This window comes from Odocoileus virginianus, chromosome 24 (genome assembly GCF_023699985.2).
Source record: "Odocoileus virginianus isolate 20LAN1187 ecotype Illinois chromosome 24, Ovbor_1.2, whole genome shotgun sequence".
Classification (NCBI taxonomy): Eukaryota; Metazoa; Chordata; class Mammalia; order Artiodactyla; family Cervidae; genus Odocoileus; species Odocoileus virginianus.
This window is the reverse complement of record NC_069697.1, coordinates 25,269,505-25,407,225: the sequence shown is the minus strand read 5'-3', so window position 1 is coordinate 25,407,225 and position 137,721 is coordinate 25,269,505. Positions and strand designations below refer to the sequence as shown.

At 49.5% G+C, this 137,721-nt stretch overlaps 8 protein-coding genes and 2 long non-coding RNA genes across 13 annotated transcripts in view; 3 read left to right on the top strand and 7 right to left on the bottom strand.

Moving 5' to 3' along the window:
* LOC139030825 (uncharacterized) overlaps positions 1-2,611 on the bottom strand; it is a 4,971-nt gene extending 2,360 nt beyond the window's left edge. Inside the window, exon 1 of the long non-coding RNA XR_011483233.1 lies at positions 2,304-2,611. This is a non-coding gene — a long non-coding RNA (uncharacterized lncRNA). The remainder of the gene's footprint in view (positions 1-2,303) is intronic.
* LOC110147083 (keratin, type II cuticular Hb1-like) overlaps positions 1-3,278 on the top strand; it is a 6,937-nt gene extending 3,659 nt beyond the window's left edge. Inside the window, exons 6-9 of the mRNA XM_070454381.1 lie at positions 51-176; positions 375-595; positions 2,373-2,404; positions 2,540-3,278. Of these exons, the coding sequence (XP_070310482.1) occupies positions 51-176; positions 375-595; positions 2,373-2,404; positions 2,540-2,721 (561 nt within the window). The 3' untranslated portion in view covers positions 2,722-3,278. The remainder of the gene's footprint in view (positions 1-50; positions 177-374; positions 596-2,372; positions 2,405-2,539) is intronic.
* An 8,536-nt stretch (positions 3,279-11,814) lies between these two features.
* LOC110147079 (keratin, type II microfibrillar, component 7C) lies at positions 11,815-18,816 on the bottom strand. The gene is made up of 9 exons (XM_070454379.1): positions 18,354-18,816; positions 16,559-16,767; positions 15,341-15,401; positions 15,124-15,219; positions 14,377-14,541; positions 13,984-14,109; positions 13,511-13,731; positions 12,781-12,812; positions 11,815-12,296 (listed from the first exon to the last, which is right to left on the bottom strand). Exons 1-9 carry the CDS (start codon positions 18,735-18,737, stop codon positions 12,109-12,111), a joined length of 1,482 nt encoding a protein of 493 aa, XP_070310480.1. The 5' UTR covers positions 18,738-18,816; the 3' UTR covers positions 11,815-12,108.
* On the top strand, positions 12,206-14,320 carry LOC110147080 (uncharacterized). Its single transcript, XR_002316739.2, has 3 exons — positions 12,206-12,542; positions 13,531-13,754; positions 13,860-14,320. It is a non-coding gene; the product is annotated as an uncharacterized lncRNA (long non-coding RNA).
* Positions 18,817-33,908: 15,092 nt separating the features above from the next.
* LOC110147077 (keratin, type II cuticular Hb5-like) lies at positions 33,909-51,012 on the top strand. The gene is made up of 9 exons (XM_070454378.1): positions 33,909-34,418; positions 36,866-37,074; positions 38,751-38,811; positions 39,735-39,830; positions 40,700-40,864; positions 41,098-41,223; positions 46,326-46,546; positions 49,458-49,489; positions 50,191-51,012. The coding sequence occupies exons 1-9, from the start codon at positions 33,996-33,998 to the stop codon at positions 50,340-50,342; spliced, it is 1,485 nt and encodes a 494-aa protein (XP_070310479.1). The 5' UTR covers positions 33,909-33,995; the 3' UTR covers positions 50,343-51,012.
* Positions 51,013-55,923: 4,911 nt separating this feature from the next.
* On the bottom strand, positions 55,924-63,477 carry LOC110147078 (keratin, type II microfibrillar, component 5). The gene is made up of 9 exons (XM_020908339.2): positions 62,949-63,477; positions 61,025-61,233; positions 60,393-60,453; positions 60,154-60,249; positions 59,331-59,495; positions 58,945-59,070; positions 58,334-58,554; positions 57,564-57,595; positions 55,924-56,916 (listed from the first exon to the last, which is right to left on the bottom strand). Exons 1-9 carry the CDS (start codon positions 63,366-63,368, stop codon positions 56,723-56,725), a joined length of 1,524 nt encoding a protein of 507 aa, XP_020763998.2. The 5' UTR covers positions 63,369-63,477; the 3' UTR covers positions 55,924-56,722.
* A 10,612-nt stretch (positions 63,478-74,089) lies between these two features.
* Positions 74,090-84,029, bottom strand: KRT84 (keratin 84). 4 transcript variants are annotated; one of them, XM_020914874.2, is made up of 10 exons: positions 83,238-84,029; positions 81,741-82,526; positions 80,325-80,533; positions 79,659-79,719; positions 79,094-79,189; positions 78,008-78,172; positions 77,774-77,899; positions 77,052-77,272; positions 76,571-76,602; positions 74,090-75,238 (listed from the first exon to the last, which is right to left on the bottom strand). In XM_020914874.2, exons 2-10 carry the CDS (start codon positions 82,260-82,262, stop codon positions 74,889-74,891), a joined length of 1,782 nt encoding a protein of 593 aa, XP_020770533.2. In that variant the 5' UTR covers positions 82,263-82,526; positions 83,238-84,029; the 3' UTR covers positions 74,090-74,888. The 4 variants fall into 4 exon arrangements, with proteins under 4 accessions (XP_020770533.2, XP_020770534.2, XP_070310477.1 ...); XM_020914875.2 differs by having other exon boundaries at positions 81,741-82,271; XM_070454376.1 differs by having other exon boundaries at positions 81,741-82,242.
* Positions 84,030-89,752: 5,723 nt separating this feature from the next.
* Positions 89,753-103,277, bottom strand: KRT82 (keratin 82). Its single transcript, XM_020914873.2, has 9 exons — positions 102,873-103,277; positions 101,049-101,257; positions 98,391-98,451; positions 97,709-97,804; positions 97,177-97,341; positions 94,250-94,375; positions 92,244-92,464; positions 92,002-92,033; positions 89,753-91,037 (listed from the first exon to the last, which is right to left on the bottom strand). The coding sequence occupies exons 1-9, from the start codon at positions 103,275-103,277 to the stop codon at positions 90,823-90,825; spliced, it is 1,530 nt and encodes a 509-aa protein (XP_020770532.2). The 3' UTR covers positions 89,753-90,822.
* A 4,311-nt stretch (positions 103,278-107,588) lies between these two features.
* Positions 107,589-119,415, bottom strand: LOC110151487 (keratin, type II cytoskeletal 5-like). Its single transcript, XM_020914870.2, has 9 exons — positions 118,936-119,415; positions 116,968-117,176; positions 114,679-114,739; positions 113,758-113,853; positions 111,363-111,527; positions 110,287-110,412; positions 109,615-109,835; positions 108,977-109,011; positions 107,589-107,791 (listed from the first exon to the last, which is right to left on the bottom strand). Exons 1-9 carry the CDS (start codon positions 119,413-119,415, stop codon positions 107,589-107,591), a joined length of 1,596 nt encoding a protein of 531 aa, XP_020770529.2.
* A 1,691-nt stretch (positions 119,416-121,106) lies between these two features.
* On the bottom strand, positions 121,107-131,343 carry LOC110151486 (keratin, type II cytoskeletal 75). Its single transcript, XM_020914869.2, has 9 exons — positions 130,795-131,343; positions 130,046-130,260; positions 129,070-129,130; positions 128,622-128,717; positions 127,664-127,828; positions 125,586-125,711; positions 125,223-125,443; positions 123,651-123,685; positions 121,107-121,782 (listed from the first exon to the last, which is right to left on the bottom strand). The coding sequence occupies exons 1-9, from the start codon at positions 131,278-131,280 to the stop codon at positions 121,556-121,558; spliced, it is 1,632 nt and encodes a 543-aa protein (XP_020770528.2). The 5' UTR covers positions 131,281-131,343; the 3' UTR covers positions 121,107-121,555.
* Between the last annotated feature and the right edge of the window lie 6,378 nt (positions 131,344-137,721).

Genomic DNA, 137,721 nt, shown 5'->3' with positions numbered 1-137,721 from the left:
GGGTGGAATGTCCTGTCCTGAGCTTTACAAGCCTCTCTGCTTCCCACCAGTGTGAGGAGATCAAGGCTACGGTGATCCGACATGGGGAGACCCTGCGCCGCACCAAGGAGGAGATCAATGAGCTGAACCGTGTGATCCAGAGGCTGACGGCTGAGGTCGAGAATGCCAAGTGCCAGGTAGGAGCTGTTTGAGGCCCACCCAGGGTCCCACAGGCAGTGTGTGTGCCCAACTGGATCTCACCATTCACTCTCCAGTCCATTTGCATGACTTGAGACCAAGGCTGTGGTCACTCTGGGTGATCTAGGTGATGAAGGGGAGAGATTCCTGCTGTGTGGAGAGACCATAACCCACCTTGTTCTCTCCTGGGCCCTTAGAACTCCAAGCTGGAGGCTGCAGTGACCCAGGCAGAGCAGCAGGGCGAGGCAGCCCTCACTGATGCCAAGTGCAAGCTGGCCGGGCTGGAGGAGGCCCTGCAGAAGGCCAAGCAGGACATGGCCTGCCTGCTCAAGGAGTACCAGGAGGTGATGAACTCCAAGCTGGGCCTGGACATTGAGATCGCCACCTACAGGCGCCTGCTGGAGGGCGAGGAGCAGAGGTGGGTACTGTAGCCAAATTTCTCTCCCAGCCCTGCCTGGGTTCTCATCATGCAGTGTCCCTGACTTTCCTACTTGACAAAGCTCCCCATCCTGCAACTGGACAGGTAATTTGAGTAATTTCTTTAGGTATGTTTCTAGCCCCATTTCAGTTTCTCATGCCTACTTAGGTGCTGATCTGGGATTGACGCCTTTGCAAATCTGTTTCTCAGAGCCCAGAGTCAAGGTCAATTGCTGTTCCTGAGTAGCCCTGTTTGGGCTGGGTCGCCTTCCCTCAGTAGTGCTTCTTCTCTCCTGGCCCTCACTGCATGTGCCCCTCAGGGTTCCAACTCTCTTCTCAAGCTTGGCCTTGGCTCCAGCCCTGGGAGTTCAGATTTCCTCCCAAATGACAGCTTCAATAGAGGATTTTATCAACACACACTTATATATTCTAACTACATAGTGCCTTTGCCTAAGTGTTTGTTCATTGCAGCAAGTGAAATTAAGGGTAGACAGATAACAGGGGCTGGTCCGTTGAAGCAGCTGTAGCCTGCTCTGGGCATTTTTACTTGTCGCTTCTTTTGAGGGCAAAGGGAGACCCACTGGTCACCAGCCATCTATGTTCAGGTGGAAGGCAGCTGAACTGCTTCTGTGAGGACAACAGTCACAGGCTGTGCCCTTTGGTTCTTTCCCCTGGAAACAGAAAGACCCATCCCTCTGTCCCAAAACACTCTCGGAATGAACTCAGAAGCTTTGCTGTGGATTCCCTAGGAAACCTGGGCCTGGGAAGGTAGATTGTGAGCTGCAGACTCTCCTCGTTTCTGAAGCTGATTAAGACAACCCTTTGCTTTGGTCTCTCAGAGGGACTCTGTTTTCCTTAAGGAGACAGCATCGCGTGGGAAGGAAACCCAGGCTGGATGGAGTTAGGTGGCCGGAGTGGCACTGGTTATTTCCTCTTTCTGGGCCTCAGTTTATCCATTTGTTAAGTGAGGGACTAGATGTAGCTAATCTCTGAGTCTGCTCTCAATGTGTTCTAACATCCCATTCATTCATGCAAGTTATTTATTGAGCCAAGCATCATCTGGGGGCACTGTCGATTCTGCAGCGGGAAAAAGGATACACAAAAAAATTCTGTCCTCCTGAAGCCCATGTTTTAGTGATACCAGTCAGACCAGATTCAGGAATTTAAATCTGCTGCTGCTCAGATACATTTACAAGTCAATCAGAACGGAAAGAAATAGTAGGAGCTACCATTCCCTAAGCACTACCATTCCTGATGGCAGAAATCAGGCACTTACAGGCTTAGTTTGAGTTCATCCTCACAAAGTTCAGGGAGTAGATTTTCCCCAGGAGGCTGGCTGTGTGTGTGCTAAGTTGCTTCAGTCGTGTCCAACTCTTTGCGACCCAATGGACTGTGGCCTGCCAATGGACGGTAGCCTGCCAGGTTTCTCTGCCCATGGGATTCTCCAGGCAAGAATACTGGAGTAGGTGGCCATGCCCTCCTCCAGGGCATCCTCCTGACTTAGGGATGGAACCCGCATCTCTTTTGTCTCTTGCATTGGCAGGCGGGTACTTTACTACTAGCGCCACCTGGGAAGCCCCCAAATCCGAGGTTGCTCAGCTAATAAGGGCTAGAGAGCCAGGCGATCTGTCTCCAGAAACTATACACTGACCCGGGGCTACCGCTTAATGGCGCCTTTCCCGGGCCAGTGCTCAGAATGAGGGCCTCACCTTTCACCTTGGCTGTGTGGACCAGCGGCTTTTCAGGGCACTGACCTTTCTCTTTTCCTTTCCCCGCAGGCTGTGCGAGGGCGTCGGGGCTGTGAATGTCTGTAAGTAGCCCGCCCCTCCCCATTCTCCAGCCGGGTGGTCACAATGCCTTTAGGGAGGGGGCATTTTCGCCGCCCCACGCCGCCTGGCTGGGGCAGTGTCTGACCAGCGTCTCTGCCTGTTCTTCCCCCATTCAGGCGTCAGCAGCTCCCGCGGTGGCGTCGTCTGTGGCGATCTCTGCGCCTCCGGTGCTGCCCCTGCTGTCAACACCAGCGTCTGCAGCGCCCCCTGCAGCGGCAACGTGGTGGTGGGCACCTCCGACGCCTGCGGCCCCTGCTCTAGGGTGGGCGGCAGCATCCTGGGCTGTAAGAAGTGCTAAGGTCGCCTTCGGGCCCAGCCAGGACCTCGTGCCACCGAAACGCCCCTTCCGTTGCATCCCCCGCCCCCGGGCCGCTCGCTGGCCAGAACCATCTGCCCTCCCCACTCCTTCTCTGCTCCCTCTGCGTGCCATCCGCCAGGCACCTGAGCCCCGGGGAGGCTGGGGCACACCCTGACCTCTTTCTGTAGCATTTCCTAGTAGTCGTTTTGCTGTCTTGAGGATTCATGCCCTCTTCTGCCTTCTGTGTTTTGCTGGATTCATTGGTCCTGCCTGATCCCCTTCACCGAATCTTGGAGGAAAGCGGGACAGGCCCTGGAATCTCCCGATCTGCACATCCTGGGGAATCTGCGAGTGTGCTGGTACCTGTAGCATGGACATGGGGAACGCTGATGGTGGTTTTCCTGTAACTCTTTGAGGGCCGTGCCCTGTGGGAGGGGAGGCCATCACCTTTCAAGGATGCCCGCAGAGGCTTCTACAAAGCCAATGAGTCAACTGCCTGCAAGCTCTTGTCTTTGTTTCACTCTTTGTTTCCAATAAACTAATTGTGGCTAATCAGACCTGGGTGCCTCAGAGTCTCATAAATGCCAGGGCCTTCCTGAGATAGGTGCTCCCTGCCAGAGATGTCCTCAGGACCTCTCATGTACTCAGTAATTTTTTGTTAGGTGAAAATGACGTAGTAGAAGCTGCCTGTCTGGGCTTAAGCAACTGGAGCCTTGAGAAAACAAGAGAAGACCCATGGAGATGGGGAATCCCTCCTTGCCTTGTGTGGTCATGGGTTTCTCTAGACCAAGGATTCTCGACTTCAGTGCTACTGACATTCTGGGCTGGTGACTTCCTTATTGGGGGACAAGTATCCTGTGCATTGTAGGATCAGTGATTTGCTCACAGTCACTCAACTAGTAAATGACTGAATCAACAGGTTTAACCAACTCTTTAGTACATGATTTTACTTAGGGAGCCAGAAGGGCAATAGTCAGCTGAAACCACCCTATCATCCGATAGGTATCATTATTCCACTTTACAGGTGAAGAAGCTAAAATGTAGTGAGGATCAGTGACTTGCCCACCGGCCTCTACCCATTGCATGGCAGTAGTAATCACCCTCCCCCATTTGTGGCAAACAAAGATGTCCCTACACATGGCCAGATGTGCCCTGTGGCTTCTCAACCAGCGTGATCCTCCTGTCTACCCTGCCAAGGACATTCCTGGGGGGAAAAGTACATGGGTGAGGGTAAGAATGAAAGGAAGGCATGAGGGACAACAGTGTGAGGGAGAGGAAGAGCTTCAGGTTGAGGGTCAGGAGAACCAGGCTTCTAATTCAGAGTTCTGACTCTGCCATTTCCTAACTGGGTGACTTTGGGCAAGTCGCTTCTGCCCTCTGAGCTTCAACTTCTTTGGCTGTAGAATGAGGGATGGTGGACACTATTCCTAAGGCTCCTTTTGGCTCCCTAAGTGAGACTGTGTATTTAAAAGAGTTTGGTTAATACAAGCCTATGTTTGAATATTGGTTCAGCCATTTTCTAGTTCTGTAATTGTGGGCAGGACACTGATTGTCACTGAGCTTTATAGTTTATTCATCTGTGAAATGGAATAATGACACCTACTGGGTTGTAGGGAGGTTTCAGGTATCTATTGCACATAACATACCAGTCCAAAATTTAGAGGCTTCAACCATAATGCTTTATTTTTTCTCATGATTCAATAGGCTTACTGGGCAGTTCTACTTTATGTTTCTTGGGATGCTAGGATGTCTGGAAGGTCCAAAATGGCCTCATTTCACATAACTGAATTTGGTGCTGGATACCATGGACAGAGGAGTTTGGCAGGCTACAGTCCATGGGGTCACAAAGAGTCAGACATGACTGAGTGACTAAGAACACACACTAGCTAGGAGTTGAGCTGGAGCTATTGGCCAGGACATGTCAGTCAGGAGACAATCATTTGAAGAGATGAAGTTTAACATAAAGAATTATTAACTGTAATAGGTGATTGAGTCATGAGAGTTTGGCTAGTAAGAAGCAAGAAATCTAAAGCATACAGGGGCTGCAGTTTAGGAGCAGCCCCTACCTCTAGACCTAAGGGAGCACACCCAAGGAAGTGGACTCTGTTGCCAAGATCTGGACCTCAGAGCCAGGGAAAACTAGGGAGACCTGTTCATGAAGACATGTCTCCACCTCAAAACCACCCGAGAGGGATACTGGAAACTGCCGGCCACAGTATACTGCTGACCACTGTGTGCTGCAGCAGTAAAGATATGGCAACACAGGGGAAGTTCCGGAGAAACTGCGGGTGCTGCAGGAATCTGCCAGGAGGAACCTGGAGCCAGGAAGGAAAGCCCCTTCCTCTTGCGCTCTCTCTCCATCACCCCCTACTGACAAAGCTCAATCTTGTTCCAGTAAACAAAGGAAAGTACTTAAAGGGCCCCTCTAAATTTTCACAGAGCAGGCCATGACAGGTGAATCTGGAGCTGAGAGACAGTGCATTGATAACTGGAGCCCAGGGACTTGGTTCTTCTCCCTAGGAGCCTTTCTCATATAGCTGCTTGGTGGCTGGTTTCCAAGAAGGAAGGTAGGGAGCAGAAGCAGACAGGCCTCTTTAGGCTTGAGCTCACTTCCACCATTTTCTACTGGCCAGAGCCGTCACAGGGCCAGCTTAGATTCAAGGGGAGGAGAAACAGGCTCCACCTTGTGTTGGCTTATATGTGAAGAGAAGAACAGAATGATCAAGTCTTCTTGTGGAGACTAGATCCCACAGTGTGCCCTCTGGTCACAACAATTCATGTCCCTTCCACAAACGTGCTAACTCCTCCAAAGATCCCCCCGAAATTTCATCAGCTGGAAATTTAGGATCTCACTGGTTGGATTAGACCCATTAACACATGAGACTCTTGGTATATAGTTCTTTTGTTGTAGCTCCTCCATTATTATCTACCTCAGGCTGAAGTCTTGTGAATTAAATGGCAATTATTTATGTCCACCACACCTATCATGCAATCACCATTGCATTCAGTTATTACAGAATCCTCCCTAAGTCCCTGGGAAGGAGGTGTTACAATCCCAGAGCAGAGTCCAGAGTTACTTCTCCAAAAGGTCAGAACTTATAGCCTCTGGGGGAGGATAACCACAGGATTCTGCACTTCTGTTTAGAAAGAGGAAAAATTTAACACACTGAGAAGTCCCTGATTCATAACAGTTCTAAGTACAGTCAGGCGCCCACTGCTAATTCCTCCTGTTGCAGAGACTGGGAGTGTATCTGATTAGTGCCTGGTTTTGCTCCCTGGAATTGGTTCTCCTCTGCCCTTGTCTCTATCCTTTGGAATCTTGGCTTTACCTTCTGTATCATCCTTTCTTTTCCATGATAAACAGCCCATGTGTTCTTAGCCTGCTTCTTGTCTGTAGGAGGTTAGGAGCCCAGAGGCCTCTTCACTTTGAATGGTTTCTCTTCCTTGTAGTTAGATCTGCTATAATTCTTTTAAAAATTTTGTAAGGTGTGAGGTGGGGCTCAGGGCCTCAGGACATGCAGCTTTTACAGAAGTCGAGTGTACAATGTCAGTCCTGCTTGGTCCCTTAAGCTGGTAGGTGGAAGGCAGGTGCATCACCTCCAGAGGCATGGGGTGTCCCTGGACTCCTCCAGGTGCCACCTGGACAACCTCCCAAGGTTATTACAGAATTCTCCCTAAGTACCTGGGAAGGGGGTGTTACAATCCCAGACCAGAGTCCGGAGTCACTTCCCCAAAAGGTCAGAACTGAAAAGGCCCTTGTAGAGCCTCTGGGCAGGCCTCAATTTTTTAATATTGATTTTTATGGCAGCATAGTTGTTTCACAATGTTGTATTAACTTCCAGTGCAGAGGAAAATGAATCAGCCATACATAATACATACATGTATGTTGTCCCTTTTAGATTTCCCTCCCTTTTAGGACATCATAATGCGAGAAGTGGAGTTCCTTGTGCTGTACAGTATGTTCCCATCTGTTGTCTATTTTATGCATAGTATCAATAGTGTATATGTGTCAATCCAATCTCTCAATTCCTCTCATCCAGCCCCTTTCCCCCTTGGAAGCCATTCAATTATTGTCTACATCTGTGTCTCTATTTCTGCTTTGCAAATAAGATTATCTATACCACTCATCTAGAGTCCAAATGTATGCATTCAGTTTCAGTTCAGTCACGCAGTCATGTCTGACTCTTTATGACCCCATGAACGGCAGCATGCCAGGCCTCCCTGTCCACCACCAACTCCCGGAGTTTACTCAAACTCATGCCCATCTAGTTGGTGATGCCATCCAACCATCTCACCCTCTGTCGTCCCCTTCTCCTCCTACCCTCAATCTTTCCCAGCATCAGGGTCTTTTCAAATGAGTCAACTCTTCACATCAGGTGGCCAAAGTATTGGAGTTTCAGCTTCAACATCAGTCCTTCCAATGAACACCCAGGACTGATCTCCTTTAGACGGACTGGTTGGATCTCCTTGCAGTCCAAGGGACTCTCAAGAGTATTCTCCAACACCACAGTTCAAAAACATCAATTCTTCAGCACTCAACTTTCTTTATAGTCCAACTCTCACATCCATACATGTATGCATTAATATACAATAGTTGCTTTTCTCTTTTTGACTTACTTCACTCTGTATGACAGTCTCTGGGTCCATTCTAAAAGATGATGCTGTTAAAGTTAATATGCCAGCAAATTTGGAAAACTCAGCAGTGGCCACAGGACTGGAAAAGGTCAGTTTTCATGCCAATTCCAAAGAAAGGCAATGCCAAAATATGTTCAAATTACCACACAGTTGCACTGATCTCACACACCAGTGAAGTAATGCTCAAAATTCTCCAAGCTAGGCTTCAACAGTACATGAACTGTGAACTTCCAGATGTTCAAGCTGGATTTAGAAAAGGCAGAGGAACCAGAGATCAAATTGCCAACATCCACTGGATCATAGAAAAAGCAAAAGAATTTCAGAAAAACATCTGCTTCATTGACTATGCCAAAGCCTTTGACTGTGTGGATCACAACAAACTATGGAAAATTCTTAAAGAGATGGGAATACCAGACAACCTTACCTGTCTCCAGAGAAATCTGTATGCAGGTCAATCAGCAAAAGCTAGAAAGGGACATGGAACAATGGACTGGTTCCAAATTGGGAAAGGAGTATGTCAAGGCTGTAAACTGTCACTCTGCTTATTTAACTTCTATGCAGAGTACATCATATGAAATGCTGGGCTGGATGAAGCCCAAGCTGGAATGAAGATTGCTGGGAGAAATATCAATAACCTCAGATACACAGATGACACCACTCTTATGGCAGAAAGTGAAGAGGAACTAAAGAGCCTCTTGATAAAAGTGAAAGAGGAGAGTGAAAAAGTTGGCTTAAAACTCAACATTCAAAAAAGGAAGATCATGGCATCCAGTCCCATCACTTCATGGGAAATAGTGAAACAATGGAAACAGTGGCAGACTTTATTTTTTGGGCTCCAAAATCACTGCAGATGGTGACTGCAGCCATGAAATTAAAAGAGGCTTGCTCCTTGGAAGAAAAACTATGACCAACCTAGACAGCATATTAAAAAGCAGAGACATTACTTTGCCAACAAAGGTCCATCTAGTCAAAGCTGTGGTTTTTCCAGTAGTCATGTATGGATGTGAGAGTTGGGCCATAAGAAATCTGAGCACTGAAGAATTGATGCTTTTGAACTGTGGTGTTGGAGAAGACTCTTGAGAGCCCCTTGGACTGCAAGGAGATCCAACCAGTCCATCCTGAAGGAGATAAGTCCTGGGTGTTCATTGGAAGGACTGATGCTGAAGCTGAAGCTCTTATACTTTGGCCACCTGATGCAAAGAACCGATTCATTGAAAAGACCCTGATGCTGGGGAAGATTGAAGGCAGGAGTAGAAGGGGAAGACAGAAGATGAGATAGTTGGATGACATTACTGACTCGATAGACATGAGTTTGAACAAGCTCTGGGAGTTGGTGATGGACCGGGAGGCCTGGCATGCTGCAGTCCATGGGGTTGCAAAGAGTCAGATATGACTGAGAGACTGAACTGAAAGCCCCCTCCATGCCTCTAGAAATGACCCAATTTTCTTCTTTTTTATGGCTGAGTAATATTCCATGATGTATTTGTACCGTATCTTCATCCATTTCTCTGTTGGTGGACATTTAGGTCATTTCCACGTTCTGGCTATTATAAATAGTGCTGCTATGAATATTGAGGTGCATGTGTCATTTTGAGTTACTGTTTTCTCTGGGTATGTGCCCAGTAGTGGGATTGCTAGGTCATATGGTAGTTCTATTTTTAATTTTGTTAAGGAGCCTCCATATTGTTTTCTATAGTGTCTGTATCAACTCACATTCAACCAACAGTGTAGGAGGCTTCCCTTTTCTCTACCTCCTGTCCAGCACTTATTGTTTGTAGATTTTTTTTTTTTTTGTAGATTTTTTAATGATGGCCTTTCTGACCCGTTTGAGGTGATACCTCATTGCAGTTTTGATTTGCGTTTCTCTAAGGATTAGTAATGTTGAGCATCTTTCCATGGGTTTTTGTTGGCCATCTGTATGTCTTCTTTGGGGAAATGTCTATATAGTTCTTCCACCCATTTTTTGATTGGGTTGTCTATTTTTTTTTTCTTAAATATTTAACTGCATGGGCTGCTTGTAGGTTTTGGAGATTAATTCTTTGTTAGTACTTCATCTGCAAATATTTTCTCCTATTCTGAGGGTTGGTTTTTCATTTTGCTTATGGTATCCTTTGCTGTGTAAAAGTCAGCTCTCATTTAAAAGGTGTTCAGGGCTCCCAAGTCGGAGTAGGGGAGTGACGAGAGACACTGAGAGATGGGTCACAGCCAGATACACAGGACTGGCACGTCATGGTCAAGAGTCTTGACTTCATCCACTGAAAGGTCAGACTTGTGTTTTGGAAAGCTGTCTCTGGCTGCTGCAGTGTAGATTGGAAGGGGAGGCCAGCAGGTCTCCAATCAAGATGGTGGTGGCCAAAATGTGGATGGTAGCAGTAGCAGAGAGAGGAAAAAGATGGATGAGAGGAATATTTAGGAAGTAGAAAGGGGAGCACTTAGGGGTTATTTGGTTTTGAAGGGGAGAGTTCAGGCCTGGACAGATCATAGAGGCTCAGATTTGGGCAACTGTGATGATGATCTTGACAGGTGAGGCAGGAGGAGACCCTAGTGGAGGGAATGAGGAGTAGTGAGTTCAGCTGGAAGATCTGTTGGGTTGGAAGAGTCTCCAGGACAGCCAAGTGGAGAGGTCTTAGAGGAACTGGGGTGAGTGGTTCTGAAGCCACGGAGTGAGGTCAGGGCAGGGGAGAGCCACAGGGACTCAGGCTGGAGGATTTGAACCAGGGAGGATGTTAACCGTGGTGGGAACGGAAGGCAAGGAGTGGAAGTAACTGTCCAGGGAGGGTGCTCGGAGTGGTGAGGGAAGGGCCCTGAGGCATTTTCACGCTGGAGGGTGAGTTTGTCTTGGTGAGGGAAGTGAGCCAAGGAAGAGCTGAGAGCCTGGCCTGCATAGCAAGGAAGTGAAAGGCCAGAGACTCAGGGTTCAAGAGAGGGGAAGGGGGTGAGGGCGACGGAGAGCAGAAGGACTTGGGTGAGGAGCCAAATGAACCCTAGACTCTAGGAGGGAGTGAAGGAAGGTTCTGGGTCCTCCCGAGACAGTGTGGTGAGCTGGGTAGAAAGGTCAGGGCTACGTCATGGTCAAAGTTTACTCATCCATGAAAGTCAGACTTGTTTTGGAAACTGTCTCTAGGCTGCTGAGTGTAGATGGAAGGGAGGCCACAGTTCAATCAGATGGTGGTGCCAAAGTGATGGAGCACAGAAGAGAAAAAGATGGTACAGGATATTTAGGATAGAAAGGAGCATTAGGGTATATTGGTTTTGAAGGGAGAGTTCAGGCTGACGATAAGAGCTAATTTGCACCTGTATGCAGACTGACAGTAGCAGAGGAGACCTAGTGGAGGGAATGATGAGTAGTGGTTCAGCTGGAAGATCTGTTGGTTGAAGAGCTCGGAGCAGTGGAGAGGTCTTTCAGGAGGAACTGGGTGAGTGGTTGAAGACAGGAGTAGTCAGCAGGGGAGAGCCACAGGATCACAGCTGGGGATTGAACATGGAGTGTTAACCGTGGTGGACGAGCAGGAGTGAAGTACGTCCAGGAGGGTGCGGGTGGTGAGGGAAGGGCTGAGGCATTCGGCCTGAGGATGGACCAGCGCTGGGCTCTGGGATAAGGCAGGGCAAAGACAGACAAGGAGCGGGCCAGTGGGAGGGAAATGGGCAACACGGGAGAGGGGTTACTACAGGTCTGATACTTCCAGAATGGGGCTGGGGCTCCTCAAAGTCTTCCTCCTAAGACCTCCCAGACACTTCCTGAACAGAGGACATGCAAGGTCAGGCCACACAGGGGGCAGGGGAGCCATCTTAGCCTCCGAATTGAAGGTATATGGGGGTGAGGGCAGTGAGTGGGGCGGTTGGGAGAGTCAGCAGACAGAATCCTCTTACCAGCTACAGGGCGTTGCTGGGAGGCTGTTCCAGGTGCTGAGGAGGGGTGTGTATGGGGGAGGGGCCAGTGTCAAGGGTCTCATCTCCCCTTGTTTGATGGACAGCAATGGGGATGAGGCGGAGTGGGGTCTGGGCTGACACAGGGTGGCCCCCTGAGGTGGCTGTTGGCCCTTGTGACAGTTACTGCTGTGGTACATTGTGTGCTGGAGGTGGGAGAGCAGAATGAAGGTGTGCCCAGAAAGCACGGTGGGTGGGAAGGGGGCTAAAATGTGCACGCAAGTGCAGATACACACACGAACACATACATACACAGCCTTCCAGCGGATTCCCGTGCCCTCCCTTGGGTCCCTTCAAAACCAGTCGGAGGAATAAGTCCCCCGCTACCCCAGACCCAGAGGTGAGACTGAGGAGGAAGGTCGGCACTGCCTGGCCAGGGGGAGGCCGGCAGAGTTCGGGGACAAGCCCTGCAGGAGCAGGCTGAGGGCAGGCCAGAAGCACTCCAGTCCTCATCCTTCTCCCAGGGCTGGGGTGCTCACCCGTCGGTGGGTGGGGCTCACTCCCAGAAAGCCAGACATCACAGCACAGAAAGCGGGTCCCTCGGTTTATTGGAGAAAAGGGGGGTGGGGGGGGGAGGGGACAAGAGGCCAGAGAGTCAGGGGACATGGGAAGGAGCGCTCTTCTTCCTGGGCGAGGCCAGAGGCCAAGACAGCGGAAGGGAGGAGTCCCTCCCCAGGCGGCATCCCCTTCCAGTGCGACAAGAGGAGCAGAGCAGAGGCTGATGGGAAGGAGGGCGTGGTGTATTCTCAGAACACGAGGGGGACAGCTACCGAGGCGCTGCTCTTCTCAGCCGAGGGGCCTCTCTGGCTCGCCCTGGGGGGCCGCCTAGCACCTCCCCAGGCTGCAGGAACCCCCTCCGCAGGTGGTGTTGAGCTGGCCGCAGGGCGCGCACAGGCCGGTGCTCACCGCCAGGTTCCCGCTGCAGGGGGCGCTGCAGACGCTGCCCGTCACCGGCCGGGAGCCCGACACGCAGAGGTCCCCGCAGACGACCCCGCCGCGGGAGCTGCTGACACCTGCGGGGACAAGGACGGTGTCAGGAGGCCTGCTAGTGGCCACCGCATCTGGCCACCTTCCTCTGGCCTCTCTTATCTGTTCAACCCTCCCAGGAAGGACACAAAGGGCCTTCAGTTGGTGTTCTGAAGGTGTGGACAGAAACTTGGCCTGCAAGTCAGGAGCCCTGGCTTCTGGCCCTGGATCTCCTTTGTGACCTTGGACAAGTCCCTTCCTTGCTCTGGGCCTTCATGTCCTCACTATACAAGGTGAGGGTTGTACTGTGTGACATCTGAGGTCCCTTCCTGCAGTGATCTTTTTCCAATCTCATTCATGCTGTTAGGTTCTTCCTGTTAGCTAACCTCAGTCTCACCTACTGTATGACCAACCTACTCCCATTTACTGAGGGAATTACTTGAAACACTCCTGGTATCTCTATACACTCATAGCCAGGAAACTCTTGTTGCCCAAGCTAGAATTTTCCTTTTCATGTCTCAGAATACTTACAGACATTCACAGCTCCAACGCCTTCACACAGCCTGAGTAGGGAAAAGGTGAAAAAGGGAAAGAGAAAACAGGTTAGAATAAGATCTCCAAGTTTCCCCTGGGTGCCGTGGGATGGGTCAAATGGGCTATTTCTGGCCTATATTTATGCCCTTGTGTTAACTTTTATAAAGTGATGTTCTGGCAGTTGCAGCAATGCCAGGGCACACTATTTAGCAAACAGAGTATATGTTGAATTTCAGCCTCACTTGCCCCTCAGTTGGCTGCTTTTGTGCAGTGCACAGCCAGAGCAACAATACCTGGTGTACCTGGCTGGGCTCAGCTTTAGGAAGGGGAAGTTTCCTTTGGGGAGTCACATGAGGCCAGGATCAGAGTTTGGTCAGCATCTCCACCCTGGGGCAGGATGACTGCCAAGAAACCTGGCAGGGAGTGGATCTTGCAAGAGCTGAGGATGGAATAATTTGAGGATGTTCTGAACTGGGAGGTAGGGCACCTAGGTTCGAAATCTGGGAAGGCCCTGGGCTCTCTGGGACTCTGAACACTGCAGTGGCACTGGCCTTCATTTCCTCTCTGTATGCTATTGACCATGTTCTAGTCCTTCAAGATATGGGTTTCAAAGACCTCAGAGTCTAGCTTGGGACCAGTTCTTAGGACTGAGACTAGGATGAGGGAAAATCAGAAGTGGGCAGACCTGTGCAAGTGGAATTCATGGGGCAACCGAGATGATCCTCACCTCTGCTCCTCTCCCTCCAGCAGGCGCCTGTAGGTGGCGATCTCAATGTCCAGGCCCAGCTTGGAGTTCATCACCTCCTGGTACTCCTTGAGCAGGCAGGCCATGTCCTGCTTGGCCTTCTGCAGAGCCTCCTCTAGCCCGGCCAGCTTGCAGCGGGCATCATTGAGGGCCACCTCGCCCTGCTGCTCCGCCTGGGTCACTGCAGCCTCCAGCTTGGAGTTCTAAGGGCCCAGGAGAGAACAAGGTGGGTTATGGCCTCTGGGTCTCTGTGTCCATTTCCTGGATGTGTCCAGTCTCTCCACCCAGATGAGATCACCCCAGGAACAGACCTTTCCCTTTTATCACCTAGGGTTCCCTGAGTGGCCATAACCAAGGACTCAAGTCATCCAAATGGGCTGGAGAGTGAATGGTGAGATCCAGTTGGGCACACACACTGCTGGTGGGATCCTGAGTGGGCCTCAAACACTCCCTACCTGGCACTTGGCATTCTCAACCTCAGCCGTCAGCCTCTGGATCACGCGGTTCAGCTCATTGATCTCCTCCTTGGTGCGGCGCAGGGTCTCCCCATGCCGGATCACTGTGGCCTTGATCTCCTCACACTGGAGGGAAGCAGAAAGGCTCATGAAGCTCAGCATGTGACATTCCACCCACTCAGGACAACATTGATGATTTGCAGGTTGTCCAGTGCTCAGCCTGTGTAACCATACATGGTGACTCTGTCCTGCCACTATAACCTGAGAACTGTTTGCCCTTCTGTTATCATCTTTAGGGATCAGAATCCCTGGAAAAAAAAAGGTTTTTCTAATTATATATCTCAAGTCCCTACCACTGCTGTTTCTAGGAGGCAGGTGTCCTGGACCACTCACCTTGCTGCGGTACCAGCTCTCAGCCTCGGCCCGGCTGCGGCTGGCGACATCATCATACTGGGCCTTGATCTCGGCGACAATGCAGTCCATGTTCAGGTCCCGGCTATTGTCCATTTTGACAATGACTGAGGTGTCCGAGATGTTGGCTTGAAGAACACGGATCTCCTGTGGATCGGGAGTCAGGAAAGAGGAAGTATAAGCAAGTTATCTGAGCTTTTCCTCACCAGCCAATGGCTGTAATCTCTTTGGTCCGTCTGGAGCCAGAGTCCCATTTGGAGCAGACAATTCCCTGATGAAATTGCATCGCTTTCCCTACAGATAAGAAATCCCATTTAGAAAAAAGTGCAATTACTTCTCAAATGTTTGCTTTGAGGATTTTTCGGGCCCCTGTAAATCTTGTCCCTGCAGCTAGCATGCTGGGGACACTTCCTTGGGGTCCAGGCCCTTGTGTGGGGACCCATTTCTTGTTCTCATGGACCAGCCACAGGCTCCTGGCTGCCAGAGAAAATCTGAACTAGATAAAATGCGGTGAAGTTTTGTGCCTGGGCTTTGGTTTCCCAAGGCACAGCTGTCCTAGAGGTCATGACCCTTCTGTGCCCCTTACAGGGGCAGAATTACTATCCCGTTTTGCGTCTCCATTCCTCTGCCTAACCCTTCAATCTCAGCCTGTATTCCTGCATCAGCTGGCCAGTGAGGGGGGCTGGACAGGGGCTCAGGAATGCCCACCAGGACCGAGAACCCTCTCACCTCCTCATACAACCGCCGCAAGAAATCGATCTCCTGGATCAGGGCCTCCGAGTTGGCCTCCAGGTCCGACTTGCGAACGTAGGCACAGTCCACATCCTGTGTGGGGTTCAAGGGGTCGTGAGATTCAAGGGCGCTCTGCGGGCTTGGCTGCATCGTGGCAGGACAGAGAGGACAGGGTGGCCAGGGGCTGAGGGAGGGGCTTGGCTCAGGCACTTACCTTCTTTAGAGCCACAAACTCGTTCTCTGCTGTGGCCCGAAGAGCAACTTCTTCTTCATACCTGAGGGGTATGGAGAAGACAGGGCCCCTTCTGAGCAACTCTCAACTTGGCCATGAAGCATGCAAGCAAACAAGCCTGTCCTAGTTCCTTCCCCACTCCCAACCCCAGCCCCCTGCCCAGCTCATTTCTCCGTCTCCAAAAGAAATGCAGTGGGACCAGGGAGGAACCAGGTGGTTGGTGCAGGCCTCCTGGGATACACGGGACTATTGAAACACCCACCTTCACATCACCTCTGAGCTCCTCAGTGGGGTGGGGAGGTGGTGGGAGGGGGCGCCGGGGGCAGGATCTAGAAGCTGTGCGTGTGCATGTGTGTGCATGTGCGTGTGTGCGTGTGTGTGTGTTGTGTGTGGCTGGGGCTGGGAGGTGCCTTATTTTCTCACCCAGGTCTGCATTTCCCTTTCCTCTGACTCCTCCCCTTGCCCCTGACTTTGCTACAGGTGGTAGGATCTCCCCTCTGTCATCCCCCTCCTGGCTCAGACAAGAGAAGTGGAGCCTGCTGCTTCCTCCTTCGCTGTGGGCAGCCCTGCTCAGAGCCAGAGGCAGGGAGCACGGTGGCCTGGCAGAGCATGGCTGAGAGTGTAACTGAAGGAAGGTAGCCTGCTCTGGAAACTAGATTCCTTTAGAGAATCCAGTGTGTGCCTTTGTATTCTGTGTCACTCTTTGTCATCGGAGGTCTCTGTCTGTGACTCTGCCATCTCTGCCTACCAGAGGACTGTAAGCCCCACAAAAACATGAGCTGGGTCTAGCATTCGGCCCTGGATTGCTAGCACCCTGTCCAGATCTGCCTGGTGCCTGGTAGGTGCTCAAAAAGTGTTAGCAGAATGAAGGAGTGAACCTTCAGAAGAAGGTCCAGGACTTTGAAAGCTAGACTCAAAGGCATCAGTAATGTTAGTTTGTCTGGGGTCCTAAGAGAAGGATCTATGGGTAGAAGAAAGGGAGAGAACATCATTTCCCTGACCTGCTGGTAGGAAGTCAAGCTGAGCTCCGTCCCCTGGGGGCCAGGACCCACCCACGGAACCCATGTGCCTAGAGGAGGGGCAGAGGGCACAGGGCTCTTCCTGATCCTCAGGCAGAGACCCAGCCGCATGTCTGGACGCTCCCCTGAGCTGGGAGCCACCTTCAAGCCCTTCTCAGAGCTGGCCCCTTCCCACACTCACTTCTTCTTGTAGCCCTCCAGCACCTCCTGCACGTGGTTGAGCTCTGAGGACAGCCTCCCGCTGTCGGCCTCCACGCACTCGGCCTCCCGCCTCAGCGTCTCGATGTAGCCCTCGAACAGGGGCTCGAGGTTGCTCTCGCAGCACTGGCGGTTCTGGAAGAACTGCAGCTTGGTCTCCAGTAGTTTGTTCTGCTGCTCCAGGAAGCGCACCTGCCACACAGAGGCAGAGCCTGAGAACCTCTTCTTGTAGGACCAGAGCGTGAGAGAGGGGAGGGCCCCAGCACCAAGACCCAGGATCCCAAACTCTCTGACCCTCTGAGTCCTCAGAAGCATTATGTCCCCTCTCTTAAAACCATGTTAGGGCTTCAGTGACTCTCCTGGAAGTCCTTCCTTGGAGCTAATGTCAGTCTCTTCTAAGGCAGTGTATCTATTGTCAAGGAAAGCACTAAGCCATGCAGAGTCCAGACCCTGGTGCTCTTGTTCATGTGTCCTTGGGCCCAGCACTTAACCCTTGTCCTGAGTGCCTGCTTTGCTGACTTTAATGCCCTGGGGCAGAAATCACCCAAATGCAGAATGTCTACTGTTCCAAGACAGTTGTGACTGTCAGCGTGCAAATGAACAGGTCAACCTTTTTAGAAAGACCAACTGTAAAAGCTAACAAATAAAGTATGTGCCGATAATCAAAATCCTATGACAACAATGCAATTAGAATAATAGTCACCTGGACTATTAGTGCAGGGATGTGGTGTGTGCCAACCCCCTTGTTTTACAGATGAGGAAGGTTTGTAGAATTGAGAGGTTCCCTAACTGCCTGAGATCTCATAGTGGTAGAAGAATTCAAACTTTGATCTTCTGCCCTGGGAGGTCGGGGGAACGGGCTTCTCTTACTACAATATTGCTGACAATTGTGCCCAAGAAAAATTTCATATCCATTCTTCTTCCATGAGTTTGGCCCACCACCCCATTCAGATCCTTTTGTGTAATAACTTTGCCACATCCCTGGTAAGTCCTTTCTTGTGCTACTCTTGGTCTCTCATGCTGTTAAGAGCTGCAGATCCTTTTGGCCCTTCCTGATGGGTATCTCTGTAGCATGAATTCTTGCAAGTTTGGCTCTGGATAACCTTCCCTGGCCCCAGAACTTTTTCCTCAATGAAGCCTTCTCCGATGGCTCCTCGAACCACTGCCTCATGGCAGGTTGCCTGGATTCAGTGGTAAAGACTTGAGCTGGACACTAACATCTGCAGATGGTTTCAACCAGACCACATACTACCTTCCTCTCCACAAGGGCCAGGAGAGTGGGGACCATGTCTGTTGCTCACCCCTGGATCCCAGGCACAGAGGCATGGACAAACCACTCGGCCCCTGCTCAATGGCCAAGTAACCACTGTCATATAAAGGGCTCTGTGTGAACCAGGAGATTCCCTCTGGGCAGTCTTCCAGGATCGCACTTACCAGCCCTGCTTGGACATGGGGAGTACCTCCTTGCCAAATAAGCAGCTGCTGGTCCTCGAATGCATCGAACACCCACACAGGAGCCCTTTGCTCACAAGATGTTGTCTCTCAGCACTAGAGTTTCTGCCCTTAGTTCTGTTCCTGTGTTTTCAGCTTGTCTCCCCCAGTAGACTAGGCAGCTTCTGAGCCTATTCTTGTCTTTCTGTCTGTGTTCAAGAGGTATGACTTCCTCTCCTTTTGGGCTGAGGGCTTCTGTGGGCTTGTCTCTGACTCCTTTCCTTAGTGCCCAGCTGGGGTCCTGAGCATGGGTGGGATTCAGGAAAGGCATGATCAAGGAGACTCACCTTGTCAATGAAGGCAGCAAACCTGTTGTTGAGACACTTGATCTGCTCCTTCTCCTCCTGCTTCACACACTGTGCATTGGGGTCAATCTCCAGGTTGAGGGGTGTAAGGAGGCTCTCGTTCACTGACACGGTGGTGATGCAGGGAGGGCTGGGTCCGCACACGCCACCAGAGCGGTACCCGAAGCTGCGGCCGAAGGAGCCAGTACGGAAGCCCCCGCAGACACTGCGGCTGCCAAAGCCCCCAGTGAGGCCACGGTAGCAGGAGATGCCGCGGTAGGGGGCGGCCGTGATGCAGCAGCGGCCAGGCCGAGGTCCACAGGCGGAGACGCAGCTGAAGGCGCGACCGCCGAATCCAGAGCCCACAGTGCTGAAGCCACAGGTCATGTTGGAGACAGGGAGGTGTCTGAACAGTGGAGAAGCTGGCAGAGGACGGAGCCAAAGGCTTGTGCTCCCTGAGCTGTGGCAGGCCCTTTTATGCACCAGGGCAGCTGGCAGTAAAAGGGGCAGCAAAGAGAAAATAGCTGCATTTTATTAGCTTGGCATCACCCCGGCCTCTTAAGAGCCAACTGTTTGCCTATTCAGTACAGCTGTGTCAACAATCTCGGCCTCAGGCCTGTTTCATCTTCAAAGCCATTTACGAGCTTCTTCATGGCCTCTCCCCCTCCCATTGCTACTGGAAGTGGAGACCTCCTAGAAGTATCTAGTTGGACTCCATGCTCCGAGTGCAGGCAATGGTTGCAGTGACCTGGGGTAGAGCCTGCTCCCCAAATCTTTTTCTGGAAGGCACAGAGCTGGACTATGGGCCCTGAATCTGTGACCTGGCCTCAGGATAGAGTGGTTGGCCTGTCCCATAGAGGGGGCCGTGTATCAAACAACCTCTTGTTCTGGGCTTCTTTGCTTTTATCTTTTAAAGTATGTCCCATTCTTCACCATCAGTATGAGCTTCTCTTAAGCTATTCCTACCCAGAGCCTATTCAGTGATGGGGGTTGGGGGAGAGATTTGGGAGAATGCATGGCCCCTGCACTTTGGATATTCCTAGAAAGGCAGGAGCCATGGGGCATCCACTGGGACATAGGAGAACCTGAGTCAGAGAGTTCAGGAGAGAGCCAGAGTTCTAGGCTTCACTACTGGTGGGCTTCCCAGGTAGTGCTAGTGGTAAAGAACCTACCTGCCAATGCAGGAGACTTAAGAGATGCAGGTTTGATTCCTGGGTCAGAAAGATCCCCTGGAGAAGGGAATGGCAACCCACTCCAGTATTCTTGCCTGGGGAATCCCCATGGACAGAGGAAATTGGCGGGTCCATAGGGTCACGAAGAGTTGGACATGACTGAAGCGACTGAGCGCGCACTGGTGGGCCAGGCGGCAGGATTAGAGTAGAACACCCCAGAGCTGCAGGGTCAATCCAGGGAGGGTTCTTGGAGGTGTGTTTAAGGTGGACCAGGGTAGGGAAGGCGATGGTTGGTGGGAGACAAGGAAGGAATTCAGTTCTGATTTGGAAACTGTGCTGTCACTAATTCTTTCATTCATTCGGTACATTCTTATGTAGTGCCAACCATGCACCTTGCTAGGTCCTGGGAATCCAGTGGAAACTGGAGGTGTTTGGAGGTGGGAGAGGGTTGGCGTGGATACAGGGGTGCCAAGGTTTGTCCAGTGTGGAAGGAGAGAGGTCACAGGTAGGAAGAAACCCCTGTTGCCCAGGTTGAATTGGGGTCAGATGTTGGCGGGGTGGAAGTCCTTCGGTTTCCTAGCAGGGAAGCTGAGTGGTGACTGTTGGTGTGTATATGCCTACTTGGAAGAATGAAAGGTGTTGGAGGTAGGGGAGGTCACCAGAGTCCTGAAATGGTGTCACTTCCTCCCTCAGAGGATCCTTGGGTGAGCAGAGGTGGGGGTTCATGTGGCTGTCCTGAAAGCCAAGTTCCCTTATTTTGCCCTCCTCCTTTTGAGCCTGGACCACTGATGACTTTGATGGGTGGACTATGGGACTGAGCCAGGAGGTTTCCCTAATCCGAGGATTTGAGCCTATAAACCCTTCCAAGCGTATGTCTCTTGACCACCTTTGTACTTGAGGATGACTCCTCTGATGAACCTGTTTCCTGACCCACTGCCACCAAATGCTGATCCAGTCTGGGCTAAAAATAGCCTTCCAAGCATCCTCCCAGAGCCTCACCTTTTGCCCTCCCTACCACCTCTCAGGTGAGTGGTCAGTTATGTCTCAGGGTGAGGGAGGGGCCATCTTTTCTGGGAGGGCAGGGTGGGTGGACTGTGGAGATCTGGCAGGGAGCTGGGCGACACACACATGGAGCTGAAAACAGACCTTCCCAGCCCTTCCTCTTGAGCCCGAGGCAGAGATTTCCACAGGACTCCTGTGTCTGGACTCCTGGGCTCTGTGGGATAGGGGCGTCAGCTGTGAGAGACACATAGGAGGCAGCCTGGGAGTTTTGGGGTGACTGAGTCCAGCTGAATGACCAGTGGGACTTTGGGGGCGCTTCTGTGGAAAGCGTGCTGGTTGGTACTTTCTTGCTCAGCCCTTGCTGGCTCAAACATCTGCCAAGAGAGAACCAGATATTTCTCTCCTCTTGTCTCAGCTGGAACTAGTGAGCATCTGGAAGGTTCTCACTGCATGTCCAATGGTTATGTGAGATTAATTCTTGGTCAAATGTTGAGGGATGCAAGACGGTGGATCCTCCATCTGTCGCCACACTCCTAATTGCCTCTGTCTTCTGATCCTGCTCATCTACCTGTATCCAGTGGGCTTGGTATCCATATTGGACTCTTCATTGAGGGTCTTTGTGTAGGCACACCCATCTTCTTGGGTTGGGGGAGCCATGAGTGTACCCAGGCCCTGGTCTTGATGGGAATGTAGACTCTGGAGATGAAAAGCACGGTTGGAAGCTTGGCTCTGCCACTTACTAGCTTTGTGACCTGTGATAAGTTATGCTTCCCCAGGTTCCTTATCTGTAAAATATGAATGCAATCCAGACCTTGCTGGGATGTTGGGAGGATGAGGAGCGTGCCTGGAGGCAGGAGGTGCTTCCCCCTACACTGTATACTAACAGGGGCCAGCAGGACCTTACAAAGGATCAGTGAGCATTGTCTGTGAAGTGTCATCCTTGTGTGAGCAGAAAATAGCCTGGCGGCTTTATGAGGCAATCAAGGCCACCTCAGCAGGCTTTAATTAAAGCACTTCTGTGTAAGTGGTCCAGAACAAAGAGAACTGCGGCCTGGTGATCCCCCTAGAGAGGAAGCTGACACAAGGACAGCAGCATCCTGCCAGGCTGCTTCCACCTGGGCTCCAGGCTGGATTGGGCTCCGCCCTCACCCTGGGCTATAAAGGTTCTGGCCTAGCCCCAGGCTGGTTCGGTCGCCAAGCCCTGTGCCCTGTGTCTCCCCTTCACACAGCTGGCCTAGGTCCACCTGGGGCCTGATCCACCTCTGCTGTCTGGAATTGCAGCTCACCCTGTAGCTCTGATTCCTATCTGCCACCCTGGGATGGCTAGCATCACCCAGCCTTATTCATACCTGTGCAGTTTTCTGGTGGTCACCTGCCTGTCTGCCTGGCATTTGACCCATGGATGCCCTGACTTTGGTCATTTCTTCTTGCGTTTATATCCACAAGGCCTTTAATTCTTTTTACTTTAGGTAAAATCACTTAGGTGCAAGAGGACCATCCTGGCTTGGGCTGTGCCTGTGCGCTGCCTGTCCGGAAGCGACGGGGCTGTTGCGGTGAAGCTGAGGATGTGAGTGTCAGGAGATGTGGATACAAATCCCATTTCTGCCTCTGACTAGCTGTGTGACGAGCAGGTCCATTTCTTTGTGCCTTGTTTGTTCGTCTGTAAAGTGAGGATTGGAACATTGGCCTCCTAGGCCTCCCTGAGGGTGAAACGAGATGGTCTATGTGAAAGCTCCTGAGGCTGAGCCTGCACTGCCCGAGATCCAGGAGGGAACTGACTCCCCTCCTCTCTGCCTGCTTTGTTCTCCAATCTTGCTGCCTCCAGTTTTGCCTTCTGGCCTTGAACTTGCAATACACTGAGGCCTAGCGGCTGGAGCTGATAAATCATGGCATCTTCACATACTCCACAACTGTTTATTCAGCAAGTACCATGTCCTGCAAGGGATGAGAAGACATTTCACACACTTCCCTGACCTCCAAAAGCTGACTGTTTAATCAGGTAGGTTTGGAAATAGGTGCATGTTAAATGGATAGTAGATACAGTTGTTTTTTCAAGGCAGTTTGAGATTGATTATGATTGATTGTCAATTGCCTGATAAAGTGTGTCTTTCAAGGACTGAGCTCACTGTAGGCTGGTGCTATCAGGGAGGCTCTGTGGGAAAGGTCAGATTTGAGCTGGGTTTTGAAGGGTGGGAAGGGCTTGGGGAAGTCAGAACAGAAGAAAAAGGCAGAAAAGCATAGAAATATTCAAAGGGCAGTGAATGAGCACTGGTGGAACTCAAATGATGTCATACCTAAAGGGTGAACTTTGGGCTCATTCCAATGAAGGTTGGGAACAAGGCAAGGACACCGGCTCTCAATGCCATGCTTTCTTGACATACTGGAGTTCCTGGCCAAGAAAATAAACATATGCAATTAATGTAGAAGAGAAAGGACTGAAATTATCTGTAGACAGTGGGATCAGGTGCATAGAAAGCTCAACAAAAATCAACCAAAAAATTCTAGAAATGATAGGATATATTGAGCAGTGCTGCTAGTCACAAGATCAACTTACAAAAATTAAAAGCGTGTTTCTATATCAGTGTCACCAATAAGAAAGTAAATAGAAAAATGAATATACCATTCCTAAGAGTGATAAAAACAGCGCAGTAGTTGCCATGTAACAATAAACAATCATACAATCTTTGCGGAAGAGAAGGTTAGATTCTGTTATAAAAAATACAAGAAGATCTAAGTAGAATTGTATCATATTCAGAAATAATCTGACCTAATATTCTAAAGATATCAATTCCCTCTAAATTAATTTTAAGTATAATGCAATACAATTCCAGCTGAATTTCTTTTGAGGGGCTTGATAAAATCAATCTAATTTTTATGCAAAAAAAATAAAGTCCATTTACAGTAAAGTTGGTTATGAAAAAAGGAAAGCAAAGAGAATATCTGAGGATAGAGAGTCACAGTTATTAAAAAGCCTAGTACCTGTGTAGGAGCAGGTAAATGGACCATTGGAACAGAAGAGAAAGCTCAAAACAGGCCCTTTTATGTAAGATAAACTTGATATTTGATGATGGTGGCATCAAGAGTTATTTACTCAGCTGGTGAGATAAGTAAAAATAGACCCACTATATGGAAAGCATAAAGCTGGTGTCCAGTTTGTAGCATATGCCATGGGAGACCTTGAAGAATGCAAGGTCTGGACATGAAACACGCAAGTATAAAACAAACAGAAGATATAAAAGAAAATCCTTGTAACTTAGGGGTGGGAAAAGACTTCTTAAGCAAACTTTAAAAGTCAAAATCACACACAAAAAAGAAAAAATAAAAACAACAGGAAAAGAATAGATTGACATAATCACATAAAAATTAAGAATTCTACTTCAATGAAAGACTATAGAGAAAAAGTGAAGAGCCTAGGAAAAGCTTAATGTCTGCAATATATAAGGAGCCCTACAAAACAACAAGTGAAGGACAGGAAACCCAGTGGAAAGCTAGCTGGAGTCTGCATAGACAGTCCCTCAAAGGGAAAGACTTTGAGGATGCTCTCTTGTCAGTCCTTAGAGGGTGTAGACCAGAACCATGAGATATCCTTCTACCATCAGAATGGCAAGGGTTAAAAAGCAGGTACTACCAACAATGAGTGGAGAGTTGGGGGTACGGGGACCCTTGGGCACTGGGGGTGGAATAAGAGCTGGTGCAGGCATTCTGGAAAGCAGGGTAGCATTGTGCAGTGTGCACATTTAGGCATGTGTAAACCCAAGGACTCAGCAACCCCGCTTCTGAGGGAAGTCTAACCCCACATCTGAGAGCAGTCCCTCTGCCAGCACCAGACAATTCATGGTGGCATAGTTTGTTTCAGAAGGAAGTGGGAGGCAGCCTAGATGACATAAAAGGTGATAAAAGTGTATTGTGGAAGTTAGAAGCAACAGAACTGATGCACTTACAGACAACACAGTGTTGAGTTAAACAATGTCAAAACCATACCATTTATGTAAATAAAATATGCACTGTCCAAAAGCACTGCTACTTACTTTATACTGTGTGTGTGTATGCTTAGTTGCTTAGTCGTGTCCAACTTTTTGCGACCCCATGGATTGTAGCCCACCAGGCTCCTCTGTCCATGGGATTCTCCAGGCAAGAATACTGGAGAGGGTAGCCATTCCCTTTCTGGGGGATCTTCCCAATTCAGGGAGCAAACCTGAGTCTCCGGCATTGCAGGCAGATTCTTTATCATCTGAGCCACCAGGGAGGCCCTCCTTTACATGAATAAGCCTATAATACTTTATGCTATTTGGAGACATCAGCACATGCATTACAGTGGGTACCTTTGGTGAGGAGAGTGAGAGGAGGGATAAGAAATGAGGGGGAACAGATGAATAAAAGAGGGAAGAGATTTCTATGGGCTGGTGAAGACACTGTGCCAAGAACTGGTAAGTGTGATGGACTCAACTCTGGTCAAGAAGTCTAAAAGAAAAACCAGAAATGAAACAAAGAAAGTGGGAAAGACCTAGGAGATGAGAAAGAGAGCTTCCTTGGGGGCCAACCTGAGCTGGGCTGAGGAGCCTTCAGACATCTTCTGCTGAGCCTTTGGTGCCTGGGTAGATGTGTCTTGGAAGCAGATTTTTAAGGAGCTGAAATTGACAAGGCATAGGAAGCGACTTAGTAGCAGCAGCAGAAAGGACCAGAGGAAGGAGGCCTGGTACACAAAATCTGTTAGAAAGTTAACATGTGGGGGTGATGACTGTGGGCTGTCCAAGGAGGTTCCCCATGAGGTACTGAGAACTCAGAGGGAAGCTTCTGGGAGAGTGAAAAAGTCCAGGCTGGGAAGAGTCAGGGAAGTTGCACTTTGTGTCCATCAACCTTTGAAGGCTTCATGGAGGAAAATGGCTTTTCCCCAATCATGGCATTGGGTGCCTTTGGTAGCCAGACTAGGATGCCCTCTAGTGGGGAAGCATGGCAATGCTGGCAGTCCAGGAGCATCTTCTCTAAGGCACCTCTGGTCCCAGAGTGGGACTCGTGAATCTTTGTTGGCTGGTCTGAACCCCAGAACTCAGAGCTTTTATCTATGAAATGGATTGCACATCAGGCTAGTATGATGCAGCTGGATGAGAGCCTGGAACTATATAGGAAAGGGCTAGTTTTAAGTGCTTCTGGGCCAATTTTTTTTTTTTTTTTTTCCTGTTTGGCTCCTGAAATTTCTCCTCTGGCAAGCCTCCTGAGCTGTTGGAGTTGGGGAACTCCAGAGGACACTGAGACCCACCACATCCTCCTGGCATCTAGCTGTCTCCCTGTCTCATGACCAGCTTGGGAAGCCCTGGAAGTGACCCCCTAAGTGGAACCTGAAGCTGAAGCTTCCCCCTGGGTGTCCTCACCTCTTTGGGAACCAAAGCATCAGCCCTGTCCCCTAGCAGCCTGACAGCATCTGTGGGTACAGCTGCCTCTCACGTCCCCATCAACTTTCCCTCACCCCAACACAGACACCAAACCTCTTCTTCTTCAGGACTCCTCAGTTGCCCTGACCCCATGGGCGGCTGTCTTGGCCACCACTATCCTCCAGAAGCAATGAGGGGGCTGAGACTGGGCACTCTTCCTCCTGTGTGATCTGAGCAGCAGAGGGCAAGGGTATCCAGCTGCCACTTTGGGCACAGAGCATCCGTGGGTGCCGCCTGAGAATTCGGGAGCTCCTTAAGACAGAACGTGAGTGGACCCTGCTGATTACTGCCCAGACCACAGATTCATAAGCAAAACAAATGTTGGCTTTAAAAACTGCTATGTGTTAGACCCACAGACTTTGTGAAGAAGTTAATGGTTGCTGGGGGTGGGAAGGATGGAGGAAGGGATAGGTAGGGAGTTTGGGATGGACATGTACACACTGCTATATTTAAAATGGATAACCAACATGGACCTACTGTATAGCACGTGAACTTTGCTCAGCGTTAAGTGGCAGCCTAGATGGGAGGGGGGTTTTGGGGAGAATGGATATAGGTATTAATATAAGTATGGCTGAATCCCTTTGCTGTTCAACTGAAGCTATCACAACATTGCTTTGTTAACTGGCTATACCTCAATACAAAATAAAAAATTTTTTAAAAAGCTATGTTTTGGGGTGATTTACTACACTGGCTGGGTTCCGTAGCTTGCAACCACTCTTCATGATTAGACTCATCTCATTTCAGAATTTAAGACATTTTAAATTCATTTTAAGATTTCAGTTTTAAGCTCTGCTCTAATCTATTCTCTCACCTCACTTTTAACCACCTCCCCAGGGCCCGGCCAGTCTGCTTACAGCTATAAAGGCTTGGCTGGGTGGGGCAGGTCTCTCATAACACACCTCCACCTCCTTCTTTGAGGAGATTTTCAATGTGTGTTGCATCAAGGGGAGGCATTGTTGAGCAGACCTCTGCCTAGGTGACAGCTGGTAGGAATGCAGGCTCCATGGTTGCCTACAGTTGAGTAGTAGTCCCACAAGCTCGTTTGAAGGTTGATTCCTGTGAGGTCCCCCAATACTGATGCTGCCTGAAAACACTTGGCCACACTTTGCCTTCCATGCTGCTGGGCACTGGCAAGACTGTGGCCCTTCCACTTAGCTTCCTCCCAGAACATCTCTGGGGCCTGTGACCATGAGGAGTAATGGCCAGGTCCAATATGTAGCTCTCTTAGACCTTGGGGACTAACATCCTTTTGAGCTTTGGGACTTGGCTGCCATTCTGGGGTCTCAGGAAAAATCCCCTGGATCTCCATTCCTCATGCAAAACCATAATGGATAACATAGTTTTTTGTACATCTGAATCATAGCTTTTTAGCAGCTATTTCACCTCAGAAATCAGAACAGCCTGTTTCTCCCTCTGGCATCAGATACAGGAGACTCAAAGCTGTTCCCCCAGGTCCCCTTCTGTTTTCCCCAGTGATATGATGTTCTTCTGACAACCCCACACCTCAGAAACACTGCTCCTGCCTTCCATCTGCCTAGGACATGAGCAGGCCCCTGCCCTTCTTGTCCTGGTTCCAGCCTCTTATTCTGTGCCCGTCTGCCTGTCCTCTCCCCATCTCAGCACATCTCACTTAGCTTGAGAGCCTCTTAGAAACAGGGATCTAATCCATAGGCAGGAACCTTCTGCTGGTCTGGAATTGTGAGGGAAACTTAGTAAAACTCTAAATACTTGAGGGTTGACCCAAAGCTTCTGCATGTATGGAAGGATTTCTAAGTCTGTTACATTAAAGTCTATCTAAGGTGATGTGAGGTTGACCCAGCCCAAGGCCAAGATGAAATCGAAAATGCCAGCCCCCTCCAGGCTGTGAGGTCAGGCCACCTCATTTCACTTTGGGCAGCAGGAGTGACTAGTGACTGTATTCCTTGGAGATTAATCCAGCATCCAACACCCACATGTCTCAGCCAGGTGAGAACTACAACACTGATCAGAGCCTGGGTCTCTGAACTCCTGTGTGGATGGCTATCCTACTGACTGGTTTACACCCTCAATGGTGTTAAGTGATCAAGGAATCAACTCTTACTGTATTTGAGCCCCTTGGTGATGTACAGGGTGGGGTTGAGGATACAGTGAGACTGATCTCCCCTGGGTGTAGGCCATAGGAGTGTATTTTTTGGTAAGGAATTTAAAAACCAATAGGAAAACTGACAAAAAATCAGTTTGTTCTTATTATCACCAAGCACGAGCAATTCTAAACAATGTCAGTGACAAAATACTCTTCCCCACCAGAGTACACTGCTGCCACTCACCACCGCCCCCAACCCCACCTTGGGGATAGATCACTGATGTGATTATACACATTTCCCTTCAGCCCCAGAAGCTGACCTTCTTTACAATACAGGAATACAGGAATGCACCCAGTAATCCTGGAAGTTCTGCCTTCCCTGCCCTTAGGTCCTTCTGGGGCAAGATGGCTCATCTCTGTGTCCTGTGACTTTGGCTGCAAGATTAATGAGATTAGGTCAGAATTTGTAATTGGGCCAAAGGTATCATATATCAGGGAGCAAGCCAGGCTCCATGAGAATCTCTGCCTAAGTGATGCTCCATGTGAGATGCTGATGAACTAGCCTAATCTTCTCTACCTTTGAGAGTAAACAGGTGAGGCCCCCTGAGAGAAGGCGGGAGGGACCACTTCTGAGATGCCACCATGCCTGGGTCACCACTGGTCCTGAACAGTAAGAAGTCTTCTGCCCCGAGTTCCTGCACACCCCGGAACAACTCTGTGCCACTGCTGAGATGCAGCCTGTCCCCCTCTAACGTCCTCCTAGGAAGTCACCATTGCCCAGACCGCCGGTACACACATCTTCCTTAAATCCTGAACAGGCACAACAGATACAGGGAATTAACCTAGATGGAAAGTTAACAGAAGGAGATAATTGTGAATTCATCAATTGTTGGGATGGAACTCAGGACTTCAAGGGCAGTTGACTTTATATGGAAGAAACAGCTTTAATGTAAAAGGAGGAAGTCACACTGTGCATAAGGCACTAAAAAACTCCTTGGAGTTAAGGAAGGATGTATTTCAGTGAAAAGGAAAGAGGAGAAGAAGCAAAGTTGGATGGAACCAGCTATCTCATCAGATGGTGGAGATGATGCTTTAAAAGCACAGACGGTAAGACTTGAATATTGTTGAGTGAAGAATTTCATGTGTTGGACACCTGCCAGGTGTGTGAACACAGATGCTAAGATCAGAGCGTCTGTGAGTTTTGGGGTCCCTCCTCAACAGTTCTGTCTCCAGAGGGTAGAGGAAACCATAAGGCTTAGTTTTCTTGGTCCAGGAAGCCCTGGTTTGTATGTGAACAAAACTAGCAGGAAGAGATCTTGTCCCTTGCCAGTCCATGATAGCAATGGAAGGACACTCTTTTTTTTTTCTTTAAAACACATTCATCATCTAACAAGGCTCTAGAAAAGTATATTGTAGAATTAAATTTCAATTTAATTATTGGTATGAATACATACTCAGAGCCCTAAGAAGGAATAGAAAATGAAATTCTGACAATGTTGTCACAAATAATTTTAATGAAGAGAGACAGAGCTAGGCATTCAAAGAAATCAGTGTCGCTAAAGAGAGAGGTATTTTAACTCAGATTTTTCCCTTGTTTTTATTTATTTTGTGCATGAGATCAGCTGTTTTTCAAAAAAACACTTTTTATTTTGTATTGGGGTACAGCCAATTAACAAACAATATTGTGATCATTTCAGGTGAAACTCAGATTTTAAAAGATTAGCTTCACAAGGGTTTGAGGGCAGATCACATGATTTCAATTCCAAAGACAACAAAGTTGGTTTGCTCTTGACTCCCGCAAGCAATGCTTGGGACCAGAAGCAGCTCAGGTGCACACAGGCAAGGGATGGGACACAGCGAGAAGTAGGCCTGTTGGCTGGAGAAGAGAGTTCAGTATCTGTCTGTCTATCTATCATCTATCTATCTCTAAGTATTCATTATCTATCTATTTATCTATCATCTATCCAGTGTACTTAGCACGGGCCCTGTGGAATGATGAACTCCAATGGATTCCCAACAAAACAGAGATCCCATGGCTTCCCTAGAAAATGTTGAAGGCCATTCAGTCTGACCCTGGCATGCTCTGTTGGTAACACGGGGGACCAGATAGGGTGGGTGACTTGTGCCAGGCTATAGAGTCAGCAGAGCCCGGATGAGTGTTTGGGGCACTGATCTTGGCATTTTTCTCACTGCTTCACTGCTTCCCTTTGTTGTGGAAACAGGTTTGCATGCACATGAGCTCAGTCACCGCAGTCGTGTCCGACTCTTTGAGAACCTGTAGACTGTATCCCGCCTGGCTCCTCTGTCCTTGGGGTTCTCCAGGCAAGAATATAGGAGTGGGATGCCATACCCTCCTCCAGAGGACCTTCCTGACCGAGGAATAAAGTCCACGTCTCCTGCACGGTAGGCGGATTCTTTACTGCTGAGCCCCTGGGGAAGCCCAGAGACAGGTTCACCCCACCCGAAGACACGGAGACCTCCTGACTCTTCCCTTTCTCTCACATCCTGAATCCAACCTGTCAAGAAATCTGGTTGGCTCTTTCTTCAGATTCCATCCAAAGCTGGCCACTTGCACACCCTCCAGGGCTTCCTCCTTGGCACGAGGCTCTGCTATCTCCCAGGGTTCCCACTGACCCTTCCCCCTCCTTCCTCCGTTGCCTCCCTCTGCAGTCTGTTTTCCAGGCTGCCGTCATGTCATGGAGGTCATCTAACACTTCAGTTCATGTCCATCCTCTGGCCAAAGCCCCCCGGCTCCACAATGCCCTCAATGGGAGCCCACTAGTTCCATGATTGGGGTGGAACCCTCCGCTCCCTGCATCTCCTAGACTTGCCCACACTCAGAACTTGCTCCTGCCATTCAAACCACACTGGCCTCCTTGTCCCTGGAGGGCACCAGCCAGGCCTCTTTGCACCTAGAGTAGCTGCCCTGGCTCCTCCTCTGCCCTCGCGGCCCATCCCCTTACCTCCTCAAAACCTGGGCTCAAAGTCACCTTCACGGTGCAGCCCACTCAGACCACCCTGCTACAAGCGGCCCTGTCTTTCTCCTGATTCCTCTTGTCTTGTACTGTTTACTCTTTCCATAAGACTTATCATCATCAGGGTAATCACTCAGTCGTGTCCGACTCTTTGCTCATGTCCCCGTGAACTCTACCCCACCAGGCTCCTCTGTTCATGGGATTTCCCAGGCAAGAATTCTGGATTGGGTTGCTATTCCCTTCTCCAGGGGATCTTCCCGACCCAGGGATTGAACCCGGGTCCCCCACATTGCAGACAGATTCTTTACCATCTGAGCCACCAAGTTTATTGTCAGTGTCTTTCCAAGGAATGTAAACTTAAAAAAAAATACATGTCATTGTGTGCTTTATTCACGGGTGTGTCCCAAGTTCAAAGAATGGTGACTGGCACTGGTGCCCAATAAATTCTTGTTGAATGTTAAGGAACATACAGAGACCAGCATGAGACCGTTCCAGAGCTTCCGAATTGTATTGCAGTTTCTATTTTGCTTCCCTTAATCAGCGGGTCCACGTGGAAGAGCAGCCTGGCCTTCTGGCCCAGGCAAGTCTCCTCCCACCAGTCAGGGTTGGTGTGGGAGCTGTGCCAGCAAGCGGGGAGGGGAGGCAGTCTTGTGGCCACAAGAGCAAAAGACTGGAGTCAGTTGTTTCCGTAGGAATTCAGTTTGTAGGGCCTTCTTATCCCATCACTGACTGGGTTCACCCTGGGGACTCTGCCCCTTTGCTCCTGGGGTACGAACTGCTCCCTCTGGACAGATCCCTGTGCTCCCCACCTAGAGTAGGACTCTGCTTCCTCCTGTGTGGTGTGTGTGTGTGTGTGTGTGTGTGTGTGTGTGTGTGTGAGGGAGAGAGAGATAGAGAGAACAGAGGACCCCTCCCGCCCAACCTTATTCTCCTTGTCCTGTTTCTCTTATGCCCCTTCCCCAAGCATGCTTCCTGAAGACGGCGTTCTGGAAGGTTAGTCCTTGTTCTTGGCTTTGTACACAGAGATTCTTGTAATGAGTATTTTACTCAAGACACTGGCAAGCTGAGGGCTTTGGCATCACAGCAGTCAGGGCCGCCAACAGGACTGTTTTTTTTTTTTAGGTTTATTTATTTATTTTTTTCCCATTTATTTTTATTAGTTGGAGGCTAATTACTTTACATCATTGCAGTGGTATTTTTCATACATTGAAATGAATTAGCCATGGATTTACATGTATTCCCCATCCCGGTCCCCCCTCCCACCTCCCTCTCCACCCGATCCCTCTGGGTCTTCCCAGTGCACCAGGCCCGAGCACTTGTCTCATGCATCCAACCTGGGCTGGTGATCTGTTTCACCCTAGATAATATACATGTTTCAATGCTGTTCTCTTGAAACATCCCACCCTCGCCTCCTCCCAAAGTCCACAAGTCTGTTCTATACATCTGAGTCTCTTTTTCTGCCGCCAACAGAACTTGATCCAAGAGGCAGGCACTTCCCCACTGAGCCCATTTCCTCCCTGTTCTTCTGGGAGGTAGTATCTTATGAGGCAGGGGTGGGAGGCCAGGGCTGAGGGCCTTGGTTTGTCGAGGGGCCTCAAGTACTGGGCAATTCCTCTGGGTGTCTGGCTTGCCCAGTGCCTCTGCCTGGCACCCCTGCCTCTGTTATCTCTGCCAAATCTTACTGTCTTCCAGGACCTGCCTTGGCTCCCACCTCCTTTGTGATCCCACAACGCCACCCCAGCCTACCATAAATGAATGGCCCTCCTCAGAAGGCCAGGAGCACCCCCTTTGCCTGATTGGTCCTTTTTCCCTCTCTTGCCATCAGTCTTCCCATGAGAACCAGGTTTCTCAAGGCAAACTGTGTCTACAGTCCTTATTTCCCACAGTCCTTATTTCTAGACCAGGGTCTTGCTCTGGAGGGATGTCAGCACTCACCCCCAAGAATGAAGGCACCTCCTCCAGGCTGGCTTCCAGGCTTGGCACACAGTGGAGCATCAATCAGTGTCGGTGGACTAGATGGAGGAGCTCTTCACACATTGGCCCTTCCCTCTTGTGTCTGGGCTGCTCAAGCAATGCTTCCTGAGGAGCTAGTATGTGCTGGTTGCCATGAGGGTTGTAGAAGTGGAGAAGGCATGATTTCTGAGTCGAGAGGCCACTCTTAGCTCCAGTAACTCTACCATAAGACAGGATGTTGTTGTGCACTGGATGACCTGCATGACCCCGCGGTTGTCTTCCTTGTGCCAATGGAAGGGATTCGTGGCTGGCCAGCCTGCAGCACATAAGAAGAGATGCCAGCATCTTCATCCATGCTGCGCTTCCCTGGTGGCTCAGCTGGTAAAGAATCCGCTTGCAATGCAGGTGACCTGGGTTCAATCTCTAGGTTGGGAAGATCTGGAGAAGGGAAAGGCTACCCACTCCAGTATTCTGGCCTGGAGAATTCCATGGGCCATGTAGTCCACGGGGTCACAAAGATTTGGACACGACTGAGAGACTTCCACTTTCATCCATGCCAGGGAAAGGCTCGAAGATGACCCCTCGCCCGTGCTCACCTGGAAGGATGCTCCAGGCATCACATGCTCTGCTGGGAAGGATGGGCCCAGGGACCTTAGTGGGACATGGGACCCTTCAAGTCTCAAGAAGGCACTGGTACAGGCCTCCACTCGCCCGTGTGGGATCATGATGTCAGGTCTGCTCCCAGGGCTGCAGGGGAATTAGGGGCTTCATGGATGTGTCTAGGCCTGTGGGGCTGAAAAGGCAGGGGCAGGTTTACTGTGATACAGGGTCTCCTTGATACATCTATTAAGGGAGGCAAGTTTCAGCTTCCCTCTCAGCCTGCCTAGTGGGAGATTCCCACGCTCATAAATGGTGTTAATAACTTTCTCCTGACTTTTATGTTGTCTGGAGGCCTGCTGTCTGCCTGATAAAAGGCAGGAGGGCTAGCGGGTCCTGGCATCCTTGGATTCTCCCCACCTCCCCGTCCTGTCTCTGGCCTGGCGCGCAGAGGCATGGCGAGCTGTTCCTACCGCAAGAGTTCCAGCTACAGGGTCCGGGACTTCAGCTCCTGCTCAGCCGTTGTGCCCAAGCCTGGGGTGCATGGCTTTGCCAACGGCCTGGCCTTCCACGGGGGCAGCCCCGGGGGCCCCAGCTACCGTCGTCTCGGGGGCTTTGGCAGCCGGAGCCTGTGTGCAGTGGGGTCCCCACGGATCGCAGTGAGTTGTGCGTGGCCCCTCCGAGGAGGGGGAAGCTTTGGCTACAGGGCAGGGGGGCTCTGTGGGCCTACCCCACCCTGTATCACCACTGTGTCGGTCAACGAGAGCCTCCTCACACCCCTCAACCTGGAGATCGACCCCAAGGCGCAGTGCGTGAAGCACGAGGAGAAGGAGCAGATCAAATGTCTCAACAACAAGTTTGCTGCCTTCATCGACAAGGTGGGTGTCTGGGTTGTCCCCTGGGCTGTGGCTTAGGAAGGGAAAGATACTTGGAACCTGGTGACAGACTGGGTTCAAGTACCTGGGGATTGCCCTGTTCCGAATTAGCACATGGCCCTGAGAACATGACCAAATCAGGGTCTCAGTTTTCAAATGTTGCCATGAGATTCCAAAGTAATCATGGATGTGAAACCACCAGACAGAAAAGGAAGGTTTATTGCTACTGCTCACCTTGCCCAGCAGGAGCTGACTGTGTGTCTGGGGCCCCATCTTCTGGATCTCAGCCATCAAGGGGGTTGGGTGGGGTGGGTCTCTCTCCTGAGGCTGGTGTCTCTCCTAGAGGAGACGCTGCCGTCTCCCTTGTGGACAGGGGAGCCAGGACAGAGAGGCCAGAAGCTCCTGTCCTGCTTCTTTCTGGTGGGCACCTTGTGGGAAGCCTGGGAGAATCTAGGACTTCAGGCCCTGATGTACTCCCCTACCCAAAACATATACAGATTAAAGACAGTGAGGTGAGAAACAAGAGATCCTTGGGGGCCGGGTTAGGGGATGTAGCACGGTGCTGTTCTGATGTTGCAGTCTCCAAGCCGGCCTTCTGGTTGGATATATAGCTCTGGTTTCCCTTGTCCCAGTGAAGCTCCCTCTGTGAGTCTGATGGCTCTGGGAAGGACAGCCACCCATGTCCATTGGAGGAAAACCTCCCCTTCCAGTGTGATCCATGCGCACATCTGCACCTTGGACTTTGTAGTAACGTGCATTCCAAGGGGATGGGGGCGGGAGGAGTGGAAACTTTGTTCTTAGACAAACGCCGTCATCAGGAATAGACATGCCTGCAAGCAAAGGTGCTGGACACCCATTCTTAACACGCTGTTGGCTGTCCAAACCATTCTTCCCTCACTTCGGCAAAATGAAGGTGACGTTGGATCATACAGGTTACTCCTTGCCCAAGGCTGCCCACCAGAGGTCAGGCGAGGTTGAAATCCAGCTCATAACCCAGCATCGTCCAAGTTTCAGGCTTGTTGAGGTGAGGGAAAGCCAGATTCTCACCCCAAATCACTCACTTATTAAATGCTGGTGATGAGTCGGACTTCTATAAAACAACGTGCAGGCCAAATAAAACATGCCTCTGGGCCAGATAGCACCGGGGGGCTGCCAGTGTGCTGCTGCTGATGTGTTCTCACTGCCTCAGTTTAAAATGAGGCTCAGAGGACTTCCCTGGTGATCCAGTGGTTAAGAACCCGCCTGCCAATCCTGGGGACACAGGTTCGAGCCCTGGTCCGGGAAGATTTCACACACCTCGGCACAACGAAGCCTGTGTGCCACAACCACTGACCTCAGACTGTGGAGCCCATGCTTTGCAACAAGAGAAGCCACCATAAGGAGAAACCCACACATCACAACTAGAGAATAACCTCTGCTCACCACTAGAGAAAGTCCGCAAGCAGCAGCAAAGACTGAAGGCAGCCATAAACAAATAAATAAAAATAAAAATAATAAATTGAGGCTCAGAAAAAATGAGGCACAATGACATGGTGAATGGCAGAGTTAGGCAATGAGAAATCTTCAGATTTCTGGTCCAGTCCCTCTGGACCCCTTGCCTTGGGGTCAGAGTGAAGGAGAGTCATGGTGGGTGCATTTTTGAATCACTGCCATAAAAATGCCCACAAACTTAGCAGCTTAAAAGAACACAGACCTATTACCTAACGAGGCCAAAATCAAGGTGCCAGCAGGGTTGTACTTCCTCTGGAGGTCCTGGAAAAACTTAAACCTTCAGGGCCATGCAAACGTACAGAATTGAGGTCTGTGACTGGAGGACTGGAGTCCCTGTCCCTTGCTGGCTGACTGCCAGAGGTTGGTCTCAGTGTCTAGGGGCCTCCATATTCCTTGACTCAAGGCCTGATCTCTATCTCCAAAGATGATAGTGGACCAGAGCTTCTCATGGTTCAAATCTCTCCTCTGCTTCCTTCTTTTGAGGATATCTTTTACTTTTCTGCCTTCCCTTTCAGTTTAAAAGGCCGGTGTGACTATCTTGGTGTCACCTGGATAATTCAGGCTAATCCTTTGATCTTTAGTTTCATAACCTTAATTCCACTTGCAAGGTCCTCTTTCATGTAATGCGACCTATTTACAGGTTCTGAGGACTGGGACATAAACATCTTTGAGGGGCCATTTTTGGCTTGCCACACGAGGTCTGGGATATTTTTGCAGGATGAGAAGTTATTTCATTCTGTGCAGAGTAAATAAATGACAAATAAATTGTGTATTCTTTCTTGAAGGAGGGATGGAGCGAGGGGAAGTTTTGGGGGGCAACAATTGTGTCTTGCCTTTTCTGACTTGGCCAGATCATTTGCTGCGGCTCAGGGATCATCCCCAAGGGCAGGGGGAGCTCTGGGGGACCAGTCACCTCCCGGGGCTCCTCCTGAGTCTCTTTCTACCACTCTGGATGGCAGGTGCGCCTCCTGGAGCAGCAGAACAAGCTGCTGGAGACCAAGCTGCAGTTCTACCAGAACCGCCAGTGCTGCGAGAGCAACCTCGAGCCCCTGTTCAATGGCTACATCGAGACGCTGAGGCGGGAGGCCGAGTGCGTGGAGGCTGACAGCGGGAGGCTGGCCTCAGAGCTCAACCACGTGGAGGAAGTTCTGGAGGGCTACAAGAAGAAGTGAGTGTGGCCAGGCTGGGAGTGGTTATAGGTGTGCAGTGGGTCTTGACTGAGTTCATACAACCTTCCCAGAGATGGAGGTGGCTAAAGATTAGGGTCATCCCAGCCTACTTACCAAGATGGTTCTGCTTTATTAGTCTGCTCGGTCTTATCTCGGCTCTCAACACTTGCAGCCCCATTCTGGGAACTGGGGAAAGCTTTGCAGGGAAGAAGAGCTCCCAGCCTGGGAGAGGTGGGCACTCATCCAGAGCACAGACTGACCCAGAGGTGGAGAAAGTGACAGTGAAAGTGTTAGTCACTCAGTCGTGTCCAACTCCGTGTGACCCCTGGGCTGTAGCCCACCAGGATTCTCTGTCCATGGAATTCTTCAAGCAAGATTCCTGGGCTGGGTAGCCATTCCTTTCTCCAGGGGATCTTCCTGACCCAGGGATTGAACCCCGGCCTTCCGCGTTGCAGACAGATTCCTTACCATCTGAGCCACCAGGGAAGCCCAAGAGAGATGGAGAGTGAGGAACAAAGGAAGCAGGAGGATGGAGAACAGACACTTGGGAGCAGTCAGCGCTAGGACGGGAGGAAAGGAGAGGTCTCTGGGGAGTGACCTTGAGGATGATTTGGCAGATACCATCCAAGTGTCTTGGATCATTCTTCTATTTACTCGGCAGATGAGTGATCAGGCTCTTGTTCTGCCAGGCTCCACAATTCAAAGGTCCATGTAAATCTTTTGTTTTAATTCGATCTATTTAGTCTGACCATTACCTTGTTTAAACTTACTGGGTCACTGTCAACTTGCTCTTCTTTACTTGGTAGATATGGACAGAGTGGTGAGTGATTTTGACATAATCGGTGCTGGTAATTTCACTGGGAAGTAATTGAAATTCTGGTCTTGGAAGATCAGGCTCTACCATCCGGATGGATCCAGCAATGGGTTTTTAAACTTTGCCTGGGGGGATGCAAATGCAGACACAATTGTGTTTGCAGGTGTCAGGGTCTGTCTCTCACTCTGGGGGTGTGAGGGCTGGTAATTATAGAGCTCAGAGTTTATAGCAGTCCCAAATACCCTGTCATTAAAAAGTTGTGAAAACCATGTTCTGGGAACTCTGGTACTCCTTGTCAGGTTGGGGCAGGACTGCTCCAGGGATAAAGCCTCACAGGCAAGAAAGAGAGAATGGACCAGGCTGGCAGAGGAGGGCTGTGGAAATGCTCCCAGCAATCTGGGCACCATAAGTGGCTTCTCTGATTTCAAGGTCTTGGATGTTGGCGGAGAGGGAGAGAATGGCCTCCCGGGTCACTACATTTTGTACAGTTTTAGGGTTGAAAGGCCTCCTGGAGCATCTTTCATTCCTTTGAAATGAACAAATAATTACTGAGTACCTGATCACACACTGGGCAATTTAACCCAAGACGCAGAGAGATTCAGTGACTTGCCTGAGGTTTTTGCAGCGACTTCAGCCCAAACTTGGACCAGAAATCAGGTATCAGGACTCCATATCCGGTGTCCTTTGGTGGGTCCTTTGTGACTGAGAAACAGAAGTCTAGAGAGGCCAAGATGCTTCTCCTAAGAGTCACAGAAAGTCCAGGGCAGGACCAGGGAGTTTTGATAACCTAGGACTTGGTTGACTAGCCTGAGGCCCTCACCCCTTGGGTGGGGCCTCGCCAACTGTGCTGTCTGTCCTCAGGTATGAAGAAGAGGTGGCTCTCAAGACTACGGCTGAGAATGAGTTTGTGGTGCTGAAAAAGGTGAGTGACTCGTTGCATATGGAGGGGAATTAAATCTTGGATGCTGCATGCTCGGAAACTGGGCATCTTGCTAATTTCGAGTCAGTCCAGTTGCGGTGGTGATCAGACCAGGTTCCCCAGCAAATGGAGGCTTGTCGGTGGGTCAGGCTGCCAAAGCCATCTTGGCTGCCATGCAGGAACCAACTGTGCTGATGGAAGCTTCTTAAGAAGAGACCTCATCATGCTGCTGATTGGCTTTTTGTAAACTTCCCGAAAGCTGACATGGTCACTTTCAAATCAGTTTCTCTCTCCTATGGCCTTTGCTTCCCAGATCGGGAGGTGTTAGTTCTCAGCTTGCTAGTGACTATGGGAGCTGTGGTCCTTATTCAGTGCAAGTGGAGACGGTGGAAAAACCAGGGGAGAAAACTATTAATGATTTCTCTTTGATTTCAAATTGGTGAGTTGAAGTGTATGCTAATGCTCTTCATAAATACTGTGCTTACCAGACACACCTTGTTTGTTAGTTATCACGGAATGGAGAGAGGGCTGGTAGACAAATCTGCCAGGACAGGTGTGGCCTTGGTTTCAGACGGGAGAGCCAGCTGCTTGGGTGTTGAGGGGTGCCTGACCCTGGGCACCAAGGACCACCCCTGGCTTTGTGCTCACCACACGGCCATGATCTATGGACCAGTTTGACTTGGTGGCTGCAGCCTGACATTTTGGGTTGTCATCTTAGGCTACCTGCTTCTGCGGGATCCCTAGTTCCGGAGGAAGTGGAAAGAAGTCTCTAGGAGTCAGACTCCTTCCCACTTCTACCCCAGGGGTCCCACTGATGTTTATGTGATGGGAAAGGGGTGGGCTGGGAGATGGCCTCAGGGCCTCCACAGAGTGCAGAGGTCCCCTGGACCACTCTCCTATCCCACCCTCCTGTGTGTCTTCACCAGGACATTGACTGTGCCTATCTGCGCAAGGCTGACCTGGAGGCCAACGTGGAGACCCTGAAGGAGGAGATGAGCTTCCTGCAGTGCCTGTACGATGAGGTGAGCCTCCTCCCATCTCCAGAAGGGCAAGTGAAGGAAAACTTTTCTAGGAAAAGTTAAGCATTCCTTATTCTTCTAGGGCCTCAAGATCCTTTCCTTTTGTAACAAGGGATTTTTCTCTTGCTCAGATCTGTCAAAATAGAAATGAGTAATGCCCTTCCTTTTTGGAATTAACAGATATACACTACTATATCTAAAATAGATAACCAAAAAAGACCTACCATATAATGCAGGGAACTAAACTCAACATTTTGTAATAATGTATAAGAAAAAAAAATCTGAAAAAAGATATATATGTATGTATAACTGAATCAGTTTGCTATACATCTGCTATACATCTAAAGTGATCATAACATTGTAGATGAACTATACTGCAATTAATAAAAGACAAAAAACAAAAAAAAATAACTTGAAAGACTGTGATTCATTGCCAATCTACACAGCATAACATGGAGATTTGACACTGTAAGTTTAGGTATGTGAATATAATAATCATATCTTATTAATTCAAATAGTGTGAAAGCCCAGTTAGCAAATTCAGGACTGGTGGATTAGGTTTATACAGACAGTCACAGCTGATCTGGGTAGTTGAGGCCCCAAGTGGAGTGACCCAATTTGACCCTATCCACAGAAATCTACCTCTGTTGATCCAGGCATTAATGAAATTTCACCTTACTGCCTTGATATTATGATCCAAATTCTAGCCTTTTATTCTTAAAGCAGCACTTAAAAAAATTTCCTGACTTGCCAGAAGTTTTCTAATTAATTTTCTCAAATTTCAGAGTTGGGGTTTGTGTTTTGAATTACCTGCAGAGAGGAGAATCGGAGAGGGCTTTGGAGATGAGGGCACTGGTTGTTGTCTCCTACAGGAAATCTGCCTCCTTCAGTCACAAATCTCTGATACCTCGGTAGTGGTCAAGATGGACAACAGCCGGGAGCTCAACATGGATGCGGTTGTGGCTGAGATCAAGGCTCAGTATGATGGCATCGCCAGCCGCAGCCGGGCTGAGGTTGAGTCCTGGTACCAAACCAAGGTGAGCTGGAGGGCAGACTGCCCCACTGGGCAGAGAGGACCTCTGGAGCTGGAGCTTCCCTGGAAAATGCACCCATGCACTCAGAGGGGCTATGGTGGAGGTCCATGCAGAGCAGGGCAGGAGGTGGGACAATCCCGGAAGAATGTGGGTTGACTCTGCGTGACAACATCTCAGTACCTGCAGCCACCTTGCAGTCATTGGTCCTTTCCTCATGTCTGTCTCCCAATCTGCAGTGCGAGGAGATGAAGGTCACAGTAACACGGCAGGGTGAGAACCTCCGCAGAACCAAGGAGGAGATCAATGAGCTGAACCGCATGATCCAGAGGCTGACAGCCGAGGTGGAGAACGTCAAGCAGCAGGTCGGTGGGCTGCTGCTGGGGTCTGCTCTCTGCTTTCCTCCTGCTGCTGCTAACTTTGGAGGGGCATTAAGCTTAAATATAGGCTTTCTAGGTGGCGCTAGTGGCAAAGAACTCACCTGCCAAAGCAGGAGACATAAGAGATATGGGCTCGATCCCTGGGTTGGTAAGATCCCCTGGGGGAGGGCATGGAAACCTACTCCAGTATCCTTGCCTGGAGAATCCCATGGACAGATGAGCCTGGCAGGCTATAGTCCATAGGGTCACAAAAGAGCTGAACACAACTGAAGCAATTTAGCTCACATGCACAAGCATATATATTTCATTTCCACTGTGGTTTATTAAAGGATACTGAGTATAATTTCCTGCACTATACAGTGGACCTTGATGTTTATTTATTTTATATATAGTTGTTTATATCTGCTAATCCCAAACTCCTAATTTATCCCCTTCCCCATCCTCTTCCCTTTTTGGTAACCATAGTTTGTTCTCTATGTCTGTGACTCTTTTGTAGATAAGTTCACCTGTGTCATATCTTTGATTCCACATGTAAGTGATATCATATGGTATTTGTCTTTCTCTTACTGGCTTCACTCAGCACATAGCCTCTAAGTCCATTCATGTTGCTACAGGTATTATTTCACTCTTTTTTATGAGTAACATTCCTCCTGCTCTCTCTCTCTTTCTCTCTCCCTCTGTGTGTGTGTGTGTGTGTGCCACATCTTTATCCACTTATCTGTCGATGGACATTGAGGTTGCTTCCATGTCTTGGCAATTATAAATAGTGCTGCAATGAACATTGGGGTGCATGTATCTTTTCAAATTAGGGTTTTCTCCAGATATGTACCCAGGACTGGGATTGCTGGATCATATGGTAACTCTATGTTTAGTTTTAAAGGAATCTGCATACTATTTTGGGCTTCCGTGATGGCTCAGATGGTAAAGAATCCGCCTGCAATGCAGGAGACCTGGGTTTGATCTCTGGGTTGGGAAGATCCCCTGGAGAAGGGAATGGCTACCCACTCCAGTATTCTGGCCAGGAGAATTCCGTGGACTGTTTAGTCCATGGGTCAAAAAGAGTTGGACACAACTGAGCAACTTTCAGTTTCCATACTGTTTTCCATAATGGTTGCACCAACTTACATTCCCACCAACAGTGTAGGAGTGTTCCCTTTTGAAGAGGCTTGTGTTTTAACAATCTGCATCTGAATGACCAAGAGTGCATAAGACATTCAAAGAGAGGATGTTTGGTCTACCTTCTCTGAATTCTGTTCTCGTTGCCCTCTATATCCCTTCACAGTTTCTCTCCTCTAAACACACCTCAGACAACATAGTCTAGTGCTGTGCTTATCTCCTGCTTTTTCTCTCTCCCCCCACTTCTCTTGTTGGACTTAGGGTGCACAGGCCTGAACTAGTGACACATCACTTTGTTCAAACGGAGCACTACCACCCTCTGTGCATTTCTCTCATTTACAACTGTCCATCCTTCATCTTCAGTTCCATTCTAATTTCATCCCAGCACTCACTCTCAAGCATTTAATATAGGTCTTTATAGTCTCTCTTTCATCTATATATTTCATATGTGTATTAGATTCATTTAAACCTCTTAGTGTTTTAAGTTTACAAAATGATATTATACCATAAATCTCATTCAAATTCTGCCCCTTGCCAGTTGGAAGTCTTTGAAATCCATGCACATCACTATAAATTGTCTGTTTCATTATTTCTGTCCTATTTATAAACCATGGTTTCCTATCCATTTCCTTATTGATGGATGCTTGCTTAGTTTGCCTCCAAGACTTTACTGTTACAATCAGTTGTATCATGAACATTTAATACATATTTCTACAGGTTTCCATGTGTAACCACATGAGGGATGTTTTGAAGGTATAAAGCAAGAAATGGAATTGTTGGGTTGTAATATATTCACTAATTTACTTTCCATAAGTGCCCTTGGAGTTCCGGGTCGGAGTGCTCCCAGTATGGGCAAGCGGGGACTTCTGTTTCAGCATTTGCTGTTACCAGACTTTGGAACTCTTGTGGATCTAATAACATGTAAATGGCACCTAACTGGTACTATAATTTTCATTTCTGTCGTTAACTAGAATGACTGTCTCTTCATTCACTTACTACTCATTTGCATTTTCCTTTCTAAGAGCTGCCTGTTCAGATCATCTGCCCGTTTTTTATTGTGATTCTGTCTTTTTTCTCAGTGATTTCCAGTATTTCCTTGTCCATTCTATGTAGACGTTAACCCTTTATATTTATACATTTTGCAGTTAACCTCTAAGTCTGTCACTTGTCTGTTTTGCTCTGATTTCCTTCACTAAATAGAAATCATTAAACTGGATGTAGCCAAATCCATCACTTTTTGCTTTAACAGTTAATACTTACAAAGGTTTGAGGTCATAGAGATCTCCTGTTACAATTTTGTCTTCTACTGATTTTATACTTTTACCTCTCAGATTTAGGTCTTTAATCCATCTGACCTTTATTTTTGGTGTATACAAGGAGTAGTTTTTTTAATTAAATTTCTCTACATACAGTAAGAAAATGTGTTATGTAATCCATTTCTTTACTCACTGGTTTGTGATACCACCTGTATCATAATGCTGAGTTCCCACATATACCTGGTTTAAATTCTGTCCTCTCCGCTCCGTTTAGCTGTTCTCAGCCACTGTGTAAGATGTATCAGAAGTAATTTGTTACTATTAGTAGCCAAATAATGAAATATGAGAATGATTTACTTTCCAGAAGTGAAGTTAGAGAACGTTAGAAATTTTCCTCACTTGCATTCTGATATGGTTTTTAAAAATATTTATTTTAATGTGGTTAGAATAAAAACTTATAGGTTTCCTGAAGGCTCAGATGGTAAAGAATCTACCTGATATGCAGGAGACCCTATCTTGATTCCTGGGTGGGGAACATCCCCTGGAGAAGGGAATGGCAACCCACTCCAGTATTCCTGCCTGGAGAGTTCCAAGGACAGAGGAGCCTGGTGGGCTAAGTCCATGGGGTCACAAGAATTGGATGCGGCTGAGTGACTAACAACAAGAACACTTAAGATGAGATATACCCTCTTAACGAAATTTTAAAGTGTATAATACATTATTGTTGACTCTAGGTACAATGTTTTATAGTGGATCTCTAGAGCTTGTTTGTCCTGCTTTATGCCCACTGACTTCCGACTCCCTATTTCCTCCTCGTCCCAGACCCTGGCAACCATCACTCCACTCTTTCTTTTTTTTTTTTTAATATGTATTTATTTGGCTGCTTCAGGTCTTAGTTGCCGCACGTAGAATCTTCGTTGCCTCATTCAGAGTCTTTACTTGCGCCACATGGACTCTCTAGTTTTGCAGGCTTAATTGCTTGAGACATATGGGATCTTAGTTCCCCGACCAGGGATTGAACTCGCACCCCTGGCATTGCAAGACAGATTCTTAACCACTAGACCACCAGGGAAATCTCTACTCCACTCTAATTCTATGATTTTGACTATTTCAGATACGTCATATAAGCTGAATTGTGCAGTGTTTGTCTTTCTGTGTCTGGCTTATTCAGTTCAGTTCAGTTGCTCAGTCGTGTCTGACTCTTTGTGACCCCATGAACCGCAGCACGCCAGGCCTCCCTGTCCATCACCAACCCCCAGGGTCCACCTAAATTTATATCCATTGAGTCGGTGATGCCATCCAACCATCTCATCCTCTGTCATCCCCTTCTCCTCCTGTCCTCAATCTTTCCCAGCATCAGGGTCTTTTCAAATGAATCAGCTCTTCGCATCAGGTGGCCAAAGTATTGGAGTTTCAGCTTCAACATCTGTCCTTCCAATGAACACCCAGGACTGATCTCCTTTAGGATGGACTGGTTGGATCTCTTTGCAGTCCAAGCGACTCTCAAGAGACTTCTCCAACACCACAGTTCAAAAGCATCAATTCTTCGGTGCTCATTACACTTAGCATAATGTCCTTAGGGTTCATCCACCTTGTCACACATTGGAGAATTTCCTTCTTTTAAAAGGCTCAATAATATTCCATTGTATGTGTATACCACAATTTCTTTATCCATTCAGCTGTTGATGAACATTACACTGTTTTCATTCTTGGCTATTGTGAATAATAGGAACATGGGAGAGCTAATATCTCTTTGAGATTCTGCTTTAGACTCTTTGGGATAAAATACCCAGAAGTGGAATTGCTGGATCATATGATAATCCTATTTTTAAGTTTTTGAGGAACCTTTAAACTGTTTTCCAGAGCAGCTGCACTATTTTGCATTCCCACCAAAAGTGTACCAGAGGTTCAATTTCTCCACATCCTCATTAATACTTGTCTTGCTTTTCTGATAATAGCCAAACTGACAGGTGTGAGGATTGGTTTGCAGTTCCTTGATGATGGGTGATGTTGAACGTCTTTTTCATATATCTATTCGTCTTTTATTTGTCTTGTCTGAAGAGATGTCTATTTAGGTCCTTAGCCCATTAAAAAAATTAGGTTAATCTTGTTTTCTGCTATTGAGTTGTAGAAGTTCCATATACTTTCTTAAGTGGACAAAAGGAAGGCGCCGGAACAGGGGCTTCTTCCAGCATGCTGATCTTAGGGGACCAAAGAATGAGATTCCCATACAGCAGCCTCTGAAAAACTGGACTTGGCCCTCACTAATCGGGTAGCTTGGAGCAAGTCACAGCCTCTCCGATTGAGGTTCAATGTCTTCATCTGAATAATGGAAATAACCACACCTGTTCTGACAAGCTCAGGAGTAACTTCAAGGTCAAATTAGATACCATCTGTGAAAGTGACTTGTAAACTAACAGTAGTATAAAAATGTGAGATAATTATCTAATATTAGCCTTAGTTTGATTCTAGTGTTAACATTTTCTTCCCCTAACAGCTCACCATGGATTGAGTCTTACAAGATAGTTTTAAAAAATGAAGGGAGAAAGCTCCAAATGGCTGTGATTTCCTTGCCTAGTTAATTTAAAAATTAACCATTTTGAGTTGAGGTAAACTGGGATGACCAAGGCTATGGGAGACCTTAGTCTCCCAGAGACCCAGAGTCCCCACAGACAGCACTCTTCTTAAGCTCCTTTTCTCCTTTCCTCCCCACAGCGCTGCAAGCTGGAGACCGCCCTGGCTGAGGCGGAGCAGCAGGGCGAGGTGGCCCTTAACGATGCCAAGTGCAAGCTGGTGGGGCTGGAGGAGGCCCTGCAGAAGGCCAAGCAGGACATGGCCTGCCTGCTCAAGGAGTACCAGGAGGTGATGAACTCCAAGCTGGGCTTGGATGTGGAGATCGCCACTTATCGCAAACTGCTGGAAGGCGAGGAGAGCCGGTGAGTACGGCCCAGGGCCACTTCATATCCCCACATGGGGCTAGAAGAGTGTCTCACTGACTCACCTCCAGGCAGAGAGCATTCAAACTGGCCAAGTCTCTAGAGACCTAGAGAGGCCAGCCATTGCCCTATTCCCAGATAGGGAAACTGAAGCTCAGACAGGAGAAAGGCTTGTCCAAGACCACAGCTTCTTGTTGTTGAGTCGCTCAGTTGTGTCCAGCTCTTTGCAACCCCATGGACTGCAGTACGCCAGGCTTCCCTGTCCTTTACCATCTCCCGGAGTTTGCTCAAACTCATGTCCATTGAGTCGGTGATGTCATCCAACCATCTCATCCTCTGTCATCCCCTTCTCCTCCTGCCTTCAATCTTTCCCAGCATCAGGGTCTTCTCTAATGAGTCGGCTCTTTGCATCAAGTGGCCAGAGTATTGGAGCTTCAGCTTCAGCATCAGATTGCAGCTAGTTAGTGGCTAAGCTAGAACGATACCAGCCTCCTCGCTAGCACGCCAGCGATCTCTGTCCCCTCCTGTGCTGTCCCTCCAGTGCACCTACAGCTCATTCCGAGGCAACTACTTTACCCTGTTGGCTGAAAGGGTGTTTTCTCAGTCATATCTCAGTGGGCTGTGAAAGCTGGAATCATTCATAAGGTTTGTTAAAGGCCATTCACTTTGGGATGCACAGAATGCAAGGAATTCTCTCAGCCCAGAGAGTTTGGTGTTCAGAAACGGAGAATAGATGGAAGCAGCACTGCGTCCTTGCCCAGCAGAGAAGACAGGGGCAGGCATGGGTCCACCCATCCTCTAGGTGACTGGGCTTAGTGTCCCAGGAAGACTGTCAGAGGCTTCTCAGGGGAGGAGGTAGAGGAGCTGAGGGGGGCGGGAAAGGGATAGGTCACCTCAGGCAGTGCTGACAGTTTGAGCCAAGAATTGGGTCCAGGGGATGTCAGCATGGGAGGGAGCAATGCAGGTTTAATTCTCAGGCGGTACAAGGGTCTCTAGCCTTGAGATGGCCACATCACAATTGCCTCTGAGCTGGGTCCCATCGTGGGGAGCAGGGCAGACTGGGGAATAGAGTGTAGAGGTTATGATCACAGGCTGTGAGCCAGATCACCCAGGTTTGGATCCCAGCACTACACGTACTAGCTTCAAAGTAATGTCTTAACCTGTAAAACAGATAATCATAAAATCCACTGCTTCAGGATATCTCAAAGATTCAACAGGTAATGGAACATAGTAAGTTTGTGCAGGAAGAAGTTACTATCAGAATTAGAATAACTCTATGGTGGGGTGGCCCGACAGGGCTGCACCCACGGAGAGACTCCATATGAACACTGTTAGTGTTAGAAATCTGACAAGAATGGTGCCCAAGGCAGCTGGCCATGCTTGACCAAAGCTGGTAAATTTCCTGTCCATTTCTCAGGCCTTTGGGTGAAGCCAACTGCGCTATCCCCTCTGCGCTGCAAAGCAGCCCCTAACCCACTTGCTAGCACTCAGTGTACAATGTGAAACTTACTTCATTATGGTAATCATCCATCGTCATTAGTGTGTTGGTAACTCAGTCATAATAAATGATGCACTGTTCCCTACACATGAGCTTTTAAATGGTTGTTTAGTGTATTTGCATATGGTGGCCACTGCCCTTTTGATAGACCTTCTTCTCTCACATATGGGACTTCCTTGATAGCTCAGATGGTAAAGAATCTGCCTGCAATGTGAGAGACTGGGGTTCGATCCCTGGGTTGGAAAGATCCTCTGGAGAAGGGAATGGCAACCAATTCCAGTATTCTTGCTTGGAGAATTCCAAGGACAGAGGGGCCTGGCTAGGTACAGTCCATGGGGTTACAAAGAGTCAGACATGACTGAGCGACTAGCACTTTCACTTTCCCCTTACATATAACATATGTAATTAGATTATATGCTCATTCATTGCAGAAAGCACAGAAAATAAAAGCAGGCCTAATCACTCAACGTGGAGATAGCTGCTGATGGGCGTTGGCTAGAATCTTGTGTAAGGGCACGGTTCTGAGACTGTCGCAAAGCCAGGTTCACGTAGCAGGAAGGTGAGCTGGAAGCATACATCCCCTGAGAAGACGAGGAGTGGAGAAGGGTTCTGAGTCGGGCAGAATGAATCAGAGGAGAACACTCCTGGAGAAAAAGTTTTGAAGCTGGGAGTTTAAAAAAAGTGAGGGAGACAGAGCAGAAAGTACAGATGTTTATGAAGCATGCAAGGTCCTGGTATAATGACTCATCATAATGAGTTGTTTATAGTGTTCAGCAAAGGGTACCGAAAACCCTTACATCAGGTTTACTTCGTGTCAGGCTCTGTCTGCAGACACTTTACACACAGAACTTATAACAATCTTGTTAGAGCTGAGAAAACTGAGGCTTGGAAAGGTTAGGTGACCTGCCCAAGGTCATCCAGTTAGTAACTGGTTCAGCCGGCTCTAGGGTCCAGGCTCTTAACTACATACCCTTCAGTCTCCCTCTGAATTGATCAAGTCAGGTGTGTGTCTGGGATAGCATTTAAGAATGTGAGGTAAAAATGGATCCATTTGGATGCTAGGCAAGCTTTTTCCCACCCAGAGGTGTCCAGTTAGGCTGTGGCTGCTCCCATCACCTATTTTTTGGCTTTGCTGGAATTTTAGCAGAGGGACAAGAAGGGTCACCCCACCCCTACTTTCCAGTATCCCAAGTTTCCATAGCCTAGAAGCAAACAGGGAATAAAGTGGCCTTTTGGATCCTGCAAAGTAACCTCCCCCTGTCCTTTAGGGGTCCCAGGGAACAGTGCTAGCAATGATGCTTCTGCAGAAGGCCCCGCCCCTCATCTCCCCTCCCTGCCTTCAGGATGGAGAATAGGCACGCCGCAAAAGCAGAGGAACCAGGTTCTAACTGCCTCCTCTCCTCTCCCCTGCAGGTTGTGTGAAGGTGTGGGCTCCATCAACATCTGTAAGTTTGAGGGTGTGGGTGGGCATGCTTCTTTGGGTATCCATGGTCTTCATAGATTGCTTGTGATAGGGGACTGAACCTCTGTCCATAGATCACTGAGTGAGGGAGATAGGAGCTGAGAGACATGGATAGCCCAAAATATCTGACCACCACCCAAAATATGGACCCATCTGGAGCATCCATGAAGCTTAGGCTTACGCATGTGGCAAATTCAGACCTGTTCATTGGTTCTTTAAAAATCTCCCAAGTCTTTCAGCCAAACAAAATACTCCTCAGGTGGTACAATGTTTTATGAGAAAACCAACCAACCAACCATGAGCTGTATATTCTGATCACTTGGGGCTACCGAAAACATCTCTTAAATCTGTACCTTTAACATTCGATGTGTATGCCACCTCTAGCCTAGATGTCATCTGTTCCCCTCCCCTTTCCAGCAGCGTTATTTCTAGATGATTCTGTCCTCAATCAGTTTTTGCCTAAAGATTTCAACATTGCAATGTAGTTAAGTAGAGTTTGGAGTCCAACTTGCTAACCATACCTCTTCAGGAAGATGGCAATGGGTTTAGATTTTCCTGTAGTTTAAAAGAATTCATGTCACTAGTACCTCAGTGTGTAAAGAGAATTAATCATTGGTTCTAGAAAAACTCTGGGTCATACCATGTCTGAAATGGAGAGAGTTCTGAGTTGGTATCTCCTTACAGGTGTGAGCCGTTCCCAGGGTGGCGTGATCTGCGGGGACCTTGGTTCCACTGTCCCTCGTGGCCTGGGTGGCATGGCCATCAGCAGCAGTGCTCTTTGCTCCCCCTCTGTAGGGGGAGCCTGTTCCAGTGTGAGATCTGTGAGGTTTGCATAGTGGGGGATAGGACTCTGGACAGATGGTGTCTGAGGGGGCCAGGGTGGAAAGTGGGGAACAGGGAAAACTTTGCTCTCTCAAGCCCAAATGTCAGTTTTGTGATTGTCCCCTACTAGGGAGCCAGAACTAACTCTCCAGGTTCCTTCTCACTGGAGTTACGGTTTACTCTTTGAGTGTCAACCCTGGGTTTGGCATTCTTGCCACCTCCATTGATTCTCCCCCTTCCCTGTGGTCCAAGAAAAGATGTAAAGACTTTTTGATATAAACTGCCTAGTCATTTTCTTCCCTAACTTCAGGTTAGTAGACATTTACTATGAACTGACCTTGTGCCAGGCCCTCTGGGCAGGGGCCCAGGTAGCAGGTGGCAGGGCATGGATGCACCCTTGTGCTTTGCCCTTGGACAACGGACTGTTCATGGCCCAGCAGCACCGAGGGGGCAGCAGAGGGAGTGGGGCAGGGTTCTGGGAGTCCCCTCACTTGATCTGAGAGACTGTATGTTCCCAGAGCATCCCTCAACCATGTGGTGGTCAGGATGGAGAGACAGGCTAATCTTCCCGGGTTTTTATTATCGGTGGTTTGTAATTTTATTGTATTGGGGTGATTCCTGTATGGCTTCTTCTTTCTTTTGGTGTGCATGATTAAATGTCATGGTAAACATTTTCTCCTCTAACCAAGTCAATGCCTGTACCCTTCCTTGTTTTCCCCAATTGTTTCAGTGCTTCTCCAAGTGTGGTCCATGGACCACCATCTCCATTAGGATCCCTGAGGAGTGGGGGATGAGGGGATTGTTAAATATGCAGATGTTGGGCTTCATCCAGAACCACTGAAGCAAAAGTTCTGGAGATGAGCCCAGAAATCTGAATTTAAGCTAGTTCCCAGGCGATTCCCATAAAAATTAAAGAGCAAGAGTCACTGATTTGTGTGGGTGGCTCAGATCATTCTGGCTGTGGAGGTGACTTTCCCTCTGGTTTTCACAGGATCAGATTCAACTCTTTGCCTTTGTCCTCTGACTTTGTCAAAAGATCAGAGCCAGTCTGGGCCACCCACGGTGGGTGGGGTGGGGGCAAAGATAGAAAAGAGGAGGAGAGGGGAGCCTGTGTTGACGAGCACTGGTTAGATGTCTGGTACATCATATATGTATTTCATTCATTGCTTACAGCAACAGTATTGTACAGATACGGAAATTAAGGCTGTGAGAAGTTGAGTAACTTCTCATACAGCTGGTCCAGGATCCAAACTGAGGTCTGTGTATGTTAGTCACTCAGTTGTGCCCGACTCTTCGAGACCCCATGGTCTGTCCATGGAATTCTCCAGGCAAGAATACTAGAGTGGGTTGCCATTCCCTTCTCCAGGTGATCTTCCAAACCCAGGGATCCAACTGGGGTCTCTGGCATTAAAGGCAGATTCTTTAGCATCTGAGCCACAAGAGAAGCCCCCAATAGGGAATGTCAATGTTCATACACCTTCTGCTGCCTTGCCTCGGTTTTTCCCGAAGAATAAAATCATGGCCCATGCCGTTCTAACTGATCCTACCTTACTGACACTCCAGAGAAAAGAGAAGAAAGGAGACATAAATGAGTCTCCTGGAAGTGTTTGTAGGAACATCTCCTCACAGGTTCTGTCCTCTAAGAATCTTGGACAGACCTTAGTATGGGGCAGTTAACACAGGCCTCTTACGTGGGGATCCAGAATGAAAACTCAGACCTCTGGTCAGAGGACATTTGCCCCGAGGGCCTGGACAGGGGCAGTGGGCTCTGGGGGGGATCTCTGGTGTTGCTGTTTAGTCACCTAGTCATGTCTGACTTTTGTGACCTCATGGACTGTAGCCCGCCAGGCTCCTCTGTCCAATGGGATTCTCCAGGCAAGAACACTGGAGTAAGTTGCCAGTTCCTTCTCCAGGGGATCTTCCCAACTGGGGATTGAACCCACGTCTCCTGCATTGGCAAAGTGATTCTTTACTGCTGTGCCACCTGGGACTCTCCGCCTGCTATTCCTGCACTGACAATCCCCAAGAAGAGCCCCCAGGAAAGTCGGTTCAGAGTCCTCAGATGCGAGGGTGTCCTCCCTGGATGTGATGAGATGGAGAGAGGGGTTTCAGTGGACGACTTTCTTTCATTTGTTTTACAGGAAAAACGCTTATTTCTCCCACCTTACGTTATTTGGGATTTTTTTTTTAAAAGGATTAAAATAAAAGACCTGATTGGGTGGAAGATATCTTGCCCCAAGAATACATATTTGATGTCAAGACATAGAAAAACCTTTGAGTAGTTCTCCCTGGCAGTGCCCTCCTGATGCCTTTCAGAATGTGTCCCCACGAGACTCATTGGTCCCTGGGAGACCTGGGAGGACCCAGATCTTTTTTAGTGTGGTGGCCCCCTGGTCTCTCCTGGACTTAAAGGGTCTTCCAGGGGCTTCATCCTGGGCACTTCCTTGGTCTAGATTCCACTGAGTCTGAGCAGGGGAGAGAACTGGGCTCAGGGAGCCACTAGATCGCCTCTGTGGAGGGGAAGGAGTTGTACCAGGCCCCTCTGCCCCAGAATGGGGGAGGGGAGGGGGAGGTGGCAGAAATGGGGCAAGGTCTGCCTTTCCTTTCTGATGGTGACGAGGGGAGGGCGTGTACACGCAGATGTGTGCCTCCAGCGTTTCCTTCATTTTCAATGCAACAGCTCATCCTCTGAGTGCTGCCTTGACCTGCTCCCTTCCCTGCCAACTGACCTCTCACCAGTACTGTCCACTGCCCACTAAGGGAATAAGAGTGGGGCATCCAGACACGGGGTGATTCCCAGAAATGGTCATTTCTAATGTCCATGTCCATTCCAAGGAGGGTTATACTTTGTGGTTTCCTTGGTCATGTGGTTGATCTGTTTTTCTCACTATGCTTGGCTCAGGTGAGTAATAGCTTCAGTTTCTGTTTCCCAAGATTCCAAGGACTGAGGCAGAGAGCAGTTGGTGACACAGGTTGGGAGAAGGAGTGGCTCGGGCATGGGTGTTTGTGAGGATGGCCCAAAGCAGAGAGGATTTGCGACTTGGCGAAGGAGTGCTTGTGGCCTCCAGAAGGAACAGAGAAGACCCTGAAGTCTAAGCATACCTGATTTTTTTGAAAGCATTATAACCCATACATCCTCATCCTTTGGAGAGCCTGTGTATTTGAGGGAAGGGTGTTGAATGTTTGAATAAGAGTATAAAATGGACAGAAGGTCTGATTTTCTCTTGATGGAGCTCTTAGCTTTTGTGGAGTTTAAAAAAAAGGAGGGGGGAGTGGCAGATTCCAGGAAAGCCCTGGAACCACCCACGTGGGCCTGCTTTATTGTCTGGAACCCCTGCTCTCCTGGCTTTTTCTTAATCAAGAGATTTAGATCACTTGACTTTTCCTTAAATTTTTTTTTGTAATAAAACTTTAATCCTCAGTTACTCTTGGAGTGTATCCTTGACTTTCTGCAAGGAATAGCTCCTTTCCTTTGAAAAGAGAAGAGATGGTTCTGCATTTTTGCTGTTGAATGCAAGGGTGGGGGAGGAGAAGTTTCATCTCCATAAGCTGATGGCACCTCGGGCTGCTATGCACAGAACATGGAAACTTATTAAATAGCTGCTAACTCCCAGCTTCTGGTTGTTTGACTTTTCAATGCATGGTGTTATATTTTTGTTTATCAGATTTAACTTTTTAGTTACACTTGGCCCAGACCCATGGTAACATCAAGGCCTTTTCCTTAAAGCACAGGCTGCTGCAGAGACCCAGAACCACAGGAAGTGGCAAGGCTGGAAAATGCTTATCTCACTCACCCCCAAGCTGATGCCCAGATCATGGAGGCCACTTCTTGCACAGTGTCTTACTGAGACATGGCAGAGCTGATGCTCAAATTTTGATCTGACGTTTCAGCCCTGGTGACTTACCTTTCTTGTAGATGAATGATGTGCCCTAAACTGAATGTTGGCCTACTCTGACTATATCCATGCCCTTGAGACCCATAGAGGTGGGAGAAAGAAGGGGAGGGGGCCAGAAACTTGGAGGAAGCCTGTTTGGTATCAGCCAGCAAACCGTAAACAGCAGCTGCCTTGGCACTCAGGAAGGGCCAGCAGTCTCCCTGGAGTTGCAGCCCTTTGGGCCTGAAGTGAGGATTCATCAGAAGCCGGGTATCTTAACTTTCCTTCCAGGGACAGGCTAAGGGATGGGGCAACAGAGGGGGCCAGCAGGTAGAATAGTGATGGCTAATCTGTTCTCTAATGGAGAGATGGAGATGAGTCCAAGAGGGCTGATGTCTATACCTCTGCTTGACCAGCCTGAGTTCACCCAACCATCCCAGGCCTGACATGTTCTGGAGTCCCATCTGGAATTTAGTTGGGGGCAAAGCCAGGAAGAGAAATTTCCTGGAAGTCCTTCCAGAAACTTCCAGCTTGATCTAGTGTCCACACACACCCAGTGACATCCGTGGTCTGAGCCACAAAGAAAGAATCAGAAGTCCTCAGGGTCTGAGACACTGTTGGGCAGGAAAGGGAGGTGTGTATGTGTGTGTGTGTGTGTGTGTGTGTGTGTGTACACGAAGCAGGAGGGGAGGTGGGCAGAGGGAGCACTGAGCAAAGGCAAATAGGAAGAAGGGTGTGGAGTATATGTCCACCTACATGTCCAGGTGGGATGGTCCCTGGAGGCCTCAGAGAGCAGACTCTCCATGAAGTAGAGCCTGCATCTGAGAAATTGAGCATCCGGGTGAAGGGGTTGTACAGGACTGAGGAGAAAGTGCGGGAAGATGAGCTGGAGGAGACTGTGTCTGGCATAAGGAGCACATGCATATGCTGGAAAATTATTTGAACCAGGTGGTAGGGGATAAGAGCCATGAGTTTGGGATTCTGGCTGCTGGGGGGATGTGTGTGTGAGGAATGGAGAGAAAGTGGTCATGTGGGAATATGGAGCTGTGGTCAGGACTGAGGGGTCTGAGCTGGAATCAGGCTATGGAAGTGGAGAGGAAGAGGCAGAACCCCTGGGGGGTGGGGGGCTGGAAAGGACTGGTCAGCTAGAGATGGAGCAAGTGGGACCTGAGTGACAGACATGTTGGAGGGTCGGATGTAGTGGGAATTCCTAATAATGTGCTTTCCCAACCTTGAGAAATTTCACAGAAATAGCACTTGGAAAAACAGCATATGTTAAGAAACTGTGTTATGATTATTCTTCATGTTTTTCTTAGAATAATAGCCTTGTTACAAACCCCAAGGCCAGATCCAGAAGGGAGTATGACTGGGATCATGAAAGTATGGACTTTGGAACACCAGGTCAGCGTCAGGTATGAATACTGCCTATGCACTTGCTGATTGTTCCTGAGACTTTCCCAGAAGGGAACAGCCTGGGGTAAAAACAAGGAGATCTGAACTATGTTAGGATAGTGTCTTGGGGAAGAAAGATCAAAGAAAGTTTTGTGGTCTGCCATTAGAAATAAAAGCTGGACTCAGAGTGGACTCTGCATCTCAGGCCAATAGAGGCTGCAGGTGCTCCGACCCATTGCACCAGATTTCGTGTTCTGTCTTCACTCTCGTCGCTCACTCCCAGACCATTAGGGCAACAGTCGGAGACATTGTCGTTCACAAGATCACATGTCTTTGCATCGCAGCAGCATTTATTGAAACACAGATTGAGACAACCCAGAAGGCACGGCACCCACAGACAGTCATAATAAGAGGGAGACCCAGAAAGTGGCCTCCCCTTCTCCATCCCACCTGCTCTGGATTGGACAGATTCCCCCTGCACCGGCAGGGGGCGATCTGGAGCAACCATGGCGTTTTCTTTGAAATCTGTTAAGGTGTATGAATAGCAAGACCTGTCCAAAGTCAAAAGAATTCCCCTTCACAATAGGCCTCTCAACTGGGAGGTCACAGGAGGAGTTTGGCTGGAACAGGTTAACCCAGAAGAAGGCAATCAGTTAGAGAGACAAGCAAAACACAAACCCAGATGACCAAGGGGCAATTCCTTCATGCAGAGAACTTCCCAGCCAGGAGAAGGGGCCTGCTGGAGTCGGGGTGGCTTCCTCTCTGATTCTCAGGCTGAGGGAAACCTGGCTGGATGGTTAGGCTTATTCCTTGTGCCAGAGGAAGGCTGAGTTTTCATGATGCCCGGCTTCCCTGGGTGACTGGTAGGGTCCCAGAGAGCTTGGTGAATAGCACAAATTGGACGCGGGGATTTAGGAGTCAAATCTGAGTTGAATGAAAGGGCTGGGAATGACTCTTTCTAACTGAAGCCTGTTGGAGAACCAGGAAAACAACTCCCTAAAAGGAGAAGGTGGAGCGGAGAGCGGCGGAGGGTCTTTCCCTTGTAGGAACACATGGAAGATTCTGGAAGCAAGCACACATTTTTTTCCATTCACACACCCTTCCGTGCTGGGGGGATGCAGGCGGGGCTACGCAAAACGGACAGATCGGCTGCTCCCACAGCTGAAGCTGGAGGCGCGGGGCTGACAGGGGACGCAGGAGTCGGGCGCCAGCACCGTGATGCTGCCCCCGGTGGCCACGGGGCCCGAGGCGATCTGGCGACCGGCGGTGGTGCTATACGTGAGGCCCCCACAGGTGACTCCACCGCGGGAGCTGCTGACACCTGTGGGAAGAGAGAGGACAGGGGAGCTGAATGGACCACAGTGATGTCGCCAACCCCAGGACAGGCCCAAAGGGGCTTCTGCATGCATGAGCTTCCTCCTCCCAGATGAGTTTAGTGGTTCATAACTCAGACCTTGTTCTCAGCCTTCCTTGGCACCCAGGCGAGAAGCAAGCAAGGACCCCCAGACACAGTGGCAAAGCCGAAGTGAAGTTGTGTCCGATTCTTTGTGACCCCATGGACTGTAGCCTACCAGGCTTCTCTGTCCATGGGATTTTCCAGGCAAGGGTACTGGAGTGGGTTGTCATCTCCTTCTCCAGGGGATCTTCCCAACCCAGAAATCGAACCCGGTTCTCCCGCATTGCGGGTAGACGCTTTACCTACCATCTGAGCCACCAGGACAGCCCAGTGGCAAAGCTGCTGCACCCTTATTTCCCTGGCATGCAGTTCACATATCCACCAGTGGAGGGCGTTCAACGATGCCTTTAATTAGGGCCTCCAGGGAGAAGGGGGCGAGGGAGGGAGCAGGGAACATGAAAGGCCCCCTCCCAGGTCTGGAACTTTCCAGGTCCAGTAGGTTAGGCAGTCCGGCTCAGATCTGCCCATCAATAAAGCTAGTTTTCTAGGGGGGGTTTCAAGCAGGTACTTACAGACATTCACAGAGCCCACTCCTTCGCACAGCCTATGGGAAAGAAAAGTCCATTTAATTCCAAGCATTGAGCCGGATTCCTTGAGGCAGATTCCTGGAAGCTTGGGCACAGAGGGGGTCCTCCTGTGTACAGATCCAGTTCCCCAGAGGCAGGAAGTGCTCCCTCAGAGTTTGCCTTAAATGCTTATGCTCCTTTAACTATTCACTGACCACAGAGACAAGGCCTTCTGCTTTTCAGCAGAGGTGAGCGAGGCTACGAACTCCTTGCACTACTTCCGATCGGAATGACTTGGCCCACCCTGGATAGTGCCGATCAGGCTCACAGAGAGCGTGTGAGAGGTCCTGGTACCAATGAAGAGCTACAGCACAAACTGCATCGACCTTATAATGTACCCTCTTCCAGGGCAGGCCGAGTGGCAACCTCCTACTGGAGGAGAGTGGATTTCAGAGCCACAAGTCTTGAATGAGGGTCCTGGCTCTTCTGCTTATTAACTGTGTGGCCCCGAGACAGTCACTGAACGCTGGGCCTTATTTCCTTATCTTTGGATGGGAAAAATAATACCTGAGTTGTAAAGATTAAAATGAGCACTGAGCACAGGCCTAATAAAGCACTCATAAATTACTATTACTATTGAAGCCTGAGCTGTATTAGCAGGGGCAAAAATGCAGTTCACATGTGGGTTCAGGGAAATTCACCCCCAGAGGACCAGGGCCTCCTCCTTCTAGACCCCCAAGGGCTTCCTCAGCCTCACCTCTGCTTCTCAGCCTCACCTCTGCTCCTCGCCCTCCAGCAGGCGTCTGTAGGTGGCGATCTCAATGTCTAGGCCCAGCTTGGAGTTCATCACCTCCTGGTACTCCTTGAGCAGGCAGGCCATGTCCTGCTTGGCCTTCTGCAGGGCCTCCTCCAACCCGGCCAGCTTGCAGCGGGCATCGTTAAGGGCCGCTTCGCCCTGCTGCTCAGCCTCAGCCACTGCGGCCTCCAGCTTGGTCCGCTGTGGGGAAGGAGATGTGAGGATGGGAAGGTGCAGCCAGGCTCACCTGAGCCGAGGGAGCTGGGGCAAGGATCCCAGAGAAAATTAAGTTAACCTCCTAAGAGCAGGTAGTTAATGGGACTATGAACACAAGGGAGGTGATGGGCACTTTTCATCATTTCCTCTTGATGGTGCTGCAGGGTGGCCAGGAGGGGAACATCAGTGATCTGGCTCATCTCAGCTCCTGTGCTGTGGGAAGTGCCAGGGCTCAGGCACCCTCTCTGGGCCCCTGCTTTCTCATGGGAACACTCTGAGGCCTGATTAGGGCTAGACCTTTGCTCTTCCACAGGCAAAGGGCCTGGTGCTACAGTCTTCCTGTGCTGGGTATTCAAGCCCTCCCAGAACTCATACCTGACACTTGGCATTTTCAATCTCAGCTGTCAGCCTCTGGATCAGGCGGTTCAGCTCGTTGATCTCCTCCTTGGTGCGGCGTAGGGTCTCCCCATGCCGGATCACTGTGGCCTTCATCTCCTCACACTGGGAGGAAGCAGAGAGGCTCCTGAGGCTCAGAATGGGACATCTCATCCATTCAGGACAACTTGGATAATTGTGCAGGTTGTACAATGTTCAGCCTGTGCAACTATGCATGGCTACCTTGCCCTGACACCCATATTGAGCTGTCTCTTTCTCACCAATCCTAAAGATCAAAGTCCCCAGACAGAAGAAGCCTTTTCTAATACACACTTCTTATCCTTTCCAGTGCCATGTCTAGGAGGCAGGTGTTCTGGACCACTCACCTTGTTGCGGTACCAGGACTCAGCCTCAGCCCGGCTGCGACTGGCAATGTCATCATACTGAGCCTTAATCTCAGCGACGACACAGTCCATGTTCAGGTCCCGGCTGTTGTCCATCTTCACGATGACCGAGGTGTCTGAGATGTGGGCATTGAGGATCTGGATCTCCTGGGGGAGCCAAGAGCCAATGCATTTGGTTCTGGTGTCTGGTCTGAGTAACATGCTCTACCTCTGGGGGCTGTCCACTCCCTGGAGGACCCACTGGTCACGCATGATACATGACTCCCACTCGCCTTCATTCACACACAGGTACATCATTAGTGAAGCTGGAAGGGGCTCTAGAGGTCAGCTGGGGACAGCCTGTGACTTAACAAATGGGGAAACTGAATCCCAGTGTGTGAAAAAGGCCTGACTCAAAGTTGTTCAGCAGGGAAGCTTGGGTGTGAATGCCAGGACTAGTGATCTGTCCAGGAATTAAGACCCCTCTCTCACTGGAAACCCACCCTACCCACCCCCTGCACTCCCCTCCCCACATATACACTTTCATATCTGTGTAGAGACCTACACGCACTCAAACCAGCACACAGGCACACACACTGCGACACAGAGAGACCAGAAGGACAGAGACGCCCAAGCACACACGTGCTGCACAATCCTCGGCGCTTATGTGCACATGTCTGACAGTCTCACAATACGCCCACTGACATGTGTGTGCATGTTCTTCACATGCTATCACCCGCAGGGGGTGAATGTGCACACAGTCTCCGCCCTGGGTCCCCACAACTTCCCTCCCCGCTTCCAGGCTGGTTGGCAGGGGCCCCCTCACCTCGTCATAGAGGCGCTTCAGGAAATTAGACTCCTCCACCAGGGCCTCCACGTTGGCCTCCAGGTCTGACTTTCGCAGGTAGGCACAGTCCACATCCTGGTGGTGGGGTGGAGAGGAGTGGGTGAGCGTGTGGGAGGAGGCCCCGGGAAGGTGGTCTGGGAGGGGGTGGCAAGCCATCCCACTGGAGGTGGTGTGCACAGAGGTGCCTCTCCCTCCCTCCCACAGCCCAGCCCCCTTACCTTCTTTAGAACGACGAACTCATTCTCCGCTGTGGCCCTCAAAGCTACCTCCTCTTCATACCTGGGTGTGAGAGAGACATAGGCTGGAACTGAGGAGTCAGGGTTTGGCAGCCATCCAGGACAAGCTCTTCTGGGGGTCAAATGGGGGTGAACTCTGCAAACGTCATCCCGGTCTCTCCCTGCTCTATTTTGTGCGTTGTTTGTGGGCTAGCCCTGTCCCAGCCTGGCTTATTCCACCTGAGTCCTGCTGCCTCTGGGATGAGATCAGAGAATGCACACTCCACACCCAAGTCTACAATCATCTTTCCGTCCTAGATCCAAAGAGGGCTGGTGACATGGGCAGGGAGGATGTGGAGCCCAGGTCAGGAAGGGGAGCAGGAGGAGCAAGAAAGCCGTGGAATCCCACTGGGCTTCCTTACTCCCCTGAAACCAGCTCTAAGACCCATGGGCCACCAAGGAGTTGAGGTGGAGCCAAAGAATCTTTAGAGACCTAGGCCCCTACTGCCCACCCTCTTGGGTAGCAGGCAACTCCTCTTGGCAGACAGGCAGGAATCTTCATGAAGCTGCTTCAAGAGGGTTGTGGGCAGAGCCTTCCCCCTTCACCCTGTTATCCCAGGCGGTGCCACACTCACTTCTTCTTGTAGCCCTCCAGCACCTCCTGCACGTGGTTGAGCTCTGAGGCCAGCCTCCCGCTGTCGGCCTCCACGCGCTCAGCCTCCCGCCTCAGCGTCTCGATGTAGCCGTTGAACAGGGGCTCCAGGTTGCTCTCGCAGCAGCGCTGGTTCTGGTAGAACTGCCACTTGGTCTCCAGCAGCTTGTTCTGCTGCTCCAGGAAGCGCACCTGCCCAGTGGGAGACAGAGACTCAGAAGGAGACCCAGGAGGAGCCCCGGGAGGTGTCTGGCTCCCCAGGGCTCCCTCTGCCCCAGCCCGGTGCCCGCTGAACAGCCAGGCCGGCAGGGGGTTCAGCTGCTGAATCCCTGCGACTCTGGGGACCTTGCTCCCAGCCCCCTAAGGAGGCACTGTGGGAGGGAGTACCCCAGGCTTGAGGCCAAAGGTCAGATTCACATCCCAGGTCTGCCACGGTAACGGCAGCTTGTCTCACCTCTGGGTGCTTGGTTTTCTCATTCCAAAACAGAGATGATAAGAGTACCTTCCTTCAAGCTGTAAAGATTGAGCAAGCTGCTACATGTAAAGTGCTTAGAAGAGTTTCTGACACACAGGAAGTGCTCAACCAAGTTAACTATGACTTTAATTACAAGTTCTTCATTTATGCAGCAAACGTTTACTGGATATTTACTGTGTGGTCCCAGGGCTTGTGCTAAGATACACACACACACACACACATACACACACATCTTTATGACTGTACCTACCAATCAATTTTATTCAATTCTCACAACCCTATGGGGGGAGATCTTGTTTCCCCTATAGTACAGGAAGGGAAAAGGAGATCCCAAGGTATGAAATGACTAACTTATTGTCTCTTAATTAGTCAGGACTCAGGATCCTATGTTCCTTGAGTCTCCTTCACCTGCCTGTGACCACAATCTATCTGGTTCAGTTCAGCCGCTCAGTCATGAGAACCCTATGAACAGTCTGTCTAAGCAGCTCCCTAAGCTCTCAGCTTCAATTTGTTATTAAAAAAACAGAGATGATAATATCTACTCCAGTGAGTCATCTCAAGGATTAACTGAGACCACTAAAGAAAGTGATAATAAGAACATCCCCCCTACTGTCCCGTCACCCCAGATCCCAGACCTGAGTCTGGTCCTATCTCTTCTGCTGCAGTAAGGCCCAGTGGACAGAGGAGCCCACACGAAGGCAGGTGCAGCGGTGACCTTTCTGGGAGGCAGCCAGAGGGCAGCTGGGGATTTCTCACCCTCTGCACCGGTGGGTCTCTTCTCGCCAGTCTAGTGGCCTCCCCTCCTCCATTCCCAGCTCTGCACCCATGAAGCATCCTGGAAAGCCTGGTTGGTTGCCTATAACATCTCCTCGCCCACTACTCTCCTTGGAAGAATGCTAACAGCTAACATTTTCAGCCACTTTCTATGTGCCAGCCCTGATTGCACAGGAGCCCAGCTAATCTTCAAAGCAAACATATGAAGCCGGTTCTGTTAAGGGGACAAGCAACACGCCAGAAGATTCGCACTGCGAGGGAGCAGAGGCGGGGAGGTGGGGAGGCGGCAGGGCTCTGAGCAGAGCCCCAACTACTTCCCAAGCTGCCCCACCACAGGCCTTCTTTTCTCCCCACTGCCCCTCTGCTCTTCCAACACGCAGTGCCCAGTGTTTCAGCGGCAGCTCGGATATTCCTATGTTGTCTTGTCTCCAGAAGCGCAACACTTTACAGCACAGACTCAATTTCTGGACCACGCTGAGCCACAGATATAGATATACTTTGCTGGAATTACACAAGAAAAATAGATCCTTCTGCACAGATTGGCCTGCATTTCTCTCCCATGGCTGGCGGCCATAGGCTGGCTCCCCTACAGACTGGGACCTTCCCAAGGGGAAGGCAGGGCCAGGGCCATCTCTGGACCATCCCAGGCCTCACTGACCTTGTCGATGAAGGCAGCGAACCTGCTGTTGAGGTTCTTGATCTGCTCCTTCTCCTCATGCTTCACGCACTGCGCATTGGGGTCGATCTCCAGGTTGAGGGGCGTGAGGAGGCTCTCATTGACGGACACGGTGGTGATGCAGGGAGGGCTGAGGCCACCCACGCCGCCGGAACGGTACCCGAAGCTGCGGCTGCAGGAACCAGCACGGAAGCCGCCCACCGCTATGCGGGGCCCACAGGAGCCCAGGGCTGAGACGCTACGGCTGCCGAAGCCCGTCAGCCCCCGGTAGCAGGACACCCCTCGGTAAGGGGCGGCAGTGATGCAGCAGCGGCTGCCCGTTTTGGGGGCCACAGCCGAGCAGGAGCTGAAGGTCCTGGTGACGGAATATCCTGGACTGATTCTGTAGGAACGGCACGACATGGTGTGGATCTGTGTGGATGGAGGTTTGAGCAAGGGAGTGTCGAGGGCGGCGGGTGCGCTGGGTAGGATGCTTCTGGACCCTCTGATCTTCCTTGGTCCTTTTATTGGTGGGGAGAGCTGGGGTTGGCTGCATAAAAGAAGTGAAAAGCCATTTTATGTTGTTTATTGGCTTGGGGAGTTTGCCAACAACTCTCCAAGGACTCGTCTTAAAGGTGAGCTCAGCGGTGACTCCCGGCCTCCGTAAAAGTATTGAAGATGTTATTAGGGACACTGAGCGTTTGCACTTTTCATCTTCAAAGCTCGTTTACATACATTAAGGTAATTAATTTTCTTGCAGTCTCCTTGTCAGATGGCCTCAACCCACACCTGGAGACGGGTTTGAACACAACAGTCTGGAGTGGCTGAGTGTGGGGTAGGGACTGGGGCCACCATCTCCAGGGAGAAGTTCTAGGGCCCCAGGTTGGGGGAGACCACCAGAGGTCATCACCTCTGTCCTCCCGGCTCCATACAGGATACATTCTTGGGTATATCGTTGTGTTTCAGGGGCGGATAAAGCAAGAGAGCCCAAACCCACTCAGGCAGCATGGCTTGGCGGTGGTTCAGGTCCAGAGAGGCATTTGATCATGCTCCCTGCAGGGCAGAGGCTTGAGCCCATGGTCTCGTAGAACCTTCTGGATTCCAGCCTGAAAAGTTCTGTTCCAAGGCCTTCATTTCTCACCCACAAAACTGCAAACCACTTAACTCTCAATGGCCACAATAATGGCCTCTTGTGGATAATGGGAGGAGGCCTCCCTTTAGACACTTTCTCCCACTTGACTGAAAGGATGGGAGAACCCAGTTCCGGGAGACCCCTGCTGCTTCGAACTTGCTCTGGACACTATCTCTTGGCTCTTTAAGAAGAAACAGTTCCTGTGAGTCCCAGTTCCTTCCAAGATCACCAGCCAGGAGAGGGGCTCACCCTGTTTGTCAGCCCCGGAATTGTCACTCCTGGAAGAACATTCAGAGACTAATCTGCACAAAGATGGGGGAGGAAGGTGGCTTTTCTTGTCCGAGGACACTGTGATTTCTGGCTCCCATGGGCTCTGAAATCTTGGCTCTTTCTAAAGTCCCCACTTCCCTATGTGTCCTGGGGCCACTTATTAACATAATGATGGCTATTCTTTAATGTTCATTGAGTACAGACCTGGGGATGTCGTCTGTGCCCCAAGGGAGGCCCACCAGATCCCTGAGGGGTTAGGAACTTCAGGAAGAAGGGCGGAGGAACGTCCTCTGAGGGCGACAACTCCTCCGTGGAGCCTGCCAGAACCGAATGCTGTCCCTGTGCCGCTGTTCCTGAATCCTCCCTAGACGCCCCACTTTCTATCCAGGGTCTGCTCTTGTCTTCACAGCCAGACCCACTGCAGGTCTTTGTCCAGCACCAGGCTGGCTGGTCTCTATCTCCACATCCCACACCTGTCCTCCCGAGGAGGGCAGAGGCCCTGGGGAAGCGAGGAGCAGGTGGCCTCAGCTGGCACCAGATATCTTCAGATCGGAGTCACCCATGGTGAAGCAGCGGGCATTTCGCAACCTGGGCAATGGAGTCCAAATCAGAGGACCTGGTTTAAGTGCCAGCCTGGACATTTCCTAGCTGTGTGGCTCTGGGGACATTCTTAACCTCTCTGAGCTTCTGTTTCCTTGGCTGTAATGTGGGATTCATTCTTATCTTCCAGGTTTGTTGAAAGGATTAAATGGATAGTACACAAGAATGTACCTTGGTGACCAAAAGGGTCTGTTTAAGGGAAAGGAACGCTTCCTATCAGAAATATCCCTGCTCCCCCGTCCCTGCACCTTCTCACTCAGCAGAGAGTGGGCCTGCTCCTTGCCCCACTCACCGGCTTCACTTCCTCTGCACATTTATGATTTCATAATCCTTTTAACCCTGCTTTTAATGCTTTCTTTAACCTGATTTCACTAGTGTAAAAAGTTGGGGGTGGAGTCTGGGGTGGGTAGAGGAGGCTATAGTAGGGATGAAGGAAAGGATGGTTTCCCAGCCCCCACCTCTTAAGTGGGGGTCCTGCTGGCCTGGATCCAGGGGTGTATTCTTGTGCCTTGACCAGATGGTGGTGTAGATCTGGAGTGGCGTGGTGGGGCCAAGAGCGTCTTGGTTTCTTTGAAGGGGAGGAGGGTCGGAGCCGAGCATGGGAGATGGGGGATGGGTGGGTTCTCCGCTCTGTCAGCCTGGAAAGCCCATTGGACCTCACCTGCGTCTCAACTCCTGTAAGCTCAGCTCTCCTTCAGCTTACTGAAGGGATGGAAGACCCATTTCTGCCTCTTGGCAGCAGAAAGGAGTGGATGCTTTGGTCCAGAGGGAGATGCCTGTGTCAGCTGTACCCCATGCCCCCAGCGCGCGCGCGCACACACACACACACACACACACACACACGCCTCCACCTCAAACTGGGCCTGGGCACTGAGGATGGGAAAGGGGAACCAGGGCTTCAGGAGACCTGGGAATGACACACTGCCTTCAGAAATAAGAGACCCATCCAGGACTAGCAGGACGACTCAGAACAAGGGTGAGAGCCCCTGGGCGGGTGTGCTGGGAGTGAGGCAGGCCCTGCCAGGTACAAGGATGTGCCTGTGGGTGCTGGGTGAAGTTTGCATTACTGCAGGTGGCAGCAGAGCCCAGGGCTGCTGGGGTCTGCTGAGGAAGACCATCCACAGGGTGCTTTAGATTGAAGGGACTGGGCTGGAGGGCGAGGCTGAGTCCTTACGGGACTGTTTCGGGGTCATCCCAGGCAAGTGAGAAACTCACAGGTCAGGTCAGTACAGCACCCTGGGGAATTTGTTTAGACCTGTGGGGAAACAGTGGAAACAGTGGCAGACTTTATTTTTGGGGGCTCCAAAATCACTGCAGATGGTGACTGCAGCCATGAAATTAAAAGACACTTGCTCCTTGGAAGAAAAGCTATGACCAACCTAGACAGCATATTAAAAAGCAGAGGCATTACTTTGCCAACAAAGGTCCACCTAGTCAAGGCTATGGTTTTTCCAGTGGTCATGTATGGGTGTGAGAGTTGGACTATAAAGAAAGTGGAGCGCCAAAAAATTGATGCTTTTGAACTGTGGTGTTGGAGAAGATTCTTGAGAGTCCCTTGGACTACAAGGAGATCCAACAAATCCATCCTAAAGGAGATCAGTCCTGAGTGTTCATTGGAAGGACTGATGTTGAAGCTGAAACTCCAATACTTTGGCCACCTGATGCGAAGAGCTGACTCACTGGAAAAGACCCTGATGTTGGGAAAGATTGAGGACAGGAGGAGAAGGGGACAACAGAGGACGAGATGGTTGGATGGTGTCACTGACTCAATGGATATGAGTTTGCGTGGAATCTGGAGGTTGGTGATGGACAGGGAGGCCTGGCGTGCTGAAGTCCATGGGGTTGCAAAGAATCGGACATGACTGAGCGACTGAACTAATTGGACCTGGGCCTTTGCCATCTGGTTCTATCCCAGGGAGGGCAGAGAATCCATAGAACCACACCCATCTCTACCCGTCCCTCCAAGCAGTTGGCTTAGTGAGACCAGATCCTTGTCTGGGTGCTGGGGTGGGAGCCAGACCTCTTTTTACTGGCCTTCTCCTGCCTTACTGCCCACATGTGCCCTATAGTTTTCCCACACCCCTTTCCCTATCTCTAAGCCTTCTCCCCTATCACACCTTTGCCTGAAATGTCCCAGAACAGCTGGCCACTTCCTCCAGGAAGCCTTTGGGGACTAGTCAGAGGGAGGCTGTGATTTCTCCTCCTCTATCTCAACAGCAGTACACCAATACCCTTCCTGGGGCTCTCCAGGTAACTCCAATTATTCTCCTTCACATCCTTTTGTCCTGGTTGCTGGCTTTCATCACCCCTTTGGTTCTGTCCCCTCCTGTACTCACACCTTGTGAAGGCCACACCCAATATCAGGAATTTCCACTTGAGAACCCATGGCCCTCCCATAATTTAAAATGCTCCCGAGAGGCCACTTCTTCCAGGAAGTCTTCAAAAGCTAATTGGGTGAGAGGTTTTCTACTCCACCCTGGAGTCCCTGGCAGCTTCCTTGACTCTTGAAGTCCGTCTCCTGGGCTTTCCCCAGAGGCATCACTGCTCAAACTCACACATGCCACAGATGCTTCATCTTCCTCCCACATGTTACCTAAGCTGGGATGCTTGCCGGGGCCACATGTGCTCTTCTCCACACCAGGGGTCACGATCTAACTTCCCTTCTGCTCTCTTTCCTGTGCTTACAATTTCCTTGCTGCTAGGAGAGCTTCCTGGACTTATCCAAAGATAGGGGAGTGCTGATACCTTCTCATCTTATCCTGTTTGTCCTAGAGCTGCCTGTTGACCCTTATAGTTTCATATATGTATCTGCCAGGGTTCTCAGAGACTGTTTCACTGTCCTTCTTGGATAGTGGGATTCTCTGGAATTGATCCTGATGGCTCCTGGGCCTGAGATGAGCAGGGCATTGGTAGTTTCCCACTCAGATCATCTACCTTGGGCATTGCCCATCATCTCTGCTGGTCTTCTCCACACTTTTATTATGTGTCCAGATCTATGCCACCTCCTGGTAGTGGGACACAGTTCTGGGAGGGTCTTTTAGCCCTAAGACAGTTTCTCTGGCTTTTGCAAGACCTGGGTGTGACTCAAGAGACCCTCTGCGAGAGTAGTGAGGCCAGAGCAACAGGGAGGCATTGGATGAATGCCAGACCCTCCCCAGTGCATCTGGGGGCTGGGCCCTTCATCGAGCTGGCAAAGCTGCTCCTTGCACCACCCCATCTTTCCTCTGATGGGCTTCCCTGCTAGGAACTCTAGACGTTTCTCCCAAAGCCTGTCCACATGCCTTCCTGCAGGCAGCTTTCGCTGGTGGCTTTACTGTTTCCTGATGGCTACTTTGGGTCAGAGCAGATGCTCGGTAAATATAGAGCCTCGAATTTCAAAACGACCATATTAATGGTTTTGAAGTTTTCTTCCTCTCCTCCTCCTAGTCACCTCCTCCCCATCCCTTTCCCCTCTTCTCTCTCCTCGTCCTCCTTCTCCTCTCCTTCTGTAGCAGTAGAATCATTTCTCTAAATCTTAGGAGGAAAGCAGCTATATAAATCTTCTCTATATATATCTATTCGGTTATAAAAACAGGTAAGATGGACATGCTGGCCTCTTTGCTTGCTTTGGCCCCCTCTACTTCAATGATCCCCTTAAGACATTGAGCTGTGGCACTCCTCTGCTCAAATGCCCAGATAATTCTCCATTTCACTCAAAGTAAAAAAAAATAAAAAGTCCAAATGCTGCACTGCCTGTCCTTGTTATTATAGTTCCAACTCATCCCCTTGTTCTGGGCACCCACTCTGGCCTCCCTCTGCTCCTCAGACACACACACTGCCTCCTCCTGACCCAGAGCCTTTGCTCTGACTGGCCTGTCTTCCCTGAATGTTCTTCCCTCTGCCACATGGCATGCCCTGTTGCCATCTGCATTGTGGGTCTTTGCTCAGATACAGCCTCTCAAAGAGGTTTCTCTGGCATTTCTTTTAAAAATGGCAGCCTGCCTTTCCCTCTTAGAGCATTCTCCACCCAGCTTATCTGGCTCTAATTTCTTTTTTTCCATAGCACGTAACACCTTGTAACACACTGTAATTGACTTGTTTATTCTATTTCTTGATTATTGTCAGTCTCCTCTCACTCCAAAATAAACTCTATGGAAGCAGGAATTTTGACTCTTTTTGCTCATTGATTGTTCCCAAGCACTTAGAACAGTGTTGGGAATATAGTAAGTGCCCAATAAATATTTGTGGACTGAATGAATGTGCAAATGAATTGGTGTTTTGGATACTTTGAATACTTTATGCTTGGCAGAAAATGCCACAGATGGGAAGCACTGGCCTTTGAGCCCCAAGGAACATACTTGGTATGAAAAGCATGGAACTCAGACCCTCCATGGCTCTTTTCTGCTTCAAGGCTGTGGTTTTCTGAGTGTCTGTGAGAACCAAGACAGACAGAGACACAGAATGGTGAAAGCAGCACTGTGGTGGGCTGGTGAATGAGGGATGGATTCCTTTTCTTAAAGTTGCTATTCAGTGTTGCAGTGTTTGTGTCCTAAACACAATTTTGGAGGAAAAAAATTGTTTTAAAAAGACTTACCTCTCATAACACAGGGAACTACATTCAACATTTAGATGGGGAAACAATGGAAACAATGACAGACTGTATTTTCTTGGGCTCCAAAATCACTGCAGATGGTGACTGCAGCCATGATGTTAAAAGATGCTTGCTCCTTGGAAGAAAAGCTGTGACCAACCTAGAGACATTAAAAAAACAGAGACATTACTTTGCTGATGAAGGTCTGTATAGTCAAAGCTATGGTTTTTCCAGTAATCATGTATAGATGTGAGAGTTGGGCCATAAAGAAAGCTGAGCACCGAAGAATTAATGCTTTTGAACTTTGGTGTTGGAGAAGACAGACTCTTGAGTGTCCCTTGGACTGCAAGGAGATCAAACCAATCAATCCTAAAGGAAATCAATCCTGAATATCCATTGGAAGGACTGATGCTGAAGCCGAAGCTCCAATACTATGTCCACCTGATGTGAAAAACTGACTCATTGGAAAAGACCCTGGTGCTGGGGAGGATTGAAAGCAAGAGGAGAAGAGGATGACAGAGGATGAGATGGATGGCATCATTGATTTTGATGAGCATGGTTTGAGCAAGTTCTGGGAGTTGGTGATGGACAGGGAAGCCTGGTGTGCTGCAGTCCATGAGGTTGCAAAGAGTTAGACATGACTGAACTGAACTGAATTGATAAGGGAAAAGACTCTGAAAAAGAATCTATCTATCTGTCTATCTATATTGTGTGGTGTGTGTGTGCATGTGTGTGTGTGTGTGTGCTTAGTTGTGTCTGACTCTGCAACCCCATAGACTTGTAGCCTGCCAGGCTTTTATGTCCAAGAAATTCTGCAGGCAAGAATACTGGAGTGGGTTTCCATTCCCTTCTCCAGAGGGAATTGAATCTGGGTCTCCTGTATTGCAGGCAGATTCTTTACCAGCTGAGCTACCAGGGAAGCCATATATATGCATATATATATATACACACACATACACATAAACGAGTTGCTGTGCTATATGCCTGAAACCATTGGAGAAGGAAATGACAACCCACTCCAGTATTCTTGCCCGGAGAATCCCAGGGACAGAGGAGCCTGGTGGACTGCCATCTATGCAGTCACACAGAGTTGGACACGACTGAAGCGACTTAGCAGCAGCAGCACACCTGAAACCAAGACGATATTGTAAACCAACTATACTTTAATTAAAAAAATAAGTGTAAGGAAATTAATAACAAAAGAGAAAAAAAAAAAAGACTTCCTTCTCTCTCTCCACAATACCCTGCCCTGGGAATGCTTTGAAAAGGCCCTGTGCGGTGCCGCCAGGGAAGTTGGTGGCCAGCAGAGGGCAGCAACGCCCCACAGGTAGCCAGGCAGAAGCTCAGTCCAGGTTGCAGAAGCAGGAAAGGCTAGGGAGCTGCCTGCCTGCCTGCAGATCGGGGCTGAGGGCTTTGCGTGCAAACACTGGCAACAGTCTGCTGACACTTGGGCATCCACCCATGTTTGGGAATGGGGTGACTGAGCTGCTGAACACAGACAGCTCTTCTCCATTAGCAGCAGAACTAGACCTACCACCACCGTCACCACCAAAACAATAGCAACCATTTATTGTGCACCACTGTGTACCAGCCTATGTGCTAAGCACTGTAGTTATGCCATTGTGTGTAATCTCCACAACAACTTTTTGATATAGTAGCTATTTTCCTATTTTATAGATGAGGCAAGAGACAGAATGAATGACAGCTCGAACCAGCATGGTGGTGATGGGTGTGGGTTCTGCACTCAGAATGCCTTTGCTTTGACCACTGGGCCTTGATTTTGTCATCTGTCAAAAGTGCAGTTATTAAGGTTCCTACTGCATAAGATTGTTGAAAGAATCAAGTAAGTTAAAACAAAAAACACACTAGAAACCCTGCTCAATTCAATCTATCTTAAGTATCTTCTTGCCTGTTATTATTTTTGATCACACAGCTATTAAGTAGAGAACCTGGAATCTGAACTGGGGCTTACACAAACCGGACTTCACAAGTTTGATTGAATCTTGTGTCATTTTTATGGGAGAATCAATGTCTTAACAATATTGAGTCTTCCGATTCATGAACATAGTATATATCTCCATTTACTTGTCTTCTCTGATTTCTTTCATTATTGTTTTGTAGTTTTTAGCATATTGACCCTTTTTAAAGGCTTTTGCTTAGGTATTTTTCTGTTTGGGTGCTATTATAAGTGATACTTAAAATGTTTAATTTCTAACTGTTTTTGCTAGAATATAGAAATGCAATTAGTTTTTGTATATTGACCTCACATCCCTTAATCTTACTAAACTCACTTATTAGTTCTACCAGGTTTTTTAAAAAGAGAAATTCCTTGGGATCCTCTATGCAGAAAATTATGTCTTCCAAAAATACAGTTTTATTTCTTCCTACCCAACCCATTTGACTCCCCCCTCCCTTTTTATATGACTTTTATTTCTTCTTCTTGCCTTAGTTCATTGGCTAGGCCAGCTTGTGTCATACTAATTAAACATGATGTGAGCAGATACCCTTATCTTTTCCCAGTCTTAGGGGAGACATCATTCAGACTTTCACCATTAAGTAGGTTGTTAGCTATGGGATGTTACTTTGTTGATGAATTTAGTAGATGCTATTTAGATTACTGAAGTTCTCATCTATTCCTAGTTTACTGTGAGTTTTTTTTTTTAATTGCGACTAGATGTTGAATTTTGTCAAATCCTTTTGTGTACCTATTAAGGTAATCATGATTCTTCCTTTTCAGTCTGTGTGTTTTTTTGTTGTTGTTGCTGTAGGGCTTTCTCAAGTTATGGCAAGCGTGGGCTACTGTCTAATTGCAGTGTGGGCTTCTCGTTTCGGTGGCTTCTCTTGTTGCCAAGCATGGTCTCTAGTGTCCAGGCTTCAGTAGCTGCAGCGCATGGGCTTAGTTGCCCTGTGGCATGTGGGGTCCCGGTTCCTGGGTCAAGGATTGAAGCCATGTCCCTTGTACTGGCAGATGGATCCCTAGTCCCTGGAGCACCAGGGAAGTCCCCCTTTTCAGTCTGTTGATATCATAAATTACATTAATTACATTAGGCTTTTGAAAGTTGAACCAGTCTTGCATTCCTAGGGTAAACTACTTGTCATGATATGTTATCCTTTTCTTTGTTGCTGTATTCAATTTACTAATATTTTGTTTTTTACATTAAGTTTCATAACATGTATTGATTTGTAGTTTTTTTTTTTCTTATTATGTCTTTGGCTGGTTTTGGTATTAGGGTAATGCTGGTCTCATGAAAGGAGTTGGGAAAATTTCCTTCTTATGTTTTCTGGAAGACTCTGAATTTTTCCTTAAATGTTTGGTAAAATGCACCAGTGAAGGTATTTGGGCCTGAAGTTTTCTTTGTAGGAAGATTTTAAACTGCACATTCAATTCCCTTAGTAGAAATATAGCTATTCAGGTAGGACTGGCTATACAGTTCATGGGGCTTAATGTAAAATAAAAATGCAGAACCCCTTGTTAAAACTATTAAGAATTTCATGATGATGGGAATAGTCATTAAACCAAGTGTGGGGATTTACTATGCTGTGGGATCCTCTGCTATTGCACAAGACAAACAGTAAGAGTTCTGGTCATAGTTCCAATGTGTTTGCATGTATGCGCGCACGCACACACACACACACACGCGCACATGGGGTTTCTTGTACCAATAAGCAGCTGGGTGTCCCACAATTCAACTCAATTCTGACACTGTCTACCTGGAGGCAGCATCAGATTCCATGGGTCAAGGGTTCAGTCCTACAAGACTGCCCACCCCAATTCTGCTTTAGATGCTAGTCGCAAACCCAGGTTATCGCCCAGACTGCTGACCAATTGGTTATAGATAGAAAGTTTCAAAACCTCTCCTTGGGTTTGATTACTTTGCTAGAGTGGCTCACAGAAGTCAGAGAAACATTTTACTTAATAGATTGCCAGTTTATTATGGAAGGATAAAACTCAAGAACAGTCAGATGGGAGAGATGTATAGGGCAAGGTGTGGGGAAAGGGGCTGGGGGCTTCCATATTCTCACCAGGCACACCCCCTTCTGCCCTGCCCATATCGCCACATGTTCACCAACCTGGAAACTCTTAGAACCCCCCAGTCCTTTGGGAGTTTTTATGGAGGCTTCATTACATAAATCATGATTGATTGATTCAACCTCCAACCCTGCTCCCCTCCCTGGAGGTCAGGGAGGGTGGATTAAAAGTTCCAACCCTCTAACCACATGGCTGGGTCTCTTGGCCCCTACAATGATCCCAGAGGAACTGGGGGTGGGGTGGGACCTGGGGAACAAATGGAAGGGTTTGCCTTGGTGGGAGGAGGGTGGAAGGCAACACATGGAGAGAAGTGGGCTGCTTGGCATTCTTTTTCAGAGCTTTTGCTGTATGTCTCATCGCCCTTGCTGAACTGTGTGCCCCTCCAGGGAAGGGCCTGAGGGCTCTTTTCTTAGTATGTCCTCTGTCCCAGGACACCAGCCTCTGCCCTTAGCAAGTTCCCAGGGGAGTGGGCTAGTGGAATCTAGGAGGTAAGATCCCCCACCCCCAGCATGACTGGCAAAGAGAGTCCAGAGTCCTAGAGATGTTAGCTTGCAAGTTTATTGAAATTCCAGCAACACAAAGAGCAGTACAAACAGGCACCCACCCCAGCCCAGGCCTCCTTGGAGCTTGCAGACATAAACCCTCTTGCAGTGGAAGGCTGGACTCCCCTCACACCACCAGCAGGGGCATGGAGTGTTGCAGGGCCCGCCTCTCCACCTGCACCCATCCACCTCGTGGACTCGCGTGCCGGGGTTAAACCAACACCCCAGGAAGAGAAGCAGCCAGGACCAATGCCACTTGGAGAAGAACCATCTCTGGGGACTCAGGGATCCCTTGGGCCACTGAAGATGGTGGCTCCTTCTGGGTCAGGAAGAGGAGGAAAGAACCTTCTGCCAGGGAAAGTTAGGACAGGGAAGCAGAGGCTGGTGGGCTGAGGACCCCTGCTCTGTGGACAGCCAGCTCTCCATTCTTGAAGTTAATCCAAAGCTAGGATGGTGATGGTGCCCAGACACATTCTTTTTGGCGTTGAACTGGTCTATTTCTCCCCCAACACATTGGCTTTTGTACTTTCTTTAGGCTGTTGGGTTGGGTTGTGAGGAGTGACCCAAAGAAGGAAACCGGGAGTCAGGGAGAAAGCCAGTCCTCTGGGGCCTGTGGATGGAGTGTCTAAGAGGTGAAAAAAATCCCCCCAGAGGACAGAGACCAGGCAGCGCAGCCCCTGGCTTCTCGGCAGGAGGGGTACCTACAGCGCCCTCCAGCCTGACTCTGGGCACCTTGGGGACAGAAGCAGAAGGCGTGGAGATGGTTCTTCTGAGGGCGGTGGCTGGCCGGCGCTTGCTCTCAGTACTTGGTCCGATGGGAGGTGGTGGTGGACACGAAGCGGACGGTGGAACTGCGGCTGCTGCGGCCGCCGCTGCAGCTGCTGAAGCCGCCCTCAGTGGGCAGCGGGCAGGGGACGCTGGGAGCGCAGGCTTCGCCCACCAGCACCGAGCCCCCTCGGGAGCCGGCGCCCAGCAGATCCCCGCCGCCCACAACCCGGGCCCCGCCCACGCTGGAGCTGCAGAAGCCGCTGGACCGGATGTTGCTGCTGCTGCTGCTTCCGGAGATGGTGACCCCGCCACGGCAGAGGCTGGAGCTGCTGAACAGGGACTCGGGCCCGCACACCAGGCCGCCCCGGGAGCTACTCACCGCTGCAGGAGGAAGAAACCCTCAGCGAGGCTGCCTCACCCTCCACGCTCCCGTTTCGGGAGGGGAGAGGACAGGCAGAAGTGGCCTGGGTCCCAGGGGTTCCTACTATCTACGTAGTCAATACCCACTTTTCTGTCCTTTTGCCTGGGTGACTCAAAGGCTGTGACTTCACTAAAGTCAAAATGGAGTTTGACTTTAGTGGAGTCGCTAAAGTGACTAAAATGGAACATTTGGACTAAAATGGAAGAGTTCAACCAGTTGCCCAGGTGTTGGCATATAGCCATAAGTCCACTGTCACTTATATATGGTTGGGTTGTGTGAGGGGGCTGGCGAGTTGGATTATCCAGCAGCCTCCAGCCAGTAGTCTCCATAATAAAGACACAGGGCGTCTTCCAGTTACATCTTGCCCCTTGGAAATCCCCACATTGCCCACCTCTAAAGAGGGTCTGTTGTCAGTTCCTTCCGACTCACTAAATGGCTGTGCTGTCTAGCCCTCTCATCTCCACTGGACACACCTCCATGACCCAGAACTCTAGTCTGATTAAGCTTTACTTAGCTCAACTCCCATTGGTGGAGGGCCCCCCTTTCTTCCTTTTCCTCTCACCGGAATCCTTCCTGCCATAGTGACCCACCCAGTTTAGCATATACAGCTGTGTGTATTTGCACTCTTGGATCAGAAATCTTGGTTTGAATTCCAGCTGTGCCCCTGACTATCTTTGTGACTGCTGGCAAGTCATGTATTTTTTTTCTTTTTGAGTAAAAGGGAGTTGCCCAGGCCATTCTCCGCCTGGGGCTTTGAGGATTAGGTTGACAGTGGATAGGACTCATCTGAAGAATATTATAAATCTGGAGCGCTGGATCTGGGTCTTGTCCCTCCCCTACAGTGTCCAGCACAGGTCCTGTGTGCTTTGGGCACAACCAGTACTTTGGCAGCAACAGCAAGGGGACTTGCATTCAGCCTTGTCCTATTCCCTGCCATCAGCAGAGGAAGGAGTTCCTGGCACAGGCCTTGCCATTCCTTCCTTGGTCTTTGCCCTTGAAGGACAAGGCCACTGTTCACAAAAAGGCTGACTTCTTGAGCCCTCTCCCACCTAGCAGGCTCTGCAAACCTTTGTGATTGATTGCTTAGCTCTGGGGAGGCACGGCTCTGGGGATGTCTTAAGACCTAAGTCAGCTAAGGATGTTCTCAGTCCAAGGGCCAGATGGTCCCTGTTCCCCTGGCTGTCATGGCCAGTCCAGCCATGGGCTCCTGACCTCAATGTGGGCTTGAGTTCAAAGGAAATTTGAAGGGTCCTAGGAGAGACATGTGTGAAGAAGAGACTGAAGGGTCTTACCTATGTCTACTGGTCCAACACCTTCACAGATCCTGGAAAGAGAAAGAAGCAAGTCAGTTCACAACTATGTTGTTCTCTGAAAACTTCCCTGCTATGAGAGGGCTTTTTTGGCTGTGTGGACAGTGGTTCTTATCCATGTCTGCCTAAGAATCTGGGGAGTTTTCAAAACTTACATGTCCCTAAACCCTCCGAAACTATTGAAGCAAAGTATTTCAGAGAATATTTCTTTTTCTCTAAAAGAGAATATCTTCTTTTTCTTTTTTTAAACAAGCGAACCAATCAAGCAGAACTCTATGATTTGATGCAGTCTGTCTACAAGCTTGCACTTAGAGGCACAGAACCAGAGCCATCTTCTAAACCCCTGCCAAGGGCAATCCAACGAGGTTTGCAGGAAAAATTGTTCCTGGTTCCTTCCCCCACTTAGACTTTCTAGAAGCCAGAAGTCTGACCACACTCCAATCGCTACACTGAGAGCACTCACCGGATCTCCTCGCCTTCCAGCAGGCGCCTGTAGGTGGCGATCTCGATGTCCAGGGCCAGCTTGACGTTCATGAGCTCCTGGTACTCTTTCAGCTGCCGCGCCATATCCTGCTTGGCTTGCTGCAGAGCACCCTCCAGCTCTGCCAGCTTGCATTTGGCATCATTGAGGGCAGCTTCTCCCTGCTGCTCAGCCTCGGCTACGGCGGCCTCGAGCTTGCAGCGCTGTGGGGAGGGCAATTTGCAGATGGGCTCTGGCAGGAACTAGGGGATCCTCAGGTTGGGCTAGAAACACTGCCTTTTGTCTATGGGAACACAGCCTGGTGCCAAGCCAGGGATGGAGCCCATGGAGGGGCTTGTCATCCTGTAGTTTGATGTCACCAGGGAGTGGAACATTGCTTTCCTTCTGTTTTCATCCTCACTGATTTTGCAGTTACTGATTTCTGTTGTTTTAAGACCCAGGGGGTCCAGAGAATAAAGCCATTCTTTCTGTCTTGCCTGCCCCTTTAAGGGAGCCCAAGAGCTTTCCTTCTACGTTTTTGGGAGTTTAAGAGAGTCTCTCCTTTCCTTCCTCATTTTCCTCCTCCAGGAAGTCTTCCTGGACTAATTCTTCCATCCCTCTATTTCTGGGTTTCAGTTGCCTCCCCCACATCATCTAACTCAGGTTCCCCAAAGCTTGGGGCTCTGCCTGTCTTCCTTATGGGGCTTTCTTTTTCCTTTGCCCACCTGAGCCTTGGCATGCTCGATCTCTGCCTTCAGCCTCTGAATCAGCCGGTTCAGCTCATTGATCTCATCCCGAGTACTGCGCAGGTTGTCACAGTGCTGACCAGCTGTCACTCGCATCTCCTCGTACTAGGGGGTGGTGGGAGAAAGGGATGATTCAAAGATTGAGTCAAGATCACAACCCACTTTGTCATCCCAGGGCTGCCTGCTCCCCTTCCCCAGCACCCTCCTGCCAACCTTGGTCTGGTACCAGGCCTCCGCATCAGCCCGACTGCGTCTGGCAATCTCTTCATACTGGGCTTTGATATCGGCGATGATCCCGTCAACGTTCAGGTCCCGGCTATTGTCCATCTTCACAATGACTGATGTCTCTGAGATGTGTGACTGTAGTAACTGGATTTCCTATGTTGGAAGATCAGTGAGACAGATGGACTGAGTCCCATCAATGGGTCCCATCAATGGCAGGAGCTTTGTTACAGGGTCCCCAGGACTTGAAGTCAGGAGAAAGAGCATTGCTTATTTCTTCAGGGCAAAGCGACAGAGCAGATCATGCAAACTGAGGGCAAAGAAGAGGAGGTGACCCCAAACCATTTCAGCTTGACTTTAAACCCTTGTTGTATACTAGGAGATATCCCTTGAACACCCTAACTTGTTTAGATGACTACTAAAACTGTGGGGGCCTAGGGATTTGTGAAGGGGAATAAAAACCATGATAAACCTTAAACTTCTCTTTGGTTTAGCCACACAGTGACTGTGCCAGTCGTGGGTCATTGAGAGCTGACAATACTTTAGAACATGATGATCTAGGAGTTCCTATATCCCAAGTCCTTAAGAGACTTGGCAGTGGGGATGGGAGAGGGCTGAGAACTGGTGTGCAAAGTGAGGGCCTCAGAGGGAGATTTCTTCAGCCTTTCCACTCAGAGCCAGACATTCAGTTCTGAAATTAGGACTATCCCAAACCAAAAAGACCTTATGAAGCAAAAGATAGCTAGTTCATTTGACTAATTAGGTAACACATCTTACATCTCCCAGCAAGTCAGTTTTCCAGAGTCTTCTCATCGGAAGATAGGAAGTGACATTCCTAGACCCAAAGCTTTCCTGGCCATCAGTAGATTGGCCAACAAGGAGTTGATTCATAGACCTGAGTCAGGCTCCCCTTACCTTCTCCACTTGTACATATGTCAGCATTTAGAGAATATAGATTTGATGGGAAGAAAGATGTATGGTACCAAATGTTAGAAAATACACTGGTCCAGTGAACCCTCAGGGAGTGCAGGCCACACAGTGAGCTCCTTGGATGGCTCAGAGGGGATGAATCCTTACCGCTGCGTACAGGGTTTTCAGGAAGTCAATTTCCTGAATTAGGGTATCCACATTGGCCTCTAGATCAGCCTTGCTTAAGAACGCTGTATCCACATCCTGCACCAAAGAGAGAAGAATAGAATGCTCATTATCTGTGTACTGTTTAACCTCCCCACCTTGGCAGGGTCTGGAGATGGGTGGGAAGATCAGACGAGTCTCCATAGGGGCAGGCCAAGTGGGATGGGTGGGAGAGTCATGGGGGGGAGACATTACAGCTTAATGTCTCTTGTTCTCCCTTGGACAGCATAAAACCCCCAGGGATACTGGACCTTTCTCGATGCTCATTTAGAGGCAAGAAAAATCTTGTTAACCCAAGACTCCTAAAATGTCATCTCTTCAAGCCTCTCCTCTCATGAAGACCCTAAGTCATTGGAGACCAAATCAGAACTCTGAAGGGAAGCAGTTGTGACCTCAGGGGCTCCACTGTGGGTGAGTTTTCACAGGGCTGCCCGGACAGCGTCCTGGGATGTGGAAAACATCTGCCTGTCTGGAGGGGAAGTCTTCCTGGGCCTGTTGTTCTCCTCACCTTCTTCAGAGCCACGAACTCATTCTCAGCATTGGCCCGAAGTCCCACTTCCTCTTCATACCTGAGTGATAAAAATGAAGACGGTGAATTCTCCCCCTGAACTGAGAGCTGATTACAGCCAGCTCCCCAGTTATCACTTATTATGACCTCTCTTGCCCCGGCCAGGAGCCTGGCTCCCTGTTGCCATCCTCATGTTCTCTACGCTGTCCCATCTTTAAGATCTTTTAGACCCTTGGTTTCTCCAAATCCCTTTTACTTTCTCAAATTGGGTGCGGGATCTGAAAATCTGAGCCTTGGCTGTGGTTCTTTGCTGGAAATGCCTTAGGGTCATTGCACTTGACCTTAGAGGAAGTAGCATCCTGCTTGTGGTTGGACCTGGGCACTGTTTTCAGAACCAGGGGTTTCCTTTTTCTGGGGACAACTCACCCATGTGCACAGACAGGATTAGGGACAAACTGTGCCCAATCTCAGGTCTCTTTATTCCTCAGGACCTGAAGGGGGCCTCACCCTCCCATACATATCTCTGCCCTGCCACTGTCTCCAGGCTGGGAATTGAAACCAGCATTCAACTCTGATCCTTCTAGGAGCTCCCATCTGAGCTTGGCTGCTGCACTGGGGACCAGCCCTATGCCCGTCCTTGGTCCATATGGTCCAGATGCCACTCACTTCTTCTTGAAACCCTCAAGGGCATCCTGCATGTGGTTCCTCTCAGCCTCCAACCGGGCCTGGTCACTGTTCACTACATCCAGCTGCCTGCGTAGGTTGGTGATGTAGCTCTCAAAGAGGGGCTCCAGGTTGCTCTTGGCACATTTCTGCTCTTGGAGGAAGCTCCACTTTGTCTCTAGGAGCTTATTCTGCTGTTCCAGGAACCGCACCTAAATCCACAGAGGCAAAGACATGGCAATTGAGTGCTCAATATGATCACCTATGTATGGACTAGTTGCTCAGATGGTCAGAGATGACAACCTCATGGTGACCATTGTTCCCTTTTTTGTTTGACTTTCAGTCCTCAAACTCAGAAGAATCTGGCAGAGCAGGTCTGGGATGCCTCCTCACACTCAGCCAGGCTGAGATACAAACAGAAGCTTTGAAACCAAAATCCTCAATTTCCCCTTTAACAGTCTGAGAAAGGGGAGGGCCAGCTCACTGGGAATTCAGAAATCGATTCTACCTGAGCCAAGGTTGGCCTCCATCTGAAAACCAGTGTTTTCAGTTATCTCTGGCAGGGAATGAAGAACAAAGTACATTTGGGCTGGGAAGTGGCTTTAGGAGGTGGGAACTCTCAGGTAATAGGTCATACCCATCACCCCAGATATTCCATCAGCTGAGACTTCCAGAGCTGTAGGAAAATGTAGAGACCATTTGCTCCAACCCCTCATTTCACATGAAATGAAGCTCACAGAGGTGAGTTTACAATCTCAGGCACAATCAGAGAATCCCCACTTCATGGAGACATGAATCTCCGCTTCTGGGATGTCAGTTCCACCCCTTTGTTTCTCTCATCAACCTGAAGATCAGTGACCATCAGTGATCATTCCCTACTGTTTTCCTCAATCTAGATGACTTGGCTGAATCTGGATATCCCTCTTGTGGGGAGGGGTATGAATTCCTTGTTTTGTACAAAAATTACTCAACTTCATTCTCCATTTCTTTAAGCCTGAACAGGTGTGGCCACTCATCCTCAGAAACCATGAAAACTTCAAAGAGAGCATGAGGATATCAAAGGACAAAATCTTTTAAACCTGTCCCAGCCAACACCTGGTGGAGGTGTTCGTGTTTCTAACCTGTTTGAAAGATATTTCTAAATGACTAGGTTGTTCAGATCCCTTTAGGCATCCAGTCAGTGGCTGGATGTTCCACCACCACCATCAATCTATCCCTCCATGTAGTGCTTCCTCGGGCTCATCCTTGCTCTGCAGCAGAGGGACCCAGAAATCATACGGCATGCTTTTGGTTGATCCCAAAGGATGTGGGGTCAAGATCTGTGTCCTGGGTCTAGATCAGTTCTTCCTGAGGGAAAGTACACCCCAGTGCATTTAGCTGTCATCATCCCAGACCCAGAGACTGAGCTGTCTCAAGTACCTTGTCGATGAAGGAGGCAAATTTGTTGTTGAGGGTCTTGATTTGCTCCTTCTCATCCCTCTTCACTCTCTGGGCATTGGGGTCAATCTCCAGGTTGAGCGGGGTCAGCAGGCTCTGGTTAACAGTCACTGCTGTGATGGATGGGGCTGCTGGCCCTCCAACTCCTCCAACTCGGTAGCCAAAGCCAGGACTGCAGAAGCCATAGCCGAGACCACTTCTGGCTCCAAACCCCAGGCCAACACAACTGCCGGCCCCAAACCCCAGACCAGCACCACTTGCATCACCGAAGCCAACTCCATAGCAGGTGGGTCGAGGGCACACAGCTGCTATCCGGGGTGAGCACGATCCAAAGCTGATGACGCTCCGACTGCCAAAGCTGCTGAGACCCCGGAAGCTGGGCCCACTCCTGCAGGAGACAGAGCTGGTCCGGAAGCGGTTCAGGTTCTGAGGGGTCACTGCTGAGCAGGAGCTGAAGTTGCCCACACAGCGACCAGAGCTGACTCTGTAGGAGCGGCAAGACATGATGGTGTCCTGGGCAAGAGCAGAGTGGCGACTGCAGAGCGGGGAGAGCTGGAGCTGGGAGTCCTCTGGGGCTAGTGGATCCCTCTCACCCCTTTTATGTGTGTGGGGATCTGAGGATTGGTCCCATAAAAGTGAAAAAAGCCATTTGGAAGCATTTATGAGCTTGGGTAGTTAGCAGAAACTCTCCATGCCTGTAACCTCCTTCACAGTGAACTAATCTCAGACACACCTATTCCCCTCAGAATCAGAGCCATAACATCAAACCTATAAACATTAAAAACACATAAACACATAAACATTATTGTCCTATTTTTCCCGCAGGTCCACCATAATTGCCATTATGGGGACATTAATTTTCCTTGGTCTTAAATCCAATAGACTTTCCATTGCAAGTGTGGCTAACCACCAGAAAGTTAGAATGGTAACAACTCCAGCAAGAGGCTTGCAGGGAATGCAGCTATACAGATAACCCCTAAATAGATGAGGAGTGTATAGAAGAGAGGCAGGGTCTTCATAGCTCCAAGTAAGAAATGATATGGTGAGAATACAGTTTACTGCATCCCTGTAGATGGATTAAACAGTCCAAAAACCTTTTACAGTGTTTCATCTATCCTCTGTAATCTGATTTAACTGTTCACATAAGAATTGAATCATCTGTGAAATTCATCTGGGTTAGTGTAATACATGTCTGATTTGAGACTCTCAAAGGACATTCATTCATTCATTCATTCACTCAGCAATTACCAGATACTCTATCTCAGGTAATGTGCTTGGTACCAAGGGTACAGAGATAAAAAAGGTCTCTGTATTCCTGCTGGTGTGGGAAGATTATCTTGAAGACTTCCATCAACCAATACTTTTGTGACATAATTTGAGGTCAAAACATGCCAATGATTTGGCCATGTATCTGTGTGGAAAGTTAACCACATGATTTTGAACCCCTAAAATACACATTAGGGATATCTGTAGTCTTACCTATGCAGATTCCTTGTATTATAGATGGAGAGAAAAATGTGGACCTTTTCTGTTCTAGAAAGTGGCATGATTGGTCCTACTTGTCGGTGTCTGGGGGAACTTGTGCTTGATTGAATGCTTACTTGGGATTCTATCAATACTTTGGAAAGAGAATATGAGCTTTTGACGAGAGCCATCCATCTCAGGTCTTCACTGTTTCCTTCCTTCAGGTCTCTATACCTTTTATTTCTTTTTCTTGTCTTACTGTATTAGCTAGGATATCCAGTATGATGTTGAAAAGCAGTGGTGAGAGAGGGCATCTTTGCCTTGTTCCTGATTTTTGGTGGAAAAGCTTCAAGTTTCTCACAGTAAAGTACAATGTTAGTTGTAGGTTTTCTGCATATATAAATTTTTTATCAAGTTGAGGATGTTTCTGTTTCTCATTTACCACTACTCATTTCTCATTTACCATCTACTCCATAGATCCAGGTATCAGGTTCACGTCTCAGAGGGAGAAGCAGAAAATAATAATAACACAGCAGTTCTTGTGAAGATTGCCAGCAACCTCCATGTTGCTAAATTCAGTGGTCCATTCTCAGCTATCATTTAATTTATCAGAATTTGACATAGTTGATCATTCTCTTTTCCTTGAAATAATTTTTTTTTGGTTTCCAGACAGCACATTCTCTTAATTTTCTTTACATATTATTGACTTCTTCTTTTCATTTTTCTCAACCAGTTTATCCTCATATCCCCAACCTGCACACACCACGGCATCCTTGGGCTCAGCCCTTGTACCTGTTCATGTCTTTATCTACACTTGTCCCCTTTGTGACATCACACAGCCTCATGACTTTAAATACTATCTGTCTGTTGATGGCTGCCAAGGTGTATCTCTATCCTGAACATACCTTTGAATGTCCCTTCTGTGCCCCACACATGTATTTTGATCAACATCTCTATTTGGATATCAATTATGTATCTCAAATTTAATCCATCCAAAACTGTTCTCCCGATTGCTTGTTCCTGTGAAATACATTCTACTTGCTAGGCGTGCTATCTCTGTACTGGCTCAGGCCAGAAACCTGGGAGCCAGCCTTTGTTTGTCAGCTTTTTCCATATCCCACATTCAGTCCACTGGCAAGTCCTACCTTCAAAATATACCTGGACGTTTACTACTGCTCACCACACCATTGTTCCCATATTTGTCCAAGTTCACCACTCCTCACAGGGTGTGTTGAAGTATCCTTCCAGCTAGTCATCCTGCTTCCTCCTGTGCCCTCTCTGTCTTTCCTTAACACCATACTCAAAGTGGTCCCTTAAAAACAAAACATGTCAGATCATGCCATGTCTAAGTTCAAAATCCAGAGTAAATGCCATACAGGACCCTACATAGTCTTCCCTCCTCTTTCACTGACCTCTCTTCCCTCTATCTGCCCTTTACTCACTCTGCTCCAGCCACTCCGTCTGCCTGTATGTCCATCAAACAGGTAGGAAGGCTCCTGCTCAGACACTTTTCTCATTTACTGTTTTTTATTTGTGCTGGGAAATCTTTTTTCCTCAAATGGCCGCATGGCCAGGTCCCTCAACTCTCCCAGGTCTTTGCTCATAGGTCCCTTCTCTTTAAATTCCCCTCCTCCACGTACTCTCCACCCTCTCTGCCTGCTTCCTCCTCTCCTTAGGAGTTCTCACCATCCGAGGTCCTTGCCTGCAAGGATTTGCCTGTTTAACATCATCATCTCAGGCTATAACATAAGCTCCAGGAGGCAGGCACTGTTGTGTGTGTGTGTGTTTTCTTCTCTTCATCCCTGCTTAGGAGAGTGGAGGCACGTGGTAGGCAGGCTATATGTTTTTGTTGAATGAATGGAGACACTGCAAAGATTAAAAGCAGGAGGAAAAAGGAGAGAGGACAGGGGGTAAAATTTTATTATCACTGTGCAAACACTCACCCTCCTTGGGACATAAATGACTTGGGGAAATTATCTAACTTCTCTGGCCTCAGTTTCCTCATCTGTAACATGGAATTATACCTACTGCATAGTATGTGAAGGTTACATGTGGAAATGCTTGGGTGGGGTGAACGTTGTGTGGAGCCTCGTGTGATTATCCATCTCTCTCCTCTCTTCATCCCCTTCTTTTCGTCTCTGCCTCTTCCCCCCTTTTTTTGCCTCCCTTCACCTGTAAGCTGTCATTCCTGTTGTGGTCCAGCACCCGACCTCATTCCAGCTCCAGTGGTTATGGCATCATTACCCCACCAGACATTCCTGGGGCTGACCCGCATCTCAGTTTCCTTCAACCCTAACAGCCGGGGCGGGATGGGGGTAATTGAAACTGGTCACGCATGACCCCTGTTCTGAGATGAGCTGTCACCATTAGCAGTTTATAGTTCTGAGGCATTATTTCGCCAGACAATGCAAAATACAGTCCTCAGCCATTTTTAAAGGGTAGCAGGTGGGGAGAGGGGAGGAGTCGCCCTGGAAACTCTGGGCTGGGGCTTTTGCTGCTCTGACAGTTTCTTCTTCCTGTTGAGAGTCAGTCTGGATGTAATCCTGAGATCTGCTGGCTGAGCTAGTGTAGATGGATTGCTGGCTCATCTTGATGCTAATTGCTCTGGGAGGAGGGGGGACTGCTGATGAGGGAGGGGACCATGCTGGTTGGCTGGGTGGGGCCTGGGAACCCTGGCTGCTCTGTGTGTGTGTTTGCATGCCTGTGGGTGGGGAGGAGGGTGACAGGGAAATCCCAGAGGATGAGATGACTTTCTAAAGCCACCGCCTCCTTCAGAGTGTTTCCATTCTGCCTGGGGACAAGTCTGCGCTGGAGAGAGACACTCAATGGGAGGTGTTCATGCTGAGACCTGCCCCAGTGGGAAGGGAGACTCAGGAGTCTCCCTCAAGAAAGAGGGGGCGATGGGAAGGAGCCAAGGCCCTCTAGCCCTCTGCCCTGTCAGGTCAATGGTGCTGGGATAGAATTTAAACACCTCTCAGGAGAGACAAACCACCCCTCTTACTCGAGCCCATCCCCACCCTTTCAAACAGGATGGTTTTTCTTTTTTTTTCAGGTTTAGCCCAAATTCCTCACTTGCCCACACAGTGTCAGGGTGAAATGATGCTCTTTGTTGGCATGCAAGTCAGTCCACAACAAAAAACCTTCACTGGGTGCTGATATGAGCCTGGCATCGAGCTAGGTGTGGGGATGCCGGCCAGCTGGGTGCAGCCCTCTTCCTTCTACCAGACACAGTGATCCTAGGTCCCCTCCTCCACTTACAGGTTTCTGTGGCCATTTCCCCCAATCCAAGCCCCAGGGGGAGAGTGGCAGTAGTGTCTCCCTGGCACCCCTGGTGGGACCAGGATGAGGAGGGGACCCAGGGAACCCAGAGTGTGGGGCAGAGCACGCCTGAGGGAGGGGGCAGTGGGGCAAGGAAGGGTCTCCCCGGGGTAAAAGGAGCAAGAATACGGGAGACATTCTGGGGAGACAAACAAAAACAAGGAACTTCATTCCAGGTCCTCCACCCAGGCCTCTTTGGACTGTTCCCCACCTGTCCTGGCGGGGGCGCTCTGGGAAGGGCAGTGATTTGAACTCCCGAGACCGAGTGGAATGCAGGGAGGCTCTGGCTTCAGCAGACATCTCTCCCTTCCTCCGGAGGGCAGGGCGGGGGCCTAATTCTCCCTGTATCCCTGCACCTGGCACAGGGCGGGTCCTGGGAGAAGCTCGGGAGGTGTTTGCCCAGCTGATGGAGTGAAATTCTGGGGCACCACCAGGAGGCACTTTCTTCCCGCCTGCCTAGTGTCACCTCCTCTCTGGGGAGAAGAGGAGAGTGAGGATTCAACTGCACATCACTGAGGGGGATCTCCTGGGGGGAGCTCTGAAGGGGCATGCTGGGGCCTCTAGCTTATGTCCGGGACAGGGCCACCCTGGGATGGGAATTCCCACAGGGATGGTCACCAGGCTGGAGCCCACCTCTCTGTGAAGGTGGAGGAATCTTCTGTTCTCCTCCTTTACTCCACTGGGGTGTGGATAGTCGTCTGTGGGACAGAGGTGGCCTATTGTCATCTCTGTTTTTGCTGACTCCAGGCTGGAGTGTCTCTGTAGTTTTCAGAGCTTTGGGTTTTTAATCAGCAAGCATCTTACTGGCTCTAGGGCAGGTCCAGGGCGACAAGGCTTCAAGTGGGAATGGAGTCCGTGAGGCCCTTGTTGTCCTATCTCCTCTCTTTCCCTAGGTGTGGATGTGCGTCCCTGAAGTCACCGGCTCTCACCCGCCTGACTCTGCGTGTGCCCTGACTCACGGTTGCTGATCCCTCAGCCTTGAACCCCCCTCCCTACACCCCACCCTGATGCCACGGGCTTCCTTGCTTCCTCTCAGTTTTGCTGGCTTTTGGGGTCCAGCTTACCTGCCCCTCCTCAGGGGACCTACCCGAGGCCTGTGACTAAGGTGGGACCCTCAGTTCTGTCCTCTTTCGCAACAAGCCTGACATCTATAATTTCATGTCTAAGTCTGTACCCTCAAGTAGGCTGTAAGCCCCAGAGGCCTGGATTGGAGCCAGGGCTCCATTTTTTAAAGACAGTTTTTTTAAGATATAATTCATGGATCATATAATTCACTCATTTAAAATGTACAAGTCAATGGTTTTAGTATATTCCCAGATAAATGCAACCAACACCGTAGTCTATTTTAGAATATTTTCATCACCTCCAAAGAAAGCTTTGTCTGTCACCCTCACCCCATCTTCTCGTTCCTCCAGGCCTAGGCAACCACTAATATGCCTTCTGGCCCTATAGGTTTTCCTAATCTGGAATTTCATATGAACGGAATCAGACTATCTGGTTTCTGTGTCTGATTTCTTTATCTACCTTATGTTTTCAAGGTTCATCCATGTTGTTGCACATATTAGCACTTCACTCCTTTTTATGGCCAAATATTATTCCACTGTATGGATAGATCACATTTTGATCATCCATTAGTCCATTGATGGACATTTAGGTTGTTTTCACCTCTTGGGGATTGTGAATAGTGCTGCTGTGAACATTCATGTATGAGTTTTTATGTGGCCATGTTTTTTTGTTTTTAAATTTTTACTGGCTTGTAGTTGCTTTGCAGTGTTGTGTTAGTTCCTACTGTACAACAAAGAAATCAGCGAATGTGTCCATATATCTCCTCTTTTGAAAATTTTGTTCTTATTTAGGCCACCACAGAGCACTGCGTAGAGTTCCTTGTATGCAGTAGGTTCTCACTAGTTATCTGTTTTATACATAGTATCAGTAGTGTATATGTCAATCCCAGTCTCCCAAGTCATTCTGCCTCCCCTCTCCTCCCTTGGTGTCCATACATATGTCCTGTGTGTGTTTTCATTTCTCTTGGGTATCTACCTAGGAGCGGAATTGCTGGGTCACGTGGTTGCTCTAATGTTTAACATTTTGAGGAATTACCAGACTGTTTTCCATAGTTTACAGCCCCTACTGTGGGCTCTAGGTACCATGTCTTCTGTCCCTACAGGTAGGTACCATGTCTATTGTCCCTACTGGGGCTGCCCTGTTCACCACTGTGACACCAGCCGCTGGGTGGCCTGACCCATAGCAGGTGCTTAATAATTACATTGGGTGAATGAAAACTGAGTGGATGGGTCCTTTGGAATAAGATGCCCATAAATCAGTAACCCTTGTCTCTTCAAACCCTGTCCTTGCAGTCTTCTCTGTGAACCTCTCTCTGACCCCCTTGACTGGCATAATTACCAGTTGCTTTTTCTTGTCACTTCCAACCTCTCTGGCTATCACTACTTATGACTCCCCTCTGAGGCTGAGTCCCCTCCAGGGTTCCGAGGGTGTTATAGTCACCTCTCTATCACCAGCTCCTAATGCAGGGCTTGGCACAGAAGAGATGCGCTGTGAGACAGGCTGTGGGGTAAGGAAGTGCTCAGGAGAAGGGAGCACGGGGGGGACATCTATGGTGGGGGGATTGTTACAGGGGTCAGTGAGGCAACATGGAGGGTATCAGGGCCCCTCTGAGGGTGGAACTGCTGCCACCAAGTCTCAACTCCAGGTCTTGGGGCCGCAGAGAGGGAGAGGAGCCTCGAGGATGCCCCTCGCTAGCCAGGCTGCTACATATCTTCCCTGCCAGCCCCAGGCCTGAATCTGTCCTGCACCGAAGGTAGATGTGGTACACATAGTCCCGGCTGCGGAGGCAGAGCCTCCAGGCCCGGAGGCTGCTGAGTACAGACATGGTATGAGGGGCCATGGACTTTCTCTAGGACATATGCAGGGGACCATGTGGTGAGGAGGCCTGTGGGGAATAAGACCATGGTTTTCAACATGGGAAGTGACTTGTAAACTCTTGTGGTATGATGTGCAGGCTTTAAGTATAATTTGTATGGCTCCACACCTGCTCCACAGGCCACTTGCCAATCATTCACATGTAGTTTTCCCATTTGTATAATAACCTCTGTTTCTACTTCCAATGCCCCCAGCTGGCCCCCAGGCCCCCAGAGCTGTTCCTCAGTTTCCCGTCAACCTCACTATCCTCAGAGCAGGGTGAACAATCCTGATTCCTGTAGCCTGGGGACAGTTTATTGGGAATAGACAAGCCCAGAGGCTCATGGCAGAAACGTGGATCCCTGGGAGGGCAGGAGGCAGCACTATTGGGACGGGGAGTGCTCTAGGGAGGTGAGGTCAGTTCAGTACCTTCTCCTCCCTCACAGCGCTGAGGCAGAGCCTCCAAGTCTGCTGAGGCAGCCCCTTATCACTGTAGCAAGGAAAACATGTTCACATCAGACCCAACGCAAGAGGAACTCAAGGGAGAGGGAGCTGGCAGGGGGTGGCTATGTACAAAAGGTGCGGGCATGCCTGATTCCATTGAACGAATAATGTCAGCTCTTGATTGTCCCTTTGTTTTAGGCATTTCTTTGCCATCAGCTGCCAATATCAGCTCAGGAAAGAGATGTATTTTTATAGGGCCAGTTCAGTACAGCTGAGCCGGTAAATCTATTGCCCAAAGACCACCTCTTGATTCTGTGTGCTGAGAGCAACATTGACAGATTCTAAGTGATCCTGAAATCCTGGCATTTGTCTTAGGAATTTGGGATGGGATTTTGGGGTGTCTCCTTTTGATATTTGCAATAGTGCATGTATTAGGTGGGTGCTAGAAGGAGTTCACTTTTCTCAGGTTCATGAGAGTCCAAAGTAAGAGAGGAGGAGAATGTCTGGGGGTGAGGGGAGGCAGAATTTGTGTGGCAAGTTCCATGGGATGATCCACAAAGCAGAACTGTGATGTGCCCCTTTGACCTCCTGGGGAAGAGAAGTGTTAGAGGGCCATTGCCATTTTCTTGGCCACACTAGAGCCAGACTGTCAGCAGTCCAGGGAGACGGGAGATGTGTTTTCTTCCTTTGTACCCTACCCTCACCCGAGGGCCTCGCTCAGGATCTGCACACAGCTAGGTGAAAAGAGACTCTCGAAGATACAAGGGGCAGCTCCCAGTGAAAACCCAAGGGGAATCTTCGATCAGTAGAGAAAGGTGGAATCTTGGAACAGCCTTGTCTTGAACCCTGGTTGTGGGGGACAACATCCCAGCCTGGAGCTTGTGCCCTATCCCCTGGGCTACTAACTTCTGGGGCTGTACTAACACTTGTGGCAGGAGGAGCTGCCCCCAGCCCCTAGCTTCACACTGGAGCTCCGCCTGTTCCCACAGACGAGGAGCCCCTCGTAGATTTCACCAGTGCCCACGATGCCGCAGCCCCCACTGCTCTTGAGGACACTGGTGCTCCCTGGACAGTACACAGGCGTGCTGACCACACATGGCTCGTAGAGGATGGCACCTTTGGAGCTGCTCACAGCTGTGGGAACAGGAAGGGATGTTCAGGGCCCTGCCAGGCCAAGCCCCCACCCCCCTCGCTCCGCACCTGCTGTCGTCATGTCTAAGGACACCCCCATCCCAGTTACCAACTTCCAAGTTTCCTATTGTTTAGTTGCTCAGTCATGTCCAACTCTTCTGTGACCCCATGACTATAGCCTGCTAGGCTCCTCTGTCCATGGGATTTTCCAGGCAAGAATACTGGAATGGGTTGCCATTTCCTTCTCCAGGGGATCTTCCTGACCCAGCGATCGAACCTTGTGTGAGGAGTCACTTGTGTCTCCTGCACTGGCAGGCAGATACTTTACCACTGAGCCACCGGGGAAGCCCAAGTCTCCCATTCCAGTCACATAAAGTGATTAGCAGTTCCCCATGTGTCCTTCCTCTTGCCCCAGAGCCCTGTCTTCTGCTTTACCCTCTCTTTCTATTTGTCTGCATGCGTGCGTGCATGCTAAGTTGCTTCAGTCGTGTCTGACTCTTTGTGATCCTGTGGACCATAGCCCACCAGGCTCCTCTGTCCATGGAATTCTCCAGGCAAGAATACTGGAGTAGGTTGCCATGCCCTCCCCCAGGGGATCTTCCTGACCCAAGGATCAAAACTTTGTCTCAGGCGTTTCCTGCCTTGGCAGGTGGGTTCTTTACCCCTATCATCACCTGGGAAGCTCCCTATTTGTCTGCTTCAAGTCTTGTTTCTCCAGGAAAACATCCTCTTGTCTATATGGTGCCTGGCACCACACTGGTGGTGTCTGCTCCTGATTCTGACTCCCATAGGCCTGGGTAGCCCTGAGGGAGAGCCTCTCCATCCATCAGGAGCTCTTTTCTTTAGAGTGAGAGAGACAAGCTGAGGTTTGGGCATGGGGCAATGTGGTCTATGTTTGAGTGTGGTCTATGTTTGGCTGAATCAGTTCCCAAGATCCCAGAGCCCCTGCGGAGTGCTCAGTACTCACAGATATTCACAGGTCCAACACCTTCACACAGCCTGGAGGTGAGAGGGAAAGGAGACACAAAGGAACTGCATCAGACAATGAGAAAAACACGGCAGCCCCTCCTCCTGCCCGCACCAGGGACCCTGTCAATGAGGAGGGACTGCAGACTGCATGCTGTCTCAGATTTTCCATGGATGAGCTGAGGGGTGGGCAATGGCTGTAGCAGCAATCAGAGGGCAGGAGAATAGACATCCCTGACCCACCTCTGCTCCTCGCCCTCCAGTAGGCGCCTGTAGGTGGCGATCTCGATGTCCAGGCCCAGCTTGGAGTTCATCACCTCCTGGTACTCCTTGAGCAGGCAGGCCATGTCCTGCTTGGCCTTCTGCAGGGCCTCCTCCAGTCCGGCCAGCTTGCACTTGGCATCATTGAGGGCTGCCTCGCCCTGCTGCTCCGCCTGGGTCACTGCAGCCTCCAGCTTGCAGCGCTGGGGGAGAGAGCACAGAAAAGTATTGCAGGGGCCCAGGGGCCCTGGGACCCTGGGCCGACTCTCAGAAGAACAGAGAACATGGTCATTGTGAGATAATTGAAAATAACACATATTGGTCTCTTCCCCCATTTCCTGGCACAGAACTCCTCCAAACATTATAGTTCCTTAAGTGATGAGCACTCCGGGAGCATCCTTTGTCCTCATCTTTGGTCTCTGACCCTGTGTCTGACACAGAGTCCCTAAACCCCTTAGAATTTCCTGAGTGTTGACAATGTCTTTTGTTTAAATAAGGTGACTCTAGGTGGGCTCCTGGGTGGTGGCTGGTCACCAGAAAAACCAAGCCTTGATTAGAAGCTGGGAATTTTCAGCCCACCCCACCATTCTCCCAAGAGGGGAGAGCAGCTGGGAATTGAGGTGATAAATGATGATGCCGATGTGAGGAAGCCTCCATAAAATCTCAATAGTAGAGGATTCAGAGAGCCTCCAGGTTGTTGAACAGGTGGAGGTATGGGGAGAATGGCATACCTGGAGTAGGCATGGGAGCTTCGTGCCCCTCCCACACACTTTACTTTATCCACCCCTTCCACCTGGGTATTCATTTGTATTCCTTATCATATCCTTTTATAATAAACCAGTGCATGCATGGGTGCTCAGTCATATCTGACTCTTTGTGACCCCATGGACTGTATCCTGCCAGGCTCCTCTATCCATGGGGATTTTCTAGGCAAGAATACTGGAGTGGGTTGCCATTTCCTCCTCCAAGGTTATCTTCAAGACTCAGGGATTGAACCCACATCTCCTGTGTCTCTTGCCTTGGCAGATGGATTCTTTACCACTGTGCCAGCTGGGAAGCCCACAATAAACCAAAAAAGTAAACTATTTTCTTGAGTTTTGTGAGCCACTCCAGCAAATTAATTGAATCCAAGGAGGGTGGTCATGGAGACCTCCAATGTATAGCCAACTGGTCTGGAGTACAACCTGGACGTGTGATTGGTTTCTGAACTGTGGGCAGTCTTGTGGGACTTGGGGGGCAGCCCCTAACCTATGGGATCTGATGTTATCTCCAGGTAGGTAGTATCAGAAGTGAGTTCAATTGTGGAACACCCAGCTGGTGTTGCAGAGATGGCTGTGTGGAAACACTCTTCCGCGATATCTGGTGTCAGAAGTGTTGTGAGTGTGACTGTGAGAGTGAAGGAGGGACACAGAAGGAAGAGTGAGTTCTTCCTACAGTCATGGTTATGTGCCAGGTTCACATCTGCTGTGGGTATCAGCCTAGAATTGTGACATCTGGTTCCCCCAGGGATGGAGGCCAGTTCTCCTGTCTATGACACCTCAAGGAGATCTGAGAGTTTCCTCTTAGATATGCCAAGCAATTACTTTGTGGCTAATAGAGTTTAAGCATCTGCCTGGTCTTCACTAGCCTAGGAGGATAGGGTGGGTCTGATTTTATGGACTCTGCAGCATCACCTTGAATTTCAGGATCATAGAATTAGAGTCTTTGGTTGGAAGGGGGTGTGGAGGACATCTTTTCTATACTCCCACCTCATAAGGCATTTTTGCTATTTCATCTTGATGAATATAGACTGCCTAGTCTCTGTTAGGGGCCTCACTGTTTCCTGACCCAGCTTATCCTGCTGTTGATCAGCTCTTCTGAAGAAAGGGCTCGCTCCCTCTCATGGGAAACAGTGCACGTTTATTCCCTCTTCCTCAGGTCCCCCAGGGAGGATGAACCTGCCCTGCACAACCAGGACCAGATGGCGGGTCAGCCTGTGGTGGCCTCACCTGGGCTTTGACATTCTCAATGTCTTGCTGCAGCCGCTGGATCAACTTGTTTATTTCCAGGATCTCGTTCTTGCGGTTGCGGAGGTTGTCACAGTGATTCCCGGCCGTCAGCTGAAGCTCATCATACTGCAGGACAGGGAGGTCAGAACCTGGGCACCCACCCTGTGGTCCCTCTCAGCCCTCATTCCCACTGTCCCCAGGATCCTCTCTCCTGACTCCCTTCGTTGGGTGCTCTGGATTCTTACATTTGTTATGTTTCCCCAGCCCCTTTCCAATTCTGGTCCTTTTCTGGGCTGCTGCTTATTCCCTTCTCACCTCCCAGCCCTGGACCTTCAAGCTTATTAAATTCTCCCCTAAGCTCCAAGCACCCTTCCTCTCTGTTTCGTGATTCTGTGTCTCATCCTTTTCTCTCTGCCCTGGAATTTCCCTCCCTTTTGCTCCATCTGTGCTCTGGACCTTGGAGGGGGTTTATGCCCTCACCCTGGGGTACCTAACAGACCAAGAACTGAGAACACAGAACACCTGCCCCCTCAGGGTAGACATATTTGTATGTTCTCCCTCAAAACCATTGGAAACAAAATTCAATGTTACTTCCTATCTTGGCTTAACACTTTTTTTAAACCTCTGCACATAAAATCTAATTTCATAATAGTGAATTATAGATTACATCGATAGATTTTTAAAAGTTAGCCAACTGTATGCTTTCTGCATATAATGGATAGGAGTGTTTTGCATAGAAAATGCAAAACTAGATAAGCATAAGTCACCCTCTTTGGTTATTGTGAAAAAACTGGTAGTTGCCAAATCACTATCCATACTTCTTTTCCTCAAACAGAACCCCAGATAAAAGAATATTTCTCAGCTTTCTCTTCAATGAGGTGTAGACTGTTGCAGGATAGGGCTTTTAGGAAAGCTGTTTAAAGTCAGGGATGAAACAGATCACCAGCCCAGGTTGGATGCATGAGACAAGTGCTCGGGCCTGGTGCACTGGGAAGACCCAGAGGGATTGGGTAGAGAGGGAGGTGGGAGGGGGGATCGGGATGGGGAATACATGTAAATCCAAGGCTGATTCATGTCAATGTATGACAAAAATTTTGACAATTTATGACAAAAAAAAACTACAATATTGTAAAATAATTAGCCTCAAACTAATAAAAATAAATGAAAAAAAAAGTCAGGGATGATTCAACTGGCATGTTCCTTTTGCCCTCTCTTCTTCCTTCTGCTTGGAATGGACATGTGAGATTGGTGGTATTGAAGCCATCTTAGGGCATGAGGATACCATGAGGATTAACAGTCTTAACAGGATGGCAGAATAGCAAGTTCAAAGGAGCCTGTGTTTTTGATGGTAACTTGGGGTCATCTATGGCAGTCTATTTCTGTACTTCAAGTTATTTGAGAAAAAAATAAAAAATGAAATTTGTTTTAACTATTATTATTATTATTTAAAATTTCTGATCTTCACAGCCAAGCACAATTGATAAATAATAGAGTTATCATTTTGGTTCTAACTTAGAAGGATGGGTAATTAAGATTGCTTTCCTTAAGGCCTGACGGGTGGCCCAGGAGAGCAATCAGAAAAGGAGCCCGCTGGAATGAGACCTGGCCGTGGCTGGGCCACAGACTGACTTACAGGGAGCTGACCCCAGGCTGGGGTTTGATACTTTGATACCTTGAAAAACCCAGGCTGGGTTTTTCTTCATGGATATGCAGAAAAAGGACAGAGCATTTCTTGGGACATTTCCTGAAAATTGGTATCCACGGCCTTCAGAAAAATGTCTAAAACATTCAGGGAAGCTCTTCAGATTGCTGTGATCTAGCTGTGCCTCCAGCCCCTTATCCTTCATGGTGCTTCACACTGAGGACACCTCCCTTTCATGCTTCTTTGGCCTGCTCCTGCTGGCTCTCAGCTAGACACCCTTACTCCATGCTCTGCATATGGAAATCATACTTGGCTTCCAAGATCCAGATCAAATGCCAGTGCTCCTGTTTTTCCATACACAATTTGTTACTTCCAGCATCCTCATACTGTACCCTTGGCCTATGGCTCTACCTTAGTGGTCACTTCATGCTATCTCGTATATCCTTCTGGCTGTTTACACCTCTCTCTCCCATGGACTGTAACTTCCTTGAGGATGGGAATAGTCTGACTCTTAGTATCCTCATGGTTCTACACACCCCACTAAGGCCCTCCTTCCCTGGCCATCCTGTTAAAAACCAAATTCCCACCACATTCCCTGTGCTTCACCCTGATTTATTTTTTTCCATAGCACATGTCCATCTAACATAGATACACTATACTTATATGTCCTGTTTGCCTGTCCTGCCCCTGCCTCTGGAAAATGAAAGTGACATAGAGGCAGGGATTATTGTTCTGTTTCCTGTTGGATCTCCAGCATCTAGAATGCTGCTTGGCACATGATGAATGTGAAATAAGCGGATGAATAAATGAGTGAGTGAATGAATGAATGAATGGTACCTTTCATAGATGGGGTAGGTGAGACTGAGATGATAGTATCTGTTAAGTCAGACTGCCCTTGGGGGCACAACTGCCCTCCCAGCAAGCCCCTAATTACCCAAGTCTGGGGCCACCTTAATCACAGTTTCTGCTCCACCATTAGTAGCCATTCCATGCCATTAGCCTCCTCCCACACCCGGAAACTCTGAGCCCACTTTGCCATCACTGTCAATTACTATTCCTTGAATGCTACTTAGGGAAGCACTTCCTGTGAGTCTATGAGTGTATAAAGCTGGGGAGCTCTGATGAACAGGTCTGGGCTGTCTGTGGGGTCTCTCCCACACTCATGGGGACTTGGCCTGAGGCTTGGTCGAAACAACAGAGGCTGGTGTGGCATGGCTCACATTTTCTCTCCTGATTGCTGAAGGAGAGTGGTTCTGGGGTCTCCCAGGCCCTGCCCAAGACTCACCCGGCTCTGGTACCAGGCCTCTGCTTCGGCTTTGCTGCGGTTGGCAATTTCGTCATACTGGGCCTTGATCTGGGCAACGATGCCATCCGTGTCCAGCTCCCGGCTATTGTCCATCTTCACAGTGACCGAGGTCTCTGAGATCTGAGACTGGAGCAGGTTCGTCTCCTGGGGGTGGGGGCCCCGGGTAAGAATGGGTGAGCTCTTTGAACATAAACTTGGCAAGGGAGAGGGGGAGAAATGAGGACACCCAGCTCTGACATTCCCATGGCAGATTTGCCTAGCTGTCCCAGCCTTCCATCACCGACCTGCTCCAGTCCCCACCCTCCAGTTGCACTGAGACCCAAGAGCCAAGGCGTGGGCCCTCTGACTTCTGGGAGTCTCTCTGCCTGAGACCCAGCTGTTCCACATTGGCTTCTTCACTTGCCCACTTTTAAGCCACAGATGTACCCACAGGGCAGGAGCTTTCCCCGCCCATCATCCCTCCAGAACCGGCCCCTGGCGGACCACCTGTGGGCAGCATGGCTGCAGGTACCTCGGTATACAGGGTTTTCAGGAAGTCGATCTCATGGATCAGAGCTTCCACATTGATCTCCAGGTCAGAATTTATCAGGAAGGCCGTGTCCACATCCTGCAGCCAGGAAAGTGACAGTCATGACCTGGGGCCACCCCTCTGCCAGCTGGGCCACCTCCCAGGCAAGCTGGTGGCAGGTGACAGGTGTGGGACCCACTTTCCTTACTTAGGCCCATGTGGAAGTGAAGGGGGTGACAAAGCCAAGGACCTCAGGCCTGGGCCTGGCATCCCAATGGGGAAGGATCAGAAGGGAATGACGTTAAAGGAGATGGGAGTCCATTCCTCAGAGCTCCCAGGGGCCCTGGGCAACAAAACACGTAGCTGTCTATGTGAGGGTTTGTCAGGATGGTTTTCATCTCTGGGGATTTGAGTCAGAGCTTTTGTCTTTTGATTTGGCATTTGCCACATCTTCAGCTTCTTGGGGAGGTGTAAATACAACATTCAACACCAGTTGGGCGGTGGAAGCATCAGTCACTGCCCTTCTGGGGCGGGAGGCTGGCCTTCCTCTCCCTCGGGGTCAGTGGGGCTGGCACCGGGGTCAGCAAGGTGAGCCGGCTGCAGGCCCGGTCCAGCGGGTGAGTGTCCCCAGGCCCACTAGGCCAGCTCAGAGTGCCTTCTCCCTCCGTGGGCCACCCTCCCTCACCTTCTTCAAGGCAACAAACTCATTTTCAGCACTGGGCCGCAGGGAGAGCTCCTCTTCATATCTGGTGGAAGGGGCAGGGGGAAAATGTTTTAGTCATGCTGGTGGGGTTTGGAAGGGTGTAGGCATGGGGCCTGAGAGTAGGAGCCTCTGGGGACAAGTCACAGAATGAATGCCCTAGGGAGGCACCAGGTCTGGTCCTGTTTCTGGTCACCTCTGGCCCCTTCAGCCACTCAACACAGATTTTTTTTTTTATCATAGCCTCTTATTAGCCACTTTGTAAGTTTATGTTCCACCCCAATGCCTGGTAGCCTTTTCCTGTAATGAATCATTCTCTGGGAAGTCCTTCTTTTTTTTTAATTAAAAAAATTATTTACTGGCTGTGCTGGGTCTTAATTGAGGTATGTGGGTCCTTAGTTACATCATGTGGATTTAGTTCCCTGACCAGGGATCGAACCCAAGCCCCCTGCAATGGGACATGGAGTCTTAGCCACTGAATCACCAGGGAAGTCCTTGGGAAGTCCTTCTTAAAGCTACCTTTGTTCTATCTTGCTGCTGAGGAAGCTTACTTCATCCAGTCATTTCCTCTGGGAAAATGGTGAAGAGTTGGCTGCCTGTTGCTGGCACACCTGTCTTTTCTTCTTGAAAAAATATTTATTTATTTGGTTGTGCCAGTTCTTAGTGGCAGCATGTGGTATCTTTTAGTTGCAGCATGTGGGATCTAATTTCCTGACCAGGGATTGAACCTAGGTCCCCTGCACTGGGAGCATGGAGTCCTAGCCACTGGGCCACCAGGGAAGTCCCACAGCTGTCTTTTCTGGGTTGTTCTGAGAGTTGGCTGTGGTAACTCCAAGCCCAGCTGACCCCGTGCCCCTCCTCGCCAGGAGAGCGCTGAGCCTGGCCTCTACCTGCAGCTCAATTGCAGAGGTAGCAATTACCCACTTTACCAGATCCTCAGAGGGAGCTGAACTATTTCCTCTAGGCTCCAGGGAGCTCTTCGCCCACTCACTGCACCCCAAGGCAACGGAATCAGGGTCAAGGGTTTAGTCTGGCCAGAATGACTCAGTTTGATGAGCGACATCAAACCATTAAAAGCTTCTCGGTGCTTCCTGATGCCCGAGCTTCCGTTTTCCTGCAGAACTCAGCCGCTGCACAGGCGCTGGACACTAAGCCTGCTGCCTGCGTTTCAATCCCACTCTGTCCTGCACTTGTCATGTGACATGGGTAAGTGGCTTGGCCTTTCTTGGCCTCAGTTTCATCATCTGTAGAATGAGAATATCACTGGTCCTGTCTCATAATTACAAACATCACACAAGTTAATGTCTGCAGAACACCAGGTCAGTACCTGGAACAGGGTACTGTGTGTTTGCTAATTGTGTGTTTGCTCAGCATTGGTTGAATGCTTGGTTAAAATACCATTGGTTAAATAAAATAGCATTGGTTAAAATACCATTTGGCCTCATCCTTCTCCAACAGCCCCAGTTTTAAAATTCAAAGTCCTAATCTTGAGCTGCGAAATATGTCTCCTGACCACCTTGTATCTATGAAGAAAGGATCACTCCTGCTGAGAGGGCTGATCTCGCCACACCCACAGCCTTGCCACATCTCGCCTACCCTTCTGCTTGAGTCATCCTCTCTCACTTGCACACTCTGGTCCTTCCTTCTGTCTCATCTCCTTTTCTGTGGTCTAGTCTGAACTCCTCTTTTAGAAGAAGCAACTGGAATGAAACATATCCTTCAAGGCCTTGAGCAAACTCACACCTCCTCTGGGAAGCCTTCCTGGGCTGCTTCTGCCCTCTCACTCTCTTGGGCTTCCTCTTCCGTCCTGCCTTGTACCATGCTGTAGCTGCTGGTGTGCCTACCAGGGCATCTTGCTGACTCTACCAGGACATCTTGAGGGAAAGAGCCAGACTTTTCCAACTTTATCAAACCCAAACTGCCCAGCACAGCTTCTGGCTTGGACTAGACATGTGGGTGACACCTGCAGCATGTGTGTCCCCAGCATGGCTCCACTCCACTGAACCCTCATTCTTAGCGTATTCACACTGTCTTTGGAGATGTGTCTCTCTCAGCCCTCTCCTGGCAACATGAGAGGCTCACCCAGGGCCACGAGGCAATTTATCTGGGCCTCAGCTTCTTGAAAGAAGCACTGAATCTGGATTCTTGCAGGTGATGATTTTGAGTTGGACCAGGAAGATGCAGGGTAGAATATATTAGCCTGGATGTTACAAGAGAAATGCCATGGTGGGACTTAGGAAGAAGGAACAGCAGATGTACAAGCTGGGAGGAAGGAGGGCTTGGGAATCTGTTTGGAGGCTAAGAAGTGTTCAAGATCTGTCAAGGGACTGATGGAAGATGAGGCACAACAGGTATGAGGGCGGAGCCCTGGAGCACTGGGAGCAGCAGGAGAAGACTTGTTTTACGTGAAGAGAGATAGAGCGTGGTGGGAAGGGGGATGAATACACATCTAAAATCTCAGAGCTTGTACAATGTGCCTAATGGGTCGTAAGGATGCTCTGCCTACATGATCCCACCTGACTGTGTAACCACCTAAAGGTCTACGTTTTCAGCTTCCCATTTTATAGATGGGAAGCCCAATGCCCAGATTGTTTATGTCGCTTGTCCTAGGGGCCCGGCTGGGTAGCAGTGGGGCAGACTCACTTTTTCTTGTAGCCCTCCAGCGTGTCTTGGAGGCAGTGGAACTCTGATGCCAGCCGGTCTCGGTCCCCGGTCAAGAAGTCCAGCTGCCTCCGAAGGGTGGAGATGTAGCCCTCGAAAAGGGGCTCGATGTTGTTTGAGCAGCACCTCTGTTGCTGCAGGAAGTTCCACTTGGTCTCCAGCAGCTTGTTTTTCTGTTCCAGGAACCGGACCTGCAGCCAAGAATAGGATGTCACGGGGCGGGGGCCCTGGGGGCCACAGCTGGTGAGAGTAAGTGCTGATGCTGGCAGAGGGATCCGTCTGTGCTCCAGCCTCCATCACATTGCTGCTGTCTCTCTGTCTCTCCTGCCTGGGGCAGCCTAGGGGACCCCCAGCTTCCACCAGGGGTTGTGTTGTAGTGGAAACAGGGCTGCCCCAAGAGGCCTGGGGTGGTTCCTCCTTCCAGCCCTGCCTGCCTGCCACCAGCCTTGTAACTTGGGCCGAGCCACCCAGCCCCTCAAGCTTGTTTTGCTGCCTCAAACTCCTACTTAAGATTACATAGGGAGAGCTTTGTACATCTTCATGCTAGTGGAAGCTGGTGAGGATACTGGAAATTGGGATTTCTTTAATTACAGCCCAGGGGTACTCAGGGAATAAAGCTCAAAGTTCGGTCCTAGCACTCAGTGCTACTCTGCCCCATCCCCATCCTACATGGCCAAGTCCAAACCATGTCCGTGACATGGCAGTAGGGAGAGCTGCTGGCCTACTCTTCATTTCCATGTCTTGGAGATCGAGATTAAGAGACACTGAATGAGTTGGCCGTGGTCACCCAGCTAAGCTAGTCACTGGCAGGGCACACACTGTCTCCAGTCCTCACCCTGGGATTTGCAGCTTGTGCACTGTCTCTCAAGAAAATGATAGAGAAAGTCACGTCATCTTCCTTCTGGTCAAAGGCCTGGTCACCAGAAGGCCCCCAGCCTCATAGATGGCAATGTGATGCAGCTGACGATCAGGGCTCACAGTGTTGGAATGAGTTTATAAGCAGAACTTAATGAGCTTTCAAAATAAAACTGTAAGTTTAACATTTTCCATTTACTACAAGTTCCTTTTGGGAGCACTTTTGTGAGTATTGCCTCCTTTAATTCTCCCTCCATCTCTGCCCGCTTTCCTGGGGCTGGGAGTCAGGGTCCAGGTCTCCTGACTGCCATCCCAGGACTCTGCCCTTAACTTGGGACCACCAGGAACACCAGCTTATGCCTTGGTGTGTATCCTGATCTCAAGAGCTTCCCTGGGATATAGGGACAGGCCCAGAAGCAGGCCCGAGGGGACAGGCCAGTTTGGCATCTTCCAAAGGCGGCACATCACCCTTCTCTCAAGGCTTTCAGAGCCGTGACCTGGGGGTTGAGAGATGTGAGACTTGGTCATGGCCATTTTGTGTCCATAGCTCTGACTGCTCCACCTTCTTCTTATCACAGACCTAAGCTGATGGCAAATTCCAGGGTCACAGTGCCCAAGGGTCTCCGCATTTCATGTCATCGGAAGGAAGGTCTTTCATTAAAGCCTCATCAGAAAGGGCAGGTCTCTGCCTCTGATTGCCCCAGTATCATCTCTTAAAGTCTGACCTGGAGCCCTCTTGGTGAGTTTATCAGATAACACCCACAGAGAAAGATAACATATTATAGAAAAGACAGACAAGCAGAAATGTCTGCTGCTGAGCCTGATCTAACCAGCTTTCAGTGACTAGGGGTCACGGAGCAGCCCCACCAGCAGCCCTAGGTTGTGGCTCCTGGAGCAACCACAAGGTGCTGTCTGTCTCCCAAGGCCCTGGACCCGGCACCCACCTCCTACCTTGTTGATGAAGGATGCAAAGCGGTTATTGAGACACTTGATCTGCTCCTTCTCATCCCTCTTCACCCTCTGGACAGTTGGGTCAACCTCCAGCTCGAGTGGGACCAGCAGGCTCTCATTGATGGTTACAGGGGCGATGCAGGCAGAAGACCCACAAGTGGCACCTGCTCGGTATCCAAAGCCAGGCAGGCCACACCTGGAGGCGACCCGGGGCCGCCCGAAGCCCACGTTGCACAGGCTCCGGGAGCCGAGGCAGCCCAGGGCACGGAAACTCCCACTGCCCCCAATCTGGCATGGCCCCTTGCTCACTGCATAGTGGGTGACCACCCGGGGGAGGACGGCTGAGCAGGAGCTGAAGCCCTGGCTGCCACATCTGAAGCCCTGCTGGAAGGAGCGGCACGACATGGTGGGTGTGAGAGGCAGAGAGACGGCGCCCTGGCGGGAGGACAGAAGCGAGAGTTATCGGGTGAGCTCAGCCTCCGCCCTTTTATCTGGTCAAGGATGGAGGGCTGAGCTGGGCCAAACCCCAAATCACCGTGAAATCAGGTTTATGAGCTTGGCATATTGGCAGCTACTAAGTACCAAGGTGGATAATTAGGGTAGCAGAGAGCAAAGAGTAGGAGCCAATTGTCCATGCAGGTCGGACCCATAAAAATTCTATTTGTCCTCTTCCTTGCTTACAGGGGTGATGAAAGGGGCCAACCAGACAGATATTGGGTTGGCCAAAAAGTTTGCTTGGTTTTTTCTGTAAGATGGCTCTGGTAGCGCTTAGTTGTCTTTAACTTCATTTGAAACAATTTTGTTCGATTGTATTGTGACAGCTGTCATATCAGCGTGCATTAAAAAATCTTACCAAAACTCGTGAATTTTTGTGTAGCCGTTTTAATATTGAAGATGGAACAAAAAAGTAGCATTTCAGCAAATTACACTTTATTATTTCAAGAAAGGTAAGTTCACAATTGAAATGCACGAGAGGACTTGTGTAGTGTATGGAGAAAGGGCCGTGACTGACTGAACATGTCAAAAGTGGTTTGTGAAGTTTCGTTCTGGAGACTTCTCACTGAGTGCTGCTCCATGGCCAGGTAGACCAGGTGAAGTTGATAGTGATCAAACTGAGACATTAATTGAGAAAAATCAATGTTACATCATGCAGGAGATTGCTGACATACTCAAAATAACCAAATCAAGTGATGAAAATCATTTGTACTGGCTTGGTTATATTCATTGCTTTGATGTTTGGGTTCCATATAAGTTAAGTGACAAAACCTTTTTGACCATATTTCTGCATGTGATTCTCTACTGAAATATAATGAAAATGTTCCTTTTTAAAACAAATTGTGATGGGTGATGAAAAGTGGACACTGCACGATAATGTGAAATGGAAGAGATTGTGGGCCAAGAGAAATGAACCACCACCAACCACACCAAAGGCTAGTCTTCATCAAAGATGATGATGATGTATAAATGGTGGGATTGGATGGGAGTCTTCTGTTATGAGCTCCCTCTGGAAAACCAAATGATTGATTCCAGCATGTACTGCTCCCAGTTAGACCAGCTGAAGCCAGCACTCAATGAAGAGTGTCCAGAGTCAGTCCAGAGAAAACACAAAATCTTTCATCAGGATAGTGCAAGACTATGCTTCTTTGATGACCAGGCAAAGACTGTTACAGCTTGGACAGGAAGTTCTGATTCATCTGTTGTATTCACCAGCCATTACACCTTCAGATTTCCATTTATGTCAATCTTTACAGACTTCTCTTAATGGAAAAAAATGTTAATTCCCTGGAAGAATGTAAAAGACATCTGGAACAGTTCTTTGCTTAAAAAGATAAAAAAATTTTGGGAAGATGGAATTATGAAGTCGCCTGAAAAATTGCAGAAGGTAATGGAACAAAACGGTGAATATGCTGTTCAGTAAAGTTCTTGGTGAAAATGGAAAATGTGTTCTTTATTAATACTTTTACTTAAAAACCAAAGGAACTTTTTGGCCAGCCCTATATGTTGGTTTATTCAGTTGCTTGGCCGCAAGGAAAGTTAGAGTTGGGACTTTAGGCCCTTTTGTGGGTGTGGGGCAAGGGGTATGAATTATCTACCTGGCTGTTCTGGGATGGGCTTTCCTGATAGCTCAGTTGGTAAAGAATCTGCCTGCAATGCAGGAGATTCCGATTCGATTCCTGGGTTGGGGAGATCTGCTGGAGAAGGGATAGGCCACCCACTCCAGTCTTCTTGGGCTTCCCTGGTGGCTCAGCTGGTAAAGAATCTGCCTGCAATGCGGGAGACCTGGGTTCGATCCCTGGGTTTGGAAGATCCCCTGGAGAAGGGAAAGGCTACCCACTTCAGTATTCTGGCCTGGGTCACAAAGAGTAGGACATGACCGAGCCACTTTCACTTTCACAGCTCTGGGATTAGAGGCCAAATTAGATGTGCTTGAGGATCCACTGTTTCCACAAAGCTGTTTCCATGTTTTTCTGCAGATGCTTCAGACCCAAGTACCCCTATGGGCTCCCAAGTGGTCCTAGAAGCCCCCTAGAAGAGGGAGGGAGGCTTTGGGCATGTGAGAAGCCTCCCTAAGCAGGCTGGGCCCTGGCCTTCTCAGCCCAGGTTGGGTCCTGACTGAATCAGCTACCCACTCCTCATCCTTCTAGGGCTCCTGAGATAGAAGGCTCCAGACACAGACTCTAGTCTCCAGGGTCCTGGTTAGTCCAAAGGAGGCTGCAGGGGACTCAAGAGGGGGTGACTTGTGCTTGAGGAGGGGAGAGGAATGGATGGCCTCCCTAAGACTCTCCGGGCCCCAGATGGCTGTTAGCATAACCGACGGCATCTTGACCCTTACAGTTCCTCCCGTCCTTTCCCTGACCTGACCTAGGACTGTACTGTGTGGTAAATCACTTTTTTGCCATCAAGGGCTTTGTGGTTAATAGATATTGCTTAATAATCATTGAGGCCAGGTGGCCCTATCTCTGTTAATCCTCAAGCAGTGATGACAACCTTCCCTGAAATATTCTGGGGCCCACAAGACTAGTTACCCATTCATAAACCCTGACTTAGTATTGCACATTCTGTTTCAAGCACCTACCCCTGAACCCCAAGTTAAATATAACATTATCCCTGTGGCCACTTGGTGGTGTAGAGTGCAGTTGCGAAAGCTTCCGTAACGTTGTCAGCTAGATCTTACCGTGTGAGTAAGTTACCTTGTAATAAACTGATCCATTGATTATATGAAGCTGCTTGCCTTGTTTTTTTGGCTTCAAGATACCTTCTCAGTTAGGTGGACATGTTTTGTTCCCTCCATCCTCCAACAGGCCCCCCAAGTATGTACTGATGTCAGTCATTAGGTCAGAGCTCCTTTCCCTGTCTCTGCCCTCCCCATCCTGAGCCTCCCAAGGATGGATGCTCTAACCGGAGGACATTTCTGGGAAGGGTCATTGCCCTCGGGAATTGTTCAGGTGGAAGCAGGTTATAGGCTTTCTTCCCAGCCCTGAGGACACAGCTCTTTGCCGTTGCCTGAAATGCCTTCTTTCCATCAGTCCCATCAGTGAAGCCACTGTAGCCAACTGGTCTTTCCCTTTCACACTGTGACCTTTTGCTAGGTTAAAATCAAGTCAACAATAATAGTAACATTTACTGGGTGCCTACTATGTGTTGGAACCACGCTGAACTCTACATCCATTATCCCGTTGAATTCTTATGATAACCATGATATAGTTTCTATTTTATGGACAAAGAAAGTGAGGAGCAGAGTGGTGGAGTAAAACTCCCAAACCACACAGCTTGTCTGGGATGGGCGGGGATCCAATCTCATCATTTCTGATGTCACTGTGCTCTACTGCTCTGGTGGGGGGGGCCTGGGTTAGGACTCAGGGATCTACTGTTAGTATGCATTGTATCCTCTCTGTTTCTCGGCTTCTTCACCTCTGGATTAGGAGACTGAACTCAAACATTCTTGTGCTTGGCAATTCTTAGTCTAACTGTGACACTTCACACTGGTGCCTTTTGCATTGTCTTGGCTTGGGTCCTGGAGTGATGGCGAGGGAAGCCTGGGGCTTGGGGAGGTAAGGGGTGTAACAAGAGACTCTGGGCGATGGCAAGAGGCAGAGGTGGGTGGAGGTCCTGTTACATGATGTCTGGGGGAGGGGATTCTCATTCTGCCCTGGAGTAAACCCTGAGGGTAGATAGAACCTGCTCCCAGAGAACTCCATTTCCGAGGTCGTCCTCTGAGTGTGGCATAGGACACAGACTCAGTCAAGGCCTAGAGAGCTCGGTGACATTTTTATTGAAGCAATTTGAGGGGATAGGCAGGCACCGGAAGCAGGAGAAGTGTTCTGTCTATGGTGGGAAATGCAGGCCTGGACTGCACTCAGCGTCTCTGGGGGTAAAAGGTCAGCTCTAAGCAACCCCAGAAAGGATTGTGGCTGCCAGGGATCTGGGTCAGACAGGAGGGAGCTTCTGAAGGAATGCCCCAGCTCAGATCTTGGCATATGGCCGCTGGAATGGATGCCTGTGCGCCCTGGAGGGCTCTGGGATGAGGAGCAAGTAGGGTACCTTTGCGGGAACCTATTTGGGGGCAGAGGGATGAACAGGTGAGCTGGGGATTCACAGGCTACTTCCCTGCTCCCGGTGCCTCTTGTGATTCAGTGCATGGGGGTCAGCAAAGCGGCGGGTCTTAGGCCTGGGGGCTGGGGCCCTTAGAGGGCAGGCAGCAGGGCGGGGGGCCCTTTAGCTCCTGTAACTCTTGCTGGACGAGGTCTTGGAGATGATGCGCATGCTGGAGCTGGTGCCGCTCATGCCGCGGCCGCTGGTGGAGCTGAAGCTACCACCGCTGCTGCCGAAGCCGCTGCTGCCGAAGCCATAGCCGCCCCCGGTCACGCAGAGGCCGCCGCCCCCGCTGTATCCCGAGCCCCCGGAGGAGGAGACCACGGCTGTGCAAAGAAGGCACAGGGCATACTGTCAGCCTCGTCCCTGGGTCTTGTGCCCAGGCACCTCTCTCCTACAGGCTCCCCAGGGAGCCTCACGGTCCCCATCATCTGCTGCCTCAGCGAACACAGAACATGGCAATTTTCATAGCTTGCCCAGCTGTGACCACAGAGGTCTCCTTGACAGGCCTGAGAGGATGCCCTTACTGTGATGCCCCTATTTTTCTGGGGAAGAAACAGGTGCAAAGACACCAAGTGGCAGGCCCAAGGTCACACCTGCTGGAGAGCAAAGCTTGGGGCCCCTGGGCTGTGTTCGTCCCTCCTCTCTACCCGGGGCTTTCCCAGTGGGTGAGACAGGAGGCCCCAGCTATTGTACGGGCATCACATGTTCCCAGATGGGCAGGGCCCGAAGGCGATTCAGGTGAACCTTCCCCAGACTGGAATCCCCTTACTGCCTCCCTGAGAGGTGATCCTTTTGCTTCTGCTCAAATCCCTTCTGCAATGGGGAGCTCACGGCCTTGGAGTATAGCTCCCCACAGCCTGTGGAACGTATGAAGATGCCTCTTCAACCTACCCTCTCAGTGTCTGATTCTCCAGGTGAGGCATCCCTATTCCTTTAACTCACTAGTTTCCAGCCCTCCCTCATCCTGGTTTTCCAGCCTCCATCCCAGGGCTGGACCCATGAGAGCCCCAGGGAACTCTACATCCCATGCCCAGGTCTCCACACTCCATGGATGCCACTGGAGCCTGCTGGGTCCTTCTGCAGAATGAATCCCCCTGGCTTCTTCCTGGGACCTGAGGGCAAGCCTCTCCGCTTTCTTGTTCAGTTAATTTGCTTCAATTTTCAACACAGGCCTTTAGCTTTTTAATAGCCTCTTGTTAGTTTGAATTTCTGCCAGAACTAGCTGAAAACTCAGGTGTTCGGATGAGGGACCCATTGCTTTGTGAGTAGTCCTGTCCCATAACTGAGGTCCTCGGGGATTTGGGTGGAGTGGATTTGTGATTCCACCATGAACCTCTCTTGATCCCACTGGGAGGAAGGGCCAAAGAAGAAAGGGGTCTCCACAGAGCCTCTCAGAGAATCTTAATGATATCCCTGCCCCTGCTCATTCACTATCTGTTCACCAAAAATGATGCTGTTAGCTTCTGTTTTATCTCCCACTTTTCTGTCATCCCAAGACATTTACTCACAGATATTCACGGGCCCAACACCTTCTCCAGTGAGTCTGTTGCAGGAGGGGAGAGAAAGACATATTTCATTTGCTGAGCAGTTAGAGAACCCTCGTTTCTTTGTATTTAAAGCTATCAGCACATAGGGCTGACTGTGCTCTCGGCACTGTGCTGAACAAGGCTTTTGATCATCCTTTTAGCTGTAAGAAGCTGGTGTGACTCTGGGAGGGGACATTAGACAAGAGATCAAATCCAAATATATGGCGAAATGGGGAGACAGACTCATGCTCCCTATGTCGGGAGGGACAGTCAGATGGTAGGCCTCTTGGGCAAACACAGAGCCCCTGAGTCTCACCTTGTCCTGAGTGTGGCCACATTGATCACAGGGCCTGGGCAGAAACAGTCCTTCAAATGGCCTTCCAGGTAGTCATGGACCACCTCCTCCTGACACCATCTATCCTGGCCCCTGTTCTGGGTCCCATTGGAGCTCTGGGAATGACTTCAGGACGCCTCAGGAGATCATCTGAGTTTTAAGTCTGTTTCTATTCTGTGCATTTCTATTTGGGGCCTGACACTGTGGGGATCTTGGCCACTGTGGCATTGCTACAATGCTCTGGTGGCGCTTATCTGAACCACGGGAGGAGGAGGAGCTTTCCCACCTGCACTCCTCGCCCTCCAGCAGCTTCCTGTAGGTGGCGATCTCAATGTCCAGGGCCAGCTTGACGTTCATCAGCTCCTGATATTCACGCAACTGCCGCGCCATGTCCTGCTTGGCCTTCTGCAGGGCCTCCTCCAGCTCGGCCAGCTTGTGCTTGGCATCCTTGAGGGCCAGCTCCCCACGCTGCTCAGCATCGGCGATGGCAGCCTGGAGCGTGGCACACTGCCAGGAACACAGGAATTTATGAAATTGTCCACAAGGAAGGATGGAAGATATGGGCTCTAGGTTAAAAATGTGAAAGAATTTCCTGAAATGGATTTCATGCAAAGGAGGTTGGAGTATCATCATCTTTAAAAATAAGATTAATCTATGTTCTCCTTGGATTCTTTGCGACTTAAGATGGAGAATGGTTTTCGGGGTCCCATTCAATATGAACCTCTCTGAATTGTGGGTAAGTAAAGTGAATCAGTTTTGCCATGTATGCCTCCAGAGGACAGCATCTTTCCAAGAGGAATTGATGTTGGACAGATCTCAGAAAGAAGGTCCTGGCCTTCCTGGTAGGGGCGGAAGACCACAAGTTTATATTTCTGGACAATCACTCATCTGGGGAGAACTCTCTGTATGGGCTGAGGCAGGGGAATGGATGAGATGGCCAATGGTTGCTCAGCCCTACCTGCTTCTTCACGTTTTCAATCTCAGAGCGCAGCCTCTGTATCACCCGGTTCAACTCAGAGATCTCCATCCTGGTGGAGCGGAGGTCTTCCCCGTGCCGGCCGGCAGACCGTTGCAGCTCCTCGTACTGGGGGTAAGGAGAAGGAGGAGAAGGGGCGGTGAGGCCAGAAAGTGGTGGCTTCCCAGGGCCCAACAGGGCTTCTGAGACAATGCTTAGAAGCACCTCCCTTTGCATGCAGCTGTCTCCATCAAATCTATTGCACTGTCTCTTGGCTCTGCCCCTCACTCTCCATATCCAAAGTCTCCACTCCACAGGTGTACCTTCCCATATCTCAGCTTTGGTCCTTCATCTTCATGTTTGGGGTCTCACCCCCACAAACTCAGCATCGTTCGGGGGTGCTTGTCAGTTTCTAATTTTAAAGGGAAGACCCAGAGGGATGGGATGGAGAGGGAGGTGGGAGGGGGGATAGGGATGGGGAACACATGTAAATCCGTGGCTGATTCATGTCAATGTATGGCAAAAACCACTACAATATTGTAAAGTAATTAGCCTTCAACGAATAAAAATAAATGGAAAAAAATAAATAAAAATAAAGCTCATTCATATTTGTTTTTTCTGGCACCAGGTCTTGTATCCCCAGGGACTCCTCAGCTCCAATCTGGAAAATGTCTTTGGGTAACCCCTAACCAGCTTTGCTCAGCCTCTCAGCCCCAGCTATTTCTACCTCTCATCTCTGGATGCAAGAAGCTAAACCTACCTCTTGCTCCCACCCTCCCTCTCCTGCACCTACTAGTACTAGTGGCCGGTACTGTCCAGCTGTCCCTTGCCTCTCCTCTGCAAGGCATCAGAGGGGTGTTCATCTCCCTCGGGGCAGGACTGACCACCTCTTGCCTTTGTCTGGCTGTTCCCCCAGGTCCTGATGAGGCTGCCTGAGGAGTGCTCTGACAGAGTGAGCCCCAAGCTGAATTCAGATCCCTCTAAGCCCGTCAGACTGGGAGGACAAGGCTCTTATCTAATCTGCCTTTGAAATGTCAGTTCTCTGAGACTGTTTCATGAAATTGACCTTGACACCTCACCTTGATCTGGTACCAGGACTCAGCCTCGGCCCGGCTGCGGTTGGCGATGTCCTCATATTGGGCCTTGACCTCAGAGATGATGCTGTCCAGGTCTAGCTTGCGGTTGTTGTCCATGGACAGGACCACAGAGGTCTCGGAGATCTGGGCATGAAGCTGTGCCAGCTCCTGCAAGGAGGCCCATATGGGAAAGATGAAGTTGGGTGTGTTTGCGTGCTTGTGTGTGTGTGCATGTGCAGGTGTGTTGTGTGTGCACGTGTGCACTTGTGCGTGTGTGTTGGGAGACTGCCCAGCACCCCAGAACACACTGGCACTGAGGGCCTCCCTCGCACCACAGGATGGAACAGTCTATTGAAGCCTGAAAGGGCTGGGGGGACAGTAGGCAGGTCACTGGGTTAACACCTGTTCTCTATCTGCACAGAAGGAGCAGCAGCTCAGGTAACTGTAGCCAAGATTCTCTAGAAGTCACTCCCACTGTCAAGGGCACGCACCTTGTTATAACCTGTCAGTTCGGCGATGTCTCATGTTCTGAGGAAATGCAAGCTTTCATTCCAAATAAAGTAATTATCTTGGGAAAGAGACCTGAGTCAGAAAGAGCCGGAAAGCTGTGCTCTCCCAGCCCCATTTCCTAACCTTGCTCCATCCCTGCGCCTCAGGGAAGGGAAACGGAAACCACCTGGAAACAGCAGAAAGACCTGAAAAATTCAAGCCTAGGATCTGCCAAGCAGGTTAGATGGCACCTCTGAGCCTCAGAGAGACTAGTCCTACTTCTGCCTCCCATGATTTCTGTGAGCGTTAAATACACTCATGTTTGTTTGTATGGGGCTTCCCTGGTGGCTCAGATGGTAAAGAATCCTCTTGCAAGGCAGGAGACCTGGGTTCAATCCCTGGGTCGGGAATATCCTCTGGAGAAGGGAATAGCTACCCACTCCAGTATTCTTGCCTGGAGAATTCCATGGACAGAGGAGCCTGGTGGGCTATGGCCATGGAGTTGCAAAGAGTCAGACATGATGGAACAACTAACCCTTGTATAATATGGGTTTTGAAGCAGAAAATCCACAAGTAATTTGTTAATGATGACTTTACGGAATCATCTAAAACACTGGTTCCCAAAATGTGATCCTCAGACTAGCAATATCATCATACTGAATCAGAATTGGTGTTCTCACAAGATCTTTAGGAGATTCTAATGAGCTGTAAAAATTTAAGCATCACTGATCCAAAGCCCAAATCTGTAAGCAACAGTATCAATTGTTAATTAATTGTTAATTCCTTTCTTTATTAACAATGGGTTCATGCATTTCCTGCTTCAAGAAGTTATTATTTTGTTGCTATTGGGTTGCAATTTGCTTTTCCAAAATAGTTTTTCCTGATAGCTCACCTAGCTGGGGAAGTCTCAGCTCACAGGATTGCTGCTCAGCATTGGGAGCCAAGATCACCCTGGTTTTCAGCATTGAAGTGAATATAAGCAGAGAAAATTATGGGTTTTTATTTTTTGCCCCCAAGTGGGTGGTCATTGAAGCCGCCTGAAGACCCAAAGCCCATGTTCCTGCTCCTGGAACATGACCAGATTGTGTTGGGCATCACACACGTGCAACCCCGTGAGCAGATCACCTGTTGTCACCAGGCCTACTTGTGATGCACACTGCACCCTGCATCCCTACCTCCACATCACTAACCTCATCTCGGCTGCTCCCCCTCACTCATTCTCCACTGGCTACATGGGCCTCCTTCCGGCATTTCTGGATCCTCAGTCCCTTGAGGTTATTACCCACCATCTGCCTTCCTCTGCTCCCTGTTGTGCATTTCTCCATCACCCCTGGAATTGCGAAGTTATTTGATTCTTTCCATGCTACCCATCTCCTGGAAGCTCCAAGAACTTAGAGCCTTGATTGCGTTTGCCCAGCGCTGTATCTTGCGGGCTTGAGCTCAGCGTTGGGCTTATAGAGGCACACAGCAAAATGCCTCTTCATGAGAGCCAGTTAATTATTTTGTGTGCTTCTAGAAGCACCTGAGGGCTCACTAGTTGCCACTTGATCTGCATAATTGCATCATCCTGCAGTTGCCATAGGAAAAGTAACAGGTAAATCTGAACTGGGATGGGTGAGCTGGGTTGCTCAGGTCATTCTAGGGAAACTGCAAGTAATTCGCTGACAGGCAGCTCTTTTGTCTGACCAACAGAAGATTCTCAAATTTCTCACCTTATCTGACCCACCAGCTGCCCTGGGAAAACTCACATTCTCCCTTGGTAGGGGAAGCAACATCTACTCCATCAATTTCAACTCAGGCATGGGGTGAGGAGCAGAGGGGAGACCAGGGAACGGGCCAGCAGCCTCTGTGCTCAGCTGCAGCCCCCAGCCTCCAGCTCTTCTGGGGGGGAGCCCCCGGCCCTGCTTACCGCTTCATAGAAAGACCTCAGGAAGTTGATCTCATCCATTAAGGCTTCCACCTTGGCCTCCAGTTCCACTTTGTTCATGTAGGCAGCATCCACATCCTGAGCACAGAACATGCAGTCACTCTGAGTCCCACCGTTCTTGGGTTAGCTGGCCCCTCTGTGAGTTAGGTTGGAGGACTTCAGCTCCCGGGGCCAAGAGCATTTCTCTCTCCCAGGCTACGGATAGAGTGGAACTTACAGGGGGATCCAAACTGCATGTGGACCAGGTTCTTGGGGATCACCCATCTGCTCGTCAGCTGGTGCTCCGTGGAAAAACCTCTCATGTCACCTCCATGCAGTGAGGACGACATGAATCATCCTGAGCCCTTGGGTCTCTACTGCCTGTGGCCTCACCTTCTCCCTGAGGCTTCCCTGCCCCTTGCACTCTGTCCCTTAGTCCCCTTTCCACATTGCTGCTCCTGTTCTTCCTCCCTCTCCAGAGTAGCTCCAGGGCTGGATCTCCCCCTCCTTCTGCCCATCCACACTGAGCAGAAAAGTCCACAGTTTCTGGAGCTGGCCCCCATCCTATGCCCATTCTTGAGCCTGACTTGAGGTCTCACAGACTCAGCTCAGCACAGGGCCCATTCTGCTTCTCCTTTCCCTGCATAAGATCCACATTGGGGAGGGCACTGGTGTTGATTTATAGCTCAGACTTGGGTGTCCTGGATCCTGACTCACTTCTGGTTATCTGGGTAACCTGGGGCAACTTATTTAACCTCCACGAACCTGAGTTTTCTCACTTCTAAAGTAATATGTGCTTCCAAGATTGGTTATGCAAATTAAATAAAGCCTCATATACAGGGCCGCAGACTTATGTGGCAGCTGTCACTCCTGGGAGGGGCTCCCTGGGCCTGGAGTCAGATCAGAGCACCCCTGTCTCCTCACCTTCTTGAGCACCACAAACTCATTCTCAGCTGCTGTGCGCCTGTTGATTTCCTCTTCATACCTGCGGGGAGAAGGAAACGGATGGATGTTCAGAGCGGGTCTTCTAGGAGTGAGGTCCAGTGGGGGGGAGGGGGGTGTAGGTAGGAATTCAGAGCAGACTTGGAAAATGCGCTGCCTAAGTGTTGCTCTCCTATTACACATATTACCCAACCCCAAATCCATCACACAACCACCCCTGTCCAAACAAAATCCAAACTCAGAACAACACAAAACAGAACTGCCCTCCATTCTTTCTGAGGTCTTTCTCACAGCTGTATTCTCAGAGGTCCCATGAAGGGGCATGATGCTTCCTTTTACCCCACAGTCTCACCTAAGCCAAGGGGAGGGACAGAGAACAGTAGAGGGGGGCAGTCTGGCCTAGGCCGGCGCCTGCACCCCATGGCACGCTCATGTTGTCTCACTGCTCTGTTCTTAGCTGCTGACCCACTGCCTGAGAAGCAGAGTCTTCAGGCTAATAAGAAGCCTCCCTTTTGTCCCCTCCACCAAGTTTTCTCATCTTCAATTTGTCCCTGAGCAGCAACCCCACTCTCCCTAGCCACCCTCACCCCACTGATCTCTGGGAAGGAAGTCTCAGGTCTGCTCTAGGTAACATTCCCCATTCCACCTCTTAAGCATCAGCCAATCCCACCCTCTTGGAGGCTGGGCTGTGGAGGGGGCTTCATCCCTTCTCCATATTGGATGAATAACCCAGGGCAGGTCCCTTAACCTCTCAGAGGCTCTTTCCCAACCATGAGTCAGCTTGTTGTTAGCTATATACTAACCCACAGGATGGATACCATCAGACTCTCCCCCACTTTTCTATTGCACCTTTTGTCTATAGAATCTTCAGTACTGTGCCTTCTTCCAAGTTCTCTGGGAAAACAAATCTGATTTTCCTTATTGTTTCCTAAAATTGTCTTTTCATTAAACATGATCATCTTTGCTTCACCCAACTCCATGCAATTGTCTTTCTCTGTTTCCCAGTTCACAGTCTGTCTGCAAGAGGGCAAGCCTCAAGTGGCCCTGCACAGGCCTCTTAGACACCTACCACAGGAACATTGCTGTCCTTTAATCAACAGCACACTCTCCAACAGATTCCCCCATATCCCTTCAGTGTGCATCGTTTCTTCACAAACTTGAGTTTTTTGCCTTTTCCTCCTGGAAGACTTCTTGGATTGAAATACTGTTATCCAATATTTGCATGATATTATAAATTGTCTGTCAGCACTTGCTTCTCTTGTCTATGTTTGCATCACTACATACATTATACTTAATCGTCAATATAATAAAAATAGCTAACATGTGTTAACAGCTTACTATGTACCAGGCACTGGCTACTCTATTGAGTACTTTACAAGTAAGTGTTGCTTTAATATTCCTAGTCTCACTATGAGGTGGGTACTATTAATATCCCCTTTAACAGACAAAAGAACTAGGACTTAGAGAGTTTCACTTTCTTTAGGTATTGAGTCAGTGAATGATTGAGCCAAGAATGTAAATCTGAGAATTTCGCTAGTGGTCTAGTGGCTAAGATTCTACACTCCCAGTGTGGAGGGATCCAGGTTCAATCCCTGGATGGGGAACTAGATCCCATATGCCTCAACTAAGACCTGATGGAGCCAAATAAATAAATAAATATTTTTAAAAGTCTTAAAGAAAAATAATTGTCAATCTGACTAGGTTCTCTAGCACTGTTTGGCAGAACTTCTGCCTTGATAGAAATGCTCTATACCTGCATGTGTTATGGGACCCGTTAGTCATTTGTGGTGACTGAGCATTTGAAATGTGGCTAGTGTCATTGAGGGCCTGAATTTTAAATTGAATTTAATTTTAATTTAAATTGTCTCATATGGCTTGTGGTTACCATGTTAGAGCAACTCTAAAATCTGGGCTCTCGTTACCTTATACAAATGGTAACAAAAACTGATTTGTTTGGCCCAAGAACAAACATTAAAACTAAATTAAAACCATAAAAATAAGCAATTATTGGTATCTTTAGGTATGAGCATACCATTATGTTTAGCAGGGTGTGTGTGTGGTTCCAGGGAAAGTAGATACACCTTGTTCTTCATACCCCAGCCTTGGCCAGGGTTGGGGTGGATATGTGAACATTGTGTAAGTCAGCAGTCAGATTGAGTTGAACAAATGTGAGCATGAGATTCTATGGGTGTGCCCTGTTCCCCGTTGGCTTGGGCACTTCAGCGGAGCCCAGGGCCTCCCCCAGAGCCTCAGGGCTGAGCTACCACTCACTTGTTCTTGAAGTCCTCCACCACTTCCTGCATGCTCTTCAGCTCCACCTCCAGCCTCGAGCGCTCTCCCCCAAGGCTGTCCAGCTGCCGCCTCAGGTTGTTGATGTAACCTTCAAACATGGGCTCGAGATTGACCCTGGTTGCTTTATGCTCCTGCAGGAGGCTCCATTTGGTCTCCAGGACCTTGTTCTGCTGCTCCAGGAACCGCACCTGCCGCCGCCAGAGGTGAGAACCCATGAGCATGTCTTTACAGCCGTTGCTTCGCAGAGGGCTCTGTGATACAGGACCCCCGACAGTGTAGGGGGAGCCCTGCAAGATCTCAGAGTCCAGGTGGCAGGCTCCTCCTCCTCGTTCTCATGTGGGCAGGAGCCTGGGATGTAAATAGCCAAGCCCATGTTGGTGCAATGGGGCTGGGAGACTGGCTAGTAGCTGGGTTTGGAGGTAAGAGTAGGCAGGAGGGCCAGAGGACCAGGAAACCATCTGAATACATCAAACTATGCTGATGCATGATAGCTGAAGAAAAGAACACTCTACCATGTTACTGAGTGAGATCTTTGGTTCCCAATAAATGGGCAAGGGGTTCTTAGCAGAAAATTCACCCATTTGCTCTCAACATGATTTCTCTAGATCTAGAATCTGGACTCAGTTGCCACCACAATCCAGGAATGCTGGAGTAGATCACTCTGGAGTCACCTTATGGGGATCTGGATACAATTTCAGCCATGTCCCTCATGAGCTGTGTAGCCTTGGACAAGCTCCTTCTTGTCTCTATTCTCTCAGATCTCAGGTTCCTGTGGTCTTGTGCTACTAATCTGTTTTTCCTGAATTGCACTCAACAGCTCCTCAAGCTGGGAGACAGCCTTAGGAACATGCAAAATCTTTTTCTCTAAACCAGTCCCTCTGTTGAGGGCAGTTGGAGTGACACACAGCCTCAGAGAATGAAGGAACAGAGCCTCCAAGACTTTGGAATTGGCAGTGTGCCTACAGATGGTCTTTAACAAATGCATCCCACTCCCACTTCCATTTTCCTGGCTCCAGTCCTCCCCAGCCATATCCCCTCATTCCCCAAGACCCCTCCAGATGAACTGTGGAAAAGCAGGGCCCACATCCTTCCCCTCAGAACCGGGCTCCTGTAAATCTCACATCTGTTGGTGCAAGCATCACGTCAAGTGGAGGTCATGAGTGATAAAGGCTCCAGCAGGTTAGGTTTATGCATTCAAAGGTCTGAGTCCATATGATGAGGCATTTCATAGCCTGTTAGACCAGCAAGAGGACCTTGGAGTCCATCTGTTCAACCCAACTGAGGCCTGAGAAGTTAGGGATTCTCCCAGCGGGAGAGCTGCCACAGGAGCTGGTTGCCCCTCAGTTTAGCACTCTTTCTTTCAGATGCCAGGATTGGAGCCTGAATGATTCTTGGGATGGTTCTTCCCAGATGAAAGCAATCAGCTCTAGTGTGAACTGGCAATAGTGCACACTAGACTGTTTCTTTCCCCAGAACTGGGGAAAGCCTTAGGGTTCCAGGCCAACAGCAGGGAAGACTCAGGGCTGACATCACAGCTTTCCTCTCACCAAAAGGAAAGTCTGAAACCCTGAGTGCATCCCTCGCCAATCAAATCAATAGTGAGGCTGCCACAGGACTTGCCCATGTTAACTGGCAGGGAAAAGTGACCTCAGCCCACTTCTGTGAGCTGAACTTGTAACCTTCCATTTCTCGATCCTCTGTTCTCTGAACCAATCCCTTTTGCTGTCTAATTTTAAGCCAAGTTCATGGCTATCCATCAAAAGAGCAATATTCTCGCAGTGGGTCAGACAGCTCTGGTGCCTGAAGATGGACATTTTTCTCATCTCAACAAGGTGGGAAATCACTTCCTCCGCACCCCTGACCCCCAGGACCTCAGAAAAGAACAGAAAGCTGAGATACTCCTGGGTGCCACCTGCTTTCCTGGTGGGGACCCCATCGCCCTCTCACCTTGTCGATGAAGGAGGCGAACTTGTTGTTAAGGGTCTTGATCTGCTCCCTCTCCTCCTTTCGCACCCGCTGGAGGGACGGATCGATCTCCAGGTGAAGGGGAGTCAGGAGGCTCTGATTGATGGTGACCTCATGGATACCTCCAGCGCCAGACATCATCCCACCTCCAAACCCATAGCCGCTGCCAACTCCTCCCACTCTGTACCCTATGCCCCCAAGACCCAGCCCATAGCCAGCACCCCCGAAGCTGGTCCGGTTGGAGCGGTAGCCGCTGCTGATGGAGATTCTCTTGTTACCCCCAAAGCTGTGGAGGCTCCTGGTTCCAAAGCCACCTCCAAAGCCACCCCCGAAGCTCTTCCCACTCTGGATCATGGAGATGGAACTGAAGCTGGGCCGGCAGCCTGAGAGGAGGTTGGCTGAGGAAGCACTGAAGTTCCGAGAGCCTCCTGACTTGATGGTGATAGAGGATCGTTGGGTCATGGTGGAAGCCGGTGTCAGTGAGTCAGAGGAGTGAAACTGTCACAGGGATGAGCAGCCTTCCAAGTCTAGCTCTCCACAACTCTCCTTGACTTTTATCCCTTTTGAGAACTGGGCTTGGCCAGAGAAGATCAAAGACCACTCTGTTGAGTTCATCTCAATGGTATGTCTGGCCACGACCCATCTTCCTGCACCGCTCATCATCATAGGGAACACCCCACCCAGGGCAGGACCAGGCCTGGGAATTTGGACTTGGGGCAGGCCTGGGTCCCAAGCCCCCACCCCCACCAGATCATCTCGCATTCTCAGCCACACACTGCAGATATTCCCACGACTTCCCTTCTCCACCTCTTTTCTTGAATCTTAGACTCTGAACACATATACTTGATTATGGCCTTCTCATTATGGTCACTTATGAGGGAAACATTTTTTTTTATTGAGGATTTCATCTGTGCCAGACCCGTGCAGGTCAGTTATAAGCATTAAGTTTTTTGATTCTCATTGTAAGGTTGGACGACAAGAATAATAATTGCCAATATTTATGGAGCAGCAATTATAAGTAGTGCTTTACACCTGTTTCTCATTTAAACTTCACACAGCAGGAAGAGGGTAGCTCTTATTATTCTTGTTTTGCACATGAAGCAATTGAGGTGTAGAGTAGTTCAGAGACTTAGAACCCAGCGGTCTGACTGCAGGTCACCAGCTCTGCATCACTATTCCTTATACCAATGGGCGAGGTGGCTAGTTTGAGGGAAAGAGCAAATTCAGGATTTCACTCTAAATTCCTGTGCCCTCTACCCCTCACCCCAGGGTCTCATCCCGTGATCACCCCAAGGACCAGGGACATATTCTCAGTGTCATTTCTCTCCTTCCTTCCATCCTCTCCCTCCAAACCTTCCAAATTTTAGCCCCTGGTTTTACATTCATCTTTTCTCATCCTAGTTCATGGCCCCTTCCTTCCCTTCCATTTAACTTCCTGCTCCTTCACCCTGGACAGCTGTGTTTGAGATCCCTGGTTCCAGAGCCCACGGGTGTGGTCCTGAGCACTGATCCCATTCCTCCAAGCCCACTCGGGCTACCCCAACTCTGGGGTCAGCAAGGGACTGAGATCTGATGAGAGGCGTCCAGAGGCTGTCCAAACTCAGGAATGAGGGAGCTGCCTGCAATTATAGGCCTAAATGGCCCTTCTGTTGGGTGAAAGCATTGTCCCCAGGGCTGACTTTAACTCCTCTCCTGGCCTGTTATTTTCCTGTTCACATCTGCAAGTTGGAAGCTGTCAGGAAACAATCGACACTTTGCTGGCAGAGGGCTGGGCTGACCACCCTACGTCAGTGTCCTCAGAACTCAGTCTGGTTTGGGGAGAGGAGGGCATCACCCTGCATGACATACAGACTAGGGAGTCTGAGCAGAGCTTCCACCCAGGGGCTTGGGCTTCTCAAAGAAGGCTTCCTGACAGGAGCGGGGCGGGGGCGGGGAGTGGGCAGCAGGAGGAAGGGAGGGAATCTGGCCAGTGCTTGGCCCTCCTGCCCCTCCCATCTTCTCAGCCAGGTCTTCTTAGCTCTGAGGGAAAGGGAGGGAGGTCAGATGCGCTGAGCCCTCCCCGTGCCAGGACCCCATGCTGAGAGGAGGTTTGGATGGGGAGAAGGATCACTCTGAGCTCCATCACCATTCCAAACAGAGGGCTGGACACCGGACACATTATACATGCATTTAATAGACATGATCCTGGCAGGAAAGAGAGAAAGGGTTCACTCTCGTCCAGCAGGCAGCTCGTAAGCATCGTGAGACAGGTGGGCTGACACTGAGATGGCCTGGGAGATACAGACTGCCTCTGGAGGAAGGCAGGAGGGAGGCAGAGCTGATGGGGAGTCTCTGAAGGGCAATCTGACAGTGAATTTTGAAAGAAAGCGGGTTTGGCACTGAGTGGGTACTAGGAGCAGTCTAGGGACCGAGGGAGGGCGGAGGCTGGCTTAGGCTGAGGAATGGGATTTAGACAGGATGCCAGGCTTCCTGGCAGCACAGGTAGACCTAGAGGAGGGGAGACAAGGGAAAGCACCGAGGTGAGCAGGGACAAGTGCAGACAGGCCAGGTGAGCGGGCAGAGCTGGCTTCAGGGTAGGGGTGAGGGAGTGGGGTGACTGCGTTCAGTGCTTGTAGCTCTTCCGGCTGGAGGACGTGGTGGAGACAAACTTGACGCTGGAGCCGCTGCCCCCGAGGCCCCGGCTGCTGCTGCTGCTGAAGCTGGAGCCGCCCAGGCTGTGCCCACCACTGGTCGTGAAGGAGTAGCCGCTGCCCCCACCGAGGCCCAGGCTTCCACTGCCAATACCACTGCCACCTCCGTAGCCACTGGAGACGGTGGAGGTGACCACAGCTGCCGGAAGAGAGGAGACGTGGTCAGAACCAAGGGCAGGAGAGAGACACCTGGGGCATTATGGACAGCTCCCTGAAATCCATGGGGTGGGGCTGGGTGGTTTGCCTCTTTCCAGTTTTCTTGCCCACTTAGTGAGGTCACTGTCCCATGGCTCAGCCTGGTTTTATCTGCACCACAGCATCAAGTGTCCTCCCGGTCCGAATGGCTTCCTGCCTCTCCTCTGCTACTTGGCGCCTCTCTTCTCCTTCCAGAACTTACTGGGATGCCTGTCCTCTAGGAAGCTCTTGTACCCATCTGCCTTCCCTTTGATTCCCCTGCTGTTCTGTACCCACCTCCCCCTGGCCCTGGTGTCTCCCTTCCTTCTGGAAGCTCACAGCTAGGTGTGGATACGTTTCCCTTTGTGTCCTCCAATCCACGCTCTCTGAGTCCCAAGGCAGGGCTGGAGTATTCTCGATAGGCCAAGTGACAGATGACCCACTGGCTGGCTAACTCTGTCCCTTTTCTCCTCCTGAACTGCTCTCTCCCTAACTTTCAAACCACCCTTCATCTTAAACATCTAGTACCTTACTTTGGGCTCTTCTGAAGGAAAGCTGAAATAAAATATAAACTCTGTTAAGGGATGAATTGTATGCTCCCCAAAATGTGTCGAATATCTGTAAAGTGTCTTTACTTGGACATAGGACCTTGTAGATGTAATCAGGTTAAGATAAAATCATTAAGGTAGGCCCTAGTCCATAATGACTATTGTCCTTTTAAGAAGAGGGAAGATGTCCAAGTGAAGACAGACACACAGGGAAATGGCCACATGATCAGAGAGACAGAGGCTGAAGTGAGGCAAGGAACACCAAGGCTGGACAGCCACCACCAGAAGCCAGGAAGAGGCAAGGAGGGTCCTTCCTACAGGTTTTAGGGACACATGGCCCTGCTGACCCCTCTGTTTGTAATCTCTAGCCTCCAGAGCCACAAGACAGCACATTTCTGTTGTTTCTCACCACCCAGTTTGTGGTACTATATTATGGCAACCTTAGGAAATAAGCACAGATTTTACGTGCTTTCAAGAAAGGAAACTTTAGAGGTTATGTCATCCAGTCCCCAAATTAGTTTTGAGGGTCTCTGGAGCCATTGGACAAGGACCTTAGGGAAGGAGGACTTCTGGGTGGTTCAGACGGATCTGCCTTATTGAGTCATGGTTAATATCATCAATCGCTAAGGTGTCAAGAAAACTGAACTCCCTCGTAGAGTGTAAGTTGTAAGAATCGTCTCTTGGCCTCACGATGCCAGCACTGAGCTCTGTAAATGGTGACTTCTGTGCTTACCAGTGCAGGCTGTGCAAGCTTACTAATGAATGCCTCTCCTGCTTCTGGGGAGCAGCACCAAACTGCCGGGTCTCTGGAAACTCTCACTGCCTTGAAACCCTTGGTAGGTTTCTGTGTCACACTCCATAGAGTTAAACTGAGCAGTGGGGTTTCTCCCAGACTGTTCTGGAAGAGACTGCCTAACTGGCAATGCCCTAGTGCCCAGCATGAAGGCTCTCTCCAAAGCCTGAGAGCAGACAAGATCTCTCTAGTGTGATCCAGTCTGGGCAGGGGAAGGTGTGGCCTGAGGATCCTGCAACCCATGTAGAAGGATGAGAGCAAACTTCCCATTACTCCCTTGTGGTGCCCTCTCAATTGCAAAGAGGTAAGGTCGGTGATGTTAAGGTCTCTCCTAATAGAAACTCAGAATCTCAAACCTTCTAAAAATGAACCTCCCATCAGTGGGATCCCCTCCAATGCCTCATACATCCCTGGCACCCTCCGGCATGCCCACCATCTCCCCAGTCCCCAGCCACATACACTCCAGATGACACAAGAGGATGTCATACTCACAGATATTAACTGGAGAAACACCCTCTCCACTCAGCCTGATGGGGAGGAGGGGGAAAAGGAAGGTTACTGTGGTGTCCAGCAGTTTGTGGTCATTTGAAATGACATTTGTGCAATTGTTTTAAATTTACTGAGAAAGCCTTCAATTATTTTTATTGCAGAAGTAATGGAGGTTGAAATTATTTAAATACCAGTAGTATTAAAAATAATAATCTAACAAATGAAATAATGCAGAGTTGGGGTTCATAGGAGTCAAATCTGTAATCTCAGAATTTTTGGTGTAAAGGCACTGGGAAGACCCAGAGGGATGGGATGGGATGGAGAGGGAGGCGGGAGGGGGGATCAGGATGGGGAACACATGTAAATCCATGGCTGATTCATGTCAATGTATGGCAAAAACCACTACAATATTGTAAAGTAATTAGCCTCCAACTAATAAAAATAAATGGAAAAAAAATTTTTTAAAGAAAATTAAAATTAAAGCAAATCATATGTTAGCGTCAGCTGGAAAGGCAGGGCTGTCATAGAACAAGAAGATTGCTCTTTCAACAATGGCCTATTGTCAGGTTACCGAGGTTATTACAGGTGTGGAAAGGAGTCTGAGTCATAAATGTAACAATAGCAATCACTGGTCTAGCCTTGTTGTAGCAACTAGAGTAGTTTTGCTTTAGCATCTTGAGGACAGAAGTGGCATTCATTATATGAATTACCTATTACCCACATTATGCCACTTAATTCTCTCAATAACCCCTAAGTAGGTATTACAATCTTGGTTTTACAGATGGGGAAATTGAAGATCAGAGAGGTTAACTAACTTGCTCATGATCACAAAGCTGGATTTGAGGTCAAATTAATCTAACTACAAAGCCCACATCTTTGGCCGTTAAAATGAGAGGGAGCTAATCATTTGCCATGTCCATCCATTGTTCTGAGAGCTTCACTGGTAGTCCCTCACTTAAGCCCTTTTAATAACATAGATGATAGAAACTCTGGTTGTCCCATTTTACAGATGAGGACTGGAGAAATCACACAGCTGGTCACACGACTGGTAACTGGCAGAGTACAAAGCCCCCATTGGGCTTTGGGGATCATGTGACCTGAGCTCTTTATTATATCAATAGAGACATAGAAAGCTGGGGTGGGGAGCGTTGGAGGGAGGATGATGCTGAATTTCCTAAGCTTATGTAGCTAGTTAGTGGTAGACCTGTTGGCCCAAATCCTAGGACAATTTATTCTCAATTCAGAGTCTTTCATACTACATATCCAGACCCATTGTGTGACCTAATTTCTCCTTTGATTTTATTTTACCTGGATCCAATCAGCTTCTAGATTTCTATGGGGTGCTAAAAGCAGTTGCACCTCAAATTTGGGATTGCTGATTATGATTTCCCTGGAAAGAAACTGCACCTGTATTCTTTGTCAGAGTCCAGTTCTACCAGCATTTTGCTCCCTTTTCCAGGCAAGGAAGGGCCTATATCAACCTGCGTGTATGCACGCATGCTAAGTCCCTTCAGTCATGTCCAACCTGAACCCCTAGGAATGCCGAGGCTGCTGGGATGGGTGATCTGCCCTCACCTGCACTCCTCGCCCTCCAGCAGCTTCCTGTAGGTGGCAATCTCCACGTCCAGGGCCAGTTTGATGTTCATGAGCTCTTGGTACTCGCGCAGCAGTCGGGCCATGTCCTGCTTGGCCTTTTGCAGGGCCTCCTCCAGGTCCACCAGCTTGGCCCGTGCATCCTTGAGGGCCAGCTCTCCACGCTGTTCTGCATCGGCAATGGCTGTTTGCAGGCTGGCACACTATAAGGAAAGGAGGAAGCCATGAACCTTACTGATAACCTCGGGAAATCTGGTGCTTCTTGGGTAGGAGGTCTGTAAGTGAGGCAAAATGACCTGGAAGACGTTAAGTGTGCGGGGAGCTCTGGGTCCTGCCAGAATGTACCTGCTTCTTGACGTTGTCGATCTCAGCTCTCAGCCTCTGGATCATCCGATTCGTCTCGGAGATCTCTTGTTTGGTGTTGCGGAGATCATCGCCGTGCCGGCCAGCTGTGACCTGGAGCTCCTCATACTGACAGAACCAGAGCAGAGTCAGTCAACCCATCAAGCTCTGACCTGGGCACCACCTGCATGCCCAGCCTGGCCCTTGGTGCTCTGAGCAAGCCCATCCATGCACTCATCATTCACCCATCCCCTTGCTTGTTTCTTGACCACATCTACTCACCAGGCATGTCCTGGGCTCTGGGAATATCATGAAGAGCATAATCAGACTCCTGCTTATAGTTTCTTTCTTTTTTTTTTTTTTTTGAGATGGAAAATAATTGAACCAGGCTGGCATTTGATATGAGCAGTTATCAGTAAGGCTCATGGTTTTTTCCTTTCCTTACCAGCCTACATATTATTGAATTTATAGCTTCAAACTGAGATGAGAGTCGCTTAGGAAGTAAACTGAGCCCTATGGAGCTGTGACAAAGGAATCTGACTTAGGTATGGAAGTGAGGGATGGCGTGGGGAATGGGCAGGAAAGTCCCTCTAGGGATGGAGATGTTCAAGCTGGGCATTGAAGGCAGTGAGAAGGATTGACCGGCTCAAGGGAGAACATTCCACACAAGAGAAACAGACTGTACATGAAGCCCCCAGAGTATGCAGAGCACGAGGAGTGAGAGATGATTTGGAACTGTCCTTGGGGAGTTCTTGGTCATGGGGCATACGTCAAAGACCAACTGTGACCATGAAGTTTGGTGGCCCTCCCGATACCAGTGCTAGGGAAATGGAGGCACTGCAGAGAAACACCACTGGAAGGAGCTCAGGCTATAGAGGACCCCGTTCTGAAGACTTTGTAACAGAATCCTCCATCTTAGGTGGCTCTCTGTCTAATGGTGCGAGTCTAGGACACCATCATTTAGGAGAAATAAATGCACCCTGTGTCCTCCAGCAGACTGGAGGAAACTCACACCTTGCCCAATGGAAGAAAAGCCCCTGCCTGAGTGAAGATCTGTCCAGTTTAGAAAGTGCTGAATGGTTCGGCTTCTTCCTTTCTGGACACACATGGTTAAAGGCAACAACAGTCTTCGCCAACACTACACTTTGCAACCACCCCACTTGGAGTTAAGTGCATCCCACCTCCACTCACTATGAAGGAGCTACCTCCACCCTTGTACCCCTGGCACCTGACACCTGCTTCTTTTCTACCACTTGCAGTGGCAGGGACTAAGGCAGTGCAAAGACCAAGGCAAGGGATGACAGCCAGCTTGTAGGTGAGCAGCTGCCCTGGAAAAACATCTGCATTTGGCCGATAACTAATCTCATGGGTTGGACCATTCAGGCTGCTCTACCCCTCCAAAACCAAACCTTCTGGCCATCTGCACCTTTGGACAACAGTTCTCTGCAGTCATGCCAACCTCCTTCTTCCCAGGGCAAGCTCTCTTGTTCCGCAAGGTGCTCATTTCCGCCTCCCAGCCCCACAGGACTGCTTGCTCAGCCTTTCAAGCCTTCCCTGCTCCTTGGCAATCTTTTGTCCCTCGCCACTTCCAAAATAAACTAAAGCCCACCTCTTCTTGGAAGTGTTTTATTAATGCTTTTCCCCTTCTATGACTGTTCATTCATCTCATGGCCTCCCCGACCTTGGATTCCTTTTGTAGTTTGTTCATTTACAACTTTGTAATCCTGCTTGGCATATAGTAGGAGCTCTGTAAATAAACAAGCCCTTTGGAAACAGTTTTATGAGCATTCTTGGTTGTTTGAGTCTCATCCAGCCCCCAGCCAGTTGGTAAGTGGTGGGGGGACTGTGGCTGTCCTTCTGAGCACCCAGGATTGCCTGACCACTTAGTAGTGTGTGTGTGTATTGGGATTTCCACATGCATTTCAAGCTAAGTTTTCACAGCCTTCAAGACACTTCTGCCAAGTTGAAAGAAACAGGAATGCTCACATGACTCCTGAGGCTTGTGGCTTGTAGTTAAACAATGATCTAAGGCTTCAGAGAACACTAGACCTGCAGCCTATCACGGAGATGCCCATGCTCACCTTGGTCTGGTACCAGGACTCAGCCTCAGCCCGGCTGCGGTTGGCGATCTCCTCGTACTGAGCTTTGACCTCAGCAATGATGCTGTCCAGGTCCAGGCTACGGTTGTTGTCCATGGACAGGACCACGGATGTGTCGCTGACCCGTGTCTGCATCTGACACAATTCCTGCAGAGCCAGTTAACTCAGTGTCACCACCGCAAAAAGAGAAGGGGTGTTGAAACTACACAATTGACCACCCATCTAAGTCAGGAACTCTTCTTTGGCATCCCCAGCAAGGAGTGCCCAGCTCTTGCTATGCCAGCCGACCCCTGAGGAGTTTCTGGGTCATAAATCAGTGGAATGGGAGTGTGTCCCTAACATCCATTCTCAAGGCTCCCCTCTGTGCTTCTTCCCTGAATATTAAGGATGAGCAAGTGTTCTCTGAATCCAAATTAGATCACATTGAATATGACATATGTGATTCATATGCCAGCATTAAAGGTTTCTTCAGGATGGGGTGATTTTTAGGACCCCCCCACCGACACACAGTGTGACTTCATTGCTCTCTACCTGTCTGTCGCCTTCCACAGGCCCAGGTGTCTGCCATCAGAGTGGAGATGCCCATAAAGAGGTATCTTCAGGGGGAAGGAAGCACCCTGACCAATGGGCTGAGGGGCAGCTTGCCTTCTGAACTTCGCTGAGGCAGTGAAGAGAGAGATGGGTCTTGATTCCTTGGGAATGTTACCCAGTGACATGGGAGTTTAGGAATCAACACTTGCTCCTTGCTCGGCCGGCAGGGAGAAGACCCAGAACTGGGGTAGGTTTAAGTGTGGCAGGATTTCAAGCAGTTCTTCCCAATCTCCATGGCCTCTCAAACCCTCCATCCCAGGGAGAGACACTATATGGATAACACTCTGCACTATCCTTTTCTTGTCAGGCTTTAGACACAGGAGGGACAAACACATGTGCAGGATCTTACTGCCTCAAAGAACATTTGGAGGAAGTTGATCTCATCGGTCAGAGAGTTGGCCTTGGCCTCCAGGTCCACCTTGTTCAAGTAGGCAGCATCCACATCCTGAAAAGACAGCACAAGATGTTCCTCTGAGACCCTGGCCCCAGGCAACAAGCCCCAAAGAAGCTGGGCAGACTCCCTGGCCCTTCTAACTTGGATTTTAGCAAACTCTGTATCTAGGGTTTAGGATTGGGGATGGGCAATTGCTGGGCAGTTGTGGCTTGAGTCTCCTGGGCTAACAGAAAACAAGCAAGGTCATTGGGGCCATAAACATGTAGGGAGAATTTTGGCAGGTTTGAGTTCTCTAGATATTCTAAGGGCTGAAGTCACTTTTTTTGGGTGGCCCAAAGGTCTGTCACCCCACACTCCTAGATTCGGTTTTGAGTCTTCTCCTTTGAGAGACATTTCCACCCACCTTCTTTAGAGCCACAAACTCATTCTCAGCAGCTGTGCGCTTGTTAATTTCGTCCTCATACCTGTAAGCACAGAGGAGAGGGGGCGAGTGGTGAGTAAGGGCTTGATTGAACTCTTCTCAGGCTGAGGTGGACTATTTGTGTAGCAAGAGACCTCTGTGTGACTTCAGGTGATTCACTTAACCTCTATTCTCCCCCTAAAAAAGGAGAATAATTTCTTCTGCCAGTTTCTTTTCCCTTTTTTACTTTTGTAAGACTGGAAGGTGGGCATGGAACTGACAGGGATAGTAAAACATATTTATGCAACTCCATCCTCTTAGAGATGCACAATTCCAATCTTTAAAAAATTTTTGCTGTCTTAAGGGCCTGCTGGAACTGTGCGATAAACTTTGTTCAGGACACTGTTTCGGTCGATTTTGATGTATTTTCACTGAACCTCAGGGCAACCATTTAAATAGTGTGTTTTTTTTAGTAAGCAGGTGTTGCTTTAAAACAGAAACCAAGGGTGAGCCACCTAAGGGGTTGGCGAGGACCATCTTTTCTGTTGGATACCTCACATACTGCAGCCTGGGCGATGGCGAGTCAAAATTGACTCCCTCAGGAGGATCGGATTGCCTGGTTCATACTCTAGGGTACACCTTGGCAATGCAGACATCTCAATAATCGAGCCCATGTCCAGTGTAGTTAAATAATAAACTGACTGTAAAATATTGCTTTCAGAGTTAGAATGTTTTCTTAGATGACACAGATGTCCCTTTGCAATCATGGACTCAGATAAGAGTAGGCTTCTTGTTGGTAGTGATGCATGAGATGAGAGTCCCTTTGTTACCCCATACCTTGCTATCTTCTTCTCAAGAGATGATGACTGCAAGTCCAAACCTCTCTGACACGGGTCTCTCCTCCTTTGCTCTCCTCTGGCCCTCATAGAGAGGCGTTTGGGGATGACTGCATGGAATCAGAAGGGTCTGTCACTCTTACCTGACTTTGAAATCCTCCACAACATCCTGCATGGTTCTCAGCTCAGCATCTAGCCTGCCTCGCTCGGTGGTGATGCTGTCCAACTGCCGCCGGAGGTCGGTGATGTAGGCATCGAAGAAGGGCTCCAGGCTCTGCCTCACAATCCTGGTACCCTGCTCCTGCAGGAGGCTCCACTTGGTCTCCAGGACCTTGTTCTGCTGCTCCAAGAACCGCACCTGGATGGGAGAAGAAGAGAATAAATTCTGGAGAACCTGGGGAGGCAGAGCCAGACACCACCCCAATGAATATAGAAGAGAGGAAAAGTACTTTTCACCTGACACCTGTCTGCCAATGATATAACTGACAACTCCTGCCGAAATGGAAAAGCCCATAAAGTTACCCTGACATTCTCTGGGGCTCCACAGAACTAGTGTAGTGGCTCCTTGATGGGGAGCTGCCATTCTTAGAGTGTCTCTACCACCCCTGCTCTGGGTTAGGTTGGTTTTCTCAGAGAACTTAAGAACTTCACATTTCCCTCTGTGTTGGCTGAACCAGCCAGCGTGGCTCCCAAGGAGAAAAAGGGAAATACCCTCAAGTCCTGTGGGGCAAGCTGGCCCTACCTGCAAATACTTCTGCCCCTGGGGGATGCTTGCTGAGGGAACGTGCTTTCCTGCAGGGAGACTGTTGGGTGATGGCTGCTCTCTGCACTGGGCCCTCCCCAAGAGTTCCTGGCACCCAACCCCATGGACCAGATGCAGCTCCCAGCTCACCTTGTCGATGAAGGAGGCGAACTTGTTGTTGAGGGTCTTGATCTGCTCCCGCTCTTCTTTCCGCACCCGTTGGATGTTGGGGTCGATTTGCAGGTTGAGGGGAGTCAGGAGGCTCTGGTTGACGGTGACTTCTTGGATGCCTCCAGGGGGACAGATGGCGAAGCTGCAGCCCCCGTGGCCCCCTCCAATTCCACCCCCATAGCCGAATCCACTGCTGACCCCAAACCCGCTGCTCGCCCTGCCACCAAAGCCACTTCGGAAGTTGCTGCCACACCCACTGATGGAGACCCGCTTGGTTCCCCCCAGGTTGTGGAGGCTACGGCTGCCAAAGCCGCTGATCCTTCCCAATCCTCCGCTGCCCCCCGGGGAGTGGGTCACGGAGATGGAGCTGAAGCGAGAGCGGCCAGTGGCTGGGGTGGTGGCTGAGGCTGTGCTGAAACCCCTGCGGCTGCTGGTCTGGAAGGTGATAGTGGACTGTCTGGACATGGTGTCTGGGAGAGGCTGGTGAGGAGCACTCCTGCTGTGGATATGTGTGGAGGGGGATGGAGAAGACAGGGCGTCTGGGGTGCCCCGGCCCCCTGGGCTTTTATGGGCTCCGGGAGGGGGGCGGGGCATGCTCCTGCAGGCCTCTGATGGCATTTTCTCGGCATCCAGCAACCCTGAGCCCACACTCAGCTCCCCTCCGAAAAAGGCGTAAAAGGCACGCGCTTGTTCCCTGGCATCCCTCCCCCACATGGAAACTCCTTTCCAGTTGCAACTTGATCAGCAGACGAATGAGAAGCACGTTAATTGCCTTCAGTCATGTCCTAATCATGCATTATAAAATGGACTCAGAAAACACTGCCTCATTTCCAAACCTCTCTTAGCCCTGGGACCAACTCCCTCCTGTGCAAACATCTTGTGTCAGCCCCAGTGACTGTGGTTCACTGTTTCCTGTTCCTTCTTACCCCTTAGGTGTGCGTCTTACTCCTGAATTCTTTCTCAGCAATTATCCCCCAGAGCCCCCACTCCCAACCGCAACCCTGGCCCAAGCTGTCCCTCCAGATCTTGAAAATCCTGCTCTCCACCCATCTTTTTCAGGAATCCACCCCATTTTGATGGCCCCTTTGTTTTACTCTGAAGCTGCCATCTGTACTGTGCAGGTCACATCAACGTTCTGGGCATGAGTGTGTGTGTTTGTGTGACCACATATGTCCTGTCCACTCCAGTGTAACGTGACCCTCAAGGTCAGGTCCTCTGCCTACGTGGAGAGAAGCTTCAAGAATGGGAACATGGGTTTGAATCCCAGCCCTGCCACCTCCTGAAGGTGAGATGTGGGGCCAGTCCTGAAACATCTCTGGGCCTCAATTTGAGTGTGTGTAAAGTGGGGCTTGTGATGACTATTCATGGAAAAACAGATTTTGCAATGCCAAGGACATGCAGATGCTGACAACTCAACAGAGTCTTCAGCAAGGTGCCCATCCTGAGGCAAGGACTCAGGATTTGAAAGCAGCATAATACACATTCTTTTTTCTTTATTAACAGGCTTATGGTCCTGTTGGGAAGACTAAATCAAGACACACTGAGGAACTTATGAAACGATGATGCTCCATAAAACACTGCCTCTTGTCTCTGTTTGAAGCCACCTCATCCCGAAAGTCTCCTTGACCAGCCACTCCTCCTGTTGATGGCCAAGGATCCTGACCCTTTAATCCTTCGTCAGAAAGTCCCACGGCTACTCTGAATAGAGGGCTTGTTTATTTTCCCCCGTTAGTCTTAACATTTTTTTTTAATTAAAAACTTTTATACAGTTTTAAAAGGTTACTTTGCATTTGCAGTTATGACAAAATATTGGCTATATTCCTCATGTTGTACAGCACATCCTTGTAGCCTATCTTAAACTCAATAGTTTGTACCTCCCACTTCCCAACAGCTATATTGCCCCTTCCCACTGGTAATCATTGGTTTGTTTTCTATATGTGTGAGTCTTTCTTTTTTTTTATAGCACTAGTTTGTTGTGTTTTTTTATATTCCACATATAAGTGGTATCATACGGTATTTGTCTTTCTCTGTCTGACTTATTTCACTTTAGCATAATGTCCTCCAAGTCCATAAATATTGCTGCAAATGGCAGAATTTTGTTCTTCTTTATGGCTTAGTAGTATTCCATTGTGTGTGTGTGTATATATATATATATATATATATTCTTTATCTTCCACATATTCTTTATTCATTCATCTGTTGATGTACACTTAGATTGCTTTCATATCTTGGCATTTGGAAATAGTGCTATGAACATGTGGAGGCTAAACAATATGCTACTGAACAATAAGCAATCAATGGATCATGGAAAAATTAAAGAGGAAATCAAAAAATTCCTAGAGCTGAATGAAAATGAAAATAAGCTGATTCAAACCCTATGGGATGCAGTAAAAGTAGTTTTTCTTCATGCTTTAAAAATTGGAATAGAGTTGATTTACAGTGTTTCAGATGTACAGCAAAGTGATCAGTTTTATAACTGCAAAAGCAGTTATAAGGGGGGAGTTTATAGCATCCACGCTGGTCTTGTTGATCGTGTCTTCAACCTCCATCAGTCTCAATTGATAAGAAAGCTCCTGGTTCCCTTTCTTCTGTATCTCATCTCCCCATGGAAGGTGGAGGTGGAGTCAGATAGAAATTGTTAGGTCTTTTGTCTTGCTGACTTCTTGCCTCTTACAGTGGCTTTAAAGGATGGGAGAGGGAGAGAGGAGCTGAAATGTATTCTGTTTGTGTTTTGTGCCTGAGAAGCCAAGTCCCCAGATGGTAAATGAAAGAGATCAGCATTGTCTAGCTAGAGAGAAGCAGAGCCACATTCTGTGGTCTCTCCACGCAGGGGTCCTTTCAGAGGTGCAGCCAGTGGGTTGGCAGATTCTCAGCAGCCTGGAACGGCAACTTGGCACTCAGGGCAGTGGTTCTCTGTTCTCTATGCTATTTCCTTCTTGGGGCTGAGGCCAGGGAGTGGGCCTCTCCTCCGTTGAGAGAGTGTGTGAGAGTCTCAGGTTCCACGGGGAGCCTGTGAATCATAGCTTTTGTTGGTACAGGCCAGGAGGAGCACAGGAGTTTTCTCGCTTGGTTGCCAAAGTGTCCAGGTCCCGGCTGGGGTGGTGCATGTGTCTGTGGTGGAAAGAAAAATTGTCTTTGTTTTCTGTACTCATGGCATGATAATCTTTCTCCCAAAAGAAGGGTTACTTGTTTTCTGAGCCATGCTGAGTAAGTTCTTCAGAGTTTTCCATGGAACAAAAGCTGGTAAAGGATCAAGACTGGGAGGGCCTTCACTGACCCATCCATGAGAATGGGGTCACCACAGCCCTTGCCCATTGAGCTTCCCATCTGGAAGCTGCTCCAGGCTGCCTGCCCTCCTGGGTCATGCCTTTACTGGCCAAACTCTCTCCTGGGAGCTTATACCAGGTGTTGCTATTCATCCCATTTCCAATCTTGTTTCCCTCAGCCATCACATCTTGTCTGGGGTTGCCCACTTCCTTCCTTCCCTCCTTTCTCTCTCTAATTCTCCAACCTGGACCATTGTTTCCAAAGCTGGTTTGTCTTAGATGCTGACTTTGATGAAGTAAATGGAAATAGATAAGTCTTACCCCTCTTCCTCCTCATTCCCTCTCCTGTAACATTTGACCTTCACTGTGACCTTTACTCTGATGGATGATGTCTATATGAATGCCTAGGACACCCCGGCCCCACAACAGCCTATGGAAACTTCAGGACTTAGAGATTACGGACACCTCTGCTTTCTTTTCTGCCAATGAAGTTTTTTGTTTTGATTTTTAACCTCCTTTATAATTCTGCTTTGAACCTTCCCCCAAGAAGACTTCCTAGTAAACTGCGCCCAAGGACTGCCCCTTCACACCTGTTCCCAGAGCAGGCCTGTGCCTGTGCTTGGCTTGCACGTCGGCATGTTTTTCACTTGCTTTGGCTTCCTGGTGGTCTGTGGAGGGGTAGGGTGTGTCCCCTTCCCCTGCCCTGTCTCCTAGCTCCCATAGGAAATTGTGACTGCAGTTCACTGGATGTAGGTTGTCTAGTTTAAAAAAAGAGCTTTAAGGAACACATTCCTTTCTGTTCTCTGAAACTGCTGAATCTCTCCAACCCTGTGTTGTTGGGTTTGTCTGGGAGGAGTTCTCTCGAGGTTTGGGGAGTGGTGGATTCAAAAGAGAGGGTATGGGCCCTGGTGCCTGAGGCTGGGAGTGGCAAACTCCTCTACGCCCTGGTTCCTGCCCCTCTGCTCAGGGTGGTCTTTCCTATCCTCAGAGGAATGCTGTCACTCTTGACTGTGGTAGATTTCAAAGAGGCTGACCTGTAGTGGCAACAGGACTTGAGGTTGGTGGAGCAGGGGAGGAAGGCATGAAGGCATGCCTCCCAATGCTATGGGAGTAGAGAACACAGCAAGGAGCCTGGGTTTCCAGCCAGACCAGAGCCAGAGGAGGGCAGGCTGGAGGGGGCAGAGGGGACTGGGCCATTCTCTAGAGCAGGCTGCCTGCTGCTTAGAGCCCAGGGTCCTTGGGCACAGTGTCTCCTGGGATTGAGGATAGGGAAGATAATTCTGTTGGATGGTACCTGAGACATCCCAACGGAAACACTCTTCAACCTTGACTGTTCTTGCCTGTGCAGCTGACTTCCTCTGCCTTTGGCATCTCCAACAGGCACCACCCAGCTTCCCTTTACAGGTGTCAAACCCTCCAGCGCATGGCACCTTTGCTCTCACATTCTGTGGAAACAATGCAAGGATGAAACTTGCCAGTTGACTTCAAGAAACTACCAAGATTCAGGGCTTGAAACGTGTGCTTGTGCATGGACAGACCACACCTGATCTGCTCCCCTCCACAGCTCACATAACCAGACTTTCACTTGGGCCCAGATTTTATGGGCAGGTAGAGTCTAGTGTAAGTAAGCAGGTGGCTCTCAAGGTCCCTTCACCAATTTTAGCAGCAAATTAAGGTGCTCTTCCCATTCAAACTTGTGCTTAACAGAGGCGAGATGGAGCAGCCCCTTCCTTCCATGATCAAGCACTTCGGACACACCTAACAGATGTGCCTGTACAAGGCACAGATGGACACAAAGACACTCACGTCTTAAAAACATCCACAAAACAATGATCTACACATGAATGTAGTGTATACTGAGTGTGTCAGGATCAAGAGGTGAAACACAAGAACAGAGGCAATGTTTAGAGCTGCAAAAAACTTAGAAAGGAGGAAATCAAGGGAAGGAAGCATCAAAGGTCACACAGCCAACTGGTAGACCAGCCAGAGCTTCCTCTCCCTTCTGATGCCACATTTGGCCTGAGACTCCTTCATACCACAGTGCCTGTGAGAAAAGCTCCCTGTTGCCTGGGCCACACAGCGGGGGTTCTTCCTGGAGGAAGGGGGTGGTACGACGCCAGTGTCTCAAGGGCTCTTGCAGTGCAAGCCTATAGGAAGCCTCTGGAAGGCTTCCAATGTGTCTTGGCCATCTGCCCCGACCACACTAATGGCCGCCCTTGTCCCCAGGAGGGGGCCCTTCACCAAGTCTCTCTGGTTGGTGCTGAGGAGGAGATGCCAAACAAGGACACTATTGTGGGAGGAAAGTGGGGGAGAAGAACCCCTGTGGCTTTTCCTGGGCTGTCGTGAAGAGAGGAACACACTACCTAGGAACCCCGGCGAGTCATTCATGGCTCATTGCCATGGCCTGTGGGCCCAAGCTGGGTGGGCTGGGCGATACTTGAGCACCAAGGGAAACTCTTTACACCATCACTTTGCCTCATTACAGGGCTTGGGGCTTGCTGTCGCAGGTGGGTGTGTGTGTCACCAGCTGGGAAGTAATAGCCAAAAGTGTCAGCCTTCCCCCTGGCACTGAGTTCGGTACCACCTCAGTGTCTTGTGAACTTGAACATCACAGAAATGCTCTCCTCCTTCCTGCTTTCTAGCCTCATCATCTCAGTTATTCTGAAGTGAGCCATCAGACAAGGTGTAGTTGTTCATTTATTTATTCATTCAACAAATACTTGTGGAACTTACACTGTACTCAGCACTGGGATATGAGAGTGAAGAGGGTCCCATCACTAACACTGCATCCAGGGGAGAGACCATTCTGATAGTCACCATATGGATAGGAGTAGGCACAGGACATGTCTGGGGAGCTCTGACAGATCTGCCAGAGTGTCTTGGAGGCCAAGTCAGGTCCCTGGGATATAGACCCCAGGCCCTTGATGCTTGCCTGGGATCCAGAAAAGTTCACAAGGTATGGTTACAGAGGTCCGTATTTTATGGATGAGGAGAGTGGGGCCCAACATTCCATGGGAAGCTGAGAGTAAATCTGGAGCTAGCACTCTTGTCCTCTGTTCCTTAGCATAGGGTTTCTGCCCATGCCACCCTGATCCAAGCTGGATAAGAAGTTCTGCATGATTCCCATCCCCAGGTGCTTGCTGGGCTTTGAGGAAGATAAAATTGGTGTATGTATATGAAACAATAAAAGTCATACAAAGTGGCACATAGAATTTAAAAAGATGCAATTCTGAGCAGCATGACTGAAGGCAGGATGGATGCTGAGAGATGCAGAGGAGCCTCCTGAGCATGGGAGGGGAGGCTGGGGGAGCTGGCTTGACTTAACATTTCTCACTGAGAAATTATAGAGTGAATCCACCCATGGATCCTTGAGATGGGATTGCAACGATCTGCTGAACGCATACCCACCTGGTCTGTAAAGATGTGTTCCTGTCTGAGACATCTCAGTGTCACATTATTTACCTGGGTATTTCCACAGGCAGGAGCTTCTGGATGTGGGCCTGTGTTTTTCGCCACCCCCTGGAGGGCTGGGCACATGGACATCCAGCCTGGGCCTTGCAGTCTCTGCCTCATTCTGGACTCTCTGATACCCAGCTGACTTGCTGGCACTGAGTGAGTACATCCTGATGATGAGGATGGC

Excerpts from the sequence above, each read along its gene's own strand:
- LOC110147079 (XM_070454379.1), bottom strand. The coding sequence starts at position 18,737 with ATGACCTGTGGCTTCAGCACTGTGGGCTCTGGATTCGGCGGTCGCGCC. Across the intron at positions 16,768-18,353 it reads TTGCTGCCTTCATTGACAAG|GTGCGCTTCCTGGAGCAGCA; the intron begins GTGAGTCTCCTT and ends TCTGTGTGGCAG. Across the intron at positions 15,402-16,558 it reads CTGGAGGGCTACAAGAAGAA|GTATGAAGAAGAAGTTGCTC; the intron begins GTGAGTGTGGGA and ends CATACCCCTCAG.
- LOC110147077 (XM_070454378.1), top strand. The coding sequence starts at position 33,996 with ATGGCGAGCTGTTCCTACCGCAAGAGTTCCAGCTACAGGGTCCGGGAC. Across the intron at positions 37,075-38,750 it reads CTGGAGGGCTACAAGAAGAA|GTATGAAGAAGAGGTGGCTC; the intron begins GTGAGTGTGGCC and ends GTCTGTCCTCAG. Across the intron at positions 41,224-46,325 it reads TGGAGAACGTCAAGCAGCAG|CGCTGCAAGCTGGAGACCGC; the intron begins GTCGGTGGGCTG and ends TCCTCCCCACAG.
- LOC110147078 (XM_020908339.2), bottom strand. The coding sequence starts at position 63,368 with ATGTCGTGCCGTTCCTACAGAATCAGTCCAGGATATTCCGTCACCAGG. Across the intron at positions 59,071-59,330 it reads AGTCCTGGTACCGCAACAAG|TGTGAGGAGATGAAGGCCAC; the intron begins GTGAGTGGTCCA and ends GCTTCCTCCCAG. Across the intron at positions 57,596-58,333 it reads CTGGAGGGCGAGGAGCAGAG|GCTGTGCGAAGGAGTGGGCT; the intron begins GTGAGGCTGAGA and ends TCTTTCCCATAG.
- KRT84 (XM_070454376.1), bottom strand. The coding sequence starts at position 83,413 with ATGGCTCTCGTCAAAAGCTCATATTCTCTTTCCAAAGTATTGATAGAA. Across the intron at positions 79,190-79,658 it reads AGTTCGTGGCTCTGAAGAAG|GATGTGGATACAGCGTTCTT; the intron begins GTGAGGAGAACA and ends TCTTTGGTGCAG. Across the intron at positions 78,173-79,093 it reads TGAAAACCCTGTACGCAGCG|GAAATCCAGTTACTACAGTC; the intron begins GTAAGGATTCAT and ends CTTCCAACATAG.
- KRT82 (XM_020914873.2), bottom strand. The coding sequence starts at position 103,277 with ATGTCGTGCCGCTCCTTCCAGCAGGGCTTCAGATGTGGCAGCCAGGGC. Across the intron at positions 97,805-98,390 it reads AGTTTGTTGCCTTGAAGAAG|GATGTGGACACGGCCTTCCT; the intron begins GTGAGGGAGGGT and ends TCCTGGCTGCAG. Across the intron at positions 94,376-97,176 it reads AGGCCTGGTACCAGAGCCGG|TATGATGAGCTTCAGCTGAC; the intron begins GTGAGTCTTGGG and ends CCTGTCCTGCAG.
- LOC110151487 (XM_020914870.2), bottom strand. The coding sequence starts at position 119,415 with ATGACCCAACGATCCTCTATCACCATCAAGTCAGGAGGCTCTCGGAAC. Across the intron at positions 113,854-114,678 it reads AGTTTGTGGTGCTCAAGAAG|GATGTGGATGCTGCCTACAT; the intron begins GTGAGGAGACAG and ends TTCTGTGCTCAG. Across the intron at positions 109,012-109,614 it reads CTGGAGGGCGAGGAGTGCAG|ACTCACTGGAGAAGGTGTTG; the intron begins GTGGGAAAGCTC and ends CTCCTGCAACAG.
- LOC110151486 (XM_020914869.2), bottom strand. The coding sequence starts at position 131,280 with ATGTCCAGACAGTCCACTATCACCTTCCAGACCAGCAGCCGCAGGGGT. Across the intron at positions 129,131-130,045 it reads GTGGAGGATTTCAAAGTCAG|GTATGAGGACGAAATTAACA; the intron begins GTAAGAGTGACA and ends CTGTGCTTACAG. Across the intron at positions 128,718-129,069 it reads AGTTTGTGGCTCTAAAGAAG|GATGTGGATGCTGCCTACTT; the intron begins GTGGGTGGAAAT and ends CTGTCTTTTCAG.